At 42.2% G+C, this 144,179-nt stretch overlaps 2 protein-coding genes across 4 annotated transcripts; one reads left to right on the top strand and one right to left on the bottom strand.

Annotated features, from left to right (window-relative positions):
- Positions 1–26,775: 26,775 nt before the first annotated feature.
- Positions 26,776–32,813, top strand: LOC110508319 (zinc finger protein 112). 2 transcript variants are annotated; one of them, XM_021588752.2, is made up of 4 exons: positions 26,776–27,230; positions 29,233–29,970; positions 30,216–30,983; positions 31,286–32,813. In XM_021588752.2, the coding sequence occupies exons 1-4, from the start codon at positions 26,963–26,965 to the stop codon at positions 32,227–32,229; spliced, it is 2,718 nt and encodes a 905-aa protein (XP_021444427.2). In that variant the 5' UTR covers positions 26,776–26,962; the 3' UTR covers positions 32,230–32,813. The 2 variants fall into 2 exon arrangements, with proteins under 2 accessions (XP_021444427.2, XP_021444428.2); XM_021588753.2 differs by having other exon boundaries at positions 26,778–27,230; positions 31,289–32,813.
- A 30,231-nt stretch (positions 32,814–63,044) lies between these two features.
- Positions 63,045–136,609, bottom strand: LOC110509189 (excitatory amino acid transporter 5-like). Of its 2 annotated transcripts, XM_036966850.1 has the most exons (12): positions 136,080–136,609; positions 127,993–128,072; positions 100,779–100,994; positions 91,955–91,997; positions 90,727–90,961; positions 90,260–90,359; positions 89,499–89,732; positions 85,094–85,288; positions 74,285–74,419; positions 73,823–73,922; positions 70,146–70,151; positions 63,045–66,256 (listed from the first exon to the last, which is right to left on the bottom strand). In XM_036966850.1, exons 1-12 carry the CDS (start codon positions 136,218–136,220, stop codon positions 66,011–66,013), a joined length of 1,731 nt encoding a protein of 576 aa, XP_036822745.1. In that variant the 5' UTR covers positions 136,221–136,609; the 3' UTR covers positions 63,045–66,010. The 2 variants fall into 2 exon arrangements, with proteins under 2 accessions (XP_036822745.1, XP_036822744.1); XM_036966849.1 differs by lacking the exon at positions 70,146–70,151.
- Between the last annotated feature and the right edge of the window lie 7,570 nt (positions 136,610–144,179).

Raw genomic sequence — 144,179 nt, 5'->3', positions numbered from 1 at the left:
TACACCTGGCGTATTCTACTATTCTTACACCTGGCGTATTCTATTTTCTTACACCTGGCGTATTCTACTATTCTTACACCAGGCGTATTCTAAAATTCTTACACCTGGCGTATTCTACTATTCTTACACCTGGCGTATTCTACTATTCTTACACCTGGCATATTCTACTATTCTTACACCTGGCGTATTCTACTATTCTTACACCTGGCGTATTCTATTATTCCTACACCTGGCGTATTCTATTATTCTTACACCTAGCATATTCTACTATTCTTACATCTGGCGTATTCTATTATTCTTACACCTGGCGTATTCTACTATTCTTACACCTGGCGTATTCTACTATTCTTACACCTGGCGTATTCTACTATTCTTACACCTGGCGTATTCTACTATTCTTACACCTGGCGTAGTCTACTATTCTTACACCTGGCGTATTCTATTATTCTTACACCTGGCGTATTCTACTATTCTTACACCTGGCGTATTCTACTATTCTTACACCTGGCGTATTCTACTATTCTTACACCTGGCGTAGTCTACTATTCTTACACCTGGCGTATTCTACTATTCTTACACCTGGCATATTCTACTATTCTTACACCTGGCGTATTCTACTATTCTTACACCTGGCGTATTCTACTATTCTTAACCTGGCGTATTCTATTATTCTTACACCTGGCGTATTCTACTATTCTTACATCTGGCGTATTCTATTATTCTTACACCTGGCGTATTCTACTATTCTTACACCTGGCGTATTCTACTATTCTTACACCTGGCGTATTCTACTATTCTTACACCTGGCGTATTCTACTATTCTTACACCTGGCGTAGTCTACTATTCTTACACCTGGCGTATTCTATTATTCTTACACCTGGAGTACTCTACTATTCTTACACCTGGCGTATTCTACTATTCTTACATCTGGCATATTCTATTATTCTTACACCTGGCGTATTCTATTATTCTTACACCTGGCGTATTCTATTATTCTTACACCTGGCGTATTCTACTATTCTTACACCTGGCGTATTCTATTATTCTTACACCTGGCGTATTCTATTATTCTTACACCTGGCGTATTCTATTATTCTTACACCTGGCGTATTCTACTATTCTTACACCTGGCGTATTCTACTATTCTTACATCTGGCGTATTCTATTATTCTTACACCTGGCGTATTCTACTATTCTTACACCTGGCGTATTCTACTACTCTTACACCTGGCGTATTCTACTATTCTTACACCTGGCGTATTCTACTATTCTTACACCTGGCGTATTCTACTATTCTTACACCTGGCGTATTCTACTATTCTTACACCTGGCGTATTCTATTATTCCTACACCTGGCGTATTCTATTATTCTTACACCTAGCATATTCTACTATTCTTACATCTGGCGTATTCTATTATTCTTACACCTGGCGTATTCTACTATTCTTACACCTGGCGTATTCTACTATTCTTACACCTGGCATATTCTACTATTCTTACACCTGGCGTATTCTACTATTCTTACACCTGGCGTAGTCTACTATTCTTACACCTGGCGTATTCTATTATTCTTACACCTGGCGTATTCTACTATTCTTACACCTGGCGTATTCTACTATTCTTACACCTGGCGTATTCTACTATTCTTACACCTGGCGTAGTCTACTATTCTTACACCTGGCGTATTCTACTATTCTTACACCTGGCATATTCTACTATTCTTACACCTGGCGTATTCTACTATTCTTACACCTGGCGTATTCTACTATTCTTAACCTGGCGTATTCTATTATTCTTACACCTGGCGTATTCTACTATTCTTACACCTGGCGTATTCTATTATTCTTACACCTGGCGTATTCTACTATTCTTACACCTGGCGTATTCTACTATTCTTACACCTGGCGTATTCTACTATTCTTACACCTGGCGTATTCTACTATTCTTACACCTGGCGTAGTCTACTATTCTTACACCTGGCGTATTCTATTATTCTTACACCTGGAGTACTCTACTATTCTTACACCTGGCGTATTCTACTATTCTTACATCTGGCATATTCTATTATTCTTACACCTGGCGTATTCTATTATTCTTACACCTGGCGTATTCTATTATTCTTACACCTGGCGTATTCTACTATTCTTACATCTGGCGTATTCTACTATTCTTACACCTGGCGTATTCTACTATTCTTACATCTGGCGTATTCTATTATTCTTACACCTGGCGTATTCTATTATTCTTACACCTGGCGTATTCTACTATTCTTACATCTGGCGTATTCTACTATTCTTACACCTGGCGTATTCTACTATTCTTACACCTGGCGTATTCTACTATTCTTACATCTGGCGTATTCTACTATTCTTACATCTGGCATATTCTACTATTCTTATACCTGGCTTATTCTACTATTCTTACACCTGGCGTATTCTACTATTCTTACACCTGGCGTATTCTACTATTCTTACACCTGGCGTATTCTATTATTCTTACACCTGGCGTATTCTATTATTCTTACACCTGGCGTATTCTATTATTCTTACACCTGGCGTATTCTATTATTCTTACACCTGGCGTATTCTATTATTCTTACACCTGGCGTATTCTACTATTCTTACACCTGGCGTATTCTACTATTCTTACATCTGGCGTATTCTACTATTCTTACATCTGGCATATTCTACTATTCTTACATCTGGCGTATTCTACTATTCTTACACCTGGCGTATTCTACTATTCTTACACCTGGCGTATTCTACTATTCTTACACCTGGCGTATTCTATTATTCTTACACCTGGCGTATTCTACTATTCTTACACCTGGCGTATTCTACTATTCTTACACCTGGTGTATTCTATTATTCTTACACCTGGCGTATTCTATTATTCTTACACCTGGCGTATTCTACTATTCTTACACCTGGTTGAGTTGTATTTTTTTTTTTTTGGGTGGGGGGGGGGGGTTGGCCCAAACTATATTTGACCACTATCTCTACTCTCCTTCTTTTCCTTCACTATCAATGCCTATTAAGGTTTAATGACGGGAACCAGGTTAACAAGATTTACCGTGATTTCCCACCTAAACTCACTCCCCTTTCCCTGGATACATACAGTGCATTTGGAAAGTGTTCAGACCCCTTGACTTTTTCCACATCTTGTTACGTTACAGCCTTATTCTAAAATGTATTAAATCGTTTTTTCTCTCATCAATCTACACACAATACCCCATAACGACAAAGCCAAAAACAGGTTTATATACATTTTTGCTCATTTATAAAAAATACAAAATAAAAATACATTGATTTACATAAGTATGTATTCAGACTCTTTACTCAGTACTTTGTTGAAGCACCTTTGGCAGGGAATACAGCATCAAGTCTTCTTGGGTATGACACTACAAGCTTGGCACACCTGTATTTGGGGAGTTTCTCCCATTCTTCTCTGCCAATCCTCTCAAGCTCTGTCAGGTTGGATGGGATGCGTCGCTTCATAGGTATTTTCAGTTCTCTCCAGAGGTATGTTCAGGTCTCTCCAGAAATGTTTGATCAGGATCCAGTCCAGGCTCTGGCTGGGCCACTCAAGGACATGTGCTTAGGGTCGAAGGTGAATCTTTGCAACAGTCCAAGTTCCTGAGTGCTCCAGTGCAGGTTTTCATCAAGGATCTCTCTGTACTTTGCTTCGTTCATCTTTCCCTCGATACTGACTTGTCTCCCAGTCCCTGCCGTTGAAAAACATCCCCACAGCATTCTTCCACCACCACGCCTCTCTGTGGGGATGGTGCCAGGTTTCCTCCAGACGTGATGCTTGGCATTCAGGCCAAAAAGTTCAATCTTGGTTTCATCAGATAAGAGAATCTTGTTTCTCATCTTTATGTGCCTTTTGGCAAACTCCAAGTGGGCTGTGATGTGCCTTTTACTGACAAGTGGCTTCCGTCTGGCCACTCTACCATAAAGGTCTGATTGGAGTGTTGCAGAGATGGTTGCACTTCTGGAAGGTTCTCCCATCTCAACAGAGGAACTCTGGAGCTCTGTCAGAGTGACCATCGGGTTCTTGGTCACCTCCCTGACCAAAGCCCTTCTCTCCCCAATTGCTCAGTTTGGCCGGGCTACCAGCTCTAGGAAGGGTCTTGTTGGTTCCAAACTTCTTCCATTTAAGAATGATGGAGGCCACTGTGTTCTTGGGAACCTTCAATGCTGCAGAAATGTTTTGGTACTCTTCCCCAGATCTGTGCCTCAACACAATCCTGTCTCGGGGCTCTACGAACAATTCCTTCGACTTCATGGCTTAGTTTTTGCTCTGACATTCCCTGTCAACTGTGGGATCTTATATAGACAGGTGTGTGCCTCATGTCCAATCAATTGAATTTACAACAGGTGGACTCCAATCAAGTTCTAGAAACATTTCAAGGATGATCCATGGAAACAGGATGCACCTGAACTCAATTTCGAGTCTCATAGCAAAGAGTCTGAATACTTATGTAAATAATAAATTTTTTCATTTTTCATAAATGTGCTAAAGTGTCTAAAAACCCGTTTTTGCTTTGTCATTATGGGGTGTTGTGTATAACGTAACAAAATGTGGAGAAAGTGAAGGCGTCTGAATACCTTTCAAATACTCTGTAAGTGTGACAAACCGGCAAATTATAAGACACTATTTCTACTGTATTAACACCATGACGTGAAATGGAACTGTTAAATTATATGCAATGTCTAAATCTGTCATTATATGGCCATTTCTGAGCTGCTATCTTTATTAGCAATAATCAATGCTCTTGTAGCCTACCATATATACTTACACAAAGTCTCCATAAATTCAAAGCTCACGCATTGTTTATGCTGAAACTATACACAACCTTGAATTGCAGTTAATAGGTAACAAAATTGGCTCCAGCTTTTGAGCGACTGTTTGGCCTAACTGCTTTTATTAACTAAAAAAGGTTGTCTGTGTGGCAAATCTTTATTCAAACTAATGCCAATGAGGCCTACTACAAAACCAACCTGTTAAAAATCCTATCTAAGGGAATTCTGCCTGATTTAAGCAACAAAAAAACAGGTTAAAAACATGCATCATCTCTTGCCAAGATCCAGGCTACCTCTATGGAGGTCAAGAGAGCCTTCTCAGTCCGTGGCCAATTTGTGGCGAATATCAGTAACCGCCTGAGTCCGGCAACAATTGATGCACATGCTTTTTGGAGCCCACTTCAGCATAAAAGAGAAAAGTTAAACAGATAGGCCTATAGCCTAAGCAAATACTTTGTTTGTTTGCTACAGGGTAGGCCTACCAGGTTATTTGATGTAGCCTATAACCTTATTTTGTGTGTAGAATGTTATTCTACATGTGTTTGGCCAGTGGTGGGAAAAGTACCAAACTATCTTACTTGAGTAAAAGTAAAGATACCTTAATAGAAAATTACTCAAGTAGAAGTAAAAGTCACCCAGTAAAATTCAACTTGAGTAAAAGTACAAAAGTATTTGGTTTAAAATACACTTAAGTATTAAAAGTAAAATTATAAGTAATTTCAAATTCCTTATATTTAGCAAACCAGACGGCACCATTTTATTTTTATTTTTTTTCCAGAAAGACACGGGCACACTCCAACATTCAGACATCTTTTACAAACAAAGCATGTGTGTTTAGTGAGTCCCCCAGATGAGAGGCAGTAGGGATGACCAGAGATGTTCGGTTGATAAGTGTGTAAATTTGACTATTTTCATGTCCTGCTAAGCATTCAAAATGTAACTACTCTTGGGTGACAAGGAATATGTATGGTGTAAAAAGTATATTTTCTTAAGGAATGTAGTGAAGTAAAAGTAGTAAAAAATATAAATAGTAAGTAAAGTACAGATACCCCAAAAAACTACTTAAGTAGTACTTTAAAGTATTTTTACTTAAGTACTGTACTTTACACCACTGTGCTTGGCTGGGTCTTAAGAATCAGTCAGCTACAATTACAGTTAGGCCTATCTAAAATTATAGTTACTGTTTCTGACTAAGACTGTTTTTCATGTTTTTCACGTTCATGTCATTTTTTAAAATATTTTAATAAACTCGAATTGAACTGCTTTATGAACATTTCGTTTTTCTGTCTTGAATAAAAGTAATAATGGAAAATGATAATTGCTGGGTCTTGACTTGTTTATTTAATTAGATTATACAGAGAGTGAACAAAACATTAGGAACACCATCCTAAAATTGAGTTGTATCCCTTTTGCCCTCAGAACTGCCTCAATTCGCAGGGGCATGGACTCTACAAGGTGTCGAAAGCTTCCCACAGTGATGCTGGCCCATATTGACTCCAATGCTTCCCACAGTTGGGTCAAGTTGGCTGGATATTTTTTTGAAGGGTGGACCATTCTTGATACACACGGGAAACTGTAGAGCGTGAAAAACCCAGCAATGTTGCAGTTCTTGACACAATCAAACCGGTGCCACTCGCACCTACTACCATACCCCATCCAAAGGCACTCGCATCTTTTGTCTTCCTCATTCACCCTCTGAATGGCACACATACGCAATCGATGTCTCAATTGTCTCAAGGCTTCACAACCCTTCTTTAAACCTGTTTTCTCCCTTTCATCTACACTGATTGAAGTGGATTTAACATCAATACGGTGACATCAATAAGGGATCATTGCTTTCACCTGGATTCACATTGTCAGTCTATGTCATGGAAAGAGCAGGAGTTCCTAATGTTTTGTACCCCCTTTGTATAGTCCACGATTGTGTAGACAGAAGGCTCACGGTTCATTTATTTTATGCTGTGACAAAATAAACATTTTGAAACAAAACCTTGAGAGATGATCATTTACTTTATTGCTAGAAATGGGCCAACCATAGATTTTTAGGCTAAAGAATGCAATAAGTAAATGTTAGCTTTTAGCACATGATTCACAGTGGGTTTAGATTTGCAGGCGATTGATCAACCCCAGCACTATCCATGGTTCTGAATAGAAAACCACAATAAGTGAAGTTAAAACAGCCACAACCTTCCCAAATTCCCCCGACGGTGTCACACCAGTCCTCTAGCTTCTGCCGAAACGAATGCTGGCAAACGCCCTTCACTCATCAACCCTGGACTTGTCTCGTCATCATTAAATCTAAATCAAATCAAATCAAATGTATTTATATAGCCCTTCGTACATCAGCTGATATCTCAAAGTGCTGTACAGAAACCCAGCCTAAAACCCCAAACAGCAAGCAATGCAGGTGTAGAAGCACGGTGGCTAGGAAAAACTCCCTAGAAAGGCCAAAACCTAGGAAGAAACCTAGAGAGGAACCAGGATATGTGGGGTGGCCAGTCCTCTTCTGGCTGTGCCGGGTGGAGATTATAACAGAACATGGCCAAGATGTTCAAATGTTCGTAAATGACCAGCATGGTCGAATAATAATAAGGCAGAACAGTTGAAACTGGAGCAGCAGCACGGCCAGGTGGACTGGGGACAGCAAGGAGTCATCATGTCAGGTAGTCCTGGGACATGGTCCTAGGGCTCAGGTCCTCCGAGAGAGAGAAAGAAAGAGAGAAGGAGAGAATTAGAGAACGCACACTTAGATTCACACAGGACACCGAATAGGACAGGAGAAGTACTCCAGATATAACAAACTGACCCTAGCCCCCCGACACATAAACTACTGCAGCATAAATACTGGAGGCTGAGACAGGAGGGGTCAGGAGACACTGTGGCCCCATCCGAGGACACCCCCGGACAGGGCCAAAAAGGAAGGATATAACCCCACCCACTTTGCCAAAGCACAGCCCCCACACCACTAGAGGGATATCATTAACACCTGGTTCCAATTCCCACTCTATCACTGTATATATACTCCCTCTGCCATTTGTCTTTGTCGGTCATTGTAAATGTTACTTGTTTCCCTGAGAGGACTCTCTCCTACTATTTCCTGAGTATATTTTGCACTTTGGGTCCGCCCTGTGCCTTTTTGTTAATGAAGATATATTTTGAGCACAGCAGTTTTGGGGGTTTTCCTGCTTTGATCTATAGTGCTTAAATAAATTCAGTAGTTCTAAACCTGCGACTGCTTACACCAGTGACAGAATGACCGACCCAAGAAAACAGGAAGCAGCAGGACATCCCGACCTCTCCGCTGTAGGAGCGAAGCTCCGCCACCACGACTCGTGCCTGGAGCGCCTCGGGACTACCATGAACGAGGTGCTCCAGGCCGTACACCAACTGCAGGCTACACCACCACCTTCCCAGCTCCCCGCGGTCATTCAAGCCACCCCACCACCATCTACATCACCCGATCTGATCAGCAACATTCACCTGCCCCTCCCGGAGTGGTTTGATGGCACCCCGGCTCAGTGTAGGAGGTTTCTCTTGCAGTGTGATCGCCACCTGGCCTGCCATGCTGGGACGGCTTCCGAGAGGGACAAGGTGGCCTTCGTGATCTAGGTGCTGACAGGCTGGGCTCTGGCTGGAAGAGGGATGGACCAGAAGTGCAGTCCTATGAGTGCTTCACCCAACCTTTCCGTGCCGTCTTCGACCACCCTAAAGAGGGTCGAGAGGGAGGTGAGCATCTCCTCCATCTACGCCAGGGGTCTAGGACAGCGTTGGAGTAAGCTCTCTAGGTTTCCGGACCGTGGCGGCGTCCACTGGCTGGAACAACCAGGCCCTGTTGACGGTTTTCTGCAGGGGTCTACAGGCGGACATCCAGACCAAGCTAGCATGTTACAATGAGGACCTCACGCTGGACCAGCTCATCGCCATGGCCATCTGCCTGGATAATCTCCTGCGTGTCAATCCTCACCCTCTCCCAGGAACCTCCAGCGAGACTGAGCCCATGGAGGTGGGCATGACGTACCTTCTCCCCTGGAACACCTGTCCCAGAAGGAGAACCAGGCGAGGAAGCGACAGCCTGAGGAGCGCTCCTGCACCTTCCCAGGTAGGCGTGGACGTGCCTTGCTCCTCTCTGTCCACCCAGCCCATCCTCCTCCCTGTCACCTTCCCTGACTATCCTGGCACCCCACTGAGTCCTGCCCTAGTCGACTCAGGTGCTTCAGGCAATTTTCTAGACCTGTCAGTGGCTTTATCATTACGCATGCCTCTAGTCCCTTTACAGCCCCCTATCCTACTCCTTGCATTAGACAACCGTCCCCTAGGAACACGACTGGTGTGCCAGACCACGATTCCAATTTCCCTCACAGTTACTCACAACCACCATGAACGCATCACTTTCCTCATCTTAGATTCTCCTGGACACCCCGTAGTTTTATGTTTCCCCTGGCTACAGTTGCATAATCCCAGGATATCATGGACAGAGAGGAGGCTGTTGGGTTGGTCACAGGAGTGTCAAATCAAAGTTTATTTGTTACATGTGCTGAATACATCAGGTGAAATTAAATGCTTAATTACAAGCCCTAACCAACAGTGCAATTTTTAAGTAAAAAAATAGGTATTAGGTAAACAATCAATAAGTAAAGAAATACAAAATAAGAAGAAACAGTCAAATGACAGTGAAAATGACAGTAGTGAGGCTATATACTGGTGGTACTGGTACAGAGTCAATGTGAGCGGACACCGGTTAGTCGGGCTAATTGAGATATGTACATGTAGGTATAGCTAAAGTGACTATGCATAGATGATGTCAGGGGAGGTGTCTCTCTGGGTCAATCTGTGCCAACTCCGTGGAAAGTTTGAACCAGGCCACCCACGTCCCTTTCCCGGAGGAGTCCTGGGACCTACAGGTGGCCTTTTCGAAGACTCGTGCCACGTGCCTGCCCCCTCATCGCCAATGGGACTGCACTGCCCTCCTGCGGGGGCACATCAACCCTCTCTCGCATGTAGAGAACGAAGCCATGGAGGCCTACGTCCAGGAGGCACTGGCCCAAGGATTCATCCGTCTGTCCACCTCCAGCTTCTTTTTCGTGAAGGGGGAGGTCTCCCTGTATCGATAACCGGACACTGAATTTGGCTACTGTTAAAATACCCACAGTGATCTAACAGATACACGATGCTAAGTACTTTACTAAATTGGATTTACGCAGTGCCTACAACCTGCTGCGTGTTAGAGGGGGGATGAATGGAAGACCGCCTTCAACACCAGCTACACTACAAATACAGGGTAATGACCTATGGCCTGACAAATGCACCCTCTGTGTTTCAATCATTCAATAATGAGGTGTTTAGAGATATGTTGGGTCACTGTGTAGTGGTGTCCATAGATGACATCTTGGTGTACTACACGTGAGCAATATGTCTCTCATGTCAGGTCCGTTTTGAAGAGGCTGATAGGGCATCACCTGTATGCCAAGGCGGAGAAGTGCCTTTGCTTTCAGCAAGCGTTCTCCTTCCTGAGCTAGCGGATATCCACCACGGGATGGAAGAGCAGAGGGTCAGTGCAGTATGGTTGTGGCCTGTTCCATCCAACATCAAGGCGGTGCAGCGCTTCCTTGGTTTTTCCAACTATTTCAGACATTTGATTAGGGGTTTCAGCACAGTGGTGGCCCCTCTCAAGGGAGATCCTCGACAGCTGCGCTGGACTGGGAAGGCCAGTGCAGGAACATTTTACTAACGCACCTGTTCTGGCTCACCCTGACCCGTCTCTGCACTTCATCGTGGAGGTGGACGCCTCCGAGGATGGAGTAGGGACTGTTCTCTCCCAACACACTGGATCGTTGCCCAAACTCCATCCAGGCGCCTTCTGTCTCCCGCGGAGCGGAATTACGCCGTGGGGGATCATGAGTTGTTGGCCGTCAAGAAGGCGCTGAAAGCATGATGGGACATTGTCTGGACGGACCACAGGAACTCGGAGTAATTTCGAGCAGCGAAGAGGCTGAACCCACGTAGGTCTCACGGTCTTCCTCCTCTTCATCTGAAGAGGAGAGGCGAGAAGGATCGGAGGACCAATATGCGGCGTGGTAAGTGTTCATCTTGAATTTTAATAAAGAAAACACTGAACACTGAAACACACTATACAAAAACAATAAACTAAATAACGACAGTGAAGCTAATGAGAACTGTGCTGACACAAGCAAACAACATAGACAATCACCCACCAACAAACAGTGAAACCCAGGCTACCTAAGTATGATTCTCAATCAGAAACAACTAATGACACCTGCCTCTGATTGAGAGCCATACTAGGCCGAAACATACAAATCCCAAAATCCTAGATAAACAAACATAGACTGCCCACCCCAACTCACGCCCTAACCATACTAAATAATGACAAAACAACGGAAATAAAGGTCAGAACGTGACAGTACCTCCCCCCCCTAAGGTGCGGACTCCGGTCGCAAAACCTTAACCTATAGGGGAGGGTCTGGGTGGGCGTCTGTCCGTGGTGGCGGCTCTGGCGCGAGACGTGGACTCCACTTCACCACAGTCTTTCTCCACCTCACTGTCCGCCTCCATGGCCTCCTGAACACGGCGACCCCTCTAAATGGCCCCACTGGACTGGGGGGCAGCTCGGGACAGAGGGGCGGAAGCTCTGGCGCCTCTGGACTGAGGGGCTCTGGCGCCTCTGGACTGAGGGGCTCTGGCGCCTCTGGACTGAGGGGCTCTGGCGCCTCTGGACTGAGGGGCTCTGGCGCCTCTGGACTGAGGGGCTCTGGCGCCTCTGGAGCGGGAGACTCCGGCAGCGCCGGACAGGCGGGAGACTCCGGCAGCGCCGGACAGGCGGGAGACTCCGGCAGCGCCGGACAGGCGGGAACACCTGTAGGGAGGAGGGAGGAGACAGAGAGACAGCCTGGTGCGTGGGGCTGCCACACGACCCACCAGGCTGGGGAGACCTCCAGGAGGCTTGGTGTTAGGAGGAGGCACCTGAAGGACCGGGCTGTGGGGGAGCACTGAAGCTCTGGTGCGCAGCTTTGGCACCACTCCCCCAGGCTGGATCACTACTCTAGCCCGGACCCTCCAGAGTGCAGGCACAGGTTGAACCGGGCTGTGGGTAAGCACAGGACATCTAGTGCCTACTACGCGCACCTCTCCCTTAGGCTCCACTCCCACATTTGCCCAGCACGAGCAGAGCGCAGGCATAGGACGCACTGCACCCTCCCAGCTCCCCGGAGACACAGTATGCAGTGCCGGCGTAGGATACCCTGGACCAAAACTGCGTACCGGCGACCAGACACGCTGAGCAGGCACCATACGCCCTGGCTCGATGCCCACACATCTGATGACGCTTTCGGGGGGCTGCCCTATAGCGCATCGGGCTATGGGCATGTACTGGCGACACCGTGCGCTTAACCGCATAACACGGTGCCTGACCAGTAACGCGCTGCTTATAATAAGCACGAGGAGTGAGCTCAGGTCTGCTACCTGGCTTAGCCCCACACCTCGTGTGCCCCCCCCCAAAAGTTTTTGGGGCTGCCTCTCGTACCTGTCGCGGTGCCGTGCTGCCTCCTCATATCGCCGCCGCTCAGCTTTCGCTGCCTCCAGCTCTGCTTTGGGGCGGCGATATTCCCCAGCCTGTGCCCAGGGTCCCTCTCCGTTCAATATCTCCTCCCATGTGCAGGAGTCCTGTGATGCTGGCCGTTGTCCCTACTGCCGCTCACCACGCCGCTTGGTCCTGTTGTGGTGGGTGATTCTCTCACGGTCTTCCTCCTCTTCATCTGAAGAGGAGAGGTGAGAAGGATCGGAGGACCAATATGCGGCGTGGTAAGTGTTCATCTTGAATTTTAATAAAGAAAACACTGAACACTGAAACACACTATACAGAAACAATACAAATAAATAACGACAGTGAAGCTAATGAGAATTGTGCTGACACAAGCAATCAACATAGACAATCACCCATCAACAAACAGTGAAACCCAGGCTACCTAAGTATGATTCTCAATCAGAGTCAACTAATGACACCTGCCTCTGATTGAGAACCATACTAGGCCGAAACATAACATAACAACAAGTCCCAAAATCATAGAAAAACAAACATAGACTGCCCACCCCAACTCACACACTGACCATACTAAATAATGACAAACAACGGAAATAAAGGTCAGAACGTGACAGTAGGGGCCAGTTGGGCCCTATTCTGGCCATCAAGAAGGGGCTGAAAGCATAATGTTAATGTCTGGAGGGTGCTAAACACCCATTCATTGTCTGGACGGACCACAGGAACTCGGAGTGTATTTGAGCAGCGAAGAGGCTGAACCCGCGTCGAGCCAGGTGGGGTCTATTCTTCGCCAGGTTTGACTTTATCCTCTCCTACTGTCCGGGATCAAAGATTGTTAAGGCCGATGCATTGTCCCGGGTGCATGACACAGAGGATCAGAGGGAGAAAGTGACACCCATTATTCCCCTCTGTCGCATTGTGGCTCCTGTCGTGTGGAATGTGGACGCGAACATCCATCGAGCCCTGCGTCAGGAGCCCTCACCTGCCCACTGTCCCGAGGGTCGTATCTACATGCTCTCCGATGTTCGGAATCGTCTCTTTGCCTGGGCAAACACAGCACCTGTGTCGGGGCACCCGGGTATAGCCCATACTATCGACTTTCTCTCCGCAAAGTACTGGTGGCCCACCTTGTCCCAGGACGTCCGGGTTTAAATCTCATTCTGCTCCAACTGCGCACAGAACAAGACACCTAGACACCTCCCCTATGGCAAACTCCACCCATCTCTCCGTGGACTTTGTCACAGACCTTCACTCATCGGAGGGGCACACCACCATCCTGGTCATTGTGGACTGGTATTTTACCAAAGCCTGTCGTTTGATTCCTCTGCCTGGTCTCCCTATGGCCCTGCAGACAGCGGAGGCTCTCTTCTCTCACGTCTTCTGGCACTATGGGATCCAGGAGGACATCGTGTCGGACCGTGGTCCTCCGTTCACCACCTGTGTCTGGTAGGCCTTCATGGAACGACTGGGTGTCACGGTCCCCATTCAAATGGGAAGATGGAAAGGGTAACTCAGGAACTGGGTAGGTACCTTCGTAGTTACTGTTAGGACCGGCCAGGGGAGTGGGCTGCATTGCTGCCTTGGGCAGAATACGCACAAAACCCCCTCTGTCACTCCTCCACTAACCTCACACAATTTCATTGTGTTCTAGGCTATCAGCTGACCCTGGCACCATGGCACCTGAGTCAGATTGAGGCTCCTGCGGTGGACGATTGGTTCCAGTACGTCGAGGTGGTAGGGAACAGCGCACACCATTCTCCAGCATGTCACCCACCGGCAAAAGACGCAGGCCAATCATCACAGCAGTGTGGCCCCGGTCTTTCACCCCGGTGACAGGGTCTGGCTTTCTACAAAGGACCTGCCCCTTCGCCTGAACTGCAGGAAGCTGAGCCAGTCCTGAGGAGAGTCAATGAGGTGACGTACAGATTACTGCTCCCCGTCAATTACCGTATCTCACTCTTCATTTCATGTATCTCTCCTCAGGCCAATGGCAGCTGGTCCCTTGGCTAGTGCTAGACCCCACGACGCACCTCCGCCTCCCTTGGACGTCGAAGGGGCCCCGGCGTACTCCGTCCGCAGCCTGTTGGACTCACTGCTTCATGGTGAGCTTCTCCAGTACCTGGGGGCCGTCCCCAAGATCGGTGGCGGGGTACCTAAGCGTTTGACTCCCCCTCCCCTCGTCATCATTACACACACCTGGTTCCAATCCGCACTCTATCACTGTATATATACTCCCTCTGTCATTTGTCTTTGTCAGTCATTGTAAATGTTACTTGTTTTCCTGAAAGGAATCTCTCCTACTATTTTCTGAGTACTTTATATTTTGCACTTTGGGTTTGCCCTGTGCCTTTTGATTATGAAGATACAGTGCCTTGCGAAAGTATTCGGCCCCCTTGAACTTTGCGACCTTTTGCCACATTTCAGGCTTCAAACATAAAGATATAAAACTGTATTTTTTTGTGAAGAATCAACAACAAGTGGGACACAATCATGAAATGGAACGACATTTATTGGATATTTCAAACTTTTTTAACAAATCAAAAACTGAAAAATTGGGCGTGCAAAATTATTCAGCCCCCTTAAGGTAATACTTTGTAGCGCCACCTTTTGCTGCGATTTCAGCTGTAAGTCGCTTAGGGTATGTCTCTATCAGTTTTGCACATCGAGAGACTGAAATTTTTTCCCATTCCTCCTTGCAAAACAGCTCGAGCTCAGTGAGGTTGGATGGAGAGCATTTGTGAACAGCAGTTTTCAGTTCTTTCCACAGATTCTCGATTGGATTCAGGTCTGGACTTTGACTTGGCCATTCTAACACCTGGATATGTTTATTTTTGAACCATTCCATTGTAGATTTTGCCTTATGTTTTGGATCATTGTCTTGTTGGAAGACAAATCTCCGTCCCAGTCTCAGGTCTTTTGCAGACTCCATCAGGTTTTCTTCCAGAATGGTCCTGTATTTGGCTCCATCCATCTTCCCATCAATTTTAACCATCTTCCCTGTCCCTGCTGAAGAAAAGCAGGCCCAAACCATGATGCTGCCACCACCATGTTTGACAGTGGGGATGGTGTGTTCAGCTGTGTTGCTTTTACGCCAAACATAACGTTTTGCATTGTTGCCAAAAAGTTCCATTTTGGTTTCATCTGACCAGAGCACCTTCTTCCACATGTTTGGTGTGTCTCCCAGGTGGCTTGTGGCAAACTTTAAACAACACTTTTTATGGATATCTTTAAGAAATGGCTTTCTTCTTGCCACTCTTCCATAAAGGCCAGATTTGTGCAATATACGACTGATTGTTGTCCTATGGACAGAGTCTCCCACCTCAGCTGTAGATCTCTGCAGTTCATCCAGAGTGATCATGGGCCTCTTGGCTGCATCTCTGCATCAGTCTTCTCCTTGTATGAGCTGAAAGTTTAGAGGGACGGCCAGGTCTTGGTAGATTTGCAGTGGTCTGATACTCCTTCCATTTCAATATTATCGCTTGCACAGTGCTTCTTGGGATGTTTAAAGCTTGGGAAATCTTGTTGTATCCAAATCCGGCTTTAAACTTCTTCACAACCGTATCTCGGACCTGCCTGGTGTGTTCCTTGTTCTTCATGATGCTCTCTGCGCTTTTAACAGACCTCTGAGACTATCACAGTGCGGGTGCATTTATACCTAGACTTGATTACACACAGGTGGATTGTATTTATCATCATTAGTCATTTAGGTCAACATTGGATCATTCAGAGATCCTCACTGGACTTCTGGAGAGAGTTTGCTGCACTGAAAGTAAAGGGGCTGAATAATTTTGCACGCCCAATTTTTCAGTTTTTGATTTGTTAAAAAAGTTTGAAATATCCAATAAATGTCGTTCCATTTCATGATTGTGTCCCACTTGTTGTTGATTCTTCACAAAAAAATACAGTTTTATATCTTTATGTTTGAAGCCTGAAATGTGGCAAAAGGTCGCAAAGTTCAAGGGGGCCGAATACTTTCGCAAGGCACTGTATGTTTTGAGCACAACAGTGTTTGGGTTTTTTCCCGCTTTGTTCTATGGTGCTTAAATAAATTCAGTAGTTCTAAACCTGCGACTGCCTCCTGTCTACACCAGTGAATTACGGCTAGGTGCAAGGGGAAGACACCTTTCCGTAGTTCGCTGTAACTAATAGCAAATAAAGTTGTGTTGTATTGAAAAGCTCTTACTTCTTGGAAAAGCATCATAGCTTTCTCTATTTCTGGCATATGACAACCCCTCCAGAGTTGACAACCCCTCCATTACAGTTTTATTTTTTATTTTAAAGTAAAGGACAACTTTAAATTTGGGTTCGTTCTTGTTCCCTCAGCAAAACCACACTAGAGTGACTGTGACCATGTGCTATTTTTTGAATGAAGTGTTACACTGCCCTCTGGTGTGTAGCAATGAACACAATTATTTAGTTTCAGATCCAAAACAAAAGGTCAGGACTCTGGTCAAAAGTAGTGCACTAAATAGGGAATATAGGGTGCCATTTGGATAGTACCTGAGCATCGGTGCAATCTGAAAAACTGTTGAATACTGCAACAAGAGAAATTAGGAAAGTCAGTGTCTATGACTATGTCAGGGTCATTCCCTTGAATGCCAGCTGCTCCTCTAGGAGGGTTAGTGGGGCATGATTCTCCTCTTCTTCCAAGTGCTGATTATTCTCAATGGGGAGATTCTGGATGGCATTATCACTGTATCTGGTGTTTCCTGCAGAGACATCACTCAGTTATAATTGCAACGCCAAAAAAAAAGACATACAGTTGAAGTCGGAAGTTTACATACACATTTAAACTCAGTTTTTCACAATTTCCGACATTTAATCCAAGTAAAAATTCCCTGTCTTAGGTCAGTTAGGATCACCACTTTATTTAAAAAATGTGAAATGTCAGAATAATATTAGAGGGAATGATTAATTTCAGCTTTTATTTCTTTCATCACATTCCCAGTGGGTCAGACGTTTACATACAGTCAATTAGCATTTGGTAACATTGCCTATAATTTTTTTTAACTTGAGTCAAACTTTAGGTAGCCTTCCACAAGCTTCCCACAATAAGTTGGGTGAATTTTGGCCCATTCCTCCTGACAGAACTGGTGTAACTGAGTCAGGTTTCTAGGCCTCCTTGCTCACACACGCTTTTTCAGTTCTGCCCATACATTTTCTATAGGATTGAGGTCAGGGCTTTGTGATGGCCACTCCAATACCTTGACTTTGTTGTCCTTAAGCCATTCTTCCACAACTTTGGAAGTATGCTTGGGGTCATTGTCCATTTGGAAGACCCATTTGCGACCAAGCTTTAACTTAACTGACTGATGTCTTGAGATGTTGCTTCAATATATCCACATAATTTTCCTACCTCATAATGCCATCTATTTTGTGAAGTGCACCAGTCCCTCCTACAGCAAAGCACCCCCACAACATAATGCTGCCACCCCCATGCTTCACAGTTGGGATGGTGTTCTTCGGTTTGCAAGCCTCCCCTTTTCCCTCCAAAAATAACAATGGTCATTATGGGCAAACAGTTCTATTTTTGTTTCATCAGACCAGAGGATATTTCTCCAAAAAGTTCAATCTTTGTCCCCATGTGCAAACCGTAGTCTGGCTTTTTTATGGCGGTCTTGGAGCAGTGGCTTCTTCCTTGCTGAGCGACCTTTCAGGTTATGTCGATATAGGACTCGCTTTACTGTGGACATAGATACTTGTGTATCTGTTTCCTCCAGCATCTTCTCAAGGTCCTTTGCTGCTGTTCTGGGATTGATTTGCACTTTTCACACCAAAGTACGTTCTCTAGGAGACAGAACGCGTCTCCTTCCTGAGTGGTAAGATGGCTGTGTGGCTCCATGATGTTCATACTTGAGCACTATTGTTTGTACAGATGAACGTGGTATCTTCAGGCGTTTGGAAATTGCTCCCAAGGATGAACCAGACTTGTGGAGGTCTACAATTTTTTTCTGAGGTCTTGGCTGATTTATTTCGATTTTCCCATAATGTCAAGCAAAGAAGCACTGAGTACACAGGTACACCTCCAATTGACTCAAATTATTTCAATTAGCCTATCAGAAGCTTCTAAAGCCATTACGTAATCCAAGCTGTTTAAAGGCACAGTCAACTTAGTGTATGTAAACTTCTGACCCACTGGATTTGTGATACAGTGAAATAAACAATTGTTGGAACATTGAATTGTGTAATGCACAAAGTAGATGTCCTTAACTATAAATGTGTGGAAAGGTTGAAAAATTGTTTTTGTCACATACACATGGTTAGCAGATGTTAATGCAAGTGTAGCAAAGTGCTTCTAGTTCCAACAGTGCAGTAATATCTAACAAGTTATCTAACAATTCCCCAACAACTACCTAATACACACAAATCTAAAGGGGTGAATGAGAATATGTACATATGGATGAGCGATGGCCGAGCAGCAAAGGCAAGGTGCAATAGAGGGTATAAAATACAGTATGTACATGTGATATGAGTAATATAAGATATGTAAACATGATTAAAGTGGCATTATTTAGAGTGCATTGTATAAAGTGACTAGCGATCCATTTATTTAAGTGGCCAGTGATTGGGTCTCAGCAGCCTCTCTGAGCAGCAGGCAGCAGCCTCTCTGAGTTAGTGATTGCTGTTTCGCAGTCTGATGGCCTTGATATAGAAGCTGTTTTTCAGTCTCTCGGTCCCAGCTTTGATGCACCTGTACTGACCTCGCCTTCTGGATGGTAGTGATGTGAACAGGCAGTGGCTCGGGTGGTTGATGTCCTTGATGATCTTTTTGGCCTTTCTGTTACACCGGGTGCTGTATGTGTCATGGAGGGCAGGTAGTTTGCCCCCAGTGATGAGTTGTGCAGACAGCAAAATCCTCCGGAGAGCCTTGCAGTTGAGGGCGGTGCAGTTGCCGTACCAGGCTGTGATACAGTCCGACAGGAAGCTCTCGCTTTGCATCTGTAGAAGTTTGTCAGGGTTTTAGGTGACAAGCCAAATTTCTTCAGACTCCTAAGGTTGAAGAGGTGCTGTTGCGCCTTCTTCACCACACTGTTTGTGTGAGTGGACCATTTCAGTTTGTCTGTGATGTCTATGCTGAGGAACTTAAAACTTTCCACCTTCTCCACTGCTGTCCCTTCGATGCGGATAGGGGGGTGCTCCCTCTTCTGTTTCCTGAAGTCCACAATCATCTCCTTTGTTTTGTTGATGTTGAGTGAGAGGTTGTTTTCCTGACACCACACTCCGAGTGCCCTCGCCTCCTCCCTGTAGACTGTCTCGTCATTGTTGATCATCAAGCTCACTACTGTTGTGTCGTCTGCAAACTTGATGATGGAGTTGGAGGCGTGCATGGCCACGCAGTCGTTGGTGAACAGGGAGTACAGGAGGGGGCTGAGCATACACCCTTGTGGGGCCCCAGTGTTGAGGGTCAGTGAAGTGGAGATGTTGTTTCCTACATTCACCACCTGGGGGCGGCCCATCAGAAAGTCCAGGACCCAATTGCACAGGGAGGGGTTGAGACCCAGGGCCTCCAGCTTGATGATGAGCTTGGAGGGTACTATGGTGTTGAATGCTGAGCTGTAGTCAGTGCACAGCATTCTTACATAATATTCCTTTTGTCTAGATGGGATAGGGCAGTGTGCAGTCGTCTGTGGACCTGTTGGGGAGGTATGCAAACTGAAGTGGGTCTAGGGTGGCCGGTAAGGTGGAGGCGATATGATCCTTGACTGGTCTCTCAAAGCACTTCATGATGACAGAAGTGAGTGCTACGGGGCAGTAGTCATTTAGTTAATTTATCTTTGCCTTCATGGGTACAGGAACAATTGGAACCATCTTGAAGCATGTGGAGACAACAGACTGGGATCAGCAGATATCACAAAGTGCTGTACAGAAACCCAGCCTAAAACCCCAAACAGCAAGCAATGCAGATGTAGAAGCCAGGTGGCTAGGAAAAACTCCCTAGAAAGGCAGGAACCTAGGAAGAAACCTAGAGAGGAACCAGACTCTGAGTGGTGGCCAGTCCTCTTCTGGCTGTGCCGAGTGGAGATTATAAGAGTACAGGGCCAGTAAGACCAGATGTTCAAACGTTCATAGATGACCAGCAGGGTCAAATAATAATCACAGTGGTTGTAGAGGGTGCAACAGGTCAGTACTTCAGGAGTAAATGTCAGTTGGCTTTTCATTCAGAGGTTGAGACAGCAAGTGCGGTAGAGAGAGAGTGAGTTGAAAACAGCAGGTCCGGGACAAGGTTGCACATCCGGTGAACAGACTGACCCTAGCCCCCGGCACATAGACTATTGCAGCATAGATACTGGAGGCTGAGACGGGGGGGGGGGGGGGTCCGGCCCCCGCCTGACGATACCCCTGGACATTACACAGGTGTACCTTGTGCTGGGGACAATAAAAGGCCACTAAAATGTGCAGTTATAAATAGCTCTCTAAGGTATGCAATGACTGACATGACGATGAAAACTGATGATGCACTACCCAATTTCGAAATTGCATCTTGTGCATTCCACTATTACAACTTTCAAGAGTAAGTTTGAAAGTCGGACTGAGTTTCCAAAAAATAATTGTGTTTGTTGTTTTTTTCAGTTTGGGAACCACTGGCCTAATAAACCGCCAGCTTTCCAGATGAGATGTAGTGGGGGGGAAACACAACATCTCATCGCATGACGTTTACTTCGATGTGATAGTTATTAGATCAATATTTGCACATAAAAGCCTTTCCACCGACATTTGTTGCAGAATTCCTTTTACCTACACAAAAAGATCCCACATTGTCTAGCGTATTTTGTTGTCAACATTTGGAAAGTTTACCAGGCCTGCCATGATATTTTTGATCTGATAATTAGGCAACTTTACTCGAGCTCGAGAACACCACCAAGATTTGTTCACAATCTAGTCCGGTTGTGGCCAAAACTACACCTTGTTTGAAATGTATCAAAAAATGTACATTGTTTAAAGCACACTTTCCACGTCTCAGTAACAAATGACAGCTCCAATAAGCCCCATATAGTGAAAGAGAGGCTTGCAGAATCATGAGTATTTAGAGTTGAGTTCATCGTACGCCGGTAGGGGGGTCTTGTGGTTTCCAGTAGTTACCACAGCCACAAGGTCAAAATTGGCTATATCATAAAAATTAATGACAACAAAAATATGCGTTCAGATCTTAATTTAAGGTTAGGGTTAGGCATAAGTTTAGCAGTGTCATTAAGGCTAGGGTTAAGGTTTAAAATCACATTTGAAAAAGATCAATTGTAGAAATGGGCAGGGCTTATTATTGGGTGTGGTAACTAGTGACGACCGAGTCATGCGTGCCACTTATAGTGAAGTGTCCAATAGATGACACAGCCATAAAAAAAAATTAAAATCCAAATTGGTAGATACAGTCTTCTCCCATTGCTGCAACTCCAGTACGGACTCGGGAGAGGCGAAGGTTCGAGAGCCGTGCATCCTCCGAAACACAACCCCGCCAAGCCGCACTGCTTCTTGACACAATGCACGCCTAACCCAGAAGCCAGCCACACCAATGTGTCGGAGGAAACACCGTACACCTGGCGACCTTGTCAGTGTGCATGCACCCGGCCCGCCACAGGAGTCGCTAGAGCGCGATGGCACAAGGACATCCCGGCCGGCCAAACCCTCCCCTAACCCGGACAACGCTGGGCCAATTGTGCGTCTCCTCATGGGTCTTCCGGTCACAGCCTGGTATTGAACCAGGATCTGTAGTAACGCAGCCTTAGATCGCTGCGCCACTCGGGGGGCCCACAACAACAAAGTTAACATCAAAATTAATGGGGGAGAAATAGCATTTTGGCGTGAGGTCATGTGTGTTTGCGAGGCAGAGGTCATAAGTTCGAGTCTCGGTGTGAGCTGATCGAGGGAAGAACTCATTAAGCAAGCAACGTGTTGTGCTTTACATGAACTTCCTGAACTTATCCCTATAGGCTTTAGCTAAGTGGGCTAACACTGAGCAGGTAGATACGGACAAAAATCCATGTCGTGATAAATTGCCTGAATTGAAGTGATAACGATAAATAAGATGTGTTTATAATGTTTTTTTATTATCCTTTAAACTGCTACTGCTAGTTCGATGGTTGTAGCCATTAACAATTAGCATATTCATTTTATTTTAAACTTCACATTTCTCTAGTACAGGCTACTTATCGTAATAAACCATACCAGCAAAATGCCTGCAATAAGTGTTGATAATTGACACTGAAATTGCTCCATATACAGTGGGGAGAACAAGTATTTGATACACTGCCGATTTTGCAGGTTTTCCTACTTATAAAGCATGTAGAGGTCTGTCATTTTTATCATAGGTACACTTCAACTGTGAGAGATGGAATCTAAAACAAAAATCCAGAAAATTACATTGTATGATTTTTAAGTAATCAATTTGCATTTTATTGCATGACAGAAGTATTTGATACATCAGAAAAGCAGAACTTAATATTTGGTACAGAAACCTTTGTTTGCAATTACAGAGATCATACGTTTCCTGTAGTTCTTGACCAGGTTTGCACACACTGCAGCAGGGATTTTGGGACAGTGACACATTATCTGTTGTTCTGCCTCTGTACTCCAGCAGATGCATAAATATCATACCCCACGAAAATGCTAACCTCCCCTGTTATGGTGAGAAGTTAGCATTTCTTTGGGGTATGATATTTGTGAGTCTGTTACTTTCTCACTCATCATTATTCACAATTAATTCAGGCCTATCTGTAATCATGGTAGCATCCACATTTATGTAGAAGTGTTAAGAAACATATTATAATTTTATTTATAATAAAAGTGATTCCAAAATGACAATACATTAGTTACCATTCATTTCTATTGGGCACAAAATAATCTGAAACACAACCAAAACACCAAATATATCCAACAAGTTTTTAGAGTCACAAGCTTGATGTTATCATTGCATGCTAGGAATATGAGACCAAATACTAAACTTTTGACTACTTTAATACACATAAGTGAATTTGCCCCAATGCTTTTGGTCCACTAAAATAGGGGGACTATGTCCAAAAAGTGCTGTAATTTCTAAACGGTTCACCCGATATGGATGAAAATGTGATTTGCCGCCCCCCTGCTGTCATGGCGGATGCTATTGGTGCTATATCTGAGTTTACATCTTTTCTGTCCTCGGGGTTGGTAATTTTAGAGGATTTGAATCTGGATTGGCTATCCCCAGCCACAGCTCAATTTAAGAGTATATGCATTGATTTTAATCTGACTCAATTGATCTCAAAACCTGCACGGCTAAATGTGAAAAACCTTGTTATCTCTTCAATGATTGATTTGAATTCTTACTAATAACTATTTTGCGTGCATCGGCAGGACAGAACAGCTTTGTCTGGTAAGATGAGAGGTGGGGGTGTGTGTCTATTTGTCAATAACAGCTGTTGTGTGATGTCTAATATTAAGGAAGTCTTGAGGTATTGCTTGCCTGTGGTAGAGTACCTCATGATAAACTGTAGACCACACTATCTACCAAGAGAGTTTTCATAGATATAGCCGTCTACTTACCACCAAAAACCGATGCTGGCACTAAGACCGCACTCAACAAGTTGTATAAGTCCATAAGCAAACAAAAAAATGCTCATCCAGAAGCGGCACTCCTAATGGACAGGGGCCTTTAATGCAGGCAAACTTAAATCCAATGTACCGAATCTGTACCAGCATGTCACATGTGCAACCCAAAAAATAAAATAATAATAATAATTCGAGACCACCCTCACTCCACACAGAGACGCATACAAAACTCTCCCTCAAACTCCATTTGGCAAATCTGACCATAATTATATCCTCCTGATTCCTGCTCACAAGCAAAGACTAAAGCAGGAAGTACTACTAACTCGCTCATTACAAAAGTGGTCAGATGACGCAGATGCCACGCAACAGGACTGTTTTGCTAGCACAGATTGGAATATCTTTCGGGATTCATCAAATGGCATTGAGGATTATACCACCTCAGTCACCGGCTTCATCAATAAGTGTATCGACGACGTCGTCCCCACAGTGTACATATCCCAACCAGAAGCCATGGATTTACAGGCAACATCCGCACCGAGCTAAAGGCTAGAGCTGCCGCTTTCAAGGAGCGGGACACTAATCCTTTAAACAGGTCAACATTCACAAAGCCATGGGGCCAGACTGATTACCAGGACGTGTACTCAGAGCATGCACGGACCAACTGGCAAGTGTCTTCACTGACATTTTCAACCTATCCCTGACTGAGTCTGTAATACCTACATGTTTCAAGCAGACCACCATAGTCCCTGTGCCGAAGAAAGCGAAGGTAAGCTGTCTAAATGACTTTCGCCCTGTAGCACTCACATCAGTAGCCATGAAGTGCTTTGAAAGGCTGATCATCAACACCATCCTCCCGGAAACCCTAGACCCACTCCAATTTGCATACCGCCCCAACAGATCCACAGATGACGCAATCGCACTCCACACTCTTTCCCACCTGGACAAAAAATTAACACCTATGTAAGAATGATGTTCATTGACTATAGCTCAGGGCCTCAACACCATAGTGCCCACAAAGCTCATCACTAAGCTAAGGACCCTGGGACTAAAACACCTCCCTCTGTAACTGGATCCTGGACTTACTGACAGGCCGCCCCCCAGGTGATAAGGGTAGGCAGCAAAACATCTGCCACGCTGATCCTCAACACGGAGGCCACTCAGAGGTGCGTGCTTAGTCCCCTCCTGTACTCCCTGTTCACCCACGACTGCGTGGCCAAGCACGACTCCAACACCATCATCATTCATTTTGCTGACAACACAACAGTGTTAGGCCTGATCACCGACAACGATGAGACAGTCTATAGGAAGGAGGTCAGAGACCTGGCAGTGTGTTGTCCTGGCACCAACCGCTCCATCAACGTGAGCAAGACAAATACTATTTCTAAACTCTTTCCCAGCTAAAATGTCCTTGATTAATTCTCAGCTACGATCTTATCTTTGAAATGTATATCAATTGGGGTTTGAGTGTGCAAAGCTGTCATCAAGGTAAAGGGTGGCTACTTTGAAGAATATAAAATATTTTTGGATTTGTTTAACAGCTTGTTGGTTACTACATGATTCCATGTGTGCTATTTCATACTTTTGATGTCTTCACATATCTTTCATCTCTCGGTTTCCACATTTTCCTTCAATTCGCAAGAGGCTGAATGTATCTTACATTAGAAATCATCAGTGTAGGCCATTGCTCCAATGCTGTCTGGTCCACGAGTATGACATTGTTGCAGCCCGTAGCATTGAAGGCAAGGGAAGCCAGTGAGCATCTGGCCTCCCTTGACAAAAAAAGTATTTTTTTTAAATCCAATGAGCTAAACTGATCGAGCTCAACCGTGAACCAAAAAAAAAGTGTCAAGGGAAGCCAGCTTGGATTTGGCGTCACTCCTATCAAATCCCATTGAGAGCATACGTCACTGACAGAAAAACTAGAATTGTTACATCTAGTTGTAACTAACGTTGCCCATGAATGGAAGTTAGGCTAGTAAGCAAGCATTTTAGTCAGGTAGCCTAGGACAACAAAAAATAATGGTGTGTACTGCACTGTATGACAGAGTGATAAGACCATTTCATCAACATGAAAGAGAGGAGGGCATTGGCGTTTCTCTACAAGGGTGAGTCAACATGTTTTTCTACTTGCACAAACACGCATCCACACACACACAGAACCATGGACAGCCACATCATATTTAGCTTACATTGATTGGACTAAATTGTTTTTGGTATCTTTTAGTTGTCACTGTATTAGACTAAGCAAAGGCGATTTGATGAAGTTGAAATGGTGCTGGATTAGTGGAGGCAGCCCCTGTTTTCTTTGTGACTTGCCGTAACTCTCTGTGGTTCGAAATCAGTAGATGTTTAGTGGTCCGAAAATTTCAGAAACATTAATTTGCTTGACCAAGCTGTAGATAGGTCATGTAACTGTTACTGGACATGATATGTGCTTTGTGACCTTCACTGGACAGAGGTTGCTATCCGGTTTTGTGATAAAACAAAGGTGTGGTTGAATTTCTTCTGCCACTGTCTTCAGGCCTAAATATCATTGTTGCGAGACATATGAATGAACAAGATAAATCATAGAGCAAACAAAGCAATTATCACAACACATAGGTTGTAGTATGGCTTTTTCTCTGTGGGGGGGGGGGGGGGGGGGGTTGGGGGGGGGCTTGGCTTCCCCATTGATTTTACCCACTCACTGCTACTGCTGGTCATCTGAATAAATAAGTTGATGAGTTAAGAAGCTGAGAATAAAAATGTGCTTCATCTATTGAAATAGGTATTGCCTCTCGCTAAATAGTAGAAAGCAGACTATTCAGTCAACGTTCCTATAGGTCCTAGACTATGGCGACAATATATAGAGGTGACTGACCTCACACTCCAGTACAGTAGATGGCGGTGTATGCGATTCGCAAACCCAATCTCAAAGAAGAAGAAACTAGCAGCGACACAGAACTACACGGGTAACATTGTAGCTAGCATTTTTAAACCTAATGATTAGCCCACTAGTAGCATATTAACGTTACTTTGTAACAAAGTTCCAATCGTTTGCAGGAGCACGACAGAGCTGCGTTAAGATTAATTAAACATTTGAAAATGTTGAGCAGTGTTTCTCTACGGGCGCAGATCGCTTCCATCATAGAGGTACTTTCTAAAGCTGCGGTTGCAGAAATTAGCAAAGTAGTCGACGATGGTATAGTTGTGTTACGTGTGGAAATGTGTCAACGGGAAAATGAAATCAACGTCCTGAAAAATAATGTACAGCAACTTGACAGCGAGCTTCGAAGAGCTCGAACTCGTGGGATTCAGGCTCGAAGACGCATTCATCATGGTCGATCAGTCGCTGCTGAGAATCTTGGGAGAGGTGGGTAAGACGACGTACTATTAGCAGCAACTCTACTATCAATCAATAGTTAGCAATACGTAACTGTGCACGTAACATTGGTCAGCTACCAATAGCACGATTTCAGGTAAACAATGTAGGTTTATTTAATCGGCCAACTCACGTTCACATTGAACCAAAATCTGGATTTACATTATCCTTTAACCCAGGACGCAGCCATTCAACTTGCCATTCAATTTGCCATTCACCAGTTTTTCAAGATTAGTAATGTAAAAATACGAACGGTACTTAATAACGAATGTAGTTTAATGTCGTTTACAGGCGGTATGTACTTCTAAAAAAGCTCAAAATAAAAAGTTACATGCACCGAAAAAAATCGTCTTTAAAGAATTGAAGTATTGTTTTTGACCAAGTGCGCATGCACCTCCTGCAATATGTGTAATGGAATTAATATACACTAAATAAAGCCTATCTTTATGTACCATCACTGTAAAAGCGTGCACTATTGTCTACTTACAATACATATTATTGGATTCCGTGTAGCGCCGGTGAAACCGATTGATATGATCATACACTGTTGTAAGGGGATAAAGCAGAGATCTCTATATAATTACGAGATGCGCATATCTCTGCCCTAACAATGGGAGTCGTCCCAAAGGCGGGAAGGCAAGGGACGGGCTTAGGTCAACAAAAAAGCTTAGGTCAAAATAACGCATTGGGTTTATTTTGGGGTGAGTGAAACTTCTTGTTTCGCTGCTGCCTCTCTGGATAAAATCAATTACCTCTTCCTGCAGATGAGTGATAGGGGCGGAAACCTAGCGGTTAAGAGCTCTAGATAAGAGTGTCTGCTAAAATGTAAGTTATTCTGGCTTGGACAAGGCTAGTGATGGTGTGATTGTGAAGTCATGTCGTTATTACATACGTTACACCCTTCTTTGACGCAACTCCTCAGAAACTAGGGTTGATTAAATTGAATGTTGTAATATTTGACATTGACAATATATTGTAAAGTGCAATAGCCTTACATTTACAAATCCAAACTGCAGTTTTACCAATTATGCAGTATCAATATGGTGCAAATCCATTTTTTTTTATACATGTGCCGAATACAACAGGTTTGTAACGTGAAATGCTTACTTACAAGCCCTTAACCAACAATGCAGTTTTCAGAAAATATTTACTAAATAAATTAAAGTAAAAAAAGTAACACAATAAAATAACAATAACGAGGCTATATACAGGGGGTACCGGTACCGAGTCAATGTGTGGGGGTACAGGTTAGTTGAGGTAATTGAGGTAAAGTTAATATTATGTCTGGTAAGCACTGGGCAGGTCGCAGCTGAGTTTCCCTTTGTAGTCTGTAAAAGTTTGCAAGCCATGCCACATCTGACAAGCATCAGAGTCGGTGTAGAAGGATTCAATCTTTGTCCTTTATTGATGCTTTGCCTGTTTGATGGCTCGTCGGAGGGCATAGTGGGATTTCTTATAATCATTCGGGTTAGTGTCCCGAACCTTGAAAGTGGCAGCTCTTGCCTTTAGCTCGGTGCGGATGTTGCCTGTAATCCATGATTTCTGGTTGGGATATGTACGTACGGTCACTGTGGGGACGGTCAACGATGCATTTATTGATGAAGCCGGTGACTGAGGTGGTATACTACTCAATGCCATCGGACGAATCCCAGAACATATCTGTGCCAGTCTGTGCTAGCAAAACTGTCCTGTCAGTAGCATCCATGTCATCTGACCACTTCTTAATGAAAAAACGAAGCCATATTTTTCAGACATAACATTATTTAATGAGAATGCGACTAATATCGTAAACAAATAAGCAAAAAAATGTGTGCAGTCTGGAATTATCTAGTCATTAACTGCACTAAAATGACTATATCGCAATATTTGGAGTAGCATATCATAGAAGAGGTCTCTCATTGCCCAACCCTAACAGACACGGTTCCATTTGGATTATTATTAAAACAAACAATGAAGGATTTTGATGACATGCAATACTTCTTCATTTCCACAGGGCCAGGTAAAAGCGCTACTACTTGTGTAGGGAGGACCTCGCTTGAGAAACTGCAGTCTGGGGAAGATGGTAATGAAAGGGATGAAGAAGACATTCGACGTGCAAATGAGACTCAGGTGAAAACTGAGCCAGGAGTGGAGCTGGAACAAGCAAAGCAAAGTACGGGGAGAAAGGACAAAGGTCGTCTGGATGCTGAACTGTCAATGTATGACAGAGACAGCCAGCAGTGGATGTCCAGTTCACAAGCAGACAATGATATGGAGATGAGCCATTCAGAATATTTGAATAGTTCAGGGCAAAACTCCCAGTGTCTCCCTGATCACTCTTCTGTACCTCCTGGAAAGGCGGAAGTGTCATGCAGCGGTGTTTCGTTTCCAGGTAAACCATATTTTGATGTAAGAGAGGATATGATTTCACAACTCAGACAGCCACAACATTATCGGCAGTCAGACATACTCAAGAGAACAAGTGACGGCACAGTACAGTCAAACCCAGACCCTAGAAGTGTATTGGGCTTTGGCTCAAATTATAATACTGCAAGGAGAGCGAGGACCAAGCGATTTTGCCAGGTTAAGAAACACTTCATTTGCACACTGTGTGGAAAGAGTTTTGAACGTTACGGCCATCTTGAAAGACATCTGCGAATTCATACGGGTGAGAAACCATACAGCTGTGACCTATGTGGAAGATGTTTCAACCAGAAGAGTAGCCTCAAAGGGCATCTGAAGACTCACAGAGGTAAGAGATTAGAGTCACTATGTAAACAGTACATTAATTATAGATCACAGGCAATTCCATGGCTGCGTACCAAATGACACCCTATTGCCTATATCGTGTAGAGCCCATAGGGCTCTGGTCAAAAGTAGTGCATTATATAGGTAATTGGGTACAATTTGGAACACTCACAAGATAATAACACCAATATTGGTTAAGCAATTCCCTGCCTCATTATTTTATTAATCAAATGTAATATTCCCACACAGTATCGATAGACGGAGAAGCTAACAACGAGGAGATGCCTCCCCTGGATAGAAGTCAGTCTGAGGAAGAGCAATGCAACAAAAATAATGAAGTGGTCCAAACTCCTGAGATACCTGTGAAGTCGGAGCCAGAGGAGCAGAAGGATGCATCCCAGACACTGAATCATAAAGGAGAAGAACAGACTGCAGGAAATGCAGAAGAACTGGCTGCTAACTTGTCGTTGTGTGAGAGAGGGAGCCAGTCGTGGATGTCCGGTTCACAAGCAGACCATGATATTGAGACAAGTAATGCAGAATATTTCAGCAGTTCTGGTCACAAGTCACAGTGTATCCCTGACCACTCAGCTTTAAATCATGTCCCAGGAAGGGTGGAAGCGTCGTGCAGCAGTGCTTCATTTCCAGGAAAACCATATGTTGATGTCAGAGAGGATATGATTTTGCAGCTCAGACAGCAACGTTATGGACCTTCAGACACACTCCTGATAGCAAGTGACGGCACAGTACAGTCAGACTCACAGGGCATGGAAGGGGTTACACTGAACCATAGCCCTATCTTCTCTAATTTTCCAAGGAAAGTGAGAACCTTCCAAGGAGTCACCAAGGACAAGAAGTGCTTCATCTGTTCATTCTGTGGAAAGGTCTTTGAGCGGGTTGGTCATCTGGAAAGGCACCAGCGAATTCATACGGGTGAGAAACCGTACAGATGTGAAATATGCGGAAGGTGTTTCAACCAGAAGAGCAGCCTCAAAGGACATCTGAAGACTCACAGAGGTAAGAGACAAAAATCATGTTGATGTTTTTCATACATGAAAAATGTAAATATTTTATTTGTTCTAAGGTTCCATCCTAAATGGCACCCTATTCCCTTTATAGTGTACTCCTTTTGACCTTGGCCCATGGGGCTCTGATCAAAGTAGTGTACTACATACAGAATAAGGTGTCATTTGGGACAGATACTAAATGTTTTCCTGGTCTCTTTCAGTGGTTTAGGATGAAGTTTAACAGCTAATGTTAGATTGCTATTTTGATGTTATAATCAATGCTAAAATATTTGGTACTCTTGTTTTGTCAAGCAGATGGTGTTGAAATGCTAACGGAACAACCTCAACTTGATAAGAAGCCTGATGTCCATCCTAGACCCTCAGAGAACCCAGAGGAACAGAGGGCTCAGGCCTCACTTGCTGAAGAACAGCCTAGCTCTGGGGACAGTGAAGATGAGGAGGGGGGAAGGGGACAGGGGTTAGTAGTGAAAGCGGAGCGAGAGAAGGAGTTTAAAGCCCAGACAATCAATCTGTCTGGACATCAACACCAACAAAGCACAGAGCGACCAGGTTATCAGGATGACCCAGAGTATGTCATGGATGAGAGGGAGAGTCAGCTGTGTAGATCTTTTACAGCAGAGAGGCACAATGATAACGAGTCTGGATCTGTACATCCAGGTTGCTCCTTCGAAGGTATAAAGCAGCAGAAGTCCCATCCAGATTCGCCCAGTGTCCAATACAATCACCGTCTCTTTGATGGAATGCATCACCACCACGGGTTCTATTCGTCAGCTTCTAGAGAGGTGGAACTTGAACACTTGTCTTTTCAGGATGAGAAAAACAAGTTGGAAATGATTGAGCAAGAGCAGTATGCAGGAATGGCTCCACATGCAAGGAACCGAGAGGATGGCAATGGGACAATACTACCCAGGTTTCAGGACCGAGTATCACTACCTGTGGTGAAGGAAACGGCAATGAGAGAGTACATCACAGAACCAAACAGTAAAGAAGGCATTTTATTTGCCCTTGGTATAGATGGTTTTGACAGCACAGAGGGCAGCAGTGCCACCACAGACAACACAAGAAATAGATGTTTCATATGCTCCATTTGTGGAAAGAGTTTTGATCGCCATAGTCATTTTGAAAGACACCAGCGCACTCATACTGGTGAGAAACCCTACTGCTGTGAGATATGTGGTAAGAGTTTCACTCAGAAGAGCAGCCTGAAAGCTCATCAGAGACTTCATACAGGGTAGTTAACCAAAGGCCAGATGGGCTTAATCAAAATTCAATCAATACTAGTGTTGTAAAATGAGAATTGGACATATGGCTGCTATTGGTAATAACTCGGTGTTGCAACAATTTGGAAGTCCAACTATATTGTGTTGATAAGACTTAATATGTTTGTTTTATATGGTTGTTTCCACTACACTTGATTAAATGGAATATTTGAGTAGTGCTTAGTTTGTTGTCATCAGGTATCTCCAATAATGTGTAAAAAAAAGGTTAAAGAAAAACTTTGAATAATGATTTTTTTTTCTCTTTCTACATCAAACGTATGGATAATTTATCCAATGAATAGGGTTACGTAACCATTTTTTCTGAGAAGACCTTGATGGTAAGTTTGTCTACTAAATGAATGAGTTGTTCAAATTTAGTTTTCTTTACTCAAGCTACCAAAAACAGGAAAATCAGCCTAGTTTGAGTAAAATGTGGTTATTTTTCTGCTTGTATATATTTTTTCAAGTAAATGTAAAATTGTGAATGTCTCAATCTTGTGGGTTCACTGTTTTACTTGTCAGTAAAAATAAAATGTTTTATAAGAGGTTTCCCATTCCAACTTTGGTGTTCACTTTTCTAGTATTTTCAGTTACTAAAACTTGATGCGGAAGTAGTTTATTTTGCAGACAGATTTCAATTTTGGTTGATGGGTCCATGGTTGATGTAGCTAGCTTTTAGAATTAAAATTCACATTCATAGACTTAACTTGACTCGTTTTTTGTTTGTTTGTTTCTTAACAACTCAAATTGTCTACCTGTATCACCCTTCATACACAACTAACCTCGCTCGTGGAGGTTTTAGCCAAAGCAGTGGTGGAAGAAATTGTCAAACTTATCGATGAAAACTGTATTACATTTTGAAATATCTCGGAACCAAAATGAAATGCTGAGGAGAAAATTGCTACTGATGGAAAATGAGCTGAAGATTGCGAGGATTCCATGACAAACTGGGGAGTACCTTACCAAATCTTGTGTGCACAACGTTAAGAGCGCCAAAGCGCACGGGTAGCTAGGCCTATTGCTTTTTGTAGATAAGGCTATTCTAAATAATACCAAAGTATTTGTGTTCATGTGTGTTAAAGGAAAACACTGCAGTTAACATGAGATATAGCGATATATACTGAACAAAAATGCAACATGCAACAATTTCAAAGATTTTACTGAGTTACAGTTCATTAAGGAAATCAGTCAATTTAAATAAATAAATGAGGCCCTAATCTATGGATTTTACATGAATGGGAATACAGATGCATCGGTTGGTCACAGATACGTCAAAACAAAAAAAAGGTTTTGGCTTGGATCAGAAAACCAGTCGGTATCTGGTGTGACCACCATTTGCCTCATGCACGCAGCACATCTTTGCATAGAGTTGATCAGGCTGTTGATTGTGGAATGTTGTCCCACTCTTCAATGGCTGTGTGAAGTTGCTGGATATTGGCAGGAACTGGAATACGCTGTCGTACACGTCAATCCAGAGCATCCCAAACATGCTTAATGGGCGACATGTCTGAGTATGCAGGCCACTAATGACAAGGAGCAGAAACATTGCTTGGGGGGGTTCTACGAAGATATACAGTTGAAGTTTACATACGCCTTAGCCAAATACATTTAAACTCAGTTTTTCACAATTCCTGACATTTAATCCTAGTAAAACGTCCCTGTCTTAAGTCAGTTAGGATCACCACTTTATTTTAAGAATGTGAAATGTCAGAATAATAGTAGAGAGAGTGATTTATTTCCCAGTGGGTCAGAAGTTTACATAATTAATTAGTATTTGGTAACATTGCCTTAAAATTGTTTAACTTGGGTCAAATGTTTCGGGTAGCCTTCCACAAGCTTCCCACAATAAGTTGGGTGAATTTAGGCCCATTCCTCCTGACAGAGCTGGTGTAAATGAGTCAGGTTTCGAGACCTCCTTGCTCAAACACGCTTTTTCAGTTCTGCCCACACATTTTCTATAGGATTGAGGTCAAGGCTTTGTGATTACCACTCCAATACCTTGACTTCGTTGTCGTTAAGCCATTTTGCCACAACTTTGGAAGTATGCTTGGGGTCATTGTCCATTTGGAAGAGCCATTTGCGACCAAGCTTTAACTTCCTGACTGATGTCTTGAGATGTTGCTTCAATATATCCACATAATTTTCCTACCTCATAATGCCATCTATTTTGATGCTGCCACCCCCGTGCTTCACGGTTGGGATGGTGTTCTTCGGCTTGCAAGCCTCCCCCTTTTTCCTCCAAACATAATGATGGTCATTATGGCCAAACAGATCTATTTTTGTTTCATCAGATCAGAGGACATTTCTCCAAAAAGTACGATCTTTGTCCCCATGTGCAGTTGCAAACCATAGTCTGGCTTCTTCCTTGCTGAGCGGCCCTTCAGGTTATGTCGATACAGGACTCATTTTACTGTGGATATACAGTGGGGCAAAAAAGTATTTAGTCAGCCACCAATTGTGCAAGTTCTCCCACTTAAAAAGATGAGAGGCCTGTAATTTTCATCATACTGTAGGTACACTTCAACTATGACAGACAAAATGAGATAAAAATCCAGAAAATCACATTGTAGGATTTTTTATGAATTTATTTGCAAATTATGGTGGAAAATAAGTATTTGGTCAATAAACTTTTATCTCAATACTTTGTTATATACCCTTTGTTGGCAATGACAGAGGTCAAATGTTTTCTGTAAGTCTTCACAAGGTTTTCACACACTGTTGCTGGTATTTTGGCCCATTCCTCCATGCAGATATCCTCTAGAGCAGTGATGTTCTATGGGGTTGAGATCTGGAGACTGGCTAGGCCACTCCAGGACCTTGAAATGCTTCTTACGAAGCCACTCCTCCGTTCCCCGGGCGGTGTGTTTGGGATCATTGTCATGCTGAAAGACCAAGCCACGTTTCATCTTCAATGCCCTTGCTGATGGTAGGCTTTGTAACTTTGGTCCCAGCTCTCTGCAGGTCAGTCACTAGGTCCCCACGTGTGGTTCTGGGATTTTTGCTCACTGTTCTTGTGATCATTTTGACCCCATGGGGTGAGATCTTGCGTGGAGCCCCAGATCGAGGGAGATTATCAGTGGTCTTGTATGTCTTCCATTTCCTAATAAATGCTCGCACAGTTGATTTCGTCAAACCAAGCTGCTTACCTATTGCAGATTCAGTCTTCCCGGCTCGGTGCAGGTCTACAATTTTGTTTCTGGTGTCCTTTGACAGCTCTTTGGTCTTGGCCATAGTGGAGTTTGGAGTGTGACTGTTTGAGGTTGTGGACAGGTGTCTTTTATACTGATAAGTTTAAACAGGTGCCATTAATACAGGTAACGAGTGGAGGACAGAGGAGCCTCTTAAAGAAGAAGTTACAGGTCTGTGAGAGCCAGAAATCTTGCTTGTTTGTAGGTGACCAAATACTTATTTTCCACCATAATTTGCAAATAAATTCATTAAAAATCCTACAATGTGATTTTTCTGGATTTTTTTTCTCTCATTTTGTCTGTCACACTTGAAGTGTACCTATGATGAAAATTACAGGCCTCATCTTTTTAAGTGGGAGAACTTGCACAATTGGTGGCTGACTAAATATTTGTTTGCCCCACTGTAGATACTTTCGTACCTGTTGCCTCCAGCATCTTCACAAGTTCCTTTGCTGCTGTTCTGGGATTGATTTGCACTTTTCGCACCAAAGTACGTTAGTCTCTATGAGATTGAACATGTCTCCTTCCTGAGCGGTACGACGGCTGTGTGAAGCCAGAAGCCAGCCGCACCAATGTGTAGGAGGAAACACCATGCACTTAGCGACCTGGTCAGCGTGCACTGCGCCCGGTCCGCCACAGCAGTCGCTAGTGCGTGATGAGACAAGGATATCCCTACCGGCCTAACCCGGATGACGCTAGGCCAATTGTGCGTTGAACCCAGGTTGCGCAGCTAGCAGTGCGTTGCAGTGCCTTAGTCCACTGCGCCACCCGGGAGGCCCAATCAGAGACACATTTGATAAAAGTACCAAAAGCAACATAAATTCTAGTACTGAACCGTTTTTCATGTTCTAGTATTTAAAAAGTGTTGGTATACGATGCAACACTTTAAAACAGTAATTTTGCTCATAGATTGTAAGAAGTACACATTGACACACATCAATGCAACAGCAGCTGTGTGTGGTCTGCTTAGTTCATTGACTTCCATTGAACCAGAAAAAAAGGAGTGGGATACCTCACTTCCTCTTCTGTCTCTGACACAACCACTTGCTCTGGACCCTGTAACCCCCATGACCTTTAACCTCTGACCCCCATGGGAGCAACAGGTAAACACAACCACCATCAGTTGGCCCAGTGACCTAACCCTGAGACTTTTCACCCTTGACCTACATTTTTTAGGCAACAAATTATGGTGAAAAAGCAACATTCAGGTGTACACTTTTTTTTCTCATGGAATATTTTTATTTGATTATTACAGATACATCATAATTGTCATTTATGGATATTTGCAGTTGGAAATGTTGACATTTGATGTGACTGTGTATCAGTCATGGCCACCAGAGGGAACTAGTCTCATTGGAAAGTCAGTAATTCTGACATAAACCTTGTCTATCCCTGCTTTGCTTGTAACAATCCGGCAGGCAGACAGACAAGCAGAGAGACAGGCATGGGCAGGCTGACAGGCTGTGACATTGGCAGGCTTCCCAAGGTAGTCACAGGAGGATATTAAAAGGTTGGTGTGAGATTATGGCAATTAAGCTGTTTTTCTACTTACCCAGAGTCAGATGAACTCGTGGATCACATTTTTATGCCTGCGTTGGAATTAGTTTCATATGATGCTAGCGTACCTGTAGACTTTGTCATTAGGCTAACGCTAGTTAGCATTGTCTCACAAAACTTCTTCCAACTTACTTCAAACTGTACGCAGTGACATATAATGGTATCCATAAATTAATCTAAATCTGGGTAACTGCCAGAATCTCGCACTATCCATTTAAACTGGGTGCTGTTCTACTGTTGTCTCTTTCACCTCGTCCTGGTCCTCCTCCACCCCACCCGGTCAGCCCTAGTAGCAACTAGTTCTGAGTGATTCATCAAATTGTGTTTTTTCCCCTGGTTTTTAAATGACTAATTGACTGTCGGTTCAATTAATTGCATTTCATTGAGTTATTTTTTCTGTGAGCTCAGCCGCGAGAAGTAGGGGTGTTGAGTAGGGTTGAATAATTTCCAGGTATTTTACAAATGTTACATCCCAAGAGTAAATCCCTTTTCTTCCGGTTAAGCTGGTATTTCCCGCCAAAACCAGAAGTGTCATTAAAAAGCATTATAAAGCATATCATTAGGCTCATGTCTGGATTTGATTAGAGCTATGATTGAAAATTCAAGCTTGATGCTTCCTTAGCCTGATGAGCCAAAAATGTAAAATAAAATTATGAGCCCTACATTAAAGACATTTAATGAGCCCAAGCCCCAAAAAAGTCCAAATGATTGTGCCATTATCCAATACATATGATATAGGCTACTGCACATTACGCACGACATAAAAACATAAAAGCCTATCGATGTAGCTAGCTATATGCTCTCTTTGGTTAATAAATTAAACTAGCTTCAGTTGGCTAATCTTTTTGAGTGTGAATTGTATTACTGTACTGTAGTCAATGGACTGGAATTACGCACAGCGTTCAAACCATGATAAAGCAGGGAGCGAACATTCCATTCTGGTGCACCACATGCTGTCTACAAATTTACAAGTATGAGCTAGCGAATTTGATTTTAATTTGAAATATAATAGGGCCTATTTGTATAATTATTAGACTGACGCATATATACCTTTCATTATGTTTTCCCTAATGTTATTAGCCTACCTCCTCTCTCTCTCTCTATTGTTGCTTCATTCCTTCCTCACTCTCAACAGTTAAATTAAGTTTTGTTGTCCTCCATCTTTCTAGTGATATCCTTGAATAATATAGGACTAGAATTACATGCAGAATGCTTTCACTTCTCTACACGAAGATTGAATGGTTATGGGTCTGAATAGATAACTGCTATTGCCTACCACCATCTGAATGGTTATGTGTCTGAATTAATAACTGCTATAGCCTACCACCATCTGAATGGTTATGGGTCTTAATTAATAACTGCTATAGCCTACCACCATCTGAATGGTTATGGGTCTGAATTAATACCTGCTATAGCCTACCACCATCTGAATGGTTATGGGTCTGAATAGATAACTGCTATAGCCTACCACCATTGTGCGTTCACTCTTCTTTCAAACTACCAGTGAATTCTATTGGCTGCTGTATTTAACATTCAGCAAACAAGAGCTTGCATCCCTCTATGAATGGTCTATTGGTATAAGAAATGCTATAAAAATATATATTTTATGTCCACCAAGCTGTTCTAGTCTAGCTTTTCTTAAATGGGACTCCAAGAACTTAGGAGCATTTTGTTATGGAGAGAGGCCAACAGAGCACAGGTATCATTGCGCAAGAGACAGGGGCTCTAAGGGGCTCTAAACCCATCATTAATTAGCTAAATATAAGGCATTGAATTTATTTCCTGAAAGAGGTAGGCTAGGACATCTATGTGCATTCGGAAAGTATTCAGACCCCTTGACCTTTTCCACATTTTGTTAGGTTACAGCCTTATTCTGAAATGTATCAAATAATCATTTTTAAACATTTCTAAAAACCTGTTTTCGCTATGTCATCATTGGGGTATTTTGTGTAGATTTAATCTATTTTAGAATAAGGCTGTAACGTAACAAAACGTGGAAAAGGTCAAGGGGTCTGAATTGTTTCTGAAGGCACTGTATAGGGCTATACATACCGGTCAAAGTTTTAGAACACCTCATACTCATTCAATGGGTTTCTTTATATTTACTATTTTCTACATTGTAGAATAATAGTGAAGACATCAAAACTAAGAAATAACACAAATGGAATCATGTAGTAACCAAAAAAGTATCAAACAAATCAAAATATATTTTATTTTTGAGATTCTTCTAATAGCCATCCTTTGCCTTGATGACAGATTTGCACACTCTCAACCAGCTCTCAACCAGCTTCACCTGGAATGCTTTTCCAACAGTCTTGAAGGAGTTCCCACATGCTGAGCACTTGCTGGCTGCTTTTTCTTCACTCTGCGGTCCTACTCATCCCAAACTATCTCAATTTGGTTGAGGTCGGGGAATTGTGGAGGCCAGGTCATCTGATGCATCACTCTCCTTCTTGTAAAATATCCTTACAAAGCCTGGTGGTGTGCTGGGTCATTGTCCTGTTGAAAAACAAATGATAGTCCCACTAAGCCCAAACCAGATGGGATGGCGTATCGCTGCAGAATGCTGTGGTAGCCATGCTGGTTAAGTGTGCCTTGAATTCTAAATAGACAGTGTCACCAGCAAAGCACCATCACACCTACTCCTCCATGCTTTACGGTGGGAAATACATCCATTCAGGCACACTTGTTAATTGATTTTTTTAAATTTAAACTTTATTTAACTAGGCAAGTCAAATTCTTATTTACAATGAAAAGCCTCCTGTGTGGACGGGGGGGGGCTGGGATTAAAAATACAAAATAAATACAAAATAAATATAGGACAAAACACACATCACAACGAGAGAGACAACACAACCCTACATAAAGAGAGACCTAAGACAACAACATAGCAAGGCAGCAACACATGACAACACAGCATTTTAGCAACACAACATGGTACAAACATTGGGCACAGACAACAGCACAAAGGGCAAGAAGGTAGAGACAACAATACATCACACAAAGCAGCCACAACGGTCAGTAAGGATCAAATCAAATCAAATGTTATTTGTCACATACACATGGTTAGCAGATGTTAATGCGAGTGTAGCGAAATGCTTGTGCTTCTAGTTCCGACAATGCAGTAATAACCAACGAGTAATCTAACCTAACAATTTCACAACAACTACCTTATACACACAAGTGTAAAGGAATGAAGAATATGTACATACAAATATATGAATGAGTGATGGTACAGAACGACATAGGCAAGATGCAGTAGATGGTATCGGGTGCAGTATATACATATGAGATGAGTAATGTAGGGTATGTAAACATATAAAAGTGGCATTGTTGTTTAAAGGGGCTAGTGATAGAGTGTCCATGATTGAGTCTTTGAATGAAGAGATTGAGATAAAACTGTCCAGTTTGAGTGTTTATTGCAGCTTGTTCCAGTCGCTAGCTGCAGCGAACTGAAAAGAGGAGTGACCCAGGAATGTGTGTGTGCTTTGGGGACCTTTAACAGAATGTGACTGGCAGAATGGGTGTTGTATGTGGAGGATGAGGGCTGCAGTAGGTATCTCAGATAGGGGGGAGTGAGGCCTAAGAGGGTTTAATAAATAAGCTTCAACCAGTAGGTCTTGCGACGGGTATACAGAGACGACCAGTTTCCAGAGGCGTAGAGAGTGCAGTGATGTGTCCTATAAGGAGCATTGGTGGCAAATCTGATGGCCGAATGGTAAAGAACATCTAGCCGCACAAGAGCACCCTTACCTGCCAATGTATAAATTATGTCTCCGTAATCTATCATGGGTAGGATGGTCATCTGAATCAGGGTTAGTTTGCCAGATGGGATGAAAGAGGAGCGATTACGATAGAGGAAACTAAGTCTAGATTCAACTTTAGCCTGCAGCTTTGATATGTGCTGAGAGAAGGACAGTGCACCGTCTAGCCATACTCCCAAGTTCTTGTATGAGGTGACTACCTCAAGCTTTAAACCCTCAGAGGTAGTAATCACACCAGTGGGGAGAGGGGCATTCTTCTTACCAAACCACATGACCTTTGTGTTGGAGGTGTTCAGAACAAGGTTAAGGGTAAAGAAAGCTTTGTTGTAGAGCTTTTAACACAAAATTCAGGGAGAGGCCAGCTGAGTATAAGACTGTATCATCTGCGTATTATTGGATGAGAGAGCTTCCTACTGCCTGAGCTATGTTGTTGATGTAAATTGAGAAACGCGTGGGGCCTAGGTTCGAGCCTTGGGGTACACCCTTGGTGACAGGCAGTGGCTGAGGCAGCAAATTTTCTGACTTTATACACTGCACTCTTTGAGAGAGGTAGTTAGTACACCAGCCCAAAGACCCTCAGAGATACCAATACTCCTTAGCCGACACACAATAATGAAATGGTCTAACATATCAAAAGCTTTAGCCAAGTCAATAAAAATAGCAGCACAATATTGCTTAGATTCAAGGGCAATGGTGACATCATTGAGGACCTATACGGTTGCAGTGACACATCCATAACCTGAGCGGAAACTAGAATGCATACCCGAGAGAATACTATAGACATCAAGAAAGCCCGTCAGTTGATTATTGACAAGTTTTTCCAACACTTTTGATAAACAGGGCAAAATAGAAATAGGCCTATAGCAGTTAGGATCAGCTTGATCTCCCCCTTTAAATAAAGGACGAACCTTGCCTGCCTTCCAAGCAATGGGAACCTCCCCAGAAAGGAGAAACAGGTTAAAAAGGTTGGAGACAGTTTTGGCGATGATAGGGGCAGCAACCTTAAAGAAGAAAGGGTCTAAACCATCTGAACCAGATGGTTTTTTGGTGTCAAGTTTCAGGAGCTCCTGTAGCACCTTGGACTCAGTGACCGCCTGCAGGAAGAAACTTTGTAGAGGGGCAGGGGAAAAAGAGGGAGGATCATCGGGGATAATCGCATTAGAAAGGGTGGGAGATGAGGAAATGTTGGACTGGCAAGGAGGCATGGCTGAGTCAAATAGGAATCCTGACTTAATGAAGTGGTGATTAAAGAGCTCAGCCATGTGCTTCTTGTCAGTAACAACCACATCATCAACATTAAGGGACATGGGCAGCTGTGAGGAGGAGGGTTTATTCTCCAGGTCTTTAACTGTTTTCCAGAACTTCTTGGGGTTAGACCCACAGAGAGAGAACTGGTCCTTAAAGTAACTAACTTTGGCCTTCCGGATAGGCTTAGTGCACGTATTTCTCATTTGCCTGAACGATAACCAGTCAGTCTGAGTATGCGTGAGCCGAGCCGTTCGCCAAATGCAATTCTTGAGGTGGAGTAACTCTGCAAGATCACAGTCGAACCAGGGGCTGTATCCGTTTTTAATTCTCATTTTCTTTATGGGGGTGTGTTTGTTAACAATACCACTGAAAATATCAAAAAAGAAGGTGCAAGCGTCTCTGACAGAGATCAAGATGATTCTATACCATTTTACAGAGACCAGTTTATGAAGGAAAGCTTGCTCATTAAAGTTATTTAGCAAGCGTCTATGACACATAAGGACAGGTCGTTTCACTGAGCAGCCATTACGAACACAGGCTGTAAAACAGTGATCACTAAGGTCATTACAGAAAACACCAGACTGATACCTATCAGGATTATTTGTGACAAATGCATTGCAGGTGGTTGAGAGAATGCCAAGTGTGCAAATCTGTCAAAAAGGCACGTTTGAAGAATCTCAAAAATAAAATATATTTTGATTTGTTTAACACTTTTTTTGGTTGCTACATGATTCCATATGTGTTATTTCATAGTTTTGATGTCTTCACTATTATTCTACAATGTAGAAAATAGTAAAAATAATAAAAAAACACTTGAATGGGTAGGTGTTCTAAAACGTTTTACCTATAGTGTATCAAGAATATTTTAGGGACAGCTTTTTCCCCATCTTCGTAACATTGCAAAAATCAGAATACTGCCCCCTTTGGAGGAATTACGTGCCCATAGTAAACTGAAAAAAAACTGTCAAAAATTGCTAATATATGCATATAATAATTATTATTGGATAGAAAACACTCTAAAGCTTCTAAAACCGTTGGAATTATGTCTGTAAGTATAGCAGAACTCACAGGGCAGGCATTCTTCCAAACTAGTTTTGTGGTCATGAAAGTTGGGGCAACTTTGACGTGATCGCCCCCACCCTTCCCAACCAGCTATGGATCTGGGGACACTTTCTATGTCTTCCACTAGATGTCCTCATTCAGTAGACCGTTTAATCGTTCAAATCCCGCGAGAATTGGCCCTATGGGAGTGAATTGAGTGAGTGCCGCGAGAAAGTACCTGTGCGTTAGGGCGCGAATTGGTCCCAGCCATTCCTTTGTTCCAGCACTCCGGAGGAGAACTAACAATGACCGGTTGAATTGAAAATTGTTTTGTATGTTTACAACATCCTAAAGCTTGATTCTGCACTTAGTTTGACCTGTTTAGTCGACATATAATATGTAATTTTGAAGTTTTGATGCGCAACTTTTCCGGACCAGAGGACAGTTTTGGTGCATTTCAGCTGATATTGTTAGCAGATGCTAATACAAAGACACAAGACTTGAAACCAAACGATGTTTTGGGTAAGTATGAACCCTTCCAGTACATTCTGAACGAAGACCATCAAAGGTAAGGGAATATTTATGCTGAAATTATGTGTTTCTGTTGACTCCAACATAGCGGAGAAATATTGCTTATATCTGAGCGCCGTCTCAGAATATTGAATAGTGAGCGATTTCTGTAACGTTAAAAAGAAATGTAACAAAGCGATTGCATTAAGAAGCAGTGTATCTTTCTAACTATATGTAGAACATGTATGTATATTTAGTCAAAGTTTATGATGTCTATTTACGTTATCTTGCGGCGCTACCTATATTTTCTGCTGACATTTTTGAGTATTTTCTGAACATGAATTCAATGTAAATGGACATGTATGGATATAAATGGCATATTATTGAAAAAAAAAATGTACTGCGTAACATGTCCTATTACTGTCATCTGATGAAGATTTTCAAAAGGTTAGTGAATTATTTATTTTTTAATCCTGCTTTTATAATTTTATATTTTCTGGGACAAAATGGCTGCCTCTTGTCTTCGTTTCGGTGGTGGTCTAATATAAATATGTGGTGTGTTTTCGCCGTAAAACATTTAACAAATCTGACATGCTGGGTAGATGAACAAGGTGTTTATCTTTCATTTGAGGTATTGGACTTGTTCATGTGTGGAGGTTAAATATTTCTAAGAATATTTTTGCGTTCCATGCGCCACGTTCCAGCTGAACGTGGGAGGGGTCGTTCCCAAAAGGGAACCCAACCCGTCATCAGTTAGTTCAGTTAGTGCTAAACACGGCTGAAGAAATCCTGACTATAACCAATAATTGTGATCATATTACTCCAGTGCTAACCGCTACACCGGCTTCCTGTTAAGGCTAGGGCTGATTTTCAAGGTTTTACTGCTAACCTACAAAGCATTACATGGTCTTGCCTATCGCTCCAATTTGGTCCTGCCGTACATACCAACACGTACGCTACAGTCACAAGACGCAGGCCTCATTATTGTCCCTAGAATTTCTAAGCAAACAGCTGGAGGCAGGGCTTTCTCCTATAGAGCTACATTTTTTATGGAATGATCTGCCTATTCATGTGAGACGCAGACTCAGTCTCGACCTTTAAGTCTTTACTGAAGACTCATCTCTTCAGTAGGTCCTATGATTGAGTGTCCTAGCCCACGGGTGCGAAGGTGAAATGCAAGGCACTGGAGTGCCGAACTGCCCTTGCTGTCTCTCTCCACTAAGATTATCTGCCTCTGACCATATTACGGGGGCTGAGTCACTGGCTTACTAGTGCTCTTCCATGCTGTCCCTAGGAGTGATGCGTCACTTGAGTGGATTGAGTCACATATGTGATCTTCCTGTCCGGTTTTGTGCCCTCTCAGGCTCATGCGATGGAGGAGATCGTCGTGGGCTAAACTCAGCCTTGTCTCAGGGTAGTAAGTTGTTGGTCTGTTGATATCCCTCTAGTGGTGTGGAGACTGTGCTTTGGCAAAGTGGGTGGGGTTATATCCTGCCTGGTTGGCCCTGTCTGGGGTTATTGTCAGACGGGGCCTCAGTGTCCCCCGACCCACCCTTGTATCAGCCTCCAGTCTCGAGTATCTATGCTGCAGTAGTATATGTGCCGGGGGGCTAGGGTCAGTCTGTTATATCTGGTGTAATTCTCCTGTCTTATCTGTGTGAATTTAAGTATGCTCCCTCTAATTCTCACTCCCTCCCTCCCCTCCCGGAGGACCTGAGACCTAGGATCATGCCTGATGACTCCTGGCTGTCCCCAGTCCACCTGGTTGTGCTGCTGCTCCAGTTTCAACTGTATTGCCTGCAGCTAGGGAATCCTGACCTGTTCACCAGACGTGCTACCTTGTCCAGGACCTGCTGTTTTCGACTCTATCTCTACTGCACCTGCTGTCTCGACCTCTGAATGCTCGGCTATGAAAAGCCAACTGTCATTTACTCATTTACTGCTGTAAATGTTGCACCCTCTACAAGCACTGTGATTATTATTTGACCCTGATGGTCCTCTATGAACGTTTGAACATCTTGAAGAACAATCTGGCCTTAAATGGCCATGTACTCTTATAATCTCTACCTGGCACAGCCAGAAGAGGACTGGCCACTCCTCAGAGCCTGGTTCCTTTCTAGCTTTTCTCCTAGGTTCCTGCCTTTCTAGGCAGTTTTTCTACATCTGCATTGCTTGCTGTTTGGCGTTTTAAACTGGGTTTCTGTATGTAAAAAGGGCTTCATAAATACATTTGATTGAGATAATAGGTCGCATATAATTTAACAGTTCCATTTCACGCCATGCTGTTCATATAAATTATTTATTATAATTTTCTGGTTTCTTGCAGTAATTTATCCCGGGAAAGGGAGTGGTTTCTGGGGATTAAATCCCGCCATTCAACCCTAGTGTTGGGGGTGCTGCAGCAGCCCCATCCTCTAAAACACCCCGAAACATCTTCCCGCAGCTGTGGCTCAGCGCGCCATTTCTCTAGAGATAAATAAAAACATGTCAGCTAGCTACTACTATTCTAGCTAAATAGGATGACTCGTACAATGGGGAGCACAGAGATAACATTAGGTGATTGGCTGACTGGCTGCTAATGCCTTTGCAGAGATGAGATGATGACTTTAAGGAATTAAAAATAAAGTCATCAAATAAAACTAAGTAATATACACAACTGAAATATTTTCTAAAAGTACAGTATAAGTAATGTGAAACAATGATGGTTAATAAATTATAAGCAGTAGTGGGCATTTGCTACCATCATGTGGCTCTTTATAAAAAAAAATGTCTACAATTACATTATTATTTTTGACTATATCTCGTATCGCTTCGATCAATATCGCAATATCATTTTTCGCTACTTGGCTGTATCTGCACCAAAACTCCCGTATTTTTCCTTCATAGTTCGTTCTCCATGTTTTTTTTAAATAGGGCTCAAATTTTTATCGCTTTAATTTGCATGACTGATCAAAACTCGTTTTCTCATGACTCTCTCTTGTCCCTCTGCAGAAGACATATGGTGAGCAATATGTTTTGGAACATCAAATCGCAATAAAAGCACAGTATCGAATCGAAATACTTATAGAAACCTGAGAATCACAATGCATATCGTATCAGTACCTAAGTATCGTGATAATGTCGTATCGTGTGGTCCCTGACAATTCACAGCCCTATTATCATCTATCGACGATGACTGACAGTCATCGTCCATGGTGACGACACCATGATGTGACGATGGTTTAGCCTATTTGAACTTGACTGGCATCGCGCAGTTAAGAGCATACGAGTGACATTGAGTAATTTGTCTATTCTTATTTGCTATACCCCATTTCTGTAAATATGTTATATGTAAGAGAGGAATATATGCTGAAAAAGCGAGAGAAAAAAATCCAACCATGCAGCTCAAATTCTTTGTGGGTCTGTGTAATCTGAGGGAAATATTTGTCTCTAATACGGTCATACATTTGGCAGGAGGTTAGGAAGTGCAGTTCAGTTTCCTCCTCATTTGTGGGCCGTGTGCACATAGACCTGGCTCTCGAGAAGAGTGGATGTTTTCGGCAGCCTTTCTCAATAGCAAGGCTATGCTCACTGAGTCTGTACATAGTCAAAGATGTCCTTAAATTTGGGTCAGTCACAGCGGTCATGTATTCTGTCACTGTGTACTCTCTCTTTAGGGCCAAATATCATTCTAGTTTGCTCAGTATGTTGTCATTTCTTTCCAATATGTCAAGTAATTATCTTTTTATCTATGGTTACTGTAGATGTTGCTGTCCTGGGGCTCTGTTTGTGAACAGAGCCCCAGAACCAGCTTGCTTAGGGTGCTCTTCTCCAGGTTAATTTCTCTGTAGGTGATAGCTTTGTTATGGAAGGTTTTGGAATCGCTTCCTTTTAGGTGGTTGTGGAATTTAAAGTCTCTTTTCTGGATTTTGATAATTAGCGGGTATCTGCCTAATTCTGCTCTGCATGCATTATTTGGTGTTTTACATTGTACACTGAGGATATTTTGCCAGAATTCTGCATGCAGAATCGCAATTGGGCGTTTGTCCCATTTTGAGGAATTCTTGGTTGGTGAGCAGACCCCAGTCCTCACAAACATAAAGGGCAATGGGTTTTAAAACTGATTTAAACTATTTTTTAGCCAGATCCTAACTCTATGTCGAATGTTACAGTTGAAGTCGGAAGTTTACATAAACTTAGGTTGGAGTCATTAAAACTAGTTTTTCAACCACTCCACAAATTCCTTGTTAACAAACTATAGTTTTGGCATGTCCGTTAGGACATCTACTTTGTGAATGACACAAGTAATTTTTCCAACAATCGTTTACAGACAGATTATTTCACTTATAATTAATTCACTGTATCACAATTCCAGTGGGTCAGAAGTTTACATACACTAAGTTGACAATGCCTTTAAACAGCTTGTAAAATTACAGAAAATGATTTCATGCTTTTAGAAGCTTCTGATAGGCCAATTGACATCATTTGAGACAATTGTAGGTGTACCTGTGGATGTATTTCAAGGCCTACCTTCAAACTCAGTGCCTCTTAGTTTAACATCATGGGAAAATCAAAGGAAATCAGCCAAGACCTCAGAAAAAGAATTGTAGACCTCCACAAGTCTGGTTCATCCTTGGGAGCAATTTTCAAACGCCTGAAGGTACGACGTTCATCTATACAAACAACAGTACGCAAGTATAAAAACCATGGGACCACGCAGCCATCATACCGCTCAGGAAGGAGACTCGTTCTGTCTCCTAGAGATGAACATACTTTGGTGCAAAAAGTGCTCCCAGAACAACAGCAAATGACATTGTGAAGATGCTGGAGGAAACAGGTACAAAAGTATCTATATCCACAGTAAAACGAGTCCTATATCGACATGACCTGAAAGGCCACTCAGCAAGGAAGAAGCCACTGCTCCAAAACCCCCACATAAAAGCCAGACTACGGATTTGCAACTGCACATGGGGACAAAGATCGTACTTTTTGAAGAAATGTCCTCTGCTCTGAACAAATATAGAACTGTTTGGCAATAATGACCAATGTTGTGTTTGGAGGAAAAAGAGGGAGGCTTGCAAGTCAAAAAACACCATCTCAACCGTAAAGCACGGGGGTGGCAGCATCATGTTGTGGGGGGGCTTTGCTGCAGGAGGGACTGGTGCACTTCACAAAATAGATGGCATCATGAAGGAGGAAAATTATGTGGATATATTGAAGCTACATCTCAAGACATCAGTCAGAAAGTTAATGCTTGGTCGCAAATGGGTCTTCCAAATGGACAATGACCCCAAGCATACTTCCAAAGTTGTGGCAAAATGGCTTAATGACAACAAAGTCAAGGTATTGGAGTGGCCATCACAAAGCCTTGACCTCAATCCTATAGAAAATTTGTGGGCAGAACTGAAAAAGCATGTGCGAGCAAGGAGGCCTAGAAACCAGACTCAGTTACACCAGTTCTGTCTGGAGGAATGGGCCAAAATTCACTCAACTTATTGAGGGAAGCTTGTGGAAGTTTGACCCAAGTTAAAGAATTTAAAGGCAATGCTACCAAATACTAATTGAGTGCATGTAAACTTCTGACCCATTGGGAATGTGATGAAATAAATGAAAGCTGAAATAAATCATTCTCTCTAATTTTATTCTGACATTTCACATTCTTAAAATAAAGTGGTGATCCTAACTGACCTAAGACAGGGAATTTTTACTAGGATTAAATATCAGGAATTGTGAAAAACTGAGTTGAAATGTAGTGTGCTAAGGTGTATGTAAACTTCCGACTTCAACTGTACTGTATAGCTACATCCCAAATGGCACCCTATGGGGCCCTGTCAAAAGTAGTACACTATAAAGGGAACGCAGCCCATATCACTTGTACAGTAGTCATTTCATGCCAGAAGGAAGGTTTTGCAAGGCAAAATAATTGAAATTATTTTTTATTCAGGTAAAAAGGCGGTAAAAAGGCTGTACTATCACCATAGTAGACGAAGACTTACTGAACCTGATGAAAGGCAAGATGAATCCACAGATGGTGAGTCTCTTTAAAACAACAATGACTCAGTGTGCGTCCCAAATGACACCCTAATCTCTCTATAATGCACTACTTTTGACCAGGGGGGTACCCTTTGATATAAAGCCCAATACTATTGTCCTCTTGTTCAGTCCTCAAGAGGTATACAGGTATTACTTGACCTTTTTATAGCACATATGCACATACAAACATGTTATGTTACACTTGAGAATGAAAGGTTCTTCAATGGATTCCTGGACTTAATTCAAATTATGCTTTCAACAGGGAGCCTACTGTACATGTCAGCATCCTATATGTGACCACTTTAAGACAAACTTTAAATACAGTATAGTGGATCCCTATGGCTCTGTAGCTGCGTGACTGTCCAATGATGGAGGTCACAGTCATTTCACAATCTTTCATGTTGAGAACCTTCACTCACGTTTAGCCCAAATAATGTTCCACTGGAGAGACAGATGGTTACATAGATGAGCTTTTATGAATCTTGAAAGTAATTTTTTATTCATTTAGATTTTTCTATTATTTCGATTTTTGGTCAAAATGAGTTAGCGAAGCCTAATCGTTAGTAGGAAGCTAAATCTGATTTGATTGTCTGCTGAAAATTGGCCAGTGTAGTGGGATTAGTCCTCATCCAGACTGCATTCTGATATGTCATGGGGTGGGTCTCTCTCTCTTCTCTCTGTACTCTCTCTCTCTCTCTGTCTCTCTGTCTCTGTCTCTGTCTCTGTCTCTGTCTCTGTCTCTGTCTGTCTCTGTCTCTCTCTCTCTCTCTCTCTCCTTCTCTCTCTCTCTCTCTCTCTCTCTCTCTCTTTTTTACTCTCTACCCCCCCTTCCCCTTCTTTCTCTCTTGTAAATGAATGTCTAGTCAAGGCCTCCAGATGTACTAAGTGCATTCTCCAGCGCTTTGGTTGTTCAAGGACATTGACCCAGGCCATAATGGACACAGTCTGACATTTTTATAACGCCCAAAGAGCAAGGACGAATCACTTAACATGTAACAGACAGAGAGAAAAAGAAATGGAATGAGTTTGTTCACAAACTTCGGTAAACCTCACGCATGTCTGCGCATACACACCACACAGGCTTGCGTACACACAAAGGTAATGAAAGTTTGTTCACAAACTTTCGTAAACATCATATGCGTACGCATATACAGTGCCTTCAGATATTATTCACATTACTCTACTTTTTCCACATTGTTTTGTTATAGCCTGAATTTAAAATTGATTAAATTTAGATGTTGTCACAGCCAAAACAAATACTTTTTAAAAATCTATATATATTTGTAGGGGTTCCCCTAATGACTTAGCCTTTTTTACTCTATGGTAGCCCGCCACAGGATTCTTTAACATGGGGAATGCCCATAGCGTTACACTAGCTGGAGATTTCCATTAATTTCAAGTACTGACAACTATTTGGATTTTGAAGAATGACTGAATGACTTGCAAATACTTCTGCCCCTGAACAGGCAGTTAACCCACTGTTCCTAGGCCGTCATTGAAAATAAGAATTTGTTCTTAACTGACTTGCCTGGTTAAATAAAGGTAAAATAAATAAAATAAAATAAAAACTTCAGTTCCAACTTTCCTACTGTACTCCTTTGCAGTCAGTACATTTGTTTATTGTTGTCATGTAATGGGATGCAAATGCTTCTTGGTGTTTAGAAATGTTTACAAATGAATTTTAAAAAATAAAGTTGAAATGTCTTGAGTCAATAAGTAGTCAACCCTTTTGTTATGGCAAACCTAAAAAAAGTTCAGGAGTAAAAATGTGCTTCATAAGTTGCATGGACTCTGTGGACAATAATAGTCTTTATCATGATTTTTAAATGACTTCCCCATCTCTGTACCTCACACATACAATTATCTGTAAGGTCCCTCGATCAAGCAGTGAATTTCAAGCACAGGTTCAACCACAAAGACCTGGAAGGTTTTCCAATGCTTTGCAAAAAGGGAACCTAAGGGTAGATACAAATAACATGTTTTAAAAAAGCAGACATTCAATATCCCTTTCAGCATGGTGCAGTTATGAGTTACACTTTGGATGGTCTATCAATACACCCAGTCACTACAAAGATACAGGCGCCCTTCCTAACTCAGTTGCCGGAGAGGAAGGAAACAGTTGCAGAGTTTAATGGCTGTGAGAGGAGATATTAATGAGGATGGATCAGCAACATTGTAGTTACTCCACAATACTAACAAAAATGAAAGAGTGAAAAGGAAGCAAGCAAAACATGCATTCTGTTTTCAATAAGGCACTAAATTAAACCTGCAAAAATGTGGCAAAGAAATTAACTTTTTGTCCTGAATACAAAGCATAATGCTTGGGGCAAATCCAACACAACACATCACTGACTACCACTCTTCATATTTTCGAGCATGGTGGTGGCTGCATCATGTTATGGGTATGCTTTTCATTGGCAAGGACTAAGTTGTTTTTTAGGACAAAAGAAAACGGAAAACAGTCCTAGAGGAGAACTTGGTTCAGTCTGCTTCCAACAGACACTGGACAATTAACTAAAACACAAGTGCAAATATATGCTGAATGTACAAAACATTAGGAACACAATCCTAATATTGAGTTGCACCCCGTTTTGCCCTCAGAACAGCCTCAATTCGTCGGGGCATGGACTGGTGTCGAAAGTGTTCCACGGGGATGCTGGCCCATGTTGACTCCAATGCTTCCCACAGTTGTGTCAAGTTGGCTGGATGTCCTTTGGGTGGTGGACCATTCTTGATACAAACAGGACATTTTTGAGCGGGAAAAACGTAGCAGCGATTCAGTTCTTGACACATTCTTCAGAGAGGTGATGTCTATGCAGCCCATGACCCGTCTCCTGCTCCTATTGAACTAACCTCATCATCAGGCTGGCTGGTGGAGAAAATTAATTCCCAGGTTTTATTGTCTGACATTGTGGAGTAGAGAGAGGAAGGGAAATTAAACAGTGGGGAAATAACATCTATAACACAGAAGTTTATAACAGGTGGGTGTTTACCAATCCAACTTTTCACCATTGATACAAAAACAACAATATGAAGAGGGTAGAAATTCAACAGGGGAAAAATGTGATTAGTGATGGCGGATGTTTCTGGGCAGATACTGTAAAGTGGGCGATTTTCAGTCTAACCTTTGTACCCAGGCCAGAACTAGGCGATACTACCCCACCCACCCATGCCTGGAGGCATTGTGGAATTTAGTTATTTGGTTTAACTTCTCAGCAACACTTGACTTTGTTTTAAGTGAGTTCTGTTGTCCCCTCGATTTCCCCCGCACCGTATTAATCCTGCAACTGGGTAACCTGAACCCTTTAAACCTCTGAGCCTTGTTGAGAAATCAACCTGTCTCAAGATTCAAACTGCCTTAAGTGTCCTGTAAATTAATGGATAGTGAGATGTTTTATATTTATTTAATGTTTTCCTCATTATTATTATTTGTATTTTGTAAACCTCCCTTTGGGATGTGTCAATGTGTATGTCACACATGCATAATCTAGGAGGATAATTATGGTCTTACATCAATTAGTCACAAAATCTCTAGTTTGAAAGCCACTGTTTTCCTTACATTCCCCCCAGCCTCCTAGCAATTCGAGTTCCAGCCAAAGGGATTCAGCCCCTCGCCATTTGAGTGACAGCTAGCAAGAATCACACATAGCAGAGCGAGAGAGAGCAATAACGTGAAGCACATATCTGTGACGTGGTATGCAATTTTTCGGGGACCACTTTTGGCTAGTGCTTTCAGAACTACTGGCTAAAAACTATACAAAAGTAATGGAGAATTCCTTTTACTGTCAAGTTACAATGTTCTGACCATAGAAATAGAATGAGATATTCTATTTTATAATATTCATTCTAATTCTATGGTTCTGCTACCAGCTGGGATAAACTGGAGAAGAGATATTGTGACAGTTGTGTGAAGCAATTGAGGTCTCTTTGGACTCTTGGATGCCCAGTTTATAAACAACTTATGAAACTGTTTGTGTGTCAAGAAAAGTAAAATATCGTTAAGCACCAACTAATCTGGTTCGATCTCCAGCACTACTGTTGAGTCATTTAATACCACAGTGACCAGGAGTGTCCGTCCCAAATGGCACCCTATTCCCTACATATAGCACTATTTTTAACCAGAACCTGTGGGCACTGGTCAATAGTTGTGCATTTTTATTTTTTTATTTCACCTTTATTTAACCAGGTAGACTAGTTGAGAACAAGTTCTCATTTACAACTGCGATCTGGTCAAGATAAAGCATAGCAGTGTGAACAGACAATAACACAGAGTTACAGATGGAGTAAACAATAAACAAGTCAATAACACAGTATAAAAAATAAAAAAAATAGTCTATATACATTGTGTGCAAAAGAGATGAGGAGGTAGGCGAATAATTACAATTTTGCAGATTAACACTGGAGTGATAAATGATCAGATGGTCATGTGCAGGTAGATATACTGGTGTGCAAAAGAGCAGAAAGGTAAATACATAAAAACAGTATGGGGATGAGGTAGGTAAACTGGGTGGGCTATTTACCGATGGACTATGTACAGCTGCAGCGATCGGTTAGCTGCTCAGATAGCAGATGTTTAAAGTTGGTGAGGGAGATAAAAGTCTCCAACTTCAGTGATTTTTGCAATTCGTTCCAGTCACAGGCAGCAGAGAACTGGAAGGAAAGGCGACCAAATTAGGTGTTGGCTTTAGGGATGATCAGTGAGATACACCTGCTGGAGTGCGTGCTATGGGTGGGTGTTGCCATCGTGACCAGTGAACTGAGATAAGGCGGAGCTTTACCTAGCATGGACTTGTAGATGACCTGGAGCCAGTGGGTCTGGCGACGAATATGTAGCGAGGGCCAGCTGACTAGAGCATACAGGTCGCAGTGGTGGGTGGTATAAGGTGCTTTAATAACAAAACGGGTGGCACTGTGATAAACTGCATCCAGTTTGCTGAGTAGAGTATTGGAAGCTATTTTGTAGATGACATCGCCGAAGTCGAGGATCGGTAGGATAGTCAGTTTTACTAGGGTAAGTTTGGCGGCGTGAGTGAAGGAGGCTTTGTTGCGGAATAGAAAGCCGACTCTAGATTTGATTTTAGATTGGAGATGTTTGATATGAGTCTGGAAGGAGAGTTTACAGTCTAGCCAGACACCTAGGTACTTATAGATGTCCACATATTCTAGTTGGAACCATCCAGGGTGGTGATGCTAGTCGGGCGTGCGGGTGCAGGCAACGAACGGTTGAAAAGCATGCATTTGGTTTTACTAGCATTTAAGAGCAGTTGGAGTGTTGTATGGCATTGAAGCTCGTTTGGAGGTTAGATAGCACAGTGTCCAAGGAAGGGCCAGAATTATACAGAATGGTGTCGTCTGCGTAGAGGTGGATCAGGGAATCGCCCGCAGTAAGAGCAACGTCATTGATATAGACAGAGAAAAGAGTCGGCCCGAGAATTGAACCCTGTGGCACCCCCATAGAGACTGGCAGAGGACCGGACAACATGCCCTCCGATTTGACACACTGAACTCTGTCTGCAAAGTAGTTGGTGAACCAGGCAAGGCGGTCATTAGAAAAACCGAGGCTACTGAGTCTGCCGATAAGAATATGGTGATTGACAGAGTCGAAAGCCTTGGCCAGGTCGATGAAGACGGCTGCACAGTACTGTCTTTTATCGATGGCGGTTATGATATCGTTTAGTACCTTGAGCGTGGCTGAGGTGCACCCGTGATCGGCTCGGAAACCAGATTGCACAGCGGAGAAGGTACGGTGGGATTCGAGATGGTCAGTGATCTGTTTTTTGACTTGGCTTTCGAAGACCTTAGATAGGCAGGGCAGGATGGATATAGGTCTGTAACAGTTTGGGTCCAGGGTGTTTCCCCCTTTGAAGAGTGGGATGACTGCAGCAGCTTTCCAATCCTTGGGGATCTCAGACGATATGAAAGAGAGGTTGAACAGGCTGGTAATAGGGGTTGCAACAATGGCGGCAGATAGTTTCAGAAATAGAGGGTCCAGATTGTCAAGCCCAGCTGATTTGTACGGGTCTAGGTTTTGCAGCTCTTTCAGAACATCTGCTATCTGGATTTGGGTAAAGGAGAAGCTGGGGAGGCTTGGTCGAGTAGCTGCGGGGGGGGCGGAGCTGTTGACCGAGGTTGGAGGAGCCAGGAGGAAGGCATGGCCAGCCGTTGAGAAATGCTTGTTGAAGTTTTCGATTATCATGGATTTATCGGTGGTGACCGTGTTACCTAGCCTCAGTGCAGTGGGCAGCTGGGAGGAGGTGCTCTTGTTCTCCATGGACTTTACAGTGTCCCAGAACTTTTTGGAGTTAGAGCTACAGGATGCAAATTTCTGCTTGAAAAAGCTGGCCTTTGCTTTCCTGACTGACTGCGTGTATTGGTTCCTGACTTCCCTGAACAGTTGCATATCGCGGGGACCATTCGATGCTATTACAGTCCGCCACAGGATGTTTTTGTGCTGGTCGAGGGCAGTCAGGTCTGGAGTGACCCAAGGGCTATATCTGTTCTTAGTTCTGCATTTTTTGAACAGAGCATGCTTATCTAAGATGGTGAGGAATTTACTTTTAAAGAATGACCAGGCATCATCAACTGACGGAATGAGGTCAATATCCTTCCAGGATACCCGGGCCAGGTTGATTAGAAAGGCCTGCTCGCAGAAGTGGGAGCATTTGACAGTGATGAGGGGTGGTCGTTTGACTGCGGACCCGTAGCGGATACAGGCAATGAGGCAGTGATCGCTGAGATCCTGGTTGAAGACAGCGGAGGTGTATTTGGAGGGCCAGATGGTCAGGATAACGTCTATGAGGGTGCCCTTGTTTACAGATTTAGGGTTGTACCTGGTGGGTTCCTTAATGATTTGTGTGAGATTGAGGGCATCTAGCTTAAATTGTAGGACTGCCGGGGTGTTAAGCATATCCCAGCTAGGTCACCTAACAGAACAAACTCTGAAGCTAGATGGGGGGCGATCAATTCACAAATGGTGTCCAGGGCACAGCTGGGAGCTGAGGGGGGTCGGTAGTAGGCGGCAACAGTGAGAGACTTATTTCTGGAGAGAGTAATTTTTAAAATTAGTAGTTCGAACTGTTTGGGTATGGACCTGGAAAGTATGACTTTACTTTGCAGGCTATCTCTGCAGTAGACTGCAACTCCTCCCCCTTTGGCAGTTCTATTTTGACGGAAAATGTTATAGTTGGGTATGGAAATCTGAGAATTTTTGGTGGCCTGCCTAAGCCAGGATTCAGACAGGGCAAGGACATCAGGGTTGGCAGAGTGTGCTAAAGCAGTGAGTAAAACAAACCTAGGGAGGAGGCTTCTGATGTTGACATGCATGAAACCAAGGCTTTATCGATCACAGAAGTCAACAAATGAGGGTGCCTGGGGACATACATGGCCTGGGTTTACCTCCACATCACCCGCGGAACAGAGGAGGAGTAGTATGAGGGTGCGGCTAAAGGCTATCAAAACTGGTCGCCTAGAGCGTTGGGGACAAAGAATAAAAGGAGCAGATTTCTGGGCATGGTAGAATATATTCTGGGCATAATGCGCAGACGGGTATGGTGGGTTGCGGGTACAGCGGAGGTAAGCCCAGACACTGGGTTATGATAAGAGAGGTTGTATCTCTGGACATGCTGGTTGTAATGGGTGAGGTCACCGCATGTGTGGGAGGTGGGACAAAGGAGGTATCAGAGGTATGAAGAGTGGAACTAGGGGCTCCATTGTAAACTAAAACAATGATAACTAACCTGAACAACAGTATACAAGGCATATTGACATTTGAGAGAGACATACAGCGAGGCATAAAGTAATTGCAGGTGTTGATTGGGAGAGCTAGCTAAAACAGCAGGTGAGACAACAACAGCTAACAGCTAACACAACAACAGCAGGTACAATGGCGATGACTAGGCAGAGAGGGTCGGATTAACTACACACATAGCCTGAGTTCACGGCTGGGGCCGACAGATAAAAAAAAACAGAATGGAGTACCGTGATTAATGGACAGTCCAGCAGGCATCAGCTATGTAGCTAAGTGATCATAGTGTCCAGGTGGCAGCAGTAGATGGAACAGGGAAGCCGCCACTACTCTAGCGACACGCCGTTTAAAGTTAGTAGCAAGGGGCTAGTAGGAGCGCCTGCGCCGACGGAGGCCGGTTGAAGGCACAGAGGATGGAGTATTCGTCGGCAGACCAGTCGTGGTGGTGCGGCGGGGCGCCGTGTCGACAGAGAATCCAAGCCAGATGGCGAAAGAGGTATTGTAGAATTTAGTGTGCTGGCCGGGAGATTCGCCTGGCTCACGGCTAACTGGTGCTAGCTTCGTGGCAGTGGCGTTAGTCACTATAGCCAATTGGTAGCAGCGGTGATCCGGTGCCAAGGTCCAGAGTTTACAGCAAGGATCCGGTGGAGTATCGGGCTCTAGCCGTGTATGAGTGGGGTTCGGGTGAACAGCTGAGTAGGCCGGGAGGTGGGCCTCAGGGATAGCTTCAGTACTGGGTGCCACGGTGGCCGTGAAGATCAGAAGTAGTGGTCCAGGGATTACGTTGTTGTGGAGAGACAGTCCGATACTAGTAGACTGGTGAGTATTATCCAGGCTAAGAACAGGGCTGGTATCTGTGCAGAAGGTAAAAGCCGCTAGCAGTGACTGAATAGCTAATTAGCTGGTTAGCTTCTGGAGGTTCTTGAATGTGTTCTAAAAATTAAAAATAATAGCGATACCGTATCACATTGGGTGATGCAGGTTACCGGAAGGTATAATAGAATTAAAAATCGAAAAGAGATTGAAAATAATTGTTTTATATATATACAAAAAATACGAAAAATACAAAAGTACACGGACAAAACACGTCTTCACTGCTATGCCATCTTGGACACGATGGCGTAGTTCCACATATTTTAATAAATCGAAACTCACCAAACAAAACAATAAAGCACAAATGAAACGTGAAGCTAATAATAGTTCTAATAATGCAACTATCCATAGACAAGATCCCACAAAGCACAATGAGGAAATGGCTGCCTAAATATGATCCCCAATCAGAGACAACGATCAACAGCTGTCTCTGATTGGGAAACATACCAGGCCAACATAAACCATGAATCACCTAGATGACCCACTCTAGTCACTATCACACCCCAACCAACAGAGAATAAACAGTTAGCTCTCTATGGTCAGGGCGTGACAATAGGGAATAGAGTGTCATTTGGGACATAGACCAGGTGTTTGCTGCTACAGCATGGCAGTGTATGACTTGCCTGCTTTCATGCCTGTGTGCCCACATCAATGTTAACACTGCTTTTGTCCCAAGTGGCACCCTATTCCCTTTGTAGTGCACTACTTTAGACCAGGACCCATAGGGCTATAAAGGGCATAGAGTGCCATTTGGGACACACAAACACTGTCATTGCTGTACATTTATACAGTATTTCCTGTTTGTGTAGTAAGTGATGTTTAATAATAATGTTACATCATGGACTATTTGATAATAATGATGTTTGAATACCAGTTTATGTGCCCTGGTGTCTTTCTCTACGAAATGGCATCTCTGATTTCAAAATGACCGTCCGATGTGACCTGATTTTCGATTATAATTATTTTGTATAGAAAGTTTATCTATAAATGACTGAACGAACACAATTGATTTTGACTAAATATATAAACACTATATTGACAAGAAGACTGAGTACATTTGATTAGTTACTTCCAAGACATGAATGAGAAGAAAACAATTATGGTTTGTCTGAGTATATTTGTCTGAGTCTGCATCCTACTCCCAAATGGCAAACTATTCCCTATTCAGTGCACGTCCTTTGACAAGAGACCTCGACGTCTAGTTTCTTTTTTGTATCTAAGGGTAATGTTGATCTCATTTTCAGGAAATTATAGTTTTTTTACAAAGAGCTCTCTGAGTCCCAAATGACACCCTATTCCCTAAACTGTGCAATAATTTTGACGTGTGCAAAGAGAGAAGGTGTGTGCTTCGTGCTCAGGCCCTGAACATACATATTAGATTAGTGGTGGGAAGGTTGCAAATTACTGGCCTCTGAATATTATCTTTTGAACGTGTAGGGCTAACATTCCTGGGAGTGTGTAAACTAAAATGTTGTATTACCATATCATTTTTGTATGTTCTCTATAGTTAATTACTTAAATGTATCAATTGACCAATTCGGCACATTTGTGCAGACATACAAAATACTGTGCAGTATTGCAATGCTTCACTGGATCAATCTGAAACGCTGTACACACACTGCTGTCATCTAGTGGCCAAAATCTTTATTGCGTCTAAACTGCAATATTTTATTATGGCCCTTTCTCTAGCATTTCAAAGATGATGTACAAAAACATTTTTGGAAAATACATGTTTTTTTTGTTTGTATTATCTTTTACCAGATCTGTTGTGTTATATTCTCCGACATTAATTTCACATTTCCACAAACAAAAAAGTGTTTCCTTTCAAATGGTACCAATAATATGCATATCCTTGCTTCAAGTCCTGAGCTACTAGCAGTTAGATTTGGGTATGTCATTTTAGGCGAAAATTGAAAAAAAGGCTCTGATCCTTAAGAGGATTTATATCAAGGTTACTTTGTGCATCTGTTGTATACTTTAGCATTGATCCCGGAGGAGGTGTGGTATATAGCCAATATACCACGGCTAAGGTCTGTTCTTGAGCACGACGCAACGCGGAGTGCCTTGACACGGCCCCTAGCTGTGGTATATTGGCTATATATCACAAACGCCAGATGTGCCTTATTGCTATTATAAACTGGTTACCAACCTAATTAGAGAAGTAAAAATAAATGATTTGTCATACCCGTGGTATACGATCTGATATACCACTGCTGTCAGCCAATCAGCATTCAGGGCTCGATCAGTTTACATTTGTACTTACACCATTTTGGAGGATTTTTTTTTTTCCCTGAAAAATAAAATGTTTCTCCTCTGTTTCTGGAAACCCACTATCTGTAATTGATTGAATCCCAGCCTAAGCCTTTGAGGCTTTTTGGGAAAACAAAACAAACAGAACAAAACAAAAAGCAATGTTTCCAGATGATCCAAATTATAACAAATTCTACATGCCTTCAGAAGCTTTTGTAATTGTCTTTTTGTACATTCATCTCAACATGACCTACTTTTATTTATTTTTTCTTGTGGATTTTTACATTTGACATTTTTAGCTGATCCAGACCTGTCCCTGTTGGCTCCCAGCCCCACTGGGCTGCACCACCCCCACTGGGCCAGATCCAGCCTGAGCTCTTAATCTTTTCCTACACCCCTCCTTCCATCTCTCCCTCCATCCCTCTCTACATCCAATGGTGCCAACTGGTGGCATTTAGCAGCTGCTGTGGCCGTTCGGCCGGGCTTAGTCACTGTTTAGTCCATCCTCCCAGTCTCGGGCCACCAGACTTATGGCTCCTGAACATTAACGTATAACAGATAAGGGCAACTAGTGGGATCTGATCTTGGAGCAGGGCAGGCTGATGTTAAGACTAAGGGAATCCCTTAAAAACTCCCGAGGACTCTCGTGTGGGTTTGGGCTGTATCTCAAATGGCACCCTATTCTCTATAGTGCACCAGTGATGTAAAGTACTTCAGTAAAAATACTTGAAAGTACTACTTAAGTCGTTTTTTGGGGTATCTGTACTTACCTCTTTATATTTTTGACAACTTTTAATTCACTTTTTACTCCATATGTTTTCCCTGACACCCAAAAGTACTCGTTACATTGAATGCTTAGCAGGAAATAAAATGGTCTAATTCACACGCTTACAGTGCCTTTCGAAATTATTCAGACCCCTTGACATTTTACATATTTTGTTACATTACAGACTTCTTCTAAAATGGATTAAATAAAACAATAAAAATTAAAGCTCAGCAATCTACACACAATACCCCATAATGACAAAGCAAAAACAGTTTTTTTAAAATCTTTGCAAATTTATAATTTTTTTTAAACAGAAATACCTTTTCTACTTAAGTATTCAGACCCTTTGTTATGAGATTCAAAATTGAGCTCAGGTCCATCATGTTTCCATTGATAATCCTTGAGATTGGAGTCCACCTGTGGTAAATTCAATTGATTGGACATGATTTGGAAAGGCACACACCTGTCTATATAAGGTCCCACAGCTGACAGTGCATGTCAGAGCAAAAACCAAACCATGAGGTTGAAGGAATTGTCCATAGAGCTCCGAGACAGGACTGTGTCAAGGTACAGATCTGGAGAAGGGTACCAGAACAGAGCAATCAGAGGAGAAGGGCCTTGGTCAAGTAGGTGACCAAGAACCCCTTGGTCAATCTGACAGAGCTCTAGAGTTTCTCTGTGGAGATGGGAGAACCTTGCAGAAGGACAACCATCTCTGAAGCATTCTAACTATCAGGCCTTTATGGTAGAGTGACCAGACGGAAGTAAAAGGCACATGATAGCCTGCTTGGAGTTTGCCAAAAGGCACCTAAAGACTCTCAGACCATGAGAAACAAGATTTGTTATTATGGGGTATTGTGTGTAGATTGAGGGAAAAAAGTACTTCATACATTTTAGAATACGGCTGTAACGTAACAATGTGGAAAAAGTCAAGGGGTCTGAATACTTTCCGAAGGCACTGTATCAATGGAACATCACTGGTTATCCCTACTGCTTTTTATCTGGGGGACTCACTGAACACGTTTTGTTTGTAAATTATGTCAGTGTTGGAGCGTGCTCCTGGCTATTCATAAATTATAAGGAATTTGAATTGATTTATACATTTACTTTTGACACTTAGGTATTTTTTAGGAATTACATTTACTTTTGACACTTAGGTATGTTTTAGGAATTACATTTACTTTTGATACTTAGGTATGTTTTAGGAATTGCATTTACTTTTGATACTTAGGTATGTTTTAGGAATTACATTTACTTTTGATACTTAGGTATGTTTTAGGAATTACATTTACTTTTGATACTTAGGTATGTTTTAGGAATTACATTTACTTTTGATACTTAGGTATGTTTTAGGAATTACATTTACTTTTGATACTTAGGTATGTTTTAGGAATTGCATTTACTTTTGATACTTAGGTATGTTTTAGGAATTACATTTACTTTTGATACTTAGGTATGTTTTAGGAATTACATTTACTTTTGACACTTAGGTATGTTTTAGGAATTACAGAGACACCGCCAAAACAACCACCATGCGGGTGGCGGGCTAGCACAGATCTGATAGACTCTAGCACTAAGTTATTGAGAGATCTGAGAATGTATCCATTAGAGGACCATTTAAAAATGTTTGCAAGTTTCCTGTGTCGCTTTTGTGTTCTGGGTCTACTTTGAACCATTTACATTTCCTGTCTTTTTGTTCACCATAAGGTGCCAAATATGTTTTTTTGTGATGCCAAGAAAATTAAACTCCAAAAATCCAACTAGCTATCCAAAAATACAGGTTTCAAATAAGAAAACCAACTCATCAGACAATCAAAACATACTACACACCACAGTTCAATAAAATGTGTATTTGTGTTTCCTTCCAATATATTTTCATTTTTTGCCTTTTTTTTATACAGAAAAACAGAAAAACATCTAGTGCAATTGGAATAGATGAAACAATTAATAATTGTTCATTTCATAACAAAGATAGAATGGTGCCTGTTGAGTCATACTCTATGTTTATACAAACTGCAAAAGATTTTTCACTTTTAAAATAAATATATATACATACGAAGCAAAGTTCAGAGTATGGCCTGTGGTTGTTTTATTGCAGCTTGCTGCTTTTGCCTTGAATGTATTAGGTGTACCCCCATATGTTTTGTGGTGTACCCATACTCTATCTCCCCACATGCTTCTCCTTTGTACTTTAAGGCAAAGAGGGACTAGGGTTGGTGCAAGAACTTGACACTCCAGAAATGTTTCAACAACTGTTAACACCTCCCAGAGCAGTATGGCTCTTACACATACCTGTCTCTGTCATTGTGTTTCCCCCAAATCCTATTCCCTACTGTATATAGTGCGCTGTATAGAGAATAGGATGCTGTTTGGTACACAGAAATTGTTTCCATCATGCCAGTCACCATATATGAGGCAGGTGTGTACTACCTTGTTTAAGGGGATAAAAAGGCAAAGAAGATCATGGGAAGGACATTTTAAGGAGAAAAGGTATCAAAAGGTTGAAATCAGTGAGAGAAGCAATATGGGTCCGTTTGCTGAGGAAGAAGAGCAGAGTAGAGTGTATTTGAGCTCTGTAGATCCCTTCTCTGTTAGATGTGAACACGAATGTCTTGAAAAGCCATTCTAGATATTGATAAAAGAGGTCTTCAGAAAACTTAACAGCCAGTGTAAATGTACCGACCAGTTTCTCAATGATATAAAACGTTAGATAGCCTATGTATACCTTTGTTTCACATGTGGAGATTAAAAAAACGGATTCTAGATTTTACCTTAGCTGTAAAGTTTTACAAATAACCTCCAATGATGATTGTGAGAGTAACCTGCTTAGTATATAAGCCTAACCAATTAGCCTGAAATATCCGTAACCCCATGTGGGGGATTAGAGGGAACATTTAGTTTATAATATCTTTTTTTTTAAAGAAATGCGCACTTCCTGTTTGTCCATAGTCCACAAGCATTGTCTATGTAAGGAGAGTGTTCGTCACATTCACCTCTCAGCTCGACAGACAGACAGACGGACAGACTCACACATCCACTGTGAGGGGGGGGGGAGTTGATTAACTAAGGTGAAGATGGAAGGCCAAAGCTCAAGCTTAGATGTCCTGTCATCATCCACAGGTCCACAGATCCCCAAGCCCTCTCTGAAGTTTCCCACAGTTCTTCATTATCCCTTCTGTCTCCTGATACTTGTCATATACTAGGTACACCTGTCAGTTTATTAGGTACACCCATCTAGGACCGGGTCGGACCCCCCTTTGACTCCAGAACAGCCTGAGTTCATGGAAATGTTGGTCAATTGGTATGAAGGGACATAACGTGTGCCAGGAAAACATTCCACACTATTATACCACTGCCACCAGCTTGCACAACTGACACCAGGCAGGATGAGGCCATGGACATTGCTTGTCCATATATTTTTATATTCTTAATTCCTTTACTAGATTTGCGTGCATTGGGTATGTGTTGTGTAATTCTTAGATATTACTTGTTAGATGTTACTGCACTGTTGGAGCTAGAAGCACAAGCATTTCACTACAACCGCAATAACATCTGCTAAACACGTGTATGTGACCAATCAAATGTGATTTGATTTGATTTGGACTCATGCTGCTCAAATCCTGACTTTGCCATCAGCATTACTCAACAGGAACCGGGATTCATCAGACCAGGCACTGTTTTTCCACTCCTCAATTGTCCAGTGTTGGTGATGGCATGCCCACTGGAGACCCTTCTTGTTTTTAGCTGATATGAGTGGAACCCGGTGTGTTCGTCTGCTGCAACAGCCCATCTGTGGCAAGGACTGACGAGTTGTGCGTTCCGAGATGCTGTTCTGCACACTACTGTTGCGCTACACCGTTAGTTGCCTGTTGGTGGCCCGTCTGTTAGCTTGCACGATTCTTGCCATTCTCCTTCGACCTCTCATCAACAAGATGTTTTCGTCCATTGGACTGCCTGCCATCGACTGGATGTTTTTTTGTTTGTTGCACCATTCTGGGTAAACCCTAGACACTGTTGTGTGTGAAAAGCCTAGGAGTTCATCCATTTCTGAGATACTGGAGCCGGTGCGCCTGGCACCGACAATCATATTACGCTCAGTCGTTTAGGTCACAGTAACTGATTGCCTCGATGCCTGTCTGCCTGCTTTATATAGCAAGCCACGGCCACCTGATTTACTAGCTGTAGGAGCAAACCATTGAACGTGGTGGTGTACCTAATAAACTGTGCAAAATGTCTTCTCATTGTATGAAATGTCTCCTCATCATAGAGAATGTCTCCTCAATAAATAGAATGTTAGCACTTCATATAGAATGTCTCATCATATAGAATGTCTCAATGTACAGAATGTCTCCCACCATATCACTCTGCTGCTGGTGCATAGTATAATAAGTCTTGTAAATATATACACAAAAATATACACAATCATAGTGGGTCGTAATATACGTAATGTAGAAAATCCTATTTTCTTTACACATCCTCTGAATTGCATCCACAGTGGACCATAATGTGCCAGCTAGGGTCGGGTTGGTCATCCCGAGCTCTGGTGCAGTTAGTCAGTCCTTCCTCTCTCCCTCTCTCCCCTGTAGCTATGATACTGGCTGCATTCAGTTACTCCACACTTTTTCCAAAGTATGCATTTTCCCACTTCTCATCATGGACTTAAAAGCGTAGGATTGGTGTAGGCTAAGAATTGGCTGGAGGGAGTTGTTAGATCCACCATTCTTAGATTCATGATGGGGAGTGTGCAAATGCACTCTTTGGGAGAAGTGTGACGAATCAGGATGCAGCTCAATGATAACTATGTCTATACGTTGGTCTCCAGGCCATTCATGTCGATGGAGCAGTGGTCCTTGTCCTTGTGCTCCCTCTTGTGTTGGGGAGCGTGGGGGTTCCTCTTCCTCTGCTCAGGCCGTACCCCCTCCTCCAGCTGCATCAGACGAGCCACGTCCGGGCCCCCCGGTCCGCAGGGAGGGGGCTGGTACCCACCGTTCTTCTGGTACGTCATCTGCTGGATGCTGACCATGGGCTTGGTCTCGCAGATCAAAGGTACCTGAAGGGGGTAGAAGAAGGAATCAATCCATGAATTTGTGCTAAAGCAAAGAACTCCCTATGCAAAAAAAATGGACAGGTCCACTGCTGGTTCAAATGTCAGGACGCAATGGGAAGTAGAAAGAAAACAAAAAATGTAAGCGGCCAACACAAGCTGCACTTGAAACTTTGTTTTAATGTTCTTTTATCTCATAACAACATGTCTGAATAGCCAAAATGATCATTCCCTATGCAAAACAAATAGCTGTGGCAGTGACTACTGTACCTGATCTAATATTTGTATTGTGTCCAGAGAAATTAGGAAACTAATCAGCTTTAGTTGAGGGAGATGGAGTGAACATATAATTGAGAAGATTATAAATATTTGAGTAAGAGGGTAATTCCCTAATAAATCCAGTCTGATTGCAAAAACAGAAATTGTTAAACAAATCAAAACATATTTTATATTTAAGATTCTTCAAGGTAGCCACCCTTTGTCTTGATGACAGCGGTCTTCTGTTTACCACCCCTACCTTGTCTCAACACAACTGATTGGCTCAAATGCATTAAGAAGGAAAGAAATTCCACAAATTAACATTTAATGAGGCACACCTGTTAATTGAAATGCATTCCAGGTGAATACCTCATGAAGCTGGTTGAGATAATTCCAAGAGTGTGCAAAGCTGTCATCAAGGCAAAGGGTGGCTACTTTGAAGAATATAAAATATGTTTTGATTTGTTTAACACTTTTTTGGTTACTACGTTATTTCATAGTTTTGATGTCTTCATTATTATTCTACAATGTAGAAAATAGTAAAAATAAAGAAAACCCCTTGAAAGAGTAGGTGTGTCTAAACTTTTGACTGGTACTGTAGGTAGAGGTAATGTAACTATGCATAGATAATAAACAGCGAGTAGTAGCAGCATGAAAAAGGGGGTCAATGCAAATAGTCTGGGTAGCAATTTGATTAACTGATTAGCAGTCGTATGGCTTGGGGGTAGAAGCTGTTTAGGAGCCTTTTGGACCTAGACTTGGCTCTCCAGTACCACTTGCTGTGCGGTAGTAGAGAAAACAGTCTATTACTTAGTTGAGTTTTTAGGGCCTTCCTCTGACACCACCTGGTATAAGAGGTCCTGGATGGTAAAAAGCTTGGCCCCAATGATGTACTGGGCCATTCGCACTACCCTCTGTAGGGTTTTGCGGTTGGATGCCGAGCAGTTGCCATATTAAGTGGTGATACAACCAGTCAAGATGCTCTCAACGATGAAGCTGTATAACTTTTTGAGGATCTAAGGACCCATGCCAAATCTTTTCAGTGTCCTGAGGGGGAATAGGCATTGTCGTGCCCTCTTCATGACTATCTTGGTGTGTTTGGACCATAATAGTTTGTTAGTGACATGGACACCAAGGAAATTGAAGCTCTCGATCCACTACACTACAGCCCTGTCAATAACAATGTTTAGTCCCAGGGTTCTTAGCTTAGTGATGAGCTTTGAGGACACTATGGTGTTGAACACTGAGCTGAGTGTGGAGTGTAATAGAGATTGCATCATCTGTGGATCTGTTAGGGCGGTATGCACATTAGAGTGGGTCTAGTGTTTCTGGGAAACACGTGGGTACAGTATTACAGACTCGGTCAGGAAGAGGCTGAAAATGTCAGTGAAGACACTTGCCAGTTGGTCAGCGCATGCTCTGTGTACACGTCCTGGTAATCCGTCTGGCCTTGCGGCCTTGTGAATGTTGACCTGTTTCAAGGGCTTACTCACATCGGCTACGGAGAACATAATCACACAGTTGTGATTAACAGCTGGTGCTCTCATGCATGGTTCAGTGTTGCTTGCCTTGAAGAGAGTATAAAAGGCATTTCGCTCATCTGGTAGGCTCGTGTCACTGGGCAGCTCGTGAAACTGCTAGTGAAACTGTGCCATGGGAAGTTTCTCTGCTTCGCCTTCAGGGGAATAGTGTATGAATACACGAGGGAGCCATTGAGGTACTCCCTGGCCACTCCAGAAGTGTGGTGTTGGCTTACTTGGCTTACTTACTTGTTGGTTGTCGCCCATCAGTGGACCTGGCAATTACACACACAAAGAGACTGGGGATACAGCTCATGCATCTTGGTTTCGCATTGAATTTGGCCCCAACTCAGCCGATTGTCTACTTGGGGATCCAGTTAGACACTGCAACCATGTTGGCACGAATCTTAGACCCCAGAAGAGACGCTCTCCACTCAGCTCTCATGCGGTTCCATCTGATGCCCATAATAACGGTGTTCTCTGTGATGTCCTTGTTGGGAATCATGTCGTCAGCCCACGCAGTAGTCCCATTAGGGCTGCTACACATGTGCAGGCTAGGTGGTTCGCATAGCTGCGTCTATCCCTGTGCGTCATCATCACCGGCTGTTGGTCATTCCCAGCAACCTCTGAGCGGATCTGGACCATTGGAGAGACCATTCTCCGAGCATACTGACACATGGTGTCCTGATGGGAAGAGTCTCCTCTCACATTCCAGTCTATACAGATGCTTCACACAATACAGGGTGCGCGGGCCGGTTCCACATCTAGGACTTATGCCAGCAAATGGAATGTTTTTACACAATGGTGTGAGGAGGAGAATGTCGACCCAGTTGCCAGGTGAAAACTATTATCTTGTTCTTACAGTCCCTGTTAAATAATAAGCAACGCTCCCTGTCCACTATGAAGGTGTACGCCTCAGTGATTTCATGAGGGTTTTGGTAAATCAATGAAATCACAGGAGAGGTCAAAGCACTAAACATGATTCCTTTTGCCCATGTGAGTGAGGACAGTGTGGAGTGCAGTAGACATCTGTGGATCTTTTGGGTGTTGATGTGAGCCATGAAAAGCCTTTTAAAGCATTTCAAGACTATGGATGTTAGTGTTGCTTGCCTTGAAGTGTGCATAGAAGCTAAACTCAGCAAAAAAAGAAACATACCTTTTTCAGGGCCCTGTCTTTCAAAGATAATTCGTAAAAATCCAAATAACTTCACAGATCTTCATTGTAAAGGGTTTAAACACTGTTTCCCAGGGGGATAGGAGGGACGCCATGTGGGACTGACGTGTTTTCTGTTTGCTCCCGTGGTATTCTTAAAGTTTATGTGAATTTTGCAGCAGAACCGTATTTATTTTCAAATATTAATTTGTTGATCCCTTTCCGTAAAAACCAAGACTACTTTGCTTCCGAATGTCAGCATGTCGACCAAGAATAAGGCCAAAAGCATGACTTTGAGAAAACCCGGCCTACAAGACCCGCTCTCATCACTGCCCTCTCCTGAGTCTGAGGGCCCGGGGACGCACACTTTACCCGGGGGTGCGGCTTGGCCTGGCGGCGCTGAAATGAACATTCTCGAGGCCATCAAACTACTACGCTCTGAGGTAGTTGAAATGAAAACACAGGTGGTTGCTACGATTGAGGCCAGAATACAGGAGGTTTCTGATACTTTAAAAGCAGATTTAACCATCCTGCGGAACGAGACTGTGCCAGCAATCACATTACTCAAAACAACAACAGCGTCACACACTACAACGATTGCAGCACTGGAGACCTCCGCTACTAATGTCTCCGATTTAACTACATCCCTGGAGGCTGAAGTTAAACGCCTAGCTGCGGATTTGAAAAAGGTGAAGGAGAGCTGTGTGACTTTAGAGGGATTCTCTCGCCGCAATAATCTGAGACTTGTATCGGTCCCAGAGTCAACGGAAATGCATCGCGCCACGGATTTTGTTTCAGGGCTGCTGAAGGATGTTCTTGCCTTAGATGAAAAGCCCCTGATTGATCGAGCCCACCGGTCACTGCGCCCAAAGCCCCGGGATGGGGAGAGGCCCCGTGACATAATTCTTCGAGTGCACTTTTTTCATTAGAATATGGAGATCCTCCGACGAGCCCGCAATACCACTCTGAGCTCCGCCCTAAACCAATAAGAGCGAAGCCCCCTATGGGGCGGAGCTTTACGATGTACAGTGAACTCCAAAAGTATTGGGACCATGACAAATGTGTTGTTGTTTTGGCTCTGTACTCCAGCACTTCGGATTTGAAATAATACAATGACTGTGAGGTTAAAGTGCCGACTGTATTGTATATTTGACCAATAAAACACATTTTATTATAAAAACATTTATTTTTCATCTCTCTGTGTTTTTATCATTTTCCTTCAATTCGCTGAATCTATCTCACCAGCAAAATCATCCGAGCGAGGGAAACAGAGCCCCTCTGTCTCAGTATGTGTTTGTTATCCATTCTCTGTATCTGATGCTGTATGGACAAAAAGAGTATGACATGTTGACGTCTTAATATTTGTTGATTTATCCCAGAAAGCATTTGGCCTCCCTTAATATTTATTTTATGAAAGAATTAGACAATCCGCGTCGAGCTGAGCTCAACTGTGGGTAGTCCTGGCGCACCAACCCCCCACCACACATCAAAAGGAAAACCTCATTGTCAGAAAAACGTGTCTGTTTCTGGTCTCCGTAGCTTAGAAAATCATCCATTTTCTAAGCCATGGAGGGAGATGGGGATTTGGACTTGTGGTTTTGACTTTATTCTCTGTACAGGCCAATGATTATAACGACGATTCTGATCTAACCATAAATTCATACGTTGTATTGTGCCACTGGCCTGAGATGATTGAAGTTGAATATGTAGCCTAAATGTAGTCTAGTAGGCTCACGTTAACTAACTAGCTAGCTAACTTGTTGCCCATGTGAGAAAGTTAGGCTAGCATGCAGGCTAGGAAGCATTAACTTGCTTGACCATGTTGTAAGTCTTGTAACTGTTTGTTACATGCAATATTTACTTCACCCGACAGATGTTGCTCTTTGGTTTTGTGATGAAACAAACGTACTGTATGTGTGGTTGAATTTATTCCGCTACTGGGTGACTCTTTCTGTTGTCAAGGCATTATTGTATATCACAGTGGCGTATAGACAAATGGGTTATAGAGCAAACAACACAAGCATCACAAAATAGATTGTAATATGTTTTTTTTTCTTCTGGTTTGTCTTCACCTGTGATTTTACCCATGCACAGCTACTGTATATGAGTAGAGCGGAGCCCTATAGGCTTTCTAGCCCTGTCCAACTTCAGAAGTCTCGCTGCAAATCATTTTGGGGGAGCCTCAATATATAGGGACACCATTGGCGGATGGTGTGTGCATAATTAATTTCTCAGGCGATACTGCTTTGCAGCAGTGTAAACCAGTAGGAATGAAGCCCCCCTATGGGGCTGAGCTCTACTCATAACTGGAGTTACAATACCCAGTCATTATCGTTCCACCTCCGACACCGCTATGCGGATGTCGGCTAAAGTGGATCTGATTGAATAGAGCCCTTTTTTATTGGAAAATGGAAATGAAACTTTCTCGAATGGAAAGTTCATAACCTTGATCCTTGTGTGTCCGGAATTGTGTTAGCATGTGTTTCTCATTTGCATATTACTGTGCTCAGAGCATGCAAATTGGAGCACGGGAGGGTCGTAGTCCAAATCAAAGTATGTGAAACGAAGCATGGAGGGCACTTCTCGAAAGTGCACTCCGTTTGTACATATTTTGAAGCTTGCATCAATGCAAGCTTCAACAGAAAGTATGCACAGAAATTTGACGCCCTACACATAAAAAAATATGAAAAACACTTAAAATCAATGGCGGACATTATTTGAGCTGAAATGAGAGAATATACACTCCGACTTCAGAATGAAGTGTTTTCTATTCACATCTCACATGTTGCCTGACTACAATATTTTATCTAGATACGTTAAGAAATACATGCCGTGTTAATTTTGGCATGTTTACCTGTGTCACACCCTGACCATAGTTTGCTTTGTATGTTTCTATGTTTTGTTTGGTCAGGGTGTGATCTGAGTGGGCATTCTATGTTGTGTGTCTAGTTTGTCTGTTTCTGTGTTTGGCCTGATATGGTTCTCAATCAGAGGCAGGTGTTAGTCATTGTCTCTGATTGGGAACCATATTTAGGTAGCCTGTTTGGTGTTGGGTTTTGTGGGTGATTGTCTCCTGTGTCAGTGTTTGTACCACATGGGACTGGTTTCGGATTTTAACATTTATTGTTTTGTAGTTTGTTCATGTATAGTTTTTCTTATTCAAAAACCATGAACTTCAACCACGCTGCGTATTGGTCCGCCTCTCCTTCGACGGAAAAATCCCGTTACAACCTGCCTATGTACCGTAGACCGCAAGCCAATAATAAGTAAATTGGGATAACTGGCTAGCTACTACTGTTAGCTAGCCAGATAGCCACAAATAATTGTTACCTAGCTACCCACAAATAATTGAGATCTACCTTGCATAACTTTAGTTTTAGGGAATTTTTGGCTGTTAAACTATCTGGTTAATTTTATTACGATTCTCATATATAGTGCCCTCGGAAAGTATTCGGACCCCTTGAATTTTCCACATTTTGTTACTTTACAGCCTTATTCTAAAATGGAATATATCGTTTTTTTTCCTCATCCATCCACCAAAAATACCCAGAATGAAAAAAAACAAGTTTAAATATTTTTTTGCAAATGTTTTTTATTTTTATTATTTAATTTAAACAAGTATTCAGACTCTTTACTCAGTACTTTGAAGCGCCTTTTGTGTCGATTACAGTCTCGACTCTTCTTAGGTAGGACGCTACAAGCTTGGCACACCTGTATTTGGGGAGTTTCTCCCATTCTTCAATGCAGATCCTCTCAAGTTCTGTTAGGTTTGATGGGGAGTGCCGCTGTTTTCAGGTCTCCCCAGAGATGTTTGATCGGATTCAAGTCCAGGCTCTGGCTGGGCCACTCAAGGACATTCAGAGACTTGTCCCCAAGCCACTCCTGCGTTGTCTTGGCTGTGTGCTTAGGGTCGTTGTCCTGTTGGAAAGTGAACCTTTGCCCCAGTCTTGGAGCAGGTTTTCATCAAGGATCTCTCTGTACTTTGCTTTGTTCATCTTTCCCTCAATCCTGAATAGTCTCCCAGTCCCTGCCACTGAAAACATCCCCACAGCACAATGCTGCCACCACCATGTTTCACCATAGGGATGGTGCCAGGTCCAATCAATTTAATTTACCACAGGTGTACTCCATTCAAGTTGTAGAAACATCTCAAGGATGCTCAATGGAAACAGGCTCCACATGAGCTCAATTTCGAGTATCACAGCAAAGGGTCTGAATACTTAGGTAAATAGATATTCCTGTTTTTTATTTGTAATAAATCTGCAAGAATTTCTAAAAACCAGTTTTTACTTTGTCATTTTGGGGTATTGTGTGAAGATTGATGAGGATTTTAAAATAAAGCTGTAATGTAACAAAATGTGGAAAAAGTCAAAGGGTCTGAATACCTTTCCAGTGCTCTGTAGATAGCTAGCTGATAGTTATGAAGTAAAACGTTTGCGTTGTGTATATCTTCTTTGGTCCAGTGAATGGGGAGGTGCAGCTTGAGGTAATACAGTAGGGGGAGTGCAAGTGCTTCTAAAATGTAATGTTTTATGCGTTCTCCACATTCTCGTCCTCACAAGAACGTACTCAAGAGAACTTCCTTGGAGAACGCACTCGGAGCACGGTGGAATGCATATTGAGGAACAGAGTTTCTCTCACCTGCTCTCCCTCCTTGACAAAATCTTTTCTACAGATGTGAGCCATGATCCCCGTGGCCAAAGCGTCTCCCATCACGTTGACCATTGTCCTGAAACGGTCTCTGGAACACAAAACGGAGGTTCAGCTGCCTTAGCGGTGGTGGGAGGCTCTGTTGGTGCACTGCACACACACTGAAGCTACAGTCTAGTAGTGTTGTGGGAGCACTAGTAACACATTACAGTATCACAGTTTTTGTGACATATTGATATCACTTTGTTATATATTTTAAAATCAACTTTTTGTAATATCTCAGTACAATGATATTTTTTAATAACATGACTACTTTTTGATTGACTATGTAAAATACGGCAAACTTTGCTTAGGCTTAACTTTATCAACACCTCACCCTTTATCAACTTTTATTATGTCTAAACATAAAGAGAAACTGGGGGTGAAGATCAAACAGAAGCGTTGTATACTTACAACGCCCAATCCACAGCAATGATGAGTGTGATGTCATCAGTGGGCAGGCCCACTGAGGTTAGCACGATCACCATGGTGACCAGTCCTGCCTGCGGAATTCCAGCTGCACCAATACTGGCAGCTGTGGCTGTGATACTGGGATCAGGAGAGAGAGGAAATTAAACAGTGACCTTAACTGTGTTAGCACAAATCTGCACAGTGTCCAACACCTCAGAATTTTTGTATTGTTTTTTTATTTATTTAACCTTTATTTAACTAGGCAAGTCAGTTAAGAACAAAATCTTATTTACAATAACGGCCTAGCCCGGCCAAACCCAGACGATGTTGGGCCAATTGTACGCCGCCCTATGGGACTCCCAATCACGGCCAGATGTGACACAGCCTGGATTCGAACCAAATCAAATCAAACTTTATTTTTCACAAGCGCTGAATACAACAGTGTAGACCTTACCGTGAAATGCTTACTTAGAAGCCCTTAACCAACAGTGCAGTTCAAGAAAGAGTTAAGAAATTGTTTACCAAATAAACTAAAGTAAAAAATTATAAATGATAACACTAAATTAACAATAATGAGGCTGTATACAGGAGGTACCAGTACCGAGTCAATGTGCAGGGCTACAGGTTAGTCAAGGTCATTTGTACATGGAGGTAAGGGTGAAGTGACTATGCTTAGATGATAAACAGCGAGTAGCAACAGTGTACAAAACAAATGTGGGAGGGTCAATGTAAATAGTCCGGTGGCCATTTGATCAATTGTTCAGCTGTCTTATGGCTTCGGGGTAGAAGCTGTTAAAACTTGTTGGGGATAGGTATTTTCACTTTGGATGAATTGCGTGCCCACAGTGAACTGCATCCTACTCTGTCCTAGATTGCTAATATATGCATATTATTATTACTATTGGATAGAAAACACTGAAGTTTCTACAACTGTTTGAATTATGTCTGTGAGTATAACAGAACTCAATAGGGCAGGCAATCTTCCAAACAGGAAGTGAAATTCTGAATGTGGGTCAAATTTGACGTCATCGCCCCTTCCCTTCCAAATAAGATATGGATATGTTAGCACTTCCTACGCCTTCCACTAGATGTCCTCATTCAGTAGAACATGGAATGGAGCCTCTGGTGTGAACTTTGACCAAATGGGAGGGGACTTGGCAGAATGCAATTTCCCTGTGGCGCATTTCTCTGTGGGTGTCACCGTCGTTCCATTTGGCTGCAGATGAAAACGTATGATCCGGTTGGAACGTTATTGGATATATATGAAAATAACATCCTGAAGATTGATTCTCTACTTAGTTTGACCAGTTTATTCGACCTGGAATATATATTTTTGAAGTTTTCATCCGAGTTCTCCAGGACCAGCGTCAGCTTTTGGGCACGTGAGCTGAAAGTGCTAGCAAATGCAGCTAATTGGACACTAGTATTGGACATTATGGAACAAAACAACTACTTATTGTGGAACTAGGACTCCTTGCACTGCATTCTGATGAAAGATCATCAAAGGTAAGGGAATATTTATGATGTAATTTCGAATTTCTGTTGACTCCAACATGGCGCAGAAATATATTTACGTCTGAGCGCTGTCTCAGATTATTGCATCGTAGGCTTTTTTCGTAACGTTTAAAAAAAATCTGACACAGCGGTTGCATTAAGAACCAGTGTATCTTTACTTATATGTAGAACATGTATCTTTAGTCAAAGTTTATGATGAGTATTTCTGTTATCTGGCGTAGCTTTCTATAATTCCTCCGGATATTTTGGAGGCATTTCTGAACATGGCGTCAATGTAAACAGATTTGTGGATATAAGTCATCTGATGAAGATTTTCAAATGTTGGTGATTAATTTTTTTGTCTCTAATCCTGTTTTTGTGACTCTATCTTCGGCTGGGAAAAATTGCTGTTTTTTTTCAAATTTGGTAGTGGTCTAACATAAATATATGTTGTGTTTTCGCTGTAAAACATTTATAAAATCGGACAGGATGGGTAGATGAACAATATGTTTATCTTTCATTTGCTGTATTGGACTTGTGTGAAAGTTAAATATTTCTAAAGAATATTTTTGAATTCCCTGCGCCACCTTTTCAGCTGAATGGGGGGGAGAGTTCCCCTAGGGGATCGCCTTGCCATAACAGGTTTTAAGGAGCCTTTTGGTCTTATACTTGGCACTCCGGTACCGCTTATCGTGTGGTAGCAGAGAAAACAGTCTATGACTTGGGTGACTGGAGTTTCTGACAATTTTTAGGGCCTTCCTCTGACACCGGCTAGTATACAGGTCCTAGATGGCATGAAGCTTGGCCCAGTGATGTACTGGGCCGTACGCACTACCCTCTGTAGCGCCTTACGACCAGATGCCGAGCAGTTGCCATACCAGGCGGTGATGCAACCGGTCAGGATGCTCTCAATGGTTTAGCTGTAGAACTTTTTGTGGATCTGAGGACCCATGCAAAGTCTCTTCAGTCTCTCGGGGAGTGGTGTGTTTGGACCATGATAGTTTGTTGGTGATGTGTACACCAAGGAACTTTTCAACTCTCGACCCGCTGCGCTACAGCCCAGTCGATGTTAAACCTGTTAAGGATATGGCAGACATATGTCCCCTTTGGAGAGATTGGGTACCCCTAGTAAACTGAAAAAAAAATCTGTCAAAAATTGCTAATATATGCAAATAAAAAATATTATTGGATAGAAAACACTCTAAAGATTCTAAAACCGTTGGAATTATGTCTGTAAGTATAGCAGAACTCACAGGGCAGGCATTCTTCCAAACTAGTTTTTGTGGCCATGAAAGTTGGAGCAACTTTGACGTCATGGCCCCCACCCTTCCCAACCAGTTATGATTCTGGGGAGACTTTCCGCTAGATGTCCTCTTTCAGTAGAGCTTTGAATCGTTCAAATCCCGCGAGAATTGACCCTATGGGAGTGAAATTAGTGCGTGCCACGAGAAAATAGGCTGTGCGTAGGGGCGCGAATTGGTCCCAGCCATTCCTTTGTTCCAGCACTCAAGAGAAGGGCAGACGATGGCCGATTGAATTGAAGTTTGTTTTGCGTGTCTAAAACATCATAAAGCTTGCTTCTGCACTTAGTTTGACCTGTTTAGTCGACATATAATATGTAATTTTGAAGTTTTGATGCGCAACTTTTCCGGACCAGAGGACGTTTTGGGTGCATTTCAGCTGATGTTATTAGCAGTAGCTAATACAAAGACGCAAGACTTGAAACCAAACAATGTATTGGGTAAGTATGAAGCCTTCCAGAACATTCTGAACGAAGACCATCGAAGGTAAGGGAATATTTATGCTTAAATCTGTGTTTCTGTTGACTCCAACATTACGTAGAAATGTAGCTTGGAACTGAGCGCCGTCTCAGCATATTGAATAGTGTGCGATTTCTGTAACTTTAAAAATAAATCTAACAAAGCGGTTGCATAAAGAAGCAGTGTATCTTTCTAACTATATGTAGAACATGTATATTTAGTCAAAGTTTATGATGTCTATTTACGTTATCTTGCCGCGCTACCTAGATTTCCTGCGGGCATTTTTGAGTAATTTCTGAACGTGAACTCACTGTAAATGGACATTTATGGATATAAATGGCATATTATTGACAAAAAAAATATGTACTGTGTAACATGTCATATTACTGTCATCTGATGAAGATTTTCAAAAGGTTAGTGAGCGATTTATTTTTTAATCCTGCGTTTGTTGATTGCATGTTTTGGCTATTCAAATGAGCTGTGTCTGGTGGTGGTTTTACATATATATGTGCTATGTTTTTGCCGTAAAACATTTTAGAAATCTGACTTGCTGGCTAGATGAACAAGGTGTTTATCTTTCATTTGAGCTATTGGACTTGTTAATGTGTGGAGGTTAAATATTTTTAAGAATATTTTTGCGTTCCATGCGCTGCCGTTTCAGCTGAACGTGGGAGGGTTGATTCCCAATTGGGAACCAATATCGTAGACAGGTTAATGGGGGCCTCTTGACACGCCTTTTCCTGTAGTCCACGATCAGCTCCTTTGTCATGCTCACATTGAGGCAGAGGTTGTTGTCTTTCCACCACACTGACCTCCCTATAGGCTGTCTCATCGTTGTCGGTGTTGTGTCGTCAGCAAACTTAATGATGGTGTTGGAGTCGTGTCTAGAAACACAGTTGTTGGTGAACAGGGAGGGTGTTCAGCCACGACTCAGTGAAACATAAGATATTACAGTTTTTAATGTTCCGTTGGTAGGATAATCTTTATTTTGCAATGATTGCAGAAGGCAGTCCGACCTCTGCCCCCTTTTTCTCTGTCTTTTCTTCACGCAAATGATGAGTATTTGGGGTTGTTCTCGAGAAAGCAGTATATAATATGCGTCGGAAAAAGCTTCTTCCAGTTCGAAGCAAGTAATCACTCTTCTGATGTCCAGAAGTTATTTTTGGTCATAAGAGACGGTAGCAGCAACATTATGTACAAAATACGTTTTTAAAAACTAGTTCCAAACAATGCAAAAAAACAAAACAAAATAGCACAGCTGTTTAGGAGCACTTAAAACATCAGCCATCCTTTCCAGCGCCATTCTACCAGGGACTGTAGTGACGCCTCTTGCACTGAGATGCAGTGCCTTAGACTGCTGCGCCACTCGGGAGCATGAATTATGTCATATAACCATAGATGCATTCCAAATTGCACCCTATTCCCTATGCCAGGGTTCCCCAAAAGGCGGCACTCAAGTCATATTCGGCCCGTGGGTGATTTTATTTGGCCCCCAAAATAATTTGCATGTTGGACATGAAGCATTGAAAAATCACCAGGAAATCAGCTCAAAGTGATTTTAATTTAGTAAATCTGTTCCCAAGTGATTCCATGCATTTAACAGAGAAGCATATGTGATTGTATCCTAATGTAATCAAGGTTTGAAATTATTCTGATTTTGTTAAGTGCTATATCTGTTTGGGATTCTTGCGGTCAATTTGCAGTCTACAAATTATTTAGAACTATGTTCCGGCCCCCCGACCATCCACTTAACAAAAATTGGATCACGGCTGAATGTAATTGGGGACCCTTACCCTATTCCCTATGCAGTGCACTACTGGGCTCTGGTCAAAATTACTGCACTGAATAAGGAATAGGGTGCCATTTGGGATGCAGCCATGTAGTACATAGGGCAAGGGTCCCCAATTACATTCAGCCGTGAGCCGATTTTTCTTAAGTGGATGGTCGAGGGGCCTGAAACATAGTTATAAATAAAACAGGAGAGCAAGAGAAAGAGAGTAGAAGAAAGACAAACTGACTAATGAAACCATTGATTCTTGGTACGTGACCTGTTGATAGAAGTTTACCAATAAATCAATTCAAAATCAAATGTATTGGTCACAATGCTTGTGTTCCTAGCCCCAAAAGTGCAGTAGTATCTAACAATTAACAACAATACACAAATCTAAAAGTAAAATAATGGTATCAAGAAATAGGACGAGCAATGTTGGAGTGGCATTGACTAAATCCAGTAGAATAGAATGCAGTATACACATATGAGATGCGTAAAACAGTATGTAAACATTATTAAAGTGACTAGTGTTCCATTTCTAAAGTGGCCAGTCATTCCATATCTATGTACAGTGTATAGGGCAGCAGCCGCTAAGGTGCAGAGTTGAGTAGCCGGGTGGTAACCGACTAGTGATGGCTATTTAACAGTCTGATGGCCTTGAGATGCGAGATGTTTATCAGTCTCTCGGTCCCCGCTTTGTCTGTGCTGACCTTGCCTTCTTGATGATAGCGGGGTGAACAGTCCGTGGCTCCGGTGGTTGATGTCCTTGATGATCTTTTTGGCCTTCATATGACAGCAGGTGATGTAGGTGTCCTGGAGGGCAGGCAGTTTGCCCCCGGTGATGTGCTGGACAGACCATACCACCCTCTGGAGAGCCCTGTGGTTGTGGGTGGTGCAGTTGCCGTAACAGGCGGTGATACAGCCCGACAGGATGCTCTCAATTGTGCATCTGTAAAAGTTTGTGAGGGTCTTGGGGGCCAAGCCAAAGGTCGATGTGGCTAGGGGGGTGCTCCCTCTGCTTTTTCCTAAAGTCCACGATCAGCTACTTCATTTTGTTGACGTTGAGGGAGAGGTTATTTTCCTGGTACCACTCCACCAGGGACCTCACCTCCTCCCTGTAGGCGGTCTTGTCATTGTTGGTAATCAGGCCTAGTACTAATCCTTGACCTGTCATCCTGTCATGCACATCAACTGCTTATCATGGTCGTCTCAAATAACTCATGTAAAAAAATTATTAAAACAGCATGCATAATCAGAAGGATAGCTAAATATTTACCAGGGAAAATCCTTCAGCAAATAACACAGGCATTGGTTGAGAGTCAAGTGAACTATTGTTCGGTGGTCTGGGGAAATGCATCATCTAGTGAAGTTAGGAGGCTGCAGAATGCACAGAATAAAGCAGCAAGGATTGTTTTAAGGCGGAGATATGGCTCTTCTGTTGCAGTCATGCGCAGTGTTCTTGGTTGGTCATCAATCGACAAGATAATTGAAAAAAACATGCTTATCTTATTTTATAATACACAGTACATCATTTAAAACGGCAAAGTTCTATTCACAATGGTATTCAGTTGGTAAGAGACAGACATTCCGTAAATACTAGGAATAGATTGTCCACCATCTATGCGTCATCCAGACAGAAAAAATAAATGGTCAAAAGAACATTTCGATTTAGAGCAATAAAGAAATGGAATAAATTAACTGAGCAAACTAGAAACCTTTCAATATATAAGTTTAAACATTATTTAAAAACAATTTAAATATAGTATATAAAATGGTGTGGGACTATAGTAGATGAAGAATCAATATTTTTTTAGATTGAGTATTTATTGGGTCATTATGCTAGTGTATTATGTATGTTTGTTATTGTGTGTTATATGTGAAAGTGTGTTTGTATTATAAATTGTATTTTAATGTTAAGGACTCTTGGAAGATTAGTCCAAATGGGGACTAAAAGAGATCCTAATAAAATAAAATAAAATCATGTACTGTATATTATGTGCACCCACACAGACACAAAAATACAGATACAGTAATTGACATTTGACACGATGGCTGAGTTTCTGTCCCGTTTAGCCTCGCTGTTTAGGAAGCCTCTGAGAACACACTGACACACATCCTGCGTTGCAAATAGTGCACTACTTTTAACAAGAGCCCTATGGAACCTGGTCAAAAGTAGTGCACTATAATGGGAACATGGTGCCATTTAGGACATACACTCTGACACACAGTCTATCTCTGGAGCCCTGGACACTACAGCCTACAGATTGACCAGTACTCCGCTAAGAACAGCCAAACGTCACAGGAAAAGACAGGACGCTACAAAATAATTTTAAAAAACCCTCCTGATAACTCTGCCGTGACAAGAGAGCTGAGTAATACAGGTCATATGGGTCTTACTGCCAGGAGATTACTGCCTGCCTGGCCACAGTCGGTCTGTGTCCAAATAGGCACCCTATTCCCAATCTAGTGCACTACTTTTGACCAAAGCCTTATGGGCCCTGGTCAAAGGTAGTGCACTATATAGGGAATATGGTTCCTTTTGGAAAGCAGCAGTTTGTGATGAGTAGAGGAGGATAGGATAGGTCTGCTAAATAATATTACAGTTTAACATGTCATTAAATTAGGGGAGAGCAAGGCCATTTTACACCGCAGATCTGCAGGTGTGATGGAGGAGGATGGGTCTGGGCTAGTCTGTCTGTCTGCCTGCCTGCCTGCATTTATCTACGTGTTTGATTCAGTATAATCTCATAATATTCATTCATTCATCCTAAAAACTGTAACACCAGATACATGTCTGTGTGGCACAAAACGCAAAGCTAGAGATTTGTTGTACCCTTGGTGCTATTTTGGACCAAATAATTCCACAAATGCTTATCATTGGTGCCTATAAAATGTAGCCACACAGGCAATACACATAACTGGATGATTAAGCAATCTATATGATAACCATGTATTTTTCACCCCATTCCATTCCAGGAAATTCCATTGCAATAATCGGATCTTCCAACATTTCTCCAGGTTTTTTACCTATTTGTTTAAATTACATGTTATAATCATAAATACTTTCTACGTATTTAAGAAGTCAGTCTGCAATTGTAATTCAGATACGCCATGCATCCATTTTCATACTAAGGCCGGTGTTCCCAATTTCGCTCGTAGACAGCATGTCTTTTAAATGCGTTCGTGGAGATCGCATTCAAGGCAAACGCTACAGATGTCGGCTCAATTACAAATGACTTTTAAAGCGGCAATCTGCAGTTGAAACAACAACAAAGCTCACTCCCTGCCCGTTTCTGTAAACTGCTATTGTGATGGGGCTGAAGAAATGTGACCACTTTCAAAATTCATAGACAGAGACATAGATGCAAGGACTGACCATTCATGATATGGATGCATATATCCAAAATGATAGTTCTAGGCCTAGATTCAATCAGATCAAGTGTTAACCAGAGACACCTGCATAGCTGATGATTTGGTGGTGTCAGAGGTGAAACTGTGTTACAGCTGTCAAATCGGTGAACAGCTGCTCTTGTGATCATTGTCACGAAGCCACACACGTCCCACTCATCTTAAAGTGTACAACGAGAAAGTGTAGGCTATATAGAAATAATGAGGTGTAATGATGAGGTATATATCAGCCTAATCGAGGTGGAGATTACTTTTCACATTCCAGTGTTCTAACTTACAAACAAGGCTGCGTGGGATTTCTCTTAATGAGACTCCGTGTAGCCAATGGCAATGTCCGCTTTAGGTACAGTGCCTTGCGAAAGTATTCGGCCCCCTTGAACTTTGCGACCTTTTGCCACATTTCAGGCTTCAAACATAAAGATATAAAACTGTATTTTTTTGTGAAGAATCAACAACAAGTGGGACACAATCATGAAGTGGAACGACATTTATTGGATATTTCAAACTTTTTTAACAAATCAAAAACTGAAAAATTGGGGGTGCAAAATTATTCAGCCCCTTTACTTTCAGTGCAGCAAACTCTCTCCAGAAGTTCAGTGAGGATCTCTGAATGATCCAATGTTGACCTAAATGACTAATGATGATAAATACAATCCACCTGTGTGTAATCAAGTCTCCGTATAAATGCACCTGCACTGTGATAGTCTCAGAGGTCCGTTAAAAGCGCAGAGAGCATCATGAAGAACAAGGAACACACCAGGCAGGTCCGAGATACCGTTGTGAAGAAGTTTAAAGCCGGATTTGGATACAAAAAGATTTCCCAAGCTTTAAACATCCCAAGGAGCACTGTGCAAGCGATAATATTGAAATGGAAGGAGTATCAGACCACTGCAAATCTACCAAGACCTGGCCGTCCCTCTAAACTTTCAGCTCATACAAGGAGAAGACTGATCAGAGATGCAGCCAAGAGGCCCATGATCACTCTGGATGAACTGCAGAGATCTACAGCTGAGGTGGGTGACTCTGTCCATAGGACAACAATCAGTCGTATATTGCACAAATCTGGCCTTTATGGAAGAGTGGCAAGAAGAAAGCCATTTCTTAAAGATATCCATAAAAAGTGTTGTTTAAAGTTTGCCACAAGCCACCTGGGAGACACACCAAACATGTGGAAGAAGGTGCTCTGGTCAGATGAAACCAAAATTGAACTTTTTGGCAACAATGCATAACGTTATGTTTGGTGTAAAAGCAACACAGCTGAACACACCATCCCCACTGTCAAACATGGTGGTGGCAGCATCATGGTTTGGGCCTGCTTTTCTTCAGCAGTGACAGGGAAGATGGTTAAAATTGATGGGAAGATGGATGGAGCCAAATACAGGACCATTCTGGAAGAAAACCTGATGGAGTCTGCAAAAGACCTGAGACTGGGACGGAGATTTGTCTTCCAACAAGACAATGATCCAAAACAAAGCAAAATCTACAATGGAATGGTTCAAAAATAAACATATCCAGGTGTTAGAATGGCCAAGTCAAAGTCCAGACCTGAATCCAATCGAGAATCTGTGGAAAGAACTGAAAACTGCTGTTCACAAATACTCTCCATCCAACCTCACTGAGCTCGAGCTGTTTTGCTAGGAGGAATGGGAAAAAAATTCAGTCTCTCGATGTGCAAAACTGATAGAGACATACCCCAAGCGACTTACAGCTGTAATCGCAGCAAAAGGTGGCGCTAAAAAGTATTAACTTAAGGGGGCTGAATAATTTAGCACACCCAATTTTTCAGTTTTTGATTTGTTGAAAAAAAAATATCCAATAAAAGTCGTTCCACTTCATGATTGTGTCCCACTTGTTGTTGATTCTTCACAAAAAAATACAGTTTTATATGTTTATGTTTGAAGCCTGAAATGTGGCAAAAGGTCGCAAAGTTCAAGGGGGCCAAATACTTTCGCAAGGCACTGTATAATGCCAGAAGCCGCTGTGGATTTGACTGCTCTAACCCAGTTCCAATCCGGCACCGTCGAAACATCAGCTATGTGGATGTTGGCTAAAGCGGATCTGATTGAATCGGCCCCTTAACCATGTTTTGTGGCTATATAGAGTTTGTTTGCATTTACTTTAATTACAAACATTGGAGTAAAACAAGCTTATATTTTTGGGTTCTGATTGGGTAAGCTCATGAGGCATTATATTTTTCAAGAATCAATGAGTACATATATTTAAATAATGAGACCAAGAATGGGAATACAACTGCAGTGCCCCCTTAAAAGTAAGTGTGCTATAGTGTGATTTCTGATTGAATCCCGGCCTAAAATACTACAAACTCTCTCACAAGAATTTGTTGACTCTCCCCTCCCCCTAAAACTATAGGATACATACCTGATAGTGATGATCTGGCCAAAGTCCAACTCGTAGTTGTTAACCTGGGCGATGAAGATGGCCGCCACTGCCTCATAGAGTGCCGTCCCGTCCATGTTGATGGTGGCGCCCACGGGGAGTACGAAGCGGATGATGCGTCGGTCGATGTGGTTGTTCTCCAGGAGGCACTTGAAGGTTATAGGCAGTGTGGCAGAGCTGAGGAGACAAAGGAGCAGATTGCGTTTTAGATAAGTATTAATATTGGATTAAACTCGCTCAACTCTATTGTCTTGTAAACTGAACAGGCATTACCATTCAACTTTAGTGATGGGTGGACAGCCAGCCATATTGATTGTACCTATGTGTTTGAGTCAAATCAGCATGGTCTGAGGGGTTTTGTCCATTCTAGGGATTCTATTTCTATGATTAGATTAAGGTGAAATGGGCTGTGCTCAACTCTATTTTAGCTGCAGGCAGTCTGCGTTAACTGACAAACTCAGGTAACAGTATTTCACTGAGGAATGGTATTTGAAGATATTAGTGCTTTCCTTAATGAGTAATATAGTTGCTTGGCATAGCAGCTAACCTAGCTGCTAACAAGCTATCAAACTAGCAACGTTTCCTTGACAGCTTGAACATAGCCTGCTACACGGTTAGCCCTTGTCACTGGACCATTTATTGTCCCGGACTTGTGGCTGTCTAAATCTTTTTTGTTTGTTGTTGTTTAAATCTGACCTGCAACCTGCCCTCTGGAAATGTGTGGAGTGCCAGTATTAGCCTACGTTGCTACCGTGGCATCTAAAGCCAAAGATGGGAGTCATGGCGAGGACAGTGTTTCTCCATCACAGGTGAAGAATCTTTTAAACAAACAAAAAGGTTTCTACAAGCAGTTTTCGCAACAACAGGAAAATGGCTTAAAGAGCGTTGTCCAAATACTGATGGACTCAACTAACAAAATAATTGACAATCTGACCAGAGAGGTCCAGGACCTTAAAAACAGTTTGCAGATCTCCCAGGGAAAGGTGGATGTCCTAAAATACTTGCGTCAAGATGCCAACAAACTGTAAGCACTCTTGAGAGACATTAGCACTCTCTGTAAATCATTATTAACAATGACTGGGAAAACAGATTGTTGGCATCTTGGCCCCAGAGGATATCATGTCAAATGGTGTTGAAGTGTTGTGGTTACAAGTTCACATGCCTCATCTAAAGTCTCTTCTTTTAAGATGCTACTACAGGCCACCATGTGCTAACAGTCAGTATTTGAATAATACTGTATGTGTGCAATGCTTGACAATGTGTGCGATGTTAACAGAGGTATATTATCTGGGTGACCTGAACATTGACTGGTTAACTAGCGGATGTCAAGTTTTGGGTCCTTAAATGAAACTGGTATACTTTTTTATTTATCACAATTTTCTTTAACCAATTACTGTATGGTCTTTAATGCAAGGTCGACAGACAAGTTCCTTACTTTTTCTCCCTGAATAAAGGGAAAATTGCCTTTCTTGAATATAGGGTGAGACATTCTTACTAATTTGATAGAGAACCAGTTCGGATTTAAGTATAACTTTTTTATGACTGAAGCCTTTGGTGAGGTGACTAATGCTTTAAAATTGAATAATTTCTGCCTTACGAATTCATATTTAATGCCTTGCAATGAAGGGCACCTATTGGTAGATGGTTAAAAATAAAAGCAGAAATTGAATAGTGTATCAATACACCCAGTCACTACAAAGATACAAGCATCCGTCTAACTCAGTAGCTAGAGAGGAACGAAACAGCTCAGGGATTTCATCAGTCCAATGGTGAATTCATAACATTTACAGAGTTTAATGGCTGTGATAGGAAAAAACTGAGGATGGATCAACAACATTGTAGTTAATCCGCAATACTAACCTAAATGACAGAGTGAAAAGAAGGAATCCTGTGTAGAATAAAAATTATCCAAAACATGCATCCTGTTTGCAATAAGGCACTAACGAAAATGAAAACAAAAGGGGCGGATCCTTAAAGGTTAAAGGTCTTACTCACATTGGCTGCGGAGAGCATGATCACACAGTTTTATAGACTGAGTCACTGGTGCATCCTGCTTTCATTTTTGCTTGTAATCAGGAATCAGGAGGATAGTTATGGACAGATTTGCCAAATGGAAAGAGAGGGAGAGCTTTGTACGCCTCTCTGTGTGTGGAGTAAAGGTGGTCTAGAATTTTTTCCCCCTCTGATTGCATATTTAACATGCTGATTAGAAATGAGGTAAAACTGATTTAAGTTTCCCTGCATTAATGTCCCCAGCCACTAGGAGCGCCGCCGCTGGATGAGCGTTTTCCTGTTTGCTTATGGCGGAATACAGCTCATTGAGTGTGGTTTTAGTGCCAGCATCGGTCTGTGGTGGTATGTAGACAGCTATGAAAAATACAGATGAAAACTCTCTAGGTAGATAGTGTGGTCTACAACGTATCAAGAGATACTCTACCTCAGGTGAGCAAAACCTTAAGACTTCCTTAGATATCGTGTACCAGCTGTTGTTTACAGAAATTCATAGGCCCTCGTCCCGTGTCTTACCAGAGGCTGCTGTTCTGTCCTGCCAATAGAGTGTATAACCCACCAGCTGTATGTTCTTAATGTTGTGTCGTTCAGCCACGACTCGGTGAAACATAAGATATAACAGTTTTTAATGTCCCGTTGGCAGATTAGTCACTCATCGCCTAATCCTCACAAGGCATCCTGATCTCTTTCCGCAAAACCTACGTTTTCCTTTTCCAGCTAATCACAGGGATCTGGTTCTGGTCGGGCATCCATAGTATATCCCTTGCGTCCGACTCATTGAAGAAGAACTCCTCGTCCAACTTGAAGTGAGTAATCCCAGTTCTGATGTCCAGAAGCTCTTTTCGGTCATAAGAGACGGTAGCAGCAACATTATGTACAAAACAAGTTACGAACAACGCGAAAAGACAAACAAAATAGCATGGTTGGTTAAGAAGGCAGCCCTACCCTCCGGCGCCATCACTTTATATGTAGCGTCTATATTTTTGCTCAGTGTAAATGACAAGAAAGACACAGACAGTGATAAGGCTGATTCAAGCTAGTATTTTGTCATTTCATTTCAACCAAACTCAACACGAGACAGAGATGCTTATTTCAATGGCTATGATTCATTCAAGAGCAGAGAGATTCACTGAAAGATCCTGCTCATTATATTAACACCCTTTACTGCTGTCAATGTTTAATTGACAAACTCCCCAGTCCCTCCCGGTGACAAGAATACCCATAACATGATTTTTCCTGAAAATACAGAGGATCAACAACATTGCTTTCACTCCACATTACTGGTCTGTATAACACAGTGAAAAGAAGGAAGCCTGTATTTTTTTAAATCCACTCCAAATCATCCACTCTGTTCGTAATAAGGCCGTTAAGTAATACTGCAAGACAACACGGCAAAGGAATTAACTTTTTGTCCTAAATTAAAAACTATATATAGAGTGAAACCCTCTGTGTTTTCAAGTATTGTGGCGGCAGCATCATGTTATGGTTATGGTTGTCGCCAGCAGAGACTGGGGAGCTTGTCAGGATCAAAATAAATATGAAACCTAGCTTTTTTGTGGGACAATGACACACATTTTAATGCCAAAGACACACCAGAATTGCTTTCCAAGAGGTGTTGCGTGTTCCTTAGTGGTCCAGTCTCAGGTTTGAATATTGCTGTCCATCAACGATTCCCAGCCAAAGTTACTAAGCTTGAGCAATTTTGACAAAAACAGTGTATATATGTTGCCCAAGGAGTTGTGCAAAGTTGGTAGAATCGTGTTCAAAATTATTCACAGCTCTAAAGGCTGCCAAAGGTGCTTCGACCAAGTATTCTCTCTGGGGTGTGAAGACATACGCAAACAAGACATCTTGTTTTTCAATGTTTTATAATTAGAATCATTTTCTATAATTATCTTTCACTTCGAAAATGTGTAGTAGGTTGTGTAGATCCGTAGGGAAAATATCAAATTGCATCCCTTTTTAGATTACATTTTAAGGCAGCAAAATCTGAAAATAGTGCATAGTGAAAGTCTATACACCCATTGCACCATCTATTAATGCATTTTTCAACGGTCACCCTAGTGGATGTCTCCATGACTAGATCGGGTTGGGGCCATACAGGGGACTCAAGGGTTCCATACCAACAAATGTGATGAGATCTGAGTGAGATCAGTGCCATATTATGAGTGAGATCAGTGCCAAAAGATGTGACCACATTTATTAGGTTAGTAGGGAATGTGACTGGAGCTAGGGTTGTGGTTATAGGGTTTTGACTAGGGTTAGTGTTATGGCTAGGGTTAGTATTATGTCTAGGGTTAGGGTTACGGCTAGGATTGAGCCAGTGTGTGGATATGAAGCTAGGGTTAGGGTCAGTTTTATGGTTGTTGATGTTTACCTGGACGAGGTTGCCAGGGAGATGAGCAGGGCCTGCAGGATGCCCCTGATGTAGACGATGGGACTCTTCTTGGTGATGAAGAAGTACATGGCTGGTAGGATGAAGAGACCGTGCAGCACCAGTCCCATCACCACGGTGATAGCGTAGAACCCCAACTTCTTCCCCATGGCCGACGGGTCGTCCATCTCCAGGATCTTACCGGCAACCAGGAACACAATGCCGAAAGGGAAGTACCTGCGGTGGAACAGGAAATTAAGAGTTGTTTACATTGTAGATTCTCATTGTAGGTCCTTTTTTTTACCCAAATAGGCTAGTTTTTTAACAGAGCTGGCCTTTTGGGAGCCCTAAGCGAGATTTGGTTGGCCTTGCTCTTGACGGTGGAGAGAAACATTTTGGTTTTTAAGTTACTTTCCTGCAATTCTATACATTTGGGGTGTACAAAAAATGTAGCAGTTTTAAAGCAAGATTTCTGCAGTTCTACACATTTTTGCAATGAGGCAGAGAGACATTTTGTGAGAATACTCCTGGTAATTTTATAAAACATGTCAAGCAATTCTATTCATTTCGTTTTTATTTTTATATATATATTTTTAAAGTTGACATGGCTAACTGAGTGACTGTCAGTGACTGAAATAACAAGAGAAAAATTGCTGATCCACAACCAAATGTTGATCCTGCACCTTGTGCATTCTACTATTCTAACTCTCAACAGTAAGTTGAGACCCCAACTGAGTTCCTTGTGAGGGGCCTCTAGCTCTTACCAGATCACTATGGCGACAATCTTCAGGACAGCCTCGTTCAGACTCTGACAGAAGTTGACCAAGGCGCTGCCATTAGGCCCCATTCTTCCCAGCATGATACCTGGAGAGACCACCACCAACAACAACACATGGTGTTAGACTGAGACAACATGGACACCATACCGTGGGCCAGATTGATTTGATAATAGTTTGTGCTTTTACTATAGGGAATTGATAAACATTGAGGAAAGAACTAAAGTGTAAAGTTTAACTAGATGAAGGGCAGGGATGACAGTGATAGTATCTGATGTCACTCAAACATAATGGCACAACAAGGCAGTATGCCTTAGGGGGTTTGTGTGTGTGTCTGTGTGTTTGTGTGTGTGTGTGCATGCATGCGTCCACGTCGGTGTGTGCATTTGTTAGTGGAACTGTCCCTCACCCATAATGTCATCACAGGGTTAGAGGTCAGTGATGACGTCACTCACCCATGGTGGCGGAAAAGATGACGATCCCCAGGACGTTCATGCCATCGCTGGTCCCGGGCAGTGTGCGCATCTGGATGTCAGGCGGAGGTGTCAAGTCCAGGGAGAAGTTCTGGATGTCGGTGCCGTTGTCGTCCTGGACACCGTAGATATAGACCCTCCGGGTGGTGCTCTCCATCAGGGAGGCTGCCACCGTGGGTGGGGGGGCCTTCATGATGGGGATACTCCTGGTACGGTACTAATAAGACCAGATGTATACATGAAAATTATATTAAAATATTCAACATATACTGTATAAAGCTCTCTGTCAGGGCCACTTTGGGCAGGGGGGCTTCTTTATGGGAATACTCCTGGAACATTACTAAAGTAACAAGACCAGATATATACTTAGTGTACAAAACACCTTCCAAATATCAGAACAGCCTCAATTCATTGGGGCATGGACTCTACAAGGTGTCGAAAGCGTTCCACAGGGATGCTGGCCCATGTTGACTTCAAAGCTTCTCACAGTTGTGTCAAGTTGGCTGGATGTCCTTGGGTGATGGACCATTTTTGAAACACACGGGAAACTGCTGAGCGTGAAAAACCCAGCAGCGTTGCAGTTCTTGACACAAACTAGTGCACCTGGCACCTACTACCATACCCTTTTCAAAGGCACTTACTTAAAACTTTTGTCTTGCCCATTCACCCTCTGAATGGTACACATACACAATCAATGCCTCAATTGTCTCAAGGCTTAAAAATCCTTCTTTAACCTGTCTCCTCCCTTTCATCTACACTCATTGAAGTGGATTTAACAAGTGTCATCATTAAGGGATCATAGCTTTCACCTAAATTCACCTGGTCAGTCTATGTAATGGAAAGAGAGTTCATAATGTTTTGTACACTCAGTATATATACAGTATATATACAGTATATACATTAATGTCATACTGAAGTATCTAACATATTATGTGTAGATAGATATACAAGCTAAGCATGATGATGGTACGTGTATGAAAAAGAGTCAGAATTAGTTAAATATACTGTACTGAATGCATTTCGGTCAACGGTCACCCATAATTTGGTGAATTTGTATTTCAAATATACAGACTTCTATTTAAATTAATCTCATTCATCTCCTATTATCGGCATTTCATGCTTTGGCACTCCTCCTAAAACTCTTTAGGAAACTAAAATGGAAACGGCTACATTTCTATTATATACAGTATGATAATGTCATACTGCTCACCTGTTGGAAAGTTGCTTGGACCAAGTTGGCTGGGAACATGTTTCTGGAAGGGAAGAATAGAGAAAAGGGTTCAACTCTGTAGCCGGCTGACAGGTTTCAGAAATTAAAGTGTTGAAATAAGATGATTCACAATTTTTCAATCAAACTTTTTCATGTGAAGTTCAAATCTGTTATGTGACTAGACTTTCCAATAACAGACATGGAAGCACAGAATGTTCCAAATGAGGAGTCAGAGAACCTGACCGCATCCAAAAGCTTTACACTTTATTTTACAACCTTTTTTGGTGCACCACTTCTCTCTTTCACATCATCTTGTGGATAACCAGAAACTTTGTACACAATGTGTACAGTAGTAGCATTTTCAGTAGAACACATAGAAGTAGCAATGCCAAGGGTGTCTAAAGCGTTCATCAAGGAAAAGGGTGGCTACTTTGAAGAGTCTAAAATCTAACATTTATTTTGATTTGTTTAACACTTTTTTGGTTACTACATGATTCCATATGTATTATTTCATAGTTCTGATGTCTTCACTATTATTCTACAAAGTGTAAAATAGTACAAATGAAGAGAAACCCTTGAATGAGTAGGTGTGTCTAAACTTTTGACTGGTACTGTATACCGAAGGGTCTAGCCAGCTTGAGAGTCTGCACGTCACCACTTGGTACTGTAATTACATGTGTTCTAAGATAGCTTTATGTGATTATTAAGTGGCTTATAGGACTTATGAGTTTTTTATAGCAACCATAGTCCAAGCTTAATGTAGGTCTATCTTAGCCAGAGATGTCATGTTAGAACCTATGCATAATGCTATGTGTATATTCTAAATAACATTTACCAATAGACCTACTAAATTATGAATGTATAGTCAAAGAGTTACTCTATAAATGAGGGATGCATTTACTCAAATCAACTAATAAGATGTATTAGTCACAAATTAATTGACACTCAAATAATTACTGTGTACATAAAATACATTATACATTACAGTATAAGACAGAGTAAATGACTCTCAACTAATAAGAAATACGCGTGTCTTAATGTAGCTTTCAAAACAAGTTCTCAGTTAAACCAAAGGAGACTCTGATCTTTTGAATGTTATGACCAGACAACAGGAATGTGCCTGATAACCGGTCAACCCAACATACAATTTTGACCCGGTCTCTCTGAACATACCTAATATACAGCTCTTGAAACAATCCAAGCACAACAATTTAATTCACATAATTACATTCACAACCTCAGGTTCAGTTTTAATCACTTTCAGCCTTGGAAGGCACCAGGAGACAAATGGAATCTCCTTCACTTTGCGGGAATGTCCCTCCCAGGGCTGGAGGTGCGAGCTCAGGATGAGCGTCGCTATTTGAAATGCAAACATATGGCCAGTGCTAGAGGCATCACTACAGACCCTGGTTCAATTCCAGGCTGTATCACAACCGACCGTGATTGGGAGTCCCATAGGGCATCACACAATTGACCCAGCGTCGTCCAGGTTAGGGTTTGGCCGTGGTAGGCCGTCATTGTAAATAAGAATTTGTTCTTAACTGACTTGCCTAGTTAAAAAATGGTTCAATAAACATTTTAAAAAATATATGTATATAGTGCAATAATAAACAACCTGCTCGATAAACATTTGTAAAATTCACTGTATAAATATAATGTGATTAATTTGTTGATTGATGGTTTTAAGAAATAAAGAAAAAAATATTATTGATATACTGATATAAAGTATTGAAGTGCAGTATATTTAATCACTAGGTCATACCTGTAAACTGTGTAGGTGACAAATAAATTGGATTTGAATTTGACTTGATTTATAGTAGATTCCATTACTAAGTCATCTGGTCCTCCATGAGAGTCAAGCATGCCAATAAACCACTCTGGTAATCAAACACAGTGTGGATCAGAAGGAAACACTGACCTCAATGCCACTAATTAAACCTACACCATTACACACGTTCATACACACATCACATTAAACACACACGCAAGCTCACAGCCATAAGCACACACATACTTGGACATGCAGACGCACACATACACCTCACACAAACATGCACAAAAAGAGGCGCACCGACATAAGCACATATATACACTGGCATGATAGATGAAGGCAGGGAGGGAGGCTCTAAAGCTTTAGGGTAAATCCTGAGCACAGCTGTCCTCTGGGATAAAACAAACCCCACACAGCAACAACAAGGACAGGCAGGATCCCTCCTCCTGGCCTCACGTACATGTGCCATAGCTGCTGCCTAGGTAGATACCAGGGTTGGGGTCAATTCCAATTCCACATGTTCCTTATTGAAAAGCTTTAAAGTCAATTGGAACTGGAATTTCAGTGTACTTCCAGAATTAACTAGAATTGAAATGGAATTGACTTCAACCCTGGTATAGATACACAGGTCATTGTCCCACACATTTTCAAAATGTCACAGGGCTTAGCACTCACTTTTCATTTTATAATTTCTCAAGATTAAAAAAAACACATCAATAATTGCGCAGTTACCCTCTGCATCAGTTCCCTATGTTTAACAGCATGCAACAGGCTAATGCACATGCTCAGCTCTAATCAAAATACACCTGAATGAGTACCACCTATACTTACACAATGACAATAAAAGATATTCAGTGTTCCTTAATCAGTTATATTTAATAGTAATAATGTAGTAATAAAGTGCCATTGTCTGTGTAGAGTCTCTCACATGAGGACTCTGTGTTGTAGGGAAGGGCCACAGAGTCTGGCTTAACATACACTTTTTCACATCATAAATCTGATTACCTGTTACCATTTTCTGATACAGGACACCACATGACAAGGTAGGTGTTCAGCTCTAACAAAAAAATATACACGTTTGTGAACAAACACGTGTGCCAACTTACTGCCTTTTTATTTATTATGTTTACTATAACATATGGTAAATGTTTGTTAATCATTAATACTAAACGATAATAAAGTCATTATAAACTGCATTTGTCTGTGTAGTAAAGCCTCCCTACGAGCGGTCCCTGTGTGTAGGTAAGGGCCATAGGCCTGTGACTGGGAGCTGTGTAGGGCCATAGGCCTGTGACTGGGTGACTAAGTGCTTGTGACAGTGGCCCACTGACCGACTGTTATGGTCATACACACTGTGATGCTCTGAGTCAGTCTAGCGTGTCCCTGTGTCTAACCCTAAACCCACACTCCATCCCTCACCTGCTTAATTAGCTTAGCTGTGACCCACTGACAGAGGAGGCATTAGGCTTTACATCCTGTGTGCGTTCGTGTCACTGAAACACACATGCACGCACACACACACACTCCGTGAGACTGAGACGGCACATGACACAGCACACATGGTTAACCACCAGGGTGGCTGGGTGAGAGACAACCAGACGCTGGAGATTTAATGCACGGTAGAACATCAGAGTATGTACAATGTTCTTTTTTTATACCACGATGCTGGATGCTAACACAGTAACAGTAACAAAAACAGTAACAAACGCACCTGGGGGCAGCCAGTGTTGCAGTTTTGCCTATCGCAAACTTTAGCTTTAAAAGAGCAGTTATATTGTCAATTAAGCAGTTCATAGCTTAATATTTTCCAAATATAGACCCTGGCCTTATATTTCCAAATATTTGTTCAAATATTACCAAAATATCTCTGGCACAGTTGAATTAAACAGTTCAAAACTCTCACTGGAGAAATGTGAAAAGGAATGGTCTGGGTTAAATGTTGTCTTGGGGAGCTACAGTACCAAATAATTCATCCTCTCTGGGGTGATGGTGAACAGAGGTTGAACCAGAGACGTATGTTTTCTATATACATGATTGGGTTGAACTGAGGCGACAGAGGTGGTCATAAAGTCTGTAGTTTACATACACCTTAGCCAATTACATTTAAACTCAGTTTTTCACAATTCCTGACATTTATTCTCAGTAAAAATTCCCTGTCTTAGGTCAGTTAGGATCACCACTTTATTTTAAGAATGTGAAATGTCAGAATTATAGTAGAGAGAATTATTTATTTCATCTTTTATTTCAGCTTTTCACATTCTCAGTGGGTCAGAAGTTTACATACACTCAATTAGCATTTGGTAGCATTGCTTTTAAATTCTTTAACTTGGGTCAAACGTTTCGGGTAGCCTTCCACAAGCTTCCCACAATAAGTTGGGTGAATTCTGGCGCATTCCTCCTGATAGAGCTGGTGTGTAGGCCTCCTTGCTCGCACACGCTTTTTCAATTCTGCCCACACATTTTCTATAGGCTTGAGGTCAGGGCTTTGTGATGGCCACTCCAATACTTTGACTTTGTTGTCCTTAAGCCATTTTGCCACAACTATGGAAATATGCTTGGGGTCATTGTCTATTTGGAAGACCCATTTGCGACCAAGCTTTAACTTCCTGACTGATGTCTTGAGATGTTGCTTCAATATATCCACATAATTTTCTTCTTCAAGATGCCATCTATTTTATGAAGTGCACCAGTCCCTCCTGCAGCAAAGTACCCCCACAACATGATGCTGCCACCCCCATGCTTCACGGTTGGGAAGTGTTGGTGTTCTTCGGCTTGCAAGCCTCCCCCTTTTTCCTTGAAACATAATGATGGTCATTATTGCCAAACAGTTCTATTTTTGTTTCATCAGACCAGAGGACATTTCTCCAAAAAGTACAATCTTTGTCCCCATGTGTAGTTGCAAACCGTAGTCTGGCTTTTTTATGGCGGTTTTGGAGCAGTGGCTTCTTCCTTGCTGAGCGGCCTTTCAGGTTATTAAAAAATATATATATACAGTGCCTTGCGAAAGTATTCGGCCCCCTTGAACTTTGCGACCTTTTGCCACATTTCAGGCTTCAAACATAAAGATATAAAACTGTATTTTTTTGTGAAGAATCAACAACAAGTGGGACACAATCATGAAGTGGAACGACATTTATTGGATATTTCAAACTTTTTTAACAAATCAAAAACTGAAAAATTGGGCGTGCAAAATTATTCAGCCCCTTTACTTTCAGTGCAGCAAACTCTCCAGAAGTTCAGTGAGGATCTCTGAATGATCCAATGTTGACCTAAAAGGCTAATGATGATAAATACAATCATGAAGAACAAGGAACACACCAGGCAGGTCCGAGATACTGTTGTGAAGAAGTTTAAAGCCGGATTTGGATACAAAAAGATTTCCCAAGCTTTAAACATCCCAAGGAGCACTGTGCAAGCGATAATATTGAAATGGAAGGAGTATCAGACCACTGCAAATCTACCAAGACCTGGCCGTCCCTCTAAACTTTCAGCTCATACAAGGAGAAGACTGATCAGAGATGCAGCCAAGAGGCCCATGATCACTCTGGATGAACTGCAGAGATCTACAGCTGAGGTGGGAGACTCTGTCCATAGGACAACAATCAGTCGTATATTGCACAAATCTGGCCTTTATGGAAGAGTGGCAAGAAGAAAACCATTTCTTAAAGATATCCATAAAAGTGTCGTTTAAAGTTTGCCACAAGCCACCTGGGAGACACACCAAACATGTGGAAGAAGGTGCTCTGGTCAGATGAAACCAAAATGGAACTTTTTGGCAACAATGCAAAACGTTATGTTTGGCGTAAAAGCAACACAGCTCATCACCCTGAACACACCACCCCCACTGTCAAACATGGTGGTGGCAGCATCATGGTTTGGGCCTGCTTTTCTTCAGCAGGGACAGGGAAGATGGTTAAAATTGATGGGTAGATGGATGGAGCCAAATACAGGACCATTCTGGAAGAAAACCTGATGGAGTCTGCAAAAGACCTGAGACTGGGTCGGAGATTTGTCTTCCAACAAGACAATGATCCAAAACATAAAGCAAAATCTACAATGGAATGGTTCAAAAATAAACATATCCAGGTGTTAGAATGGCCAAGTCAAAGTCCAGACCTGAATCCAATCGAGAATCTGTGGAAAGAACTGAAAACTGCTGTTCACAAATGCTCTCCATCCAACCTCACTGAGCTCGAGCTGTTTTGCAAGGAGGAATAGGAAAAAATTTCAGTCTCTCGATGTGCAAAACTGATAGACATACCCCAAGCGACTTACAGCTGTAATCGCAGCAAAAGGTGGCGCTACAAAGTATTAACTTAAGGGGGCTGAATAATTTTGCATGCCCAATTTTTCAGTTTTTGATTTGTTAAAAAAGTTTGAAATATCCAATAAATGTCGTTCCACTTCATGATTGTGTCACTTGTTGTTGATTCTTCACAAAAAAATACAGTTTTATATCTTTATGTTTGAAGCCTGAAATGTGGCAAAAGGTCGCAAAGTTCAAGGGGGCCGAATACTTTCGCAAGGCACTGTATTTCACCTTTATTTAACCAGGTAGGCTAGTTGAGAACAAGTTTTCATTTGCAACTGCGACCTGGCCAAGATAAAGCAAAGCAGTTCGACACATACAACAACACAGGGTTACACATGGAATAAACAAACATACAATCAATAATACAGTAGAAAAGTCTATATACATCATGTGCAAATGAGGTAGGATAAGGGAGGGATAAGGCAATAAATAGGCCATGGTGTCGAAGTAATTACAACATAGCAAATAAACACTGGAATGGTAGGATGTGCAGAAGATGAATGTGCAAGTAGAGATACTGGGGTGCAAAGGAGCAAGATAAATAAATAAATACAGTATGGGGATGAGGTAGATTGGATGGGCTATTTACAGATTGGCTATGTACAGGTGCAGTGATCAGTGAGCTGCTCTGACAGCTGGTGCTTAAAGCTAGTGAGGGAGGTAAGAGTCTCCAGCTTTAGTGTTTTTTGCAGTTATGGCGATATAGGATTTGTTTTATTGTGAATATAGAGACGTTTGTACCTGTTTCCTCCAACATCTTCACAAGGTCCTTTGCTGTTGTTCTGGGATTGATTTGCACTTTCTCACCAAAGTGTGTTCATCTCTAGGAGACAGAACGCGTATCCTTCCTGAGCGGTATGACGGCTGCGTGGTCCCATGGTGTTTATACTTGCGTACTATTGTTTGTACAGATGACCCACTGGAATTGTGATACAGTGAATTATAAGTGAAATAATCGGTCTGTAAACAATTGTTGGAAAAATGACTTGTGTCATGCACAAAGTAGATGTCCTAACCAACTTGCCAAAACTATAGTTTGTCAACAAGAAATTTGCGGAGTGGTTGAAAAACGAGTTTTAATGACTCTAACCTAAGTGTATGTAAACTTCTGACTTCAACTGTATATAGGACACAATAATGATCCATTAGCTGGAGCGTTGACACGGTGGCATTGGATGGAAAAGAGAACAAAGAGAATAAAAATGCTGCTTTTTAATGATTTTTAATAATGCATCAAAGATGCACTCTCGAACTTTTGCATAATTTCAGCCAGTAGTTTTGAAAGTGGTGTTCACGAGCCAAAAGTGGTCCCCGTTTTTTGTGTACTACGTCATCAAATTGTGTACTACGTCGTCAAATTGTGTACTACGTCGTCAAATTGTGTACTACGTCATCAAATTGTGTACTACGTCGTCAAATTGTGTACTACGTCGTCAAATTGTGTACTACGTCATCAAATTGTGTACTACGTCATCAAATTGTGTACTGCGTCATCAAATTGTGTACGGCGTCATCAAATTGTGTACTACGTCATCAAATTGTGTACTACGTCGTCAAATTGTGTACTACGTCGTCAAATTGTGTACTACGTCATCAAATTGTGTACTACGTCGTCAAATTGTGTACTACGTCGTCAAATTGTGTACTACGTCATCAAATTGTGTACTACGTCATCAAATTGTGTACTACGTCATCAAATTGTGTACTGCGTCATCAAATTGTGTACGGCGTCATCAAATTGTGTACTACGTCATCAAATTGTGTACTACGTCGTCAAATTGTGTACTACGTCGTCAAATTGTGTACTACGTCATCAAATTGTGTACTACGTCGTCAAATTGTGTACTACGTCGTCAAATTGTGTACTACGTCATCAAATTGTGTACTACGTCATCAAATTGTGTACGGCGTCATCCATTTCGAATTACTTGTTACGTCCTTCAATTTTATATTAAAAAATTGGACGATATGTTACGAATCCAATTAACACTATATCTTACAAATGTCTTGTGCTTAAGATCTTGGAGTGCATAAGGCATTTTGAGGGCCATGGTTATTTGCTGGCCTACATCCCAAATGGCACCCTATTCATAGGTTACCATTTGGGACGCAACCAATGGTAATTATATTCCAAGGCTCTGCTGAGGATTGTTGTTGTTAACTGAGGAGGTGAAGCTAAGAGCTGGAAGCCCCTTAGCTGCCTGCTACAATCTCCACACGGAACGCACATGCACACATGCACGCACACACTCACGGACACACGCATGTCTTACTGGTTTTATCATTTATCATTTATCATATCAAATCATTTTTCTAAAGCCTGCCTCAAACAAATTCTGATGAAGGGGAGGTCTCTTACTGTGTGAGGTCTAGAGAGTCTTGGGAATCTGCAGTTGCCATGTTACTGTGTAAAAACCCTTGTAAGAAATGTTGCTTTTATAAAAGTCACTATGTGAATACATTTGATTTATTGAACAACAAAGCCTTTAGCATGTCAATAGTCACAGAGTACAGAGGCTTGAAGAGGAACTGACAAAGTAATAGCAATATTCCTGTCTAGAATATATTTTGCACTGGGGAACAACTGTTTATTGTAAACGTGACAAATAAAACCCCTCAACATTGCAACCCTTGAATAATTGAACCTTCACTGTAGGCTGATTTTAGAATGATTCAATTCAGTAGGACACGCAACAACATAGGTCAAAGGTCAATGTAATGATCTTCTTCCTGTCTCTTACCGAATCAGATCAAGCAGGGCGTCAGCGGAGCTCATGATTGGCTTGCCGCTGTCCTCGTTGTCCTCCTTCTGGGCGGCGCCCCCTGGGTGGATGATGGTAACCATGAGGATGCCCACCACCACCGCCACAAAGGTGGTCCACAGGTAGTAGGAGACGGTCATGATGCCCAGGCGGCTGGAACACTTGGCATCCAAGGCTGCTAGCCCCGACATCAAACTGGAGAGAGAGAGAGAAGAGAAAAAGAATGGTTAGGAAGTGAAAGAGCCAGGCAGATCATCACAGGGAGAGAAGACAGAGAGAAACAGAATGGTTAGGGGGCACTTGGTAGACAAACACCCCACGTCTTACTGGACAGAGGACCACCCAGAGACCCCTACCAGACTACCAAGGAGCCCCAAGCCCCCTCAATTCCACACCAGACCCAGCACACCTCACAGGCCCTACCCACCACCAGAGCATCACCACTTCCATCGGCACAGCCAGACTGGACCAGGCCCAGCCAACTACCCCACACCAGACCACCACCTCTACCAGACCAGAGAGGCAGACCCCCCCGGCCCAGATCTGGCCACCCTCCACGGGGCCCAACAGCAGGACCAGCGCAGCTACGCTGAGGCCCTCAGCGGAAAGGAGAACTCTGGAGGATTGAGTGAGATTAAACAGCTCCTCCAGTATACCTGCACTAAACTCCACTCAATGCACACGCATACACTGCTGTACTAAGAGTTTACTTGTTCAATAGAAAGAAGGAAAAAATAAAAAGAGAACCCGTTTGCTGTTATCCATTGTTTATCTCACTCCTAACAACTTAGTAATTACTGTATTTTTTACTGTGCTATTCTTTCTTAATTGCAACGTGAAATCACTATCAGTTAGCATGTGAAACATTCAGGGCCTAAACTTGTCAATCTTTGGACTGAAGAGTTTACCACTGAAAATATGTTGATGTCATCATTCTGCAGGAGACATGGTGTAAGGCAGACATTGTCACTCACTGTCACTCACAGGCCCAGGGAAATGTGCTGATCTGTGGAGACACACATGCGCTCACAGGCACACTATCTGACCTAACGACCACACGAGGGGACAGCTTTATTACAGTCCATACTGTTTCTGTCTTAATCTGCCCCATAGAAATAACAGTGACAGCACCATAAACAAAAACGGAAGGGATTTGTTGTAGCTCTGTCAAAGCCTGAGTCTGTACTTTGTTAATGGTAGGTTATGGGGGGGGGGACTCTTTGGGGAGATTCACCTATTACTGACCTCTTGGCCACAGCACAGTAGACTATATGATTACAGACATTGACCCTTTCTCTCTCAGCTAATTCACCATCAAGCCACTAACACCTCTGTCTGATCACAGCCAAATTACATTGTTCCTCAAAAGTACAGACTTGGAAACAACCACACATTCACACCCCAGAAAGCTGTGCAACTTCAGAAATTCATACAGATGGGCCCAAAACAGCACAGAAGGCAACCAGTAACCAAAAAATCCAAACACAATAACTTTCTAGATACCACATACACTCATAGAAAAGAAGGCATCAATCTAGCAGTAAAACATATAAACAATATTTTCAGGCAAACGGCAAAAGAAGCACAACTGAAATAGATTTTAAAAATAAATACATTAAAATACCAATGACCACTCGTTTGATACAGATTTTAAAATTATCAGGAAAAAAATTGGAAAATTGGAACACTATCAAACCAAAAGCACAAAGTGCCAAATAATGGTGAATTACGCCTTCATTACTATGAGACTTTAAAACTCTATAAACGTACAATCAGAACCAAAAAAGCACAGCACATCAGCAAGCAACTGACACTAGTCCAGTGATACCCTCTCATATCAATACCAAGCTCTGCAATGCCAAACACTGAGCAAAGAAAAAAGTCCCCTAATCCAGCTGATCCTGGGGTTGAGTTCACAGACCTGTTCTACTAACACACTGAAGCCTCAGGACCAGAACATCCAATCAATCAGAATAAACCAAATTACAACACAGTCAAAACAAAACTACATTACCTATTGGGAAACACAAGCACAAGGCAAAATGCATTGCTATCTGGCACTACATCAACAGTAAACCATGGCAAACTATTTGACCATGGTTACTGATCAAAACCTGTACAAAGTACAGGCTCAGTGAGCACAGCCTTGCCATTGAGAATGGTAGACACAGGAAACATGGCTCCCTGTAGAGGAAAGGCTGTGCAACCACTGCACCACAGCAGGACCTGAGACACAGCTGGATTTCCTGACAAAATGTTTAAAAAATATAAAACTAAAAGTGTAATTTCCCCAAATTTGAAACCCTTATTCAAGGTTTCAGAGACCTCTCTGATGATAATAGGCTACCGTCCTGTTTGGGGAAGACGCAGAGAGCTGTAGGTTGGCAGCGCACTACATTGCTGTCTGCAAAAATATGAGGGACCGTGTCTGACAGACCAACCTGCACATGTCCTCTATGCCATTGTTATTCTCCATTGTATGATTATTTTTTACCCTTGATTATTGTTGCTACTGATTGTCCATTTGACAATATTGATTATTATTATTTTAAATATGTTAATGTTGTAAATGAATCACTCAGTCTCCTAAATACGCTTTGGCAACATGTATATTGTTACGTCATGCCAATAAAGCAAATTGAATAGAATTGAGAGAGAGAGAGAGCGCGAGAAAGAGAGAGACTGGAAAATCAGACTGTAGACAGTGAGTAGAGTGAGCGAACGAGAGAAAGAGAGAGAGAGCTAACGGTTGATTAAATGGTTAGCTACCTCTTGTTCTCGTCTGTATAGTGTATTGGGACATTCATGTGAAATACACTTTTTAAAGGTTGAACGCAGTCGTTTTTATCTCAACATCAAATATGAACTAATTAACTAATTTAACTAATTTGCCGCCTGGTGATGGGACGAAACTCCATCCCACCGAAACGGGCTGAAATTTCAGTCGGCCTTTTAAAACAGCTCCTACACTAAAGGGGCATTTTTGTAATTTTCACAATTTCACGGAATAATTCCAATATACAGTGTACTGCAAAACATTAAGAAAACATTAAGAACACTTTCCATGACATAGACTGACCAGGTGAATCCAGGTGAAAGCTATGATCCCTTATTGATGTCACATGTTAAATCCACTTCAATCAGTATAGATGAAGGGGAGGAGACAGGTTAAAAAAAGGATTTTTAAGCTGTGAGACAATGGATTGTATATGTGTGTCATTCAGAGGGTGATTGGCAAGAGAAAAAATGTAAGTGCCTTTGAACGGGGTATGGTAGTAGGTTTGTGTCAAAACTGCAATACTGCTGTGTTTTTCACGCTCAACAGTTTCCTGTATGTATCAAGAATGGTTCACCACCCAAATGACATTCAGCCAACTTGACACAACTGTGGGAAGCATTGGAGTCAACATGGGCCAGCATCACTGTAGAATGCTTTCGACACCTTGTAGAGTCCATGCCTCGACAAATTGGGGCTGTTCTGAGGGAAAAGGTGTTCCTAATGTTTGGTATACTCAGTGTACGTAAAAAAACAGGGAAACAAGGCTTTAAAGAAAGATTTCAGCTAATAGCATACAGTGCTTACATTGCCTTGCAAAAGTATCCATCCCCCTTGGCATATTTTCCTATTAAGTTGCAACACAACCTGTAGTTTAAATTGATTTTTATTTGTATTTCATGTAATGGACATACACAAAATAATCCAAATTGGTGAAGTGAAATGAAAAAAATTACTTGTTTCCAAAAATTCCCAAAAATTAAAAACGGAAAAGTGGTTTATGCAGATGTTTGCTATAAAAGCCCCTAAATAAGATCTGGTGCAACCAATTATCTTCAGAAGTCACACAATTAGTTACATTGTACACAGGTGGACTTTATTTAAGTGTCACATGATCTCAGTATATATACACCTTTTCTGAAAGGCCCCAGAGTCTGCAACACCACTAAGCAAGGGACACCACCAAGCAAGTGACTACACCAAGCAAGCAGCACCATGAAGACCAAGGAGCTCTCCAAACAGCTCAGGTACAAAGTTGTGGAGAAGTACAGATCAGGGAAACTTTGAACATCCCACGGAGCACCATTAAATTCATTATTTAAAAATTGAAAGATTATGGCACCACAACAAACCTGCCAAGAGAGGGCCGCCCACCAAAACTCACAGACCAAGCAAGGAGGGCCTTATTATTATATTATTCACGTGCACAGTGTTTCCTGGTGCGGCTGGCTTCCGGGTTGGATGCACGCTGTGTTAAGAAGCAGTGCGGCTTGATTGGGTTGTGTATCGGAGGACGCATGACTTTCAACCTTCGTCTCTCCCAAGCCCGTAAGGGAATTGTAGCGATGATACAAGATAGTAGCTACTAAACAATTGGATACCACAAAATTGGGGAGAAAAAGGGGTAAAATAAAAAAAAATTAAAAAAGAGGGCAATATTCAGAGAGGCAACAAAGAGACCAAAGATAACTCTGAAGGAGCTGCAAAGCTCTACTGCGGAGATTGGAATATCTGTCCATAGGACCACTTTTAGCCGTACACTCCACAGAGCTGGGCTTTACGGAAGAGTGGCCAGAAGAAAAGCCATTGCTTAAAGAAAAAAATAAGTAAACACGTTTGGTGTTCGCCAAAAGGCATGTGGGAGATTCCCCAAACATATGGTCAGATTTAGCTTTTTGGCCATCAAAGAAAATGTCTGGCGCAAACCCAACACCTCCCATCACCCTGAGAATACCATCCCCACAGTGAAGCATGGTGGTGGAAGCATCATGCTGTGGGGATGTTTTTCATCGGCAGGGACTTTGAAACTGGTCAGAATTGAAGGAATGATGGATGGCACTAAATACAGGGAAATTCTTGAGGGAAACCTGTTTCAGTCTTCCACAGATATGAGATTGGAATGGAGGTTCACCTTCCAGCAGGACAATGACCCTAAGCATACTGCTAAAGCAACACTCGAGTGGTTTAAGGGGAAACATTTAAATGTCTTGGAATGGCCTAGTCAAAGCCCAGACCTTAATCCAATTGAGAATCTGCATTATGACTTAAAGGTTTCTTTACCCCATCGGAACCCATCCAAGTTGAAGAAGCTGGAGCAGTTTTGCCTTGAAGAATGGGCAAAAATCCCAGTGGCTAGATATGCCAAGCTAATAGAGACATACCCCAAGAGACTTGCAGCTGTAATTGTTGCAAAAGGGGTCTCTACAAATTATTGACTTTGGGGGGGTGAATAGTTATGCACGCTCAAGTTTTCTGTTTTGTTTTTCATCTTCAAAGTGGTAAGCATGCTGTGTAAATCAAATGATACAAGGCAACAAAATAGGAAAAATGCCAAGGGGGTGAATAATTTCGCAAGCCACTGTACATTTTTTCTTACTAGCGTTCCCTAAATATTTAGTCATCAGGCACATCAAATATACACAGAAATCAATAGAATCAGGTCTATGACATGAACATAAGAAATCCAACACTCAAAGCACAGGTTAAAACCCTTTAGGACATAACTTCCAACATTACTGCAACTTTCCAACTTCAAGAGAACTCCAACCATCCCACTAATGATCTCAGTTGAATAATAAGCACTGAAGTATAAAATAACTAGAGACTGTGACCAAGATGGCGGACCATTGTTTTCAACATAATCTAGTATTTACATTCGCATAGTCCAATTCATGGACCGTACCCGGGTTGCATCTGCTTTACACGGCCCAAATTCACATGCACACTAGATCTGTGTTCGAATACTAACCTCATTAACTGTATTATTTGTGATGTAAATTGAGTATGTAGTATGCTTATTGATCGTAGCATGGATGTAGTTAGTATGCCAAAAGTAACCGGATGTCGTACTAAATTTGCCAAAATATGAAGTATACAAGCAGTGGCACTATTTTCGTGCTTTTAGGGCCCATAATGCAATTCTTCAGAAAATGGGCGTGGCTGTACTATGCCTTCGGGGAGTTTCAATGCTTTTCAATGCTTCTCTCTCGGGGGGGTCACCAGTCCCATAGAGGTTAACCTGTTGAGTGTAGGGGGCAGTATTTTGATGTTTGGATGAAAAACGTACCCAAATTAAACTGCCTATTTCTCAGGCCCAGAAGCTAGAATATGCATATAATTGTCAGATTGGGATAGAAAACACTCTAACGTTTCCAAAACTGTCAAAATATTGTTTGTGACTATAACAGAACTGATATTGCAGGCAAAAACCTGAGGAAAATCCAACTAGGAAGTGCCTCTTATTTTGAAAGCTCCCTGTTCCATTGCATGCCTTCCCTCCATTTAAAGGGATATCAACCAGATTCCTTTTCCTATGGCTTCCACATGGTGTGAACAGTCTTTAGACATAGTTTCAGCCTTTTATTCTGAAAAATGAGCGAGAACTATCACATCGCGTCAGTGGATGGCTGGGTGCCAGCAGAGTTTTGGATGTCAGCTTGGAGCAGACATTTTCTCTCTCTCTCCTATTGAAAAAGCTACGGTCCGATTGAAATATTATCGATTATTTATTGTAAAAACAACCTGAGGATTGATTATAAAAAATGTTTGACATGTTTCTACGAACTTTACGGATACTATTTGGAATGTTCGTCTGCCCCGTCGTGACCGCTCGAGCCTTTGGATTTCTGAACAAAACGTGCCAACCAAATGGAGATATTTTGGATATAAAAATTAATTTTATGGAACATAAGCAACATTTTTTATGTAACTGGTTCATTTTATTGCTTTTCTGACTTTCGTGGCCAATCTACTTTGCTGATAGCTGTTTGTAATGTTTTGTCTGCTGAGAGAGGTGTCCTTACATAAACGCTTGGTTTGCTTTAGCTGTAAAGCTTTTTTGAAATCTGACACGCCAGGTGGATTAACAACAAGCTAAGCTGTGTTTTGCTATATTGCACTTGTGATTTCATGAAAATTAAATATCTTTAGTAATGTTGACGAAAATGATCCCGCTAACAGGAAGGGTGCGCCAAGATTTAAAGGTAAATTCCGATTGAGCCGACATATGCAGCATTTACCTAGAATCAGTCTCAGCGAACATGGGAACATTACCTCTACATTTCAATCGTGCTATAGCGCTTAACTTCTGTGAAAGGGATTATATTTAGCCCTTTAATATAAATATTTTCTCTCAGTTAGATTCTCATTCATATTCATATTCAAATTTGATTCATGTAGCCCTTGCCATGAATGTAATGTACAACTAATTGTTGTACTGGTAGTACAAAACGAAGGCTATGTGACATCACTCTCAGTAATGAAAAGGCAAAGAAATCACACTGTATCAGTGGGACCACTTGTTGCAGATTTACTACCATTTAGTACCAGAGAGCATTTATATTGACACAGAAATGGAGGGGACATCGATCTCTGGGACTCTCTGATCCCCAGAGCTGGACAGACAAGGGATGCTTCCCAAATGGCACCATATTCCTTACATAGTTCATTTCTTTTGACCAAAGCCTTATGGGCCCTGTTCAAAAGTTGTGCACTATATAGGGAATAGGGTACCATTTGGGATGCAGGCAAGATGTTGACCGAGCTGCCTAAAATCTAATCCTGTATTGTTTGGCCGGCGGGTTAGAGTGGTCAATTAATGTTTCCTCTGCCATTTTGTGCTGTGAGTCTGTCCTCCGCAGATACCCCTCTGAGATACGATCTACATCCCAAATGGCACCCCATTCCTTGCACAACGTTTGAACAGGACCAATTGGGGAATGGGAAATAGGGTGCCATTTGGGACGTAGATGCAGTGAACCATCCCGACCTTGAGACTGAGATCCCGTGCTGAGGCTGAGATAGCTTTCTGGATGTCCTTGATCGTCACACAGTCTCTTACCAGCAGGAGATGGGCACAGGAGGCAGTGAGTGAAGGGGGAGGGTATTTGTGTACAGTATGTATATAACTGTTTCATATATCACTAAGATATAGCCGCTCATAGCCTCAGAAGGCTTCTAATGCACGAGACTAAGTCTCTCATGACAAGGCCGTGACACTCATTTGGGTCTGGGTGCCGAGATTAGTGTGTGTGTGTGTGTGTGTGTGTGTGTGTGTGTGTGTGTGTGTGTGGGTGTGTGTGTGTGTGTGTGTGTGTGCCCTAGTCAAAAGTAGTGCACTACAAAGGGAATAGGGTGCCATTTGGGACGCACACAGATTCATTCAGTCTACACAAGAGACTGTGTAGTCATCAAGAAACTGATGAACACTCTTGCTAATTTTCACACAGGGACAATCCGTCCTTGTCATCACAAATAAAAGCAAATACATTAAATAGAAATCAATGATTTCTTCAAATATGGTTTATCAGAGGTGTTGGGATGCAGCAAGGATAGAAAAATACACAGCCAGATCAAAAGAGAAGAATCATGAAGTATCAGCCATCTCCCAATTAACAGTAAAGTCTGCTACAGAACTCAAACATCATTCTGTGGTCACAAATTCAATGAAAACAAATACATTCATTAGATGTTAATTCATTATTCAACTATGGTTTATTAAAGATGTTTGGATGCTGCAAAATTAGAAAATCAGAACTCTAGGCATCAGACATGCATCAGTTGGTGCCAGAAGGGCTTGGAGGTATGCATGTGACTGATAAATCAATAGTTTTTTTCCTGGAACCAAATTCTTCATCACTTTTAAAAGAGATTTAGAATTCGCTGTCATTGTTTTTTATGTTAATCACACTTTGCGGTTGTTTACTTGCAATTGTATATCACTGGAATCTTGTGATAATTGTGACTGACTGAATATATTTCCATTGCCGATGTAGTAGATAGGTAGTTTACAATCGCTACCTCACTCACTTCCTCCCTTTGCTTACACAAAGTACAACAATACTGTTGTGTATTGTATTGTGTTTCTGTGATGTATCGGATTGTGTGTTGATTTTCATGTTGTATGTAACAGAGAGTGTGAAAACAATCTTGCTCTATGAGAACAATAGAATGTATCTGTCTAAAGACAACTTGGCTGTCAAGGACCATATCACCTCCACCCCAGACCCACTCCAATTTGCTTACCGCCAAAATAGGTCCACAGACGACGCAATCGCAACCACACTGCACACTGCCCTAACCCATCTGGACAAGAGGAATACCTATGTGAGAATGCTGTTCATCGACTACAGCTCAGCATTGAACACCATAGTACCCTCCAAACTCGTCATCAAGCTCGAGACCCTGGGTCTCGACCCTGCCGCGTGCAACTGGGTACTGGACTTCCTGACGAGCCACCCCCAGGTGGTGAGGGTAGGTAACAACATCTCCACCCCGCTGATCCTCAACACTGGGGCCCCACAAGGGTGCGTTCTGAGCCCTCTCCTGTACTCCCTGTTCCCTCCCATACCCTACATTACTCATCTCATATGTATATACTGTACTCGATACCATCTGCATCTTGCCAATGCCGTTCTGTACCATCACTCATTCATATATGTTTATGTACATATTCTTTATCCCTTTACACTTGTGTGTATAAAGTAGTAGTTTTGGAATTGTTAGGTTAGATTAGATTACTCGTTGCAATGTCGGAACTAGAAGCACAAGCATTTCGCTACCGTCGCATTAACATGTTAATGTGACAAATAAAATTTGATTTGATTTGATGTTCCGCAGTCACTCAGTCAAAATGGAACAGAGTCAAACATGCGGTTTCCATATGTGTGATGTTTGATACCATTCCATTTATTCCATACCAGCCATTACAATGAGCCTATCCTCCTATAGCTCCTCCCATCCGCCTCCACTGCTGTTGTGAGGGGTCGAAGAGGAAACTCCCTCTCAAAAGGTCAAGCCTGGAAATCCTAAAGGGATTGATCCCATCGCCATGACGACTGACTGACAACAATTTTCTTAGAAATGAGAGCAAAGAGCAGCGGAGATGGTTTTTGCTCTGCTCCATTTAATCAATTTGCTTTAGATCTGTCAGAATGTCAGTCTGCTTAGAAATGAGAGCATGTATTTTTCTTAGAAATGAAAAATACAGTGCATCCTGAAAGTATTCATAACCTTGACTGTTTCTAAATTTTGTTGCGTTACAGCCTTATTCTACAATGGATTACATAGTTTTATCTTTTTCATCAATCTACACAAAATACCCCATAATGACAAAGCAAAAACAGGCTTTTAGAAATGTTTGCAAATGTATAATAAAAAAAATATATATACATCACATCAGCCACTCCTGCATCAGCCACTCCTGCATTGTCTTGGCTGTGTGCTTAGAGTCATTGTCCTGTTGGAAGGTGAACCTTCACCCCAGTCGGAGGTTCTGAGCACTCTGGAGCAGGTGTTTATCAAGGATCTCTCAATACTTTGCTCCGTTCATCTTTTCCTCCATCTTGACTAGACTCCCAGTCCCTGCCGCTGAAAAACATCCTCACAGCATAATGCCACCACCATGTTTCACCTTAGGGATGGTGCCAGGTTTCCTCCAGGTGTGAGGCTTTGCATTCAGGCCAAATAGTTCAATCTTGGTTTCATCAAACCAGAAAATCTTGTTTCTCATTGTCTAAGAATCCTTTAGGTGCTTTTTGGCAAACTCCAAGCGGGCTGTCATATCTTTTACTGAGGAATGGCTTCCGCCTGGCCACTCTACCATAAATGTCTGATTGGAGGAGTGCAGCAGAGATGGTTGTCCTTCTGGAAGGTCCTCCCATCTCCACAGAGGATGTCACGACTTCCGCCAAAGTTGGCCCCTCTCATTCGGGCGGTGTTCGGCAGTCGACGTCACCGACCTTCTAGCCATCACTGATCCATTTTTCATTTCCATTGGTTTTGTCTTGTCTTCCATCACACCGGGTTCCAATCCCATGAATTACCTGTTGTGTATTTACCCTCTGTTTCCCCTCATGTCCTTGTCGGTGATTGTTTGTTGTATGTATTGGTGCTAGTTATGTTCTGGTGTGCGACGGGTTTTGCACCCTCTTATTTCATTTTGTATATGTTGGTTTCCGGAGTTTTTGAATTTTTATTTAACTACTCAGTTTATACCAAGTTCACTCTCCTGCGCCTGACTTCCCTGCCACCAGCACGCACCCATTACAGAATCACCGACCTCAACTATGGAGTCAGCAGGAGAAGGTGCCCCAGCCATTGAGGTGGAGGAGCGCTTCCAGGAGCATAAGGTTATGCTTCCCCATCTTGGCACCGCCATGGATCGCGTTGTCCAGACAATGGACCGCTGGGAGAGACAGGGAGTTCTTCCAATGCCTCCACCAGCACAACCGGGGTCTCTCCTGAGCGCCCCTTTCCCGCCTGAACCCAGTGGGATCCGTCTCTCCTTGCCCCAGGAGTACGATGGGAGGGCTGCGAACTGCCAGGGGTTCTTATTACAATTAGACCTCTATCTGGAAAGCCGTCCACCCGGCTCCATCGGGCCATGAGAGGGTGTCCGCCCTCGTCTTGTGCCTCACCGGGAAAGCTCTGGAGTGGGCCAACTCCGTGTGGAGAGAGGGAGATGCGGCATTGGACCAGTTTGAGGAGTTCACCCGCCGTTTCCGGGCAGTCTTTGACCACCCTCCCGAGGGTAGAGCGGCTGGTGAGTGCCTCTACCATCTGAGGCAGGAGACGAGGAGCGCCCAGGAGTTCGCCCTGGAGTTTAGGACCCTGGCTGCCGGCGCAGGATGGAACAACAGGGCCCTGATCGACCATTACCGCTGCAGTCTGAGCGAGGACGTCCATCGGGAGCTGACCTGCAGAGACACCACCCTCACGTTTGACCAGCTGGTGGACCAATCCATCCGGCTGGACAACCTGCTGGCTACTCGCGGACGTTCAGATCGGGGTCTGGTGTTTCCATCCTCCCGCACCCCCTCTCCGATACCCATGGAGCTGGGAGGGGTGGTGTGCAGGGAGACCGGAGGGAGTTCCTGCTCGTGCACCATCTGTGGCAGCAGAGGTCACACTGCCGGTCGGTGCTGGGTTGGTTCCTCTGGGAATTGAGGCAGCAGGCAGGGCACTCTGGCGTCACCACAGGTGAGCCGGTACTAATCTCACCCAGAGCCCTCTGTTGCACAAATGTTTGTGTTTGTCACGTTCCCCGAGTTTTCCCCGCATTCCCAGCATGTTATTGATAGGGCTTTAGCCCATAGTATAGGGATCCCCATCGTTCTCGTGGATGTGCCATTCCCCGTTCATGCCTTAGCTAGTCAACCATTACGGTCAGGGTTAATTAGGGAGGTCACCGCGCCTTTGGGCATGGTGACGCAGGGGGGTCATACAGAGAGAATTAGTCTCTTCCTTATTGACTCTCCTGCGTTTCCTGTGGTGCTGGGCCTACCCTGGTTAGCTTGTCATTACCCCACTGTTTCTTGGCCACAGAGGGCTCTCACGGGGTGGTCGCGAGAGTGCTCAGGTAGGTGTTTAGGGGTTTCCGTCGTTGCTACTACGGTGGAGAGTCCAGACCAGGTCTCCACCGTGGGTATTCCCACAGAATATGCCGATTTAGCTCTCGCCTTCTCCAAAAAGAAGTCAAATCAATTACCACCTCATTGACGGGGCGATTTTGCAATAGATCTCCTGGTAGACGCTGCACTTCCCAGGAGTCACATGTATCCCCTCTCACAGACGGAGACGGAGGCTATGGAAACATATGTCTCTGAATCTCTGGGGCAGGGGTACATTCGGCCCTCCACTTCACCTGCCTCCTCAAGTTGATTTTTTGTGAAGAAGAAGAATGGAGGTCTGCGCCCATGTATTGACTATCGAGGTATCAACTAAATCACTGTGAGGTACAGTTACCTGCTACCTCTCATAGCCATCTGGACTGACCACCGCAATCTGGAGTACATCTGGGCGGCGAGGAGACCGAATCATCGCCAGGCAAGGTGGGCCATGTTTTTTACACATTTTGCTTTCACCCTATCCTACAGACCAGGTTACTAGAACGCGAAGGCAGACGCACTGTCCCGGATGCATGACACAGAGGAGCGGCCCACTCCCATACTCCCGGCCTTTTGCCTGGTGGCACCGGTAGTGTGGGAGCTGGACGCGGACATTGATCAGGTTTTGCGTACAGAGTCCACACCCCTTCAGTGTCCCACTGGGTGTCTGTACGTTCCGCCAGCAGTCCGCGACTGCTGAGCCTTACCTCAGGTTTTCACCCCGGGAGTAACGGGCAGGTGTAGAGAGTTAACCAGGATGTGGGTAGGTTTCTGAGGTCTTATTGCCAGGACCGCCCGGGGGGTCGGCAGCGTTCATGCCCTGGGCAGAGATCGCCCAGAACATGCTCCGCCACTCCTCCATGAACCACTCTCACTTCCAGTGTGTATTGGGGTATCAGCCGGTTCTGGCTGCTTGGCATCAGAGTCAGACCGAGGCTCCTGCGGTGGACGACTGGTTCCGGCGCGCGGAGGAAAAATGGGATGCCGCCCATGTCCACCTTCAGCGCGCCGTGCTGCGCCAGTGAGGCCCCGGTGTTCTCACCGACTCTGGCTCTCAACCCGAAACCTGCCCCTCCGCCTGCCCTGTCGGAAGCTGGGTCCGTGGTTTGTGGGGCCATTTAAAGTCCTGAGGAGAGTGAACGAGGTATGTTACAGGTTACAGCTTCCCCCCGATTACCGCATTAACCCCTCGTTCCATGGGTCTCTACTCAGGCCGGTGATGGCTGGCCCGCTCCAGGAGTCTGAGGTGCGGGAGGTTCCTCCGCCCCCTCGATGTCATCGAGGGGGCCCCGGCGTACTCCGTTCGTTCCATACTGGATTCAAGACGTCGGGCGAAGGGCCTTCAATGCTGCGAGAGTTCCACCGTCTCCATCCGGATCACCCTGCGCCTCGCCCTCCGGGTCGTCCCCGAGGTCGGTGTCGACGCGCGGCTGGAGCGTGCTGTTTGCGACTTCCGCCGAAGTCGGTCCCTCTCCTTGTTCGGGCAGTGCTCAGCGGTCGACGTCACCGACCTTCTAGCCATCAGTGATCCAATTTTCATTTTCCATTAGTTTTGTCTTGTCTTCCATCACACCTGGTTCCAATCCCATCAATTACCTGTTGTGTATTTACCCTCTGTTTCCCCACATGTCCTTGTCGGTGATTGTTTGTTGTATGTATTGGTGCTAGTTATGTTCTGGTGTGCGACAGGTTTTGCACCCTCTTATTTTATTTTATTTTGTTCATGTTGGTTTCCGGAGTTTTTGAATTATTATTAAACTGCTCCGTTTATACCAAGTTCACTCTCCTGCGCCTGACTTCCCTGCCACCAGCACGCACCCATTACAGAGGAATTCTGGAGCTCTTGTCAGAGTGACCATCGGGTTCTTGGTCACCTCCCTGACCAAGGCCCTTCTCCCCCGATCACTAATTTTGACCAGGTGGCCAGCTCTAGGAAGAGTCTTGGTGGTTCCAAACTTCTTCCATGTAAGAATGATGGAGGCCACTGTGTTCTTGGGGACCTTCAATGCTGCAGAATTTTTTTGGTACCCTTCCCCAGATCTGTGCCTCGTATCAATCCTGTCTCGGAGCTCTACGGACAATTCCTTCGACCTCCTGGCTTGGTTGTTGCTCCGACATGTACTGTCAACTGTGGGACCTTACATAGACAGGTGTGTGCCTTTCCAAATTATGTCCAATCAATTGAATTTACCACAGGTGGACTCCGTACATTTGCAAAAAAAATCTAAAAACCTTTTTTCGCTTTGTCATGTTGGGGTATTGTGTGTAGATTGATGAGAAAAAAAATAGTTTAATCAATTTTCGAAGAAGGCTCTAATGTAATAGTAGGTGTCTTTTCTGCATATGCATTCCTTCTTTTGGTGCCAAACTCACCACTGGTGTGAGTGGCCAAAGAGCTCTATTTTCGTGTCATCTGACCATAACACGGATTCCATTTCAAGCACCAATGCCGTTTAGCAAACTCCAGGTGTTTACATTTGGTTGTTTTTTTATTCTAAAAAAGTGGGAAACTTGCCTGCTAGAGGACCCAAGTGTATATTGTACCCACGCAGAGTGAGCAAGATGGTTCGGAAGGCAAATGAAAGTCCAAGGGCCACAGTGGGAGAGCCAAATCTCAAAATCTATAATTAGACATCACCTCCTTGCCAATAGGCTTTTTGGAAGGGTTGCCAGAAAAAAATCCTATCAGTGGCCTTGGACTTTCATTTGCCTTCCGAATCATCTTCCTCACTCTGCGTGAGGACCAGGTACACTTGGATCCCTCACCAGGCAAGTTTACCACTGTTCCAGTGGTTTTAAATGTATTAATTGTTGCCCTACTAGTGGTAAGTGATTTATTTGTTTTTTTCAGTACTTTTTTTGTACCCATGGCCTAATTATGAAAGTCAACAACCTTAGTCTCTTTTGTGAGTTCTCACACACACACACACACACACACACACACACACAGTGAAATATACAAAGACACTGGCGTGCGTATCAGGATGGTTGTTCAGAGTTTGTCGGTAATAATTATAATGAATGATCAATTCTCACAACTGAAAAACAATGCTATTAAGATAGTAGTACACTTAATAGTACAGCTCTCTTTGAAGTAAAAACCCTTCATAAAAGCTTTATAAAACCCTTATAACCCCCTATGTAGCTTTAGCCTCATGTAAGTAGAAGTCAAAGAGTGTATATATCCAGCCAGTTCTGTCTGTCTCACCCATCCACTCATAGAGACACAACATACAGGAAAGATAATACATGAAAGACTATATAATCTCCGAAGCAATTCTCCAGCATTTACAACAATTCCAACATCATCATGATCTAATCTGCTACATAACGCCACTTTAATGCTTTTCACTGTTCCGTTCCGTTTTTCCTTCATTTTTTTCAGGGTAAAAGATTAATCAGTCAGACTAGGAGTATGGAGGGTGATTATATCAGATGCATGTACACGTGTGAGCAAACATGCACGCATGCACACATACACACACACAAACATGCATGCACACATGCATAGTGACAAATGCACACACAAATACGCACGTAAGCATGCACACACACGTACACACTCTGGGACTCTGTCTACTGTACTGCAGACCCATGATCTGGTCTGGTTTTTGTGTCACTGGACATCTCTCTCTCTGTGTGTCTGTCTGCATCTGTTGTCTGCATTTTGTATGTGTTTGAGTGTCTGCATCTGTGTGTGTGTGTTTGTGTCTGCATATGTGTCTGTGAGTGTGTGTGTGTGTGTGTGTGTGTGTGTGTGTGTGTTTGTGTCTGCATATGTGTCTGTGTGTGTGTGTGTGTGTGTGTGTGTGTGTGTGTGTGTGTGTGTGTGTGGGGGGGGGGGGGGTTATTACTGCATTACCAATTAAGACTGTAATCTCTGACCTCTGCGTACATCCCTGAGTGGACCCGTCAACCTCTGGGCTCATTGTGGTATGGCATCAACTCCGTACACTATATATGTGGCCCAAATGGCACCCTATTCCATATACTGTATAGTACACAACTTTTGACCAGAGCCGAATTGGGCTATAGGGAATAGGGCGCCATTTGGTATGCAGCCCAGTAGTAGACCTACATGCCCTTGTTAAGTCCTTGACCCCTACCTTGTAGACTAGATTATGCATATGTATGTTAATGATGTTCTCCAGAGGGGACATTCTTATACATTTAGAATAAATCCTTATTCCAGCTGTGTTGTATCAACCATTCTGACAAACATTCTAAAATATACATACCGGTAGGGAGAAACCGGTATGTATAGAGTGCATTCGGAAAGTACTCAGACCCCTTCACTTTTTCCCACATTTTGTAAAATATGGTGCTGGATTTTTTTATGTTATGAGGCTGTTTTGCTTCCGCTGGTCCTGTGGCCCTTGTTAAGGTCAACCACATTATGAGCTCTACCAAGTACCAGGACATTTTAGCCAATAACCTGATTGCCTCTGCCAGGAAGCTGAAACTTGGCCGCGAGTTGATCTTCCAGCAAGACAATAACCCAAGCACACATCAAAATTCACAAAGAAATGGTTAATTGACCACACAATCAACATTTTGCAATGACTCCGGACTCCGCACAGACCGAACGACAGCAAGGATCTTAAAACATTCTGAATGGCGGAATGGTCTAAGATCCGTCCCACTTTGTATCTTCAGTCTCATAAAACATTACAGAAAAAGGCTAATAAGTGCTGTTAACCTCGCAAGGGAAGGGTGCCGAAAGTATTGCAAACGGTGATGCCAATAATAATGACACCTATATTTCAGAGGTTTTTTTGTATTACTTGTTAAACTAAATATTCTTCCTCTGAACAATTGTATTAGTACCAAAGAAGATCATCAATAAAAACACTATAGCTCAGTATTGATTGACAGTATTTTCTGCTCATCTTTATCAATGGTGCCAATAATTTCACATATGACTATCTGCCATGTGAGGCTTACTGCACTGTACTCTACCTTCCCTTCTTTGGACAAGAGACTTATACTAATCCACCCCTCCTCCTCCTCGAGTAGAAACAGTGGAGCAGACTGAGTGCTCCTTTCCTTTACTGTATCCATATCTAAACACACACGCACACGCACACGCAAGGCTGAAATAGTCTCAGGAAGTAACATAGCTTGGCCAACAGTTCCTGATCTTATGTGTGCAGCAGGGTACAGCCTCAAAGAAATGACCTGCCTGCCTGCACTCATGTGACTTGCATGAAAATGTGGAGGCACAGTGGAGGCACAATCAAAGGATCAGATAATTAACACACAGAGGCATCATCAATAATAAGGATTTATCTCTTTTATGTAAAAACAATGACATTCTAGCCCTCACATCCTTCATCCAATATGGTCAGCAAACAAACATAAAAACAGTAGGATTCAATTATAGCATAATAAATAATTATACATGAATACTATTTTCAGACATGTTGCAGTACAAGACCACTATATTACTGTACATACAGAAGATGACAGCTGGCCATCCAGACTATTACCAATACCCCATTAGTGCTATTAAAGCTTACAGTGACATAACAAATGAGACAATAATTGTCATGAGGTAATACTACTATTATGGACAAACAAAAAACAAACAGACACTAGTCTACAGTATTCCCAAATCCTCCTTGCCCTTTGCTGCGCAGCTAGTGTATCTTCCTACAGGAACACCATACACGTAGTTTCCAAAGCTCAGTCCTGTCAGTCACGATTAAGAAGCCAGAAAAACAATTCACTCTAAAGCTCGTATTTCATCTGACTTGAATACAATGTTTAACCTGCTCTGCTGAACTAATAATCAGTTGGGATTTTCTTCCATAAGGGGTTTATCAGAGGGCTGAGGCCTTTTATTACTAGTAGAGTTAGACAGATGGGCGGACGGGGGGCGGGTGGACGGGCAGACAGAGGACGACAGGGATTGAATCAGTTGGAAAATAAATGCTCTGGGAATGAATCACTGTCGAATCACTGGGCATTCAGCTCCCAAAACTGACAGACATGACGTTTACCACAGACATTTGCATTACATTTTACATTAAGATATGAAGATACCAGACAGCCCCAGACAATGCCATTTCCAACTATGTTGAAAGTTATGAACATTAGGTGTTAAACTGATGTGTCAGGATTATTAAATTGGCCAATCAACATAATCAGAACCATAGAGCTGTAGAGAATATGCAATCCATACTGATTAGTACAGAAATATATGGCAACAAACAACAGCTATATTGTAGCCTGGAGTTGGCTTGTTTACCCATGCGGATACCTGTAACAAAATAACTATAAAGGGAACCACTGATTAATTCAGAACGTATTTTGTTGTTTGAAGCCTGTTCCATATGTTTATGGGGATCTCTGGTAGAGGCTGGTGGGTGGATGTATTTGGGCGGATGATGGGCTTCAGGTGGGTGGGAGGATGGGCGGATGAGTAGGTTGGTGGGTGGGAATTGTACATAGTTCCCCAGACATCTAACTTCAACCCTACCAACAAGAAAAAATACTAGAGTTTACTATAACTATAGTACTTACTATAGAATTATATAATATACTATAGAATACTACACTCCACACTGTAGTATCCCTCAATCATGTGTAGAACTGTGACGATTGTACTATACTGTATGTCCTCAATCATACAATCTAAAGTATTTCAGGATTATAATAACCAGACACTGTTTACAAAACGCACATGAATTGATTTTATATTATGTGGGGTTAGCACATTTATTGAGATGTGTGCTGGTATAAATCTCTATGTATGACTGTGATCTTAATATGTCATGATTGTAATTTGTGCATTGTAATGTTAATTGAATATCCTGATGTGAAACTGATTCTCATTGGCTGTTGCATGATGGGGAGTCCTATTTAAACCCTGTAATTCTTTGTTTTTTATAGGGAGACAGACAGGGAACAGGTTGGCATGCTGCCAGGTTTTTCAGGCATGATTGAAGAATGGGTTTTCTTTAGAATGAGCTCATATTTGATTCAGTTTATGTTCTTTGTTGCTCTTTGACCGGTTTGTTATTTTTGTAAATATTGTAAGTATTAGCCACCTGTTTATTCCTCACCGCTACTAAAACAACTGCTGCTGAACCATTCCATTTATTGATTTATCACATTATTCTGGTGAGCAAAGGTTTATCCAGTATTCTAGGGCAACAAGTAACGACAAAAGACAATTATAGACAAGTTGACTAACAAATAGCCTACCAAAATGTCTGAATTTATAAGCAGAAACATGGGCCTATCTAAAAAGGTCTGTACTAGTCATGTATGCAAAAACACTAGAGTAAATACTAAAGTATAGTTTCAACTTTCAACTTGTATTTGCACAGGATACAACAGGTTTGAAAAGTACAATGAAATGCTTATTTGTGAGCTCTTTCCTAAAAATTCACTATTCAAGGAAATAATATAAGGGAAATTATGTAAAGTAATAATAAAAAGTATGAAATACACACAAGAACACAAGAAATACAGATAGGAAAAAAGTCACAATAATGCAAGTTATATACAGGCTCAGTGCCATAATTACAGTGTGCAAGGGTACTGGAGTAGTTGAGGTAGATATGTACAGGACATGTAAACAGGATAAATAATGATAATAATAATAGTCAATAATAATCAATATAGCAGCGAGGTGAGAGGGTGGGTGCATGGTGGTAAATGTGTGTGGGTGTAAGTGTGTGACGTCAGTAAGTGAGTGTGTGTGTGCATGTGTATATATGTGTATGCGTGTGTGTGCAGGGTGTCAGTCTAGGTGTGTGAATGTGTGGGTAGAGACCAGTGAGTGAGCATAGAGTCTGTACAGACAGTCACTTCAGATAGTCCATGAGAGTAGGGTAGGCAGCCGTTGTTGAACTGTTCACCACTCTTCCCAGCAAACCAGGGAAATTTGGTCCTGAGTGGCTCAGTTAGTAGAGCATGGTGCTTACAACACCAGGGTTGTGGGTTCAATTCCCATTGGAGAACAGTACAAAAATGTATGTTCTCACTACTCAATGTAAGTCTCTCTGGATAAGGGTGTCTGCTAAAATGTAAACATTAGCTAAGCTTCCCATTTAGTTCTCGTTATCTAACATTACAAGATGTTTTTTTTTTAAAGATCTTTGTAATGTTCTCATAACATTCACTAAAATGTTGTGCTCAGCATCTGTAACAACCACCACAAAACATTCCCCAAACGTTCTCATTAGGTTCCAGGCAATGTAATAACACAAACAGACAAAATGTGTTCTGGGAATCAGGCAAATGTTCTATACAAATCACCAGGACAACCGGACTGTTTTTTTGTTATGAGAACAACCTAACAAATGTTCTGGGAACTTTCACAGAACCAATTTTGGTTTGCTGGGTTATTGCTTGGGGAAAGAAGCTGTCTCGGAGCCTGTTGTTTCGAGACCCGATTCTCCGGTACCGCCAACTGGACGGAAGCAGAGAGAACAGTCCATGGCTGGGGTGACTGGTGTTGTTTGCGATTTTTTGGGGCTTTCCTCAGACACCGCCTGGTATGAGTGTCTTGAATATCTGGGAGCTTGCCCTGTGGTTGAAGGCGTTGCAGGTGCAATACCAGCTGGTGATGCAACCAGTCAAGATGCTGTCGATGGTGCATCTGTAAAGGTTCTTGAGGGGCCATGACAAATATTTTCAGCCTCTTGAGAGAGAAGAGGAGCTGTGACGCCTTCTTCACAACTGTGCTGGTGTAAGAGGACCATGTTAAGTCCTTAGTGATGTGGACACCAAGGAACAGAGCCCATATCCAGGCACATTACGTTAATTACAACTTTTCTACAGTCATGTCCGCAAAAACACTACAGTGAATACTACTGTAAAGTCTGCAAAAACACTACAATGAAGAGTATAGTATGTAAATATAGTAATACTACAGTCTTTATACAATAATATAGAGTATCAGATAAGTTGTAATTAACTTAATTAACCATCATGTGCCTCTGGCAGGAAACCTAGTGTGAACTAAAGTTATCTCCTGCTGTGCGTGTGACTGGGGGACTAGAACACTGACTGGCCTGGCCCTTCTGCTTAGAGGTGAGGAGGGAGGGAGGGAGGGAGGGAGGGGGGGGGATCGACTTCTCATCCAGTCTTTGCCATAGCAAGGATTGTAAGTAGCTTATTCCTCCGCAAAGCGTCCTGCATGTGATCAGTCCGTTTTCATAATTTGTTATTTCATTTTTTGCCGGTCAACATCGCTGCAGCCTCATGTAGCCAGGGAACAGAAGATCTGGTTCCAAAATAGAGTCGGAGAGAATATGTCCTGCTCACCATTAGCAAGAACTTATCAAACCCCATAAAACGGCATCGTTTTAAAAACATTTTAAAAAACATAAATATTATTCCCTGCTTTTTCTCTGTGAGGAGAAATCAGGTGAAAACGCTTTTGACGTAGAAATGATATAATAATCACTTATAGAACTGCACTGACATTCTGTTGCATGAAAGCCTTGCATAATCACCAACATTGCAACAAGGAGGAAAGGCAACTCACAGGACTTAGTTAGGCCAGGGGTTTTCAAACCTCTCCTCTGGGACCCCCAGCGGTTCCGTGTATTTGACCTATTCCTAAACTAACATACCTGATTCAACTTGTCAACTAATCATTAATCCATTGAATGGGTGAATCAGGAGAGATAGTTGAGGGCTACAACAACATTGTGAAACGTCGATTGCAACACACAGGTAGAAGGTACAGTGCCTTGCGAAAGTATTCGGCCCCCTTGAACTTTGCGACCTTTTGCCACATTTCAGGCTTCAAACATAAAGATATAAAACTGTATTTTTTTGTGAAGAATCAACAACAAGTGACACAATCATGAAGTGGAACGACATTTATTGGATATTTCAAACTTTTTTAACAAATCAAAAACTGAAAAATTGGGCGTGCAAAATTATTCAGCCCCTTTACTTTCAGTGCAGCAAACTCTCTCCACAAGTTCAGTGAGGATCTCTGAATGATCCAATGTTGACCTAAATGACTAATGATGATAAATACAATCCACCTGTGTGTAATCAAGTCTCCGTATAAATGCACCTGCACTGTGATAGTCTCAGAGGTCCGTTAAAAGCGCAGAGAGTATCATGAAGAACAAGGAACACACCAGGCAGGTCCGAGATACTGTTGTGAAGAAGTTTAAAGCCGGATTTGGATACAAAAAGATTTCCCAAGCTTTAAACATCCCAAGGAGCACTAAGCAAGCGATAATATTGAAATGGAAGGAGTATCAGACTACTGCAAATCTACCAAGACCTGGCCGTCCCTCTAAACTTTCAGCTCATACAAGGAGAAGACTGATCAGAGATGCAGCCAAGAGGCCCATGATCACTCTGGATGAACTGCAGAGATCTACAGCTGAGGTGGGAGACTCTGTCCATAGGACAACAATCAGTCGTATATTGCACAAATCTGGCCTTTATGGAAGAGTGGCAAGAAGAAAGACATTTCTTAAAGATATCCATAAAAAGTGTTGTTTAAAGTTTGCCACAGGCCACCTGGGATACACACCAAACATGTGGAAGAAGGTGCTCTGGTCAGATGAAACCAAAATTGAACTTTTTGGCAACAATGCAAAACGTTATGTTTGGCGTAAAAGCAACACAGCTCATCACACTGAACACACCATCCCCACTGTCAAACATGGTGGTGGCAGCATCATGGTTTGGGCCTGCTTTTCTTCAGCAGGGACAGGGAAGATGGTTAAAATTGATGGGAAGATGGATGGAGCCAAATACAGGACCATTCTGGAAGAAAACCTGATGGAGTCTGCAAAAGACCTGAGACTGGGACGGAGATTTGTCTTCCAACAAGACAATGATCCAAAACATAAAGCAAAATCAACAATGGAATGGTTCAAAAATAAACATATCCAGGTGTTAGAATGGCCAAGTCAAAGTCCAGACCTGAATCCAATCGAGAATCTGTGGAAAGAACTGAAAACTGCTGTTCACAAATGCTCTCCATCCAACCTCACTGAGCTCGAGCTGTTTTGCAAAGAGGAATGGGAAAAAATGTCAGTCTCTCGATGTGCAATACTGATAGAGACATACCCCAAGTGACTTATAGCTGTAATCGCAGCAAATGGTGGCGCTACAAAGTATTAACTTAAGGGGGCTGAATAATTTTGCACGCCCAATTTTTCAGTTTTTGAGTTGTTAAAAAAGTTTGAAATATCCAATAAATGTCGTTCCACTTCATGATTGTGTCCCAATTGTTGTTGATTCTTCACAAAAAAATACAGTTTTATATCTTTATGTTTGAAGCCTGAAATGTGGCAAAAGGTCGCAAAGTTCAAGGGGGCCGAATACTTTCGCAAGGCACTGTAAATGTGCTCCTGCAGGTTACCGCTGGATGTCTTAAAATCAAAAAATCAAATGTTATTTGTCGCATGCGATGAATACAACCTTCCCGTGAAATGTTTCCTCACAAACCATTAAACAACAATGCAGTTTTAAAATAAGAAAAATAAGAGTTGATAAAAATGTTTATTAAATAAACTATAGTAAAAAATGAATGGTGTTCTTGGGCACAGGGACTATGGTGGTCTGCTTGAAACATGTAGTTATTACAGACTCGGCCAGTGACAAGTTGAAAATGTCAGTGACGACACTTGCAAGTTGGTCAAATCAAATCAAATTTTATTTGTCACATACACATGGTTAGCAGATGTTAATGCGAGTGTAGCGAAATGCTTGTGCTTCTAGTTCCGATAATGCAGTAATAACAAGTAATCTAACTAACAATTCCAAAACTACTGTCTTGTACACAGTGTAAGGGGATAAAGAATATGTACATAAGGATATATGAATGAGTGATGGTACAGAGCAGCATAGGCAAGATACAGTAGATGGTATCGAGTACAGTATGTACAAATGAGATGAGTATGTAAACAAAGTGACATAGTTTAAAGTGGCTAGTGATACATGTATTACATAAGGATACAGTCGATGATATAGAGTACAGTATATACGTATGCATATGAGATGAATAATGTAGGGTAAGTAACATTATATAAGGTAGCATTGTTTAAAGTGGCTAGTGATATATTTACATAATTTCCCATCAATTCCCATTATTAAAGTGGCTGGAGTTGAGTCAGTGTCAGTGTGTTGGCAGCAGCCACTCAGTGTTAGTGGTGGCTGTTTAACAGTCTGACGGCCTTGAGATAGAAGCTGTTTTTCAGTCTCTCGGTCCCAGCTTTGATGCACCTGTACTGACCTCGCCTTCTGGATGATAGCGGGGTGAACAGGCATTGGCTCGGGTGGTTGATGTCCTTGATGATCTTTATGCCCTTCCTGTGACATCGGGTGGTGTAGGTGTCCTGGAGCACAATTAGGGCGGCGCAAAATTGGCCCAGCGTTGTTTGGGTTAGCGTTTGGCTGTGGTAGGCTGTCATTGTAATTAATTTGTTCTTAACTGACTTGCCTAGTTAAATAAAGGTTAAATAACATTGGCTACAACAAGCGTGATCACACAGTTGTCCGGAACAGCTGGTGCTCTCATGCATGCTTTAGTTTTGCTGCCTTGAAGCGCGCATAGAACTCATTTAGCTTGTCTGGTAGGCTTGTGTCACTGTGCAAACTTGCACCTTTGTAGTCCGTAATAGTTTGCAAGCCTTCAATTTTAGTCCTGTATTTACACTTTGCCTGTTTGATGGTTCGTCTGAAGGAATTGCAGGATTTCTTATTAGCGTACGGATTAGAGTCCCGCTCCTTGAAAGCAGCAGCTCTAGCCTTTAGCTCAGTGCGGATGTTACCTGTTATCCATGGCTTCTGTTTGAGGTATGTAAAAGTATTTGGTTTTAAATATACTTAAGTATCGAAAGTAAATGTAATTGCTAAAATATACTTAAGTATTATATACTTAATATCCTTAAGTATTGAAATTCAAATTATTTATATTGAGCAAACCAGACTGCACCATTTTCTTGTTTTTTTTAACAGATAGCCAGAGGCACACTCCAACAGTCAGACATAAATGAAGCATTTGTGTTGAGTGAGTCTGCCAGATCAAGGCAATAGGATAACCAGGGATGTTGTCTTGATACAGTAAGTGCATGAATTTGACTATTTTCCTGTCCTGCTAGCCATTCAAAATGTAATGACTACTTTTGGTTGTTAGGAAAAATGTATGGAGTAAAAAGTATATTATTTTCTTTAGGAATGTAGTGAAGTAAAAGTAAAAGTTGTCAAAAATATAAATAGTAAATCGTCCATGTAAGAACGATGGAGGCCACTGTGTTCTTGGGGACCTTTAATGCTGCAGAAATGTTTTGCAACGCTTCTCCAGATCTGTGCCTTGACCCAATCCTGTCTCGGAGCGATATGGACAATTCCTTCGACCTCATGGCTTGCTTTTTGCTCTGACATATACTGTCAACTGTGGGACCTTATATATACAGGTGTGTGCCTTTCCAAATCATGTCCAATCAATTGAATTTGCTACATGATGATCAACGGAAACAGGATGCACCGGAGTTCAATTTCAAGTCTCAGAGCAAAGGGTCTGAATACTTCTGTAAATAAGGTCTTTTTTTCGTGAGGATTTTTTTTATTTAATCCATTTTCGAAGAAGGCAGTCAAAACAGGCAGACGAAAAATCCGAAAAGTATCAGTAAAGTTCGTAGAAACATGTCAATCTGTAATGGTTTTCCTCCTCTTCGTCTGAAGAGAAGGATCAGAAGGATCAGAGGACCAATATGCGGCGTGGTAAGTGTCCATGGTATTTATTTAAACATATAAACTGAACACTCCATACAAAAACAATAAACGTAACGTGAATAACCGAAACCGAAAACAGTACCGTGTGGTGTAAAACACAGACACGGAAACAATCACCCACAAAAACACAGTGAAACCCAGGCTACCTAAGTATGATTCTCAATCAGAGACAACTAACAACACCTGCCTCTGATTGAGAACCATACTAGGCCGAACACAGAAAAACAACCTAGACACACAAAACATAGAATGCCCACCCAGCTCACGTCCTGACCAACACTAAAACAAGGAAAACACAAAAGAACTATGGTCAGAACATAACACAAACAATGTTTCTAATCAATCTTCAGGTTGTTTTTAGTCATAATAATCAATAATATTTCAACTGGACAAAAGCTTTGTCAATATAAAAGGAAAACAAGGAGGGCGCACTCTCGGTCGTGCACATGAAAAACCTCTGGGACACTGCAGTGTCCACTCATTTAGAGTGGACTTACTCCCTCATTTTTCAGAATACAAGCCTGAAACAATTTCTAAAGACCGATGACATCTAGTGCAAGCCATAGGACTCAAATTGCACTTCCTAAGACAATGGAATCTGTAGTCAATGGAAAACTTCAAACATTTAAAAAATCCCACTTCCTGGATGGATTTTTCTCAGGTTTTCGCCTGCCATATCAGTTCTGTTATACTCACAGATATTATTTTAACAGTTTTCTTCAGAGTGTTTTCTATCCAAATCTACCAATTATATGGATATCCTAGCTTCTGGGCCTGAGTAACAGGTAGTTTACTTTGGGCACACTTTTCATCCGGAGATGAAAATAACACTCACAGTTCTGCAAACAACAGCAGATCTGCATAACCTGAAAATGTAATCTTGTAAATAAACAACAGCAAATTGTAAGACATACTGCAGCTAGTTTCCAAGTCAGAAGGACAGGGCATGGAAGTAGATGTTGTTGTTTTTTGTCAGCGAATATCAGTACAAGCACAAATATTTTCCAAGTACTGTGTATGTGTGTGTTGGGAGGAGGGTGGGGGTTGTGTGAACTACCCAGCATGCCCTCTGTTGTGTTCCTACCTGGAGACGACGAGGGGCAGAATGAGCATCTTCAACATCCTCATCAGGAGCTCTCCAGGAAACTGGAAGTACTTCACCTCCTACATAAACACAGAGAGGACAAACAGAGCAGAGCAGGTTGTTAGTTAGGGTCGATAGGTAGATAGACCTACTGTAAATATTGGGTAGGCTTACTGTAGATAGGCATTTTGAATTTACCACACTGTAAAAATCCAACTTAACCAATTCCTAATCAACGTTATAATTTGAAGTAATGTGTTCAAGTTTGTTTACTCAACAAACTCTTCTCGATGTAAACTGAATTTAAAAAGGCTTGTTGAGTAAAATTTAAAATCCATGTTGCCTTTGGAAGGCAACACTGTCAAAAAGCCAACTCAACCAATCGTTTAATCAGCGTTATTACACGAGTTGAGCAGACTTCAAAAGGACAAGAATTTGAGCTAATGTGTTAGTGTGTTTACTCAACAAACTCTGCTCAAATTCAACTGAATTTGAACAAGCTTGTTTGATCAAAACAACTCAAAACCATGCTCATCATTATCATATTTCCCAGCATGCTCTCTTACAGGTAGATTTTTCAGAATTGTTTATTTCAATACCTGTGTTTTTGCATGTACTTTGTTTGGTTGGTTAATATTATGCTACACAAACATAAATAATATACGCTTTTTTAAACTAATCAAATCAGTTTGTAGTTGGACTTATTGCACCTGTTACTGAGATGGCTGTTCCAGTTTATATGATTTAGGTAGTCTCAATAATACATTTTCCCAACCCTGGCAGTCATTCTGAATGCAAGTATGGGGTAATTAAAATTTTCAATTGTTGGATTCCATTATAAATTACACATCACTTTGCAAACCAGCATAACGTAACTTGCAGGCTTGATGTGGCCTGCAAGAGTTTCAGACCAACTTAAAAGCTTAATGCCAAGAATAAATGCAGTAATGTACACAAAAGGTAAAAACACACTTAATGGGACCACCATCAGACCAACTCCTTGAATGGCCTACTCCTTAAAGTTTGCATTTGTGTAAAAAAAAAAAACACTACGTTGCTCAAAACATATGTTTTTACCCTTAAGTGTGTGTACATTACTGTATTTATATTTCAGATATTGTTTTTCAACAGGAAAAGTTTCGTTTTTTTTTTAATTGCTGGAGGGCTTATTGAAGCATTTTAGAGTGGTGTTTCAAATGAGCACATTGTGGTTCTAAATTTACTCACCAACATAAAATGATCCCCTTTAAAATTCAGTGGCAAGTTACAAACAGCATGTGATATGAATGGGAATATTCAATCCAGATAAATAATGAAACAGGCATCTGTTAGTAAATACCTGAGAGGTTGATGTTCTATCATCTGTTCTACTGTATTTACCAAGATGGGAGGTGTTTACCCTTCCTTAGGATGTGGATGCGAGGAGGATAGAGAGAGGGATGGTTGGGGGGATGGAGAGTAGTGGGAGAAACAAAGATATTGGGAACAGAGAGGTGTGGAGAGATAGAGAGAAGGTTTTGAGAGAGAGAGAGAGAGAGAGAGAGAGAGAGAGAGAGAGATGAATTCAAACACAATACATCTGAGAGATGATAACAGCTTGACAAAGAGCTTTAGCTGTTGTTTAATATTAGAAAGGAAGAGGGGGCGGAAAGACAGGAGGAGAGGGAGATTAGATCAGGATCACTGCAGTCAAATGGCGGGCTGGTTAGTAGTGAGTGTATGTGTGTCATGGGTGAGAGAGACACACACACAGCTGGTATCAGGCCCTGGCATCTGCCGAACACAAGGCTGACATGTGGCACATGCACACACTGCCCCAATTATAACCACCTAATCCCAATAAATGAAACACCCAGTGACATTTTGGGAGGTTGATCATATCATAACCAATAAAGTATCGATATACAACACCTGATGGTTCATCTTGTATTTAATATCATGCAATACATCTGTTGCATGATAGCAGGACAGCAAAATGGGAGGGAAAAGGGACCGGGGTTAGGGTTCAGAGGGTTTTAAAATAATTGTGTGGAGATCTAGATTTGGGAAGATTAGTTTGAGTCAGTTGCTCTGAAGCCTTGTTTACACTGCAGGCGTTAATGCTCAAATCAGTTTTGTTTTTCAAATGCGTTTTGGAAACTGACTGTCCAAACAACAAGTTACAAGTGACCAATCCAGATTTATGTGTGCTCAGACAGCAGTCATTTGCTGACACGGCTACGCTAGTTGACATAGTATGGGTGTGTTCAAAACAAGTCCTTTTTTGGCTGGCCACAGCAGTCAACTAGCTATCTGTTTAGCATTTAAGCACATTCACAAATTTGTTTGTAAACAATTAGCAAGCTAGTTAGCTACCACATGTTCTTGTCAAACTGTCAACAGAGTAGCTAGCAAGCAACAAGATATGTCAAATAACAGTCTCCCATTTGAGGGCAAATAAATCAGATTTGACCATTCAGGCACGAGGGTGGCAGGTATCCTAGTCGTTAAGAGTGTAGGGCCAGTAACTGAAAGGTTGCTAGTTTGAATCCCCGAGCCGACTAAGTGAAAATCTGTCAATGTGCCCTTGAGAAAGTCACTTAAAACTTATTATGGGCCAGACGGTAGCGTCCCACCTGGCCAACATCCTGTGAAATTGCAGAGTGTGGAATTCAAACGACAGTATATAAATATTTCACTTTCATAAAATCACAAGTGTAATACATCAAAATAAAGCTTAACTTCTTGTTAATCCAGCCACCGTGTCAGATTTCAAAAAGGCTTTACGGCGAAAGCAAACCATGCGATTATCTGCGGACAGCGCCCCGCATACAAACACATGAAAAACATATTTCAACCAGGCAGGTGCAACACGAAAGTCAGAAATAGCGATATAAAAAGTGCCTTACCTTTCATGATCTTCTTCTGTTGGCACTCCAAGGTCCCAGTTACATTACAACTGGTCCTTTTGTTCGATAATGTCCTTCTTTAGATCCATAATAACTCAGTTTAGCTGGCGAGCTTCAGTCAATAATCCACCCACTTTCCCTCCATCAAAATGCATACAAAATGAATCCCAAACGATACTAATAAACTTTTCCAAACAAGTCAAACAACATTTATAATCAAACCTTAGGTACCCTAATACGTAAATAAACGATACAATTTAAGACAGAGAATCGCTATTGTCTTTACCAGAGAAAAATACCAAAGAATGCGCTCTCTTCCACGCGCTTGGAAACACTACAGCCAAAATGGGAGCCATCTAGAAAAACTATCATTTCTGGCAAATTTTTTCAAAAACCAGCCTGAAACTCTTTCTAAAGACTGTTGACATCTAGTGGACGCCCTAGGAACTGCAATCTGGGAGGACTTGGCCTTATCATAAAAGTGATAGCCATTGAAAATAGGGGTAGGCCGATTTTAATTTGGGGGGGATGGTTTGTCCTCAGTGTTTCGCCTGCCATATCAGTTCTGTTATACTCACATACATAATTTTTACGGTTTTAGAAACCTCCATGTGTTTTCTATCCAAATATACTAATATATGCATATTCTATCTTCTGAGCCTGAGTAACAGGCAGTTTACTTTGGGCACGCTTTTCATCCGGACATCAAAATACTGCCCCCTACCCAAGAGAGGTTAATCCTAACTGCTCCTGTAAATCGCTCTGGATATGAGTGTCTGCTAAATGACATAAATGGGAAGTTGTATGGCCAGGAATCAGATTAGTATCTGCTTTCAAACAACATATGAAGATGGTTTGAAATATCCGATTCAATGTGATTTTGGGCTGTTCAGACTACAGGAAAAAGAACCGACTCAAATATGCATAAAAATGTGATTTTAGTGACTTCAAACTACCAGAGTGAACAAGGCTTAAAAGCTTAAAAGCAGTGACGTCACAGTCTCTCAAATGAAGCAAATTATTAATCTGGTTAATTATATTAGACAATCCTTTTTGCTTTAGGCTAGTTTTAGGTGGTGGGAAAAAAAGGTATATAAACCATTCCCATCTCTCAGTGTGAGAAGCAAACAGGAGAAATACAACGCAAACAAACATTAAATTGTTCCTCCCTCTACCTCAACTATGTGTATACTTTGTATGGTTTGTTTTTTTTGCGTTAGTGCAGAACAAACCATTGTCGGTTTGAGAAATAACCTTCAAGATAGTGGAGGGGGAGAGTAGAGTCCCATTCCCTATGACGACATGGATACACCCCCAGGACCTCCTCCACCTCCAGTACTCTATTTTCTCCTACCCACTCTACCTCACAGCAGAAAGAGGGGATAGGAACTAACTCATAACAAATAATAGTATAATTTTGGTTACCCCTCAAACATTTCCTTTGCTTCCCCTCCATAGTACAACATTAGTCTAATCCATGTAAAATAGCTACTGGATTCACTGTGACTCTATAGCTGTGTTTAGACAAGTAGCCCAATTCTAAAAATAAAAAAAACACAAATTGTTTTTTTCACCAATCAGATAAGCTCTGAAAAATATCTGATGTGATTAGTCAAAAGACCAATTGGTAAAAGAAAGATCAGAATTGGGCTGCCTGTCTAAACGCAGCCTTGTGTCTGTGTTTGAAGAGGCCTTGGAAGGGTTTTGGTTTTTCTGTTGAAGTTGTTCCTGAATAGCTACTCTTCTGTCTAAGAATTTTGACCAAGACGTGCCTGTTCAAGGGTGCTGTATTTCTGCTCGACCTGGTGGAGCTCTATCTGCATTACTACAAGTGTCTTCAAAGTATCCAGCATTTATTTTGTTTATATGACTGACCAAGTGGGAAGTTGCTTCCCACTGTGTTCTCCTAGGCTGCGTTTATACGGGCAGCCTAATTCGGATCTTTGGCACTAAATGATCTTTTTGACCAATCAGATCAGATCTTTTACCAATCATTTGGCAAACGATCAGAATTTTGCTGCATGTGTAAACTCTGTGAGTAGCAATTGTGTTCAAGAGAACACAGTGAGTAGCAACTAGCCAGAAGGTAGGAAGGGAGCACAAAGCGCAGTAAAAACAACCAACAACATCCCACTTGGTCAGTCATGTAAATTAAGGAAGTGCTGGATATTTTGGAAGGCCATCTCGAGAAAACATGTGGTAATGCAGATAGAGCTCCAACACGAGTAGAAATACAGCACCTTTGAACAGGCACGTTTTTGATAAATATTGAGACAGAAGAGTAGCTATTGAGGAACTACTTCAACAGAAAACCAAAACCCTCCCAAGGCACCATTAGATGCCTCTTGAATTCCCCTTTGTTGATTTTTCCATTATATTCTCCTAAATTTCCTTTCCCACTTATATGACAGCACCAGAGATGACTTTTTCTTGGGGGGGGGGGTCTTTTTGGGACTAATGTTTAGAACATATGGAATGTTCAAAGAAAACCAACTAGGATGTTTTATGTCAATAATGAGTAGCTCTTATCACCATCACCACTACTGTAAACCGAAGCCATTTCCTTCTCCTTGTTCTCTTATGCACCAGTCTAATGGACCTTTAAACGGTTGCAATTTTGTGGAATTATCAGAGCTTCAGACTCTTATCAAATATACTACTTTGACAAAATCCACTGGGTCTCGTGGGCTACCTACAGACGGTATCTGCTGGAAGAGATATCCATGTTTTGTAACTTCATGTTATTTTGTCCCCAGGAAACCCTTCTTTTCCAATTTGAGATATTATTTTCTGCAAAGTTTGTCATCTCCATAGATGTATACATTTGTTTTTTCTTCGTGAATTATACACTGAGTATATCAAACATTAGGAACACCTTCCTAATATTGAGTTGACCCCAACTTTTGCCCCCAGAACAGCCTCAATTCGCCGGTGCATGGAGTCTACAAGGTGTCGAAAGTGTTCCACAGGGATGCTGACCCATGCTGACTCCAATGCTTCTCACAGTTGTGTCAAATTGGCTGGATGTCCTTTGGGTGGTGGAACATTCTTGATACACACAGGAAGCTGTTGAGCATTAAAAACCCAGCAGCGTTGCAGTTCTTGAAACAAACCGGTGCACCTGGCTCCTGTTCAAAGGCACTTAAATCTTTTGTCACATACATCAATTGCCTCAAGGCTTAGAAATCCTTCTTAACCTGTCTCCTCTCCTTCATCTACACTGACTGAAGTAGATTTAACAAGTGACATCAATAAGGGATCATAGCTTTCACCTGGATTCACCTTGTCAGTCTGTCATATTTTGTGCACTCGGTGTACATTCTCAATAATGTATAATGTCACATAACCAATTATTCATACAGTCCTGTTTTATTACGTCAATCATTGAAATTACATGATGCCAGTACACCGGTACACAATGTAATAAGACAGTAGCTAAGAACAAACAGTCAATGTTCATTTTCATAACCCACAGGGCTGGTGGATTGTCACTCCCCCCATGTGTAAAATTAGCACAGCCGATTGTGTACATTGTGTGGCGTAATTACCTTTGTATATTTAATTTGAACAGAATGCCCTGAAATGAATGAGTCCAATTTCAATGTATTCTGTTATTTATCTAATAAACAGCGAATGCCATTCTTGAAGCTGGTCTAGCGGGTAACTCTGCATCTCCCCCCTCTCTGTATCCCCTGTCTTGTTCAAATACACTTCCATCCTGGATAAGCTGCACTACCTGAGCCACTTGGGTGGGTTGTAGACTCCGTCTCATGCCACCACTAGAGTGAAAGCACCGCCAGCATTCAAAAGTGACCAAAACATCAGCCAGGAAGCATAGGAACTGAGAAGTGGTCTGTGGTCACCACCTGCAGAACCACTCCTTTATTGGGGGTGTCTTGCTAATTGCCTATAATTTCCACCTGTTGTCTATTCCATTCGCACAACAACATGTGAAATGTATTGTCAATCAGTGTTGCTTCCTAAGTGGACAGTTTGATTTCACAGAAGTGTGATTGACTTGGAGTTACATTGTATTGTTTAAGTGTTCCCTTTATTTTTTTGAGCAGTGTATATCTCTGTCCAAATAAAGTGAATATACCTTTTCAACAAATATTGAAAGAAAAACAAACAGGGAATGACAGCAGTGTGCTGCTCTATCGCGCATCGAAGTGATTCACAGCTAAGCCTCCACAGCCACAGCAACAGCCACTAACAATCCTTCATCTCATGAATATGGAGCGCGACTGATGAGAAGATGTTTGTTTTGGAAACAAACACAGACAGGACAAATCAATAAGGACAGGATCGGATAGCATTACCCAACAGCATGAATCACAGGATGAGTTGTGTTTGGAAGTGTTTGAACTTTAAAATCATTTTTAAACTGAGTATACCAGCTATTTTGTAAACAGAAAATGTACCTCTTTCCATAAGTCAGTCTGATCAGTGTCATCCTAGAGACAGAACAGTGATCTAGCCTCAGGTCTAGCCACTACGACATTAAAGAGCAGAGAGGCTTTGTTGGATCGTCTGTATTCAGCAACAGCTTATAGAGCGATCTCCCTCTTTCTCAATCCCCTCAGCTCTCTGCACCCACACACCTACAACATAAGTGTGTGTGGTAATTCACAATTCAATCACAGTGTTATTAAGGTTGGTATTGTCACTTGGTAGGACAAGATGGGGTTTTTTTTTCACATGGTAGGACAACAGCTGTGTTTGACGAAAGGTTGGTGTTAAGAAAGAGGGGAATGTTTGGGAGGACACCGTTCTTATGTAAGGTGTTTTTCAAGGATAGGAGGACAGGGGGACCAGTGGACAGGGAGAACAGGGTGCAGCAGAGTAGTGGGTCAAGGACTTTAGAGGCACCACATTTGTAAGGAGCAGGGATTTTAATTGTTTTATTTAACTGGGCAAGTCAGTTAAGAACTCGTTCTTATTTACAACAACAGCCTAGGAACAGTGGGTTAACCGCCTTGTTCAGGAGGTGAACGACAGATTTCTACCTAGTCAGCTCGGGGAATTGATCTAGCAACCTTGCGGTTACTGTCCCAATGCTCTAACCACTAAGCTACCTGCCGTGGGTGGGGGGTTGGGGGCTAAGGGAACAGGAGACCCAGGGTGTTTCAGGTCAACAAGGGAGGGTGTTGGTTGGTTGAAGGAACAGGACACCCTGCAGGTGTTAGTTTTGACACTGACCTGGTCGGAGAGCTGCTTGCCCCGCAGGTGGAACCCCATCATACAGCCAATGACCACAGCCAACACAGACAGGATGAGGAGCCCGTTCTGCGCACACACATTCTTCACCCGACCCCGCACCTCCGCAAAGTTCACCGCCATCCTGACTCTCCCGGAAAGTCCTCCACAGTCCCGGACACGGACACTCACTCCACTGGTCCCAGAGTCCCTGGTCGGTCACTCAGTCAACCATATAGAGCCAGTAGAGAGGTAACAGACTGGACGGCAGGAGAGGGTTGGGTGAAAGACGGAAACAAAGAGACGGGCAGAGAAGGGAGGGACTGAAAAGTGATTCAAGAGAGAAAAATAACTAAGAAGAGGAAGATAGAGATAGAAAGAGGAGTGAGTGGAATAGATATAGGTTTGCAGAAAAAGTAGTAGGGAGAAAGGCAGTTGGATAAAGCACTTTAGGGGGTTTTCTGCGACTCCATGAGCTGCTCTCTCTGTCATTCCACACAGGACTAAGAACATCACACTTTCCAGGCATACACACGTTCTCTCTGTCTCTCTCTCTCTCTCTCTCTCTCTCTCTCTCTCTCTCCACACCCTCCCTTCTCCCTCTTTACGTCCCTCTCTCTACGGCCAGTAGGGGGCTCTTGTCTGCGACAGCTGGCAATATTGTCCTGAGGGTTAATACACTAGATCCTATTAGGAGCGGGCCGGGCCACGCTACACTGCACTGTGCTGCATTACTGGGATCTGGCAGGATTAAAGACCTACCAACAATTAGACAGAGGATTGTTCCAGCCAGGCAACCGCAAAAAAGATTCCCTATGTAGTGCACTACTTTTGACCAGGGCCCATAGTTAAGATGTCAAATGTATGATCATGAGGTGGCGGATGAGGGGACTGAAAAAGGTTCTCTCTCGCTCTTAATTATGAAAGCCTGCACCAAACTTGAGGGCTTTTTCATTACAGCTCTACCTGCCTGCTCATATTTAGATTAATTTACACCCATGGCAAGATAGCAAGATAGCACTTGATAATTACAGTACGCCACTTTAATAATAGGAATTAATAATGGGAATTGATGGGAAATTATGTAAAATTATGTAAAATATATCACTAGCCACTTTAAACAATGCTACCTAATATAATGTTTACATACCCTACATTATTCATCTCATATGTATGTGTATATACTGTACTCTATATCATCTGCTGCATCTTTATGTAATACATGTATCACTAGCCACTAACTATGCCACTTTGTTTACATACTCATCTCATATGTATATACTGCACTCAATACCATCTACTGTATCTTGCCTATGCCGCTCTGTACCATCACTCATTCATATATCTTTATGTACATATTCTTTATCCCCTTACACTTGTGTCTATGAGGTAGTAGTTTTGGAATTGTTAGCTAGATTACTTGTTGGTTATTACTGCATTGTCGGAACTAGAAGCACAAGCATTTCACTGCACTCGCATTAATCTGCTAACCATGTGTATGTGACAAATAAAATTTGATTTGATTTGATTTGATACCTGAGGGGAGATTAAACAATAGACAATAGACAATAGATATCAGGTATAAACCTGATAAATAAGCTACTGTAGTAGGCAATCTGAAATTGGTACATCCATTTCCTGACATTTAAATAATTTAAACAAAGGGGTTTTCTTTATTTTTACTATTTTCTACATTGTAGAATAATAGTGAAGACAACAAAACTATGAAATAACACATATGGAATCACGTTGTAACCAAAAAAAGTGTTAAACGAATCAAAATATATTTTATATAGACATTCTTTAAAGTAGTCACAGCTTTGCACACGCTTGGCATTCTCTCAACCAACTTCATGAGGTAGTCACCTGGAACGCATTTCAAATTTTTAACAGGTGTGCCTTCTTAATTAAAAGTTAATTTGTGGAATTTCTTTACTTCTTAATGCATTTTAGCCAATTGGTTGTGTTGTGGCAAGGTAGAGGTGGTTAACAGAAGATAGCTCTATTTGGTAAAAGACTAGTCCATATTATGGCAAGAACAGCTCAAATAAACAAAGACAATGACAGTCCATCATTACTTTAAGACATGAAGATCAGTCAGTCTGGAAAATTTCAAGTGCAGTCACAAAAACCATCAAGCACTATGATGAAACTGTCTCTCCTCTGCTGCAGAGGATAACTTCATTAGAGTTAACTGCACCTCAGATTATAGACCAAATAAACGCTTGATTGGGCCAAGAAACCCGAGCAATGGACATTAGACCGGTGGAAATCTGTCCTTTGGGCCGATGATCCCAAATTTCAAATTTCTGGTTCCAACTGCCGTGTCTTTGTAATACGCAGAGTAGGTGAACGGATTATCTTCGCATGTGTGGTTCCCACCATGAAGCATGGAGGAGGAGGTGTGATGGTGTGGGGGTGCATTGCTGGAACACTGTTGGTGATTTATTTAGAATTCAAGGCACACTTAACCTGCATGGCTACCACAGCATTCTGCAGCGATACGCCATCCCATCTGATTTGCGCTTATTGGGACTATCATTTGTTTTTCAACAGGAAAATGACCCAATACACCTCCAGGCTGTGTAAGGGCTATTTGACCAAGAAGGAGAGTGATGGAGGGCTGCATCAGATGACCTGGCCTCCACAATCACCTGACCTCAATCCAATTGAGATGGTTTGGGATGAGTTGGACTACAAAGTGAAGGAAAAGCAGCCAACAAGTGCTCAGCATATGTGGGAACTCCTTCAAGACTGTTGGAAAAGCATCCCAGGTGAAGCTGGTTGAGAGAATGCAAAGAGTGTGATTTGTTTTACACTTTTTTGGTTGCTACATGATTCCATATATGTTGTTTCATAGTTTTTATGTCTTCACTATTATTCTACAATGTAGAAAATAGTAAAAATAAAGAAAAACCCTTGAATGAGTAGGTGTGTCAGAACTTTTGACTGGTACTGTATATACAGTGCATTCAGAAAGTATTCAGACCCCTTTAATTGTTTCACATTTTGTTACGTTACAGCCTTATTCTAAAATATGTCAATCATCAATCTACACACAATACACCATAATGAGAAAGTGAAAACCATTTTGGGGATTTTTTTTCAAATGTATTAAAAATAAAAACAGAAATATATTATTTTTATATGTATTCTGACCCTTTGCTATTCGACTCAAAATTGATCTAATGTGCATCCTGTTTCCATTGATCATCCTTGAGATGATGAGTGAAGTCCACCTGTGGTAAATTCAAGTGATTGGTTCTGATTTAGAAAGGCACACACCTGTCTCTATAATGTCCCAAAGTTGACAGTGCATGTAAGAGCAAAAACCAAGCCATGAGGTCGAAGGATTTGTCCGTGGAGCTCTGAGACAGGGTTGTGTCGACGCACAGATCTGGGGATCTGCAGCATTGAAGGTCCCCAAGAACACAGTGGCCTCCATCATTTTTAAATGGAAGAAGTTTGGAACCACCAAGACTCTTCCTAGAGCTGGCCACCCGGCAAACGGAGCAATCGGGGAAAGGATCTTGGTCAAGTAGGTGTTCCAGAGCTCCAGAGTTCTTCTGTGGAGATGGGAGAACCTTCCAGATGGACAAGCGTCTCTGCAGCACTCCACCAATCAGGCCTTTACGGTAGAGTGGCCAGACGGGAGCTACTCCTCAGTAAAAGGCACATAACAGCCCGTTTGGAGTTTGCCAAAAAGCACCTAAAGGACTCAGACCATGATAAATAAGATTATCTGGAGAAACTCCCCAAATACAGGTGTTGCAAGCTTGCAGCGTAATACCCAAGAAGACTGTAATCACTGCCAAAGGTGCTTCAACAAAGTACTGAGTAAAGGGTCTGAGTATTTATGTACAGTCGTGGCCAAAAGTTTTGAGAATGACACAAATATTCATTTTCACAAAGTCTGCTGCCTCAGTTTATATGATGGCAACTTGCATATACTCCAGAATGTTATGAAGAGTGATCAGATGAATTGCAATTAATTGCAAAGTCCCTCTTTGCAATGAAAATGAACTGAATCCCCAAAAAACATTTCCGCTGCATTTCAGCCCAGCCAAAAAAGGACCAGCTGACATCATGTCAGTGATTCTCTCATTAACACAGCTGTGAGTGTTGACGAGGACAAGGCTGGAAATCACTCTGTCATGCTGATTGAGTTCGAATAACAGACTAGATGCTTCAAAAGGAGGATGGTGCTAAGAATCATTGTTCTTCCTCGGTCAGCCATGGTTACCTGCAAGGAAACACGGGCTGTCATCATTGATTTGCACAAAAAGGGCTTCACAGGCAAGGATTTTGCTGCCAGTGTCACACCCTGATCATAGTTTGCTTTGTATGTTTCTATGTTTTGTTTGTTCAGGGTGTGTTCGGAGTGGGCATTCTATGTTGTGTGTCTAGTTTGTCTGTTTCTGTGTTTGGCCTGATATGGTTCTCAATCAGAGGCAGGTGTTAGTCATTGTCTCTGATTGGGAACCATATTTAGGTAGCTTGTTTGGTGTTGGGTTTTGTGGGTGATTGTCTCCTGTGTCAGTGTTTGTACCACACGGGACTGTTTCGGGTTTTCACTTTGTTGTTTTGGTTATGTGTTCATGTTCAGTTTTCTAATTAAAAAACCATGGACAACTACCGCGCTGCATTTTGGTCCTCCTCTCCGACACATGAAAACCGTTACAGCCAGTAAGATTGCACCTAAATAATTCATTTATCGGATCATCAAGAACTTCAAGGAGAGCGGTTCAATTGTTGTGAAGAAGGCTTCAGGGCACACAAGAAAGTCCAGCAAGCGCCAGGACCGTCTCTTGAAGTTGATTCGGCTGCAGGATGGGGGCACCACCAGTACAGAGCTTGTTCAGGAATGGAAGCAGGCAGGTGTGAGTGCATCTGCACGCACAGTGAGGTGAAGAGTTTTGGAGGATGGCCTGGTGTCAAGAAGGGCAGCAAAGAAGCCACTTCTCTCCAGGAAAAACATCAGGGACAGACTGATATTCTGCAAAAGGTACAGGGATTGGACTGCTGAGGACTGGGGTAAAGTAATTTTCTCTGGTGAATCGCCTTTCCGATTGTTTGGGGCATCCGGAAAAAAGCTTGTACAAGCTTGTACGGAGAAGACAAGGTGAGCGCTACCATCAGTCCTGTGTCATGCCAACAGTAAAGCGTCCTGAGACCATTCGTGTGTGGGGTTGCTTCTCAGCCAGGGCTCACTCACAATTTTGCTTCAGAACACAGCCATGAATAAAGAATGGTACCAACACATCCTCCGAGAGCAACTTCTCCCAGCCATTCAGGAACGGTTTGGTGATGAACAATTCCTTTTCCAGCATGATGGAGCACGTTGCCATAAAGTTGATTATGCAATAATGGGCTGCCATCAGTCAGAATGTGGCCCAGAAGTTAATTGACAGCATGCCATGGCGAATTGCAGAGGTCTTGAAAATGAAGGGTCAACACTGCAAATTTTGACTCTTTGCATCAACTTCATGCAATTGTCAATAAAAGCCTTTGACACTTGTGAAATGCTTGTAATTATACTTCAGTATTCCATAGTAACATCTGACAAAAATATCTAAAGACACTGAGGCAGCAGACTTTGTGAAAATGCATATTTGTGTCATTCTCAAACTTTTGGCCATGACTGTACTGTGATTTCAGTTTTAAAAAATGTGTCATTAGTAAAAATGTAAACAGTTTTTCCTTTGTCATTATGGGGTACTGTGTGTAGATTGATGAGAAAGAAAAAAAACAATTTAATACATTTTAGAATAAGGCTGTAACGTAACAAAACGTGGAAAAGTCAAGTGGTCTGAATACTTTCCGATTGCACTGTATTAATTATTGAGGAATATAACTTAGTTCAACTGTTGTATCCCATCAGAACCCAAAATATAAGCTTGCTTTACAACTGTAACACTGTATATCCTCAAACTATGGATGGTCAGTACTTGCATCCATAGCTGTCTATGAATTTGAGAGTGGTAGCATTTCTCCAGCACCATCACTCCGCTGTTTACCAAAACAGATTCGGGGTGATGCCTTTGTTGTTATTTTAACAGCAGATTGCCCCTTTAATACAGCCCAGGAAATAAAATAACCTAGGAGCATTTAGCCCCATGAGGGGAAAATGGCATTTCGTATTATTTTAACATTTTAACAAGCTTTGGGATTATATTACAGTAATGGTAATCCTACATACAGCTGTGTGCTCAGGATTCCCAGATTGGGGCGTGTGATGACACACACGCACACAAATGCCTGTGTGCACCTACAGAACGCATACAAAAGCACGGAACAAGCATGCAGACACACACACGCAGGCCATACTGTACACTTAGAAAAAACAGTTATTTGGAATTCTAAATAGAACCTTTTGGTTATTTGGACTAGATTGAACAACACTTTACATATACAGTACCAGTCAAAAGTTTGGACACACCTCCTCTTTCAAGGGTTTTTCTTTAATGTTACTATTTTCCACGTGATAGAATAACAGTGAAGATATCAAAACTATGAAATAACTCATAGTAGCCACCCTTTGCCTTGATGACAGCCTTGAACACTCTTGGCATTCTCTCAACCAGCTTCACCTGGAATGCTTTTTCAACAGTCTTGAAGGAGTTCCCACATATGGTGAGCACTTGTTGGCTGCTTTTCCATAGCTTTTCCTACAACTCATCCCAAGCCATCTCAATTGGGTTGAGGTTGGGTGATTGTGGATGCCAGGTCATCTGATGCAGCAATTCATCAGTTTTAGCTGTTTTGCATTGACATTCCAGTTCCAGTTCTCTGCTGCCAATGACTGGAACGAACTACAAAGATCTCTGAAACTGGAAACACTTATCTCCCTCACTGTTCTCAACTTGCCTACCTGGTTATATAAAGGTGAAATAAAATAAATAAACATATATGTCCATATTAATGATGCTGCTGCATGATTTCGCCTGGTCAGAAAAATGTTTAGCTGACGTCTGACACCGTTACCTCTTTATGGCAGGGGGAGATCTAATTCTTATTTTGCAACATTGTTACCGAGGTCAGAGTGGCAAACAGAAAGGTTCATACAACCCGTGCTGTTGTGAACTAAATGCTAGCTAGAAGCAAGAGAAAATAATGTGTTTAATAAAAAATAAAGAAATAAAAGGGGTTCTATAGAACCTTTCGTCAATTCAAATTTTTACTGCCATTCCGATTCAAAAACCAACTGCCATTCCAGCATGATGAGGGAAGAGGTTGATGGTTGTACAAGGACAGTCGTTGAACTTGCAAATAGCCTAACAATAAGGTCGTTATTTTTCAATGTATTAAGGTAAGCATAGTTGATTTTTTTATTCAAATAAATTAAGCCAAAGTCAAATGATAAACTATAGGCTAAATAAAGTTGTATTAGAATTTGAGTACCGTTTGTAAGATAGCTAGCTCAGGAAAAAGCTAGGCTACTTTAATTTGCCTTTTTACAAGCTAGCCAGCTAACTGTCAACTTTGGGACATTATAGAGACAGGTGTGTGCCTTTCCAAATCAGATCAAATCACTTGAATTTACCACAGGGGGACTTCAGTCATCATCTCAAGGATGATCAATGGAAACAGGATGCACATTAGATCAATTTTGAGTCGAATAGCAAAGGGTCAGAATACATATAAAAATAATCTATTTCTGTTTTTTATTTTTAATACATTTGAAAAAATGTTTGAAATATGGTTTTCGCTTTGTCATTATGGGTTATTGTGTCTAGATTGATGATTGACATATTTTAGAATAAGGCTGTAATGTAACAAAATGTGAAACACAAAATGTGAAACAATACTTTCTGAATAACATTGAAGACATAAAAACTATGAAAAAACACATATGGAATCATGTAGCAACCAAAAAAGTGTAAAACAAATCACACATTCTCTCAAATCACACATTCTCTCAACCAGCTTCACCTGGAATGCTTTTCCAACAGTCTTGAAGGAGTTCCCACATATGCTGAGCACTTGTTGGCTGCTTTTCCTTCACTCTGTGGTCCAACTCATCCCAAACAATCTCAATTGGATTGAGGTCAGGTGATTGTGGAGGCCAGGTCATCTGATGCAGCACTCCATCACTCTCCTTCT

Source organism: Oncorhynchus mykiss, chromosome 28 (assembly GCF_013265735.2).
Source record: "Oncorhynchus mykiss isolate Arlee chromosome 28, USDA_OmykA_1.1, whole genome shotgun sequence".
Classification (NCBI taxonomy): Eukaryota; Metazoa; Chordata; class Actinopteri; order Salmoniformes; family Salmonidae; genus Oncorhynchus; species Oncorhynchus mykiss.
This window is presented reverse-complemented; position numbering and strand designations above follow the sequence as displayed.

What these genes read in the sequence shown, in the direction of transcription:
- LOC110508319 (XM_021588752.2), top strand. Translation starts at nt 26,963, where the DNA reads ATGTTGAGCAGTGTTTCTCTACGGGCGCAGATCGCTTCCATCATAGAG. An exon ending in TGCTGAGAATCTTGGGAGAG is followed by an intron (nt 27,231 to 29,232) that starts GTGGGTAAGACG and finishes TCATTTCCACAG; the next exon opens with GGCCAGGTAAAAGCGCTACT. An exon ending in ACATCTGAAGACTCACAGAG is followed by an intron (nt 30,984 to 31,285) that starts GTAAGAGACAAA and finishes TGTTTTGTCAAG; the next exon opens with CAGATGGTGTTGAAATGCTA.
- LOC110509189 (XM_036966850.1), bottom strand. Translation starts at nt 136,220, where the DNA reads ATGGCGGTGAACTTTGCGGAGGTGCGGGGTCGGGTGAAGAATGTGTGT. An exon ending in CTGCCCCTCGTCGTCTCCAG is followed by an intron (nt 100,995 to 127,992) that starts GTAGGAACACAA and finishes CTCTCTCTCCAG; the next exon opens with TTTGATGTCGGGGCTAGCAG. An exon ending in CATCTTTTCCGCCACCATGG is followed by an intron (nt 90,360 to 90,726) that starts GTGAGTGACGTC and finishes TGGTCTCTCCAG; the next exon opens with GTATCATGCTGGGAAGAATG.